At 43.2% G+C, this 121,896-nt stretch overlaps 2 protein-coding genes across 2 annotated transcripts in view; both read left to right on the top strand.

Moving 5' to 3' along the window:
• Positions 1 to 2,482: 2,482 nt before the first annotated feature.
• On the top strand, positions 2,483 to 81,585 carry LOC139552455 (fibroblast growth factor 11-like). The gene is made up of 5 exons (XM_071364215.1): positions 2,483 to 3,932; positions 38,155 to 38,265; positions 53,369 to 53,472; positions 71,925 to 72,123; positions 72,270 to 81,585. The coding sequence occupies exons 1-5, from the start codon at positions 3,740 to 3,742 to the stop codon at positions 72,446 to 72,448; spliced, it is 786 nt and encodes a 261-aa protein (XP_071220316.1). The 5' UTR covers positions 2,483 to 3,739; the 3' UTR covers positions 72,449 to 81,585.
• A 36,010-nt stretch (positions 81,586 to 117,595) lies between these two features.
• The window catches only part of cldn7b (claudin 7b), a 4,458-nt gene continuing 157 nt past the window's right edge, over positions 117,596 to 121,896 (top strand). The window contains exons 1-4 of the mRNA XM_071364214.1: positions 117,596 to 118,148; positions 120,629 to 120,793; positions 120,877 to 120,961; positions 121,137 to 121,896. The exon at positions 121,137 to 121,896 is cut by the window's right edge and continues 157 nt beyond it. Of these exons, the coding sequence (XP_071220315.1) occupies positions 117,926 to 118,148; positions 120,629 to 120,793; positions 120,877 to 120,961; positions 121,137 to 121,296 (633 nt within the window). The 5' untranslated portion in view covers positions 117,596 to 117,925 and the 3' untranslated portion in view covers positions 121,297 to 121,896. The remainder of the gene's footprint in view (positions 118,149 to 120,628; positions 120,794 to 120,876; positions 120,962 to 121,136) is intronic.

Below are 121,896 nucleotides of genomic sequence, written 5' to 3'. Positions count from 1 at the left end.
TGCGTTGGGCCGGCTTCATGACACCCGGCTCGATGCCCAACCTAGCCCTACCAGTGCGGTGAGGTGGAATAGCCCGCACTGGGCTAAGCACGCGTACTGGGGACACCGTGCGCTCCACCGCATAACACGGTGTCTGACCAGTACGACGCCCTGTCACTCCACGGTAAGCACGGGTAGTTGGCGCAGGTCTCCTACCTGACTTCGCCACACTCCCCTTTAGCCACCCCCCCCCCAAGAAATCTTTGGGTGAGCCTCTCGGGCTTCCAGCCGCTCTGCCTTGCTAGCGCCTCATAATGCCGCCTCTCCGCTTTTGCTGCCTCCAGCTCCGCTTTGGAGCGGCGACACTCCTCTGGCTCTGCCCAGGGTCCTTTACCGTCTAGAATTTCCTCCCATGTCCATTCCTCCTGGTACCGCTGCTGCTGTCGCTGCTGCCCGTTGCCATGCTGCTTGGTCCGGGTTTGGTGGGTGGTTCTGTAACGGCAGTCTATTTCGTCCTCCTCAGCGGACGAGGAGAGGCGAGAAGGATCGGAGGACCAATGTACAGCGTGGTAAGTTTCCATGATTTAATAACATGAAAACAATTACAAAATAACAAAACAAACTAACCGTCACAGTCCCGTGTGGCACAAACACTGACACAGAAAACAACCACCCACAAATCCCCAACACAAAACAAGCCACCTATATATGATTCTCAATCAGGGACAACGATTGACAGCTGCCTTTGATTGAGGACCATATTAGGCTTAACACAGAAACAGACAAACTAGACACACAACATAGAATGCCCACCCAGCTCACGTCCTGACCAACACTAAAACAAGCAAAACACATAAGCACTATGGTCAGGACGTGACAATATCGTTGTCCGAGAGCACACAAAAAGCTATACATACCTCGGCCTAAACATCAGCGCCACAGGTAACTTCCACAAAGCTGTGAAACAAGGTAAGAAGGGCCTTCTGTGCCATCAAAAGGAACATCAAATTCGACATACCAATTAGGATCTGGCTAACAATACTTTAATCAATTATAGAACCCATTGTTCTACAACCACCTAAAAGGATTCCCAAACCTGCCATAACAAAGCCATCACCTACAGAGAAATGAACCTGGAGAAAAGCTCCCTAAGCAAGATAGTCCTGGGGCTCTGTTCACAAACACAAACAAACACCACAGAGCCCCAGGACAGCAACACATGAGAAAACAAAAAATTAATTACTTGTCACATTGGAAAGAATTTACAAAAAAACAGAGCAAACTATAATGCTATTTGACCCTAAACAGAGAGTACATGTAGCAGAATACCTGACCACTGTGACTGACCCAAAATGAAGGAAATCTTTGACTATGTACAGACTCGGTGAGCATAGCCTTACTAATGAGAAAGGCCGCCAAAGGCAGACCTGGCTCTCAAGAGAATACAGGTTATGTGCACACTGCCCATAAAATGAGGTGGAAACTGAGCTGCCTAACCTCCTGCGAAATGTATGACCATATTAGAGACACATATTTCCCTCAGATTACACAGACCCACAAAAAATTTGAAAACAAATACAATTTTGATAAACTCCCATATCTATTGGGTGAAATACACCAGTGTGCAATCACAGCAAGAAGATGTGACCTGTTGCCACAAGAAATGGGCAACCAGTGAAGATCAAACACCATTTAAAATACAACCCATTTTTGTTAATTAATTTTTTATTTTGTACTTTAACTATTTGCACATAATATGACATTATTTTGGAACTTTTGTGAGTGTAATGCTTACTGTTCATTTTTATTGTTTATTTCACTTGCTTTGGCAATGTTAACATATATTTCCCATGCCAATATAGCTCTTAAATTGAAAATATTGAACTGAATTGAGGGCGAAAGAGAGAAAAAGTGAAGAGTGTGAGACAGAGGGAGAGGGAGAGAAAGAGAGAGTTGTCAGGGAATGGAGAAGGAAAGAGGGTGGGGGAGAGATGCGGGAGAGACAGTCTCCAGAGAGAGAGAGAGAGAGAGTCAGCGTGACATAGTGTAAGGAAGATGGTGAATGACAGTTAGCGCATACACACCAAACAGAAGCACATACCGTATGCAGAGATGTTCCCCTACTTATACGACACACTCTCCCCACATAGAGATAAGTGAACGCTCTACAGTCCCAAAGGTCTGTTTGTGTGTACGCGTGAACGCACGTGTGTGTGACTCACAGCGCATGGCGAGGATGCTCCACACGAGGTGACAGCACATGCACCTTAAGCACTCTTTTTCCTCCATACAGACAAATACACACAAACTCTCTCTTCCTCTCTCTCTCTCTCTCTCTCTCTCTCTCTATCTCTCTCTCTCTCTCTCTCTCTCTCTCTCTCTCTCTCTCTCTCTCTCTCTCTCTCTCTCCCCCCTCTCCGCCTCTGAAGGACAGTCAGATGGATGGGGCATGAGCGCGACAAAGACATTGTAGCTCGTCTTAGAACGTTAACTGAGGAGAGAGGTGGCTGCATGGTTTCTCTCCTCAGCTTCTCTCTGTTTCTCTGTTTCTCTCTCCTCAGCCTCTCTCTGCTTCTCACTTTCTCTCCTCAGCCTCTCTCCGCTTCTCTCTTTCTCTCTTCTTCATCTTCCCTTTCCCAGTCGATCTCATTCTCTCCCATCACAGCCTCTCTCTCCCTCCCCTCCCTCCCTTCCCTCCCACTCTCTCTCTCTTTTTCTCTCTCTCTCTCTTTTTCTCTCTCTCTCTCTCTCTCTCTCTCTCTCTCTCTCTCTCTCTCTCTCTCTCTCTCTCTCTCTCTCTCTCTCTCGCTCTCTCTCATGAATGTCACCTCTGCTGATGGTTGCTGCTGGAATTCACAGACCACTCTCACACTCACCCGTGGGGGGCGGCCGGGGGTTAGTTGAGGGCTGTGTGGAGAGAGAGAATGCCAGAAGAGGAGGAAGATAAATCTCTCTCTGTCCATCCCTCTGTTCCGTTCCTGGATTCATTCTTGGGAGTCCGTCACCGTCCCGCCTGCTGTGCTGCCTCTGGATCTAAGTCTACTGGATTACCGCTCCGTTTCTCCGCTCATTATTCCTGACGCTTGCATTTCCACGGCAGGCAAAGTTGGGCATCCAGAGACTATATGTTGACTGCCTGTTCATTTCCTCTTGAATTTATATGCTGTTTGAGCTTCAAAATGATTTCACTCTTCACTGGAAGAAGTGTGATTTTAATATGACAGAGAAAAGAGCTCCGTCTCTTTTTTGAGGATTGTTTACTTATAGGAAAGGCTAGTGATTTTGCTATATTTTGAACTTCGTTGTCGCTGGTGATTTGGTTGTGAGGGACAAGATGAGTGGGGAGGGAGGTTAGAAATGTAGGAAATGTCGATGTCTTTACATGTTTTATTTTTATCAAGCAGAGACATTCTAACCTCACTCACCCGTCTTTCTTTTTTACTGAAGATGTGACCTTAGTGGTCTCTGTTGTTCAGTGTTTTTTAGTGTTGGTGCATTTATTTCTCATCACACTGGAGGGTCCGCTTTGGATGTGTGACTGCACTTGAACTCTCACCGTCCCCTGCTCTTCCCTTTTCCAGGGGGCTCTTAACCTAAACCCTCTCTCTTTAACCCTGCGTAAAACCCCTCTCCCCTCTCTGGGGCTCTCTCTGGACTTTCCAACCATTTTCTGTTGCTTGAAGACACAGACAGCCCCGCCAGAAGAGGGGCTGTTGGGTAGGAAGACACCCCCCTCCCAAAGGTGAGAGGGGGGGGGAAGATGGCAGCTCTCGCCAGCTCTCTCATCAGACAGAAACGGGCGGTCAAGGATGACGGACAAAACCGACCGGTAGCCAACAAGAGGAAGCCTTGTCCCAAGAGCAACAAGTCTCTGTGCCAGAAACAGATCCTAGTTCTTATCTCTAAAGTGCGGCTATGTGGGGGTCGAAAAAGTCGAAAAGAAAAGAGACCGGGTGAGTCATCTCTCTCCTCCTTTTTTAAATGTATTTTTTATTCATAATAAATATAATGTAACATTTGTGGATGTTCCTGTTGGAATTAATTGGCAGAATGTTAATGAATGATTGATTTGAGAATGAGAAGATATGCGAGAATATAGAATTTGTTTGTTTGGATCAGTTCATGTCAGAATAAAAAGGAGTGCCATATTCTGAGCCCCTTGTTGTATTATGTATTCCCTAGTCCTAGAGAGGGAGGATGCATAGAGAGACAACAGAGCTTAATGAGGAGTAGTTAGAAGGACTCTCCCCTCACACTGCAATCAGCCTTCCTCTAAGCCTTAGAGTTCCCATCCTGGGTAGTATACAGCTGCTGGGTTCCCATAGACACAGCATTAGAGTTCCCATCCTGGGTAGTATACAGCTGCTGGGTTCCCATAGACACAGCATTAGAGTTCCCATCCTGGGTAGTATACAGCTGCTGGGTTCCCATAGACACAGCATTAGAGTTCCCATCCTGGGTAGTATACAGCTGCTGGGTTCCCATAGACACAGCATTAGAGTTCCCATCCTGGGTAGTACACAGCTGCTGGGTTTCCATAGACACAGCATTAGAGTTCCCATCCTGGGTAGTATACAGCTGCTGGGTTCCCATAGACACAGCATTAGAGTTCCCATCCTGGGTAGTATACAGCTGCTTGGTTCCCATAGACACAGCATTAGAGTTCCCATCCTGGGTAGTACACAGCTGCTGGGTTCCCATAGACACAGCATTAGAGTTCCCATCCTGGGTAGTATACAGCTGCTGGGTTCCCATAGACACAGCATTAGAGTTCCCATCCTGGGTAGTACACAGCTGCTGGGTTCCCATAGACACAGCATTAGAGTTCCCATCCTGGGTAGTATACAGCTGCTGGGTTCCCATAGACACAGCATTAGAGTTCCCATCCTGGGTAGTACACAGCTGCTGGGTTCCCATAGACACAGCATTAGAGTTCCCATCCTGGGTAGTATACAGCTGCTGGGTTCCCATAGACACAGCATTAGAGTTCCCATCCTGGGTAGTATACAGCTGCTGGGTTCCCATAGACACAGCATTAGAGTTCCCATCCTGGGTAGTACACAGCTGCTGGGTTCCCATAGACACAGCATTAGAGTTCCCATCCTGGGTAGTATACAACTGCTGGGTTCCCATAGACACAGCATTAGAGTTCCCATCCTGGGTAGTATACAGCTGCTGGATTCCCATAGACACAGCATTAGAGTTCCCATCCTGGGTAGTACACAGCTGCTGGGTTCCCATAGACACAGCATTAGAGTTCCCATCCTGGGTCGTGCACAGCTGCTACTACCATGACCACATGTTGTAGTAGACGACATAGAGAAAGCACACATCCCACATGCATACACTATTCTGAGTTCTTTGCACCTTTTAGACCTGTCTTTGGGGAGGTAATTAGAGCCACTTATTACTGTGTGTGTGTGTGTGTGTGTGTGTGTGCGTGTGTTTTGTGTATATTCCAGGTGTGTTGGTAATGTGCACTGTAACTAAACCTACTGTTAATATTCAATTAGGTTGAAGATCCTTCAACCCTTTCCTCCCACACTCCAGAGATGATTAATGCATTTCAGATTGAGACCAATCTAACCTGTGTTCTAATCTACGTAACCTTGCCACTGGCAAAAAATCCAATGTTAACAACATTGTTCTTTTCAATATCCATTTGGTGGCCTTTAAAATGTCTGGTTTCTGTGAATTCTTCTGTGCTTCTGGATAGTGAAGAGTTGAATGTAAAGGATAATAGCAGCCGCCATATTGAAAATATAACCTGTAGTGTAATTCCTATTTTAGTCTCTCTATATAATCCCTGTTTGGAGAATCATACATTTTCTACCAAGACTATAATGTCTCCTACGTGATAATGCTGTCTACCAGATGTTGCTGTATGGTGTCTCAGAGTCAACAGGTGGTGCTTTGGGGCACAGTTAGGAAATGTCAGACAGGGATTACAATAGAAAGCTCTATGTAATCCTTGTTACTTCCTGTGGCCATTGGTGTTGCGTTATCAGAGACATTGATTTTGCTATGGCATCTCATCTGTTGTGTCAGCTATAAGTTATTATACGTGACATGCATTTTATGTGTGTCTTGGTGATTGTTTGTAGATCAGAATTGACATACAAGTGTGTTGAAGACTGCTTGTATGTGTGTGTGTGTGTGTGTGTGTGTGTGTGTGTGTGTGTGTGTGTGTGTGTGTGTGTGTGTGTGTGTGTGTGTGTGTGTGTGTGTGTGTGTGTGTGTGTGTGTGTATGTGTGCACACGTCTGTGTATATACTGAGTATGAAAAACATTCACCGTCCTAATGGTGAGTTGCACCCCCCCCCCCTTTTGCCCACAGAACAGCCTCAGTTTGTCGGGGCATGGACTCTACAAGGTCTCAAAAGCGTTCCACAGGGATGCTGGGCCATGTTGACTCCAATGCTTCCCACAGTAGTGTCAAGTTGGCTGGATGTCCTTTCTTTATACACATGAGAAACTATTGTGGATCGAGAAAACACAGCAGCGTTGCAGTTCTTGACACAAACCGATGTGACTTGAACCTACAGTACTACCATACCCCGTTCAAAGGCACTTCAATATTTTGTCTTGCTCATACACCCTCTGAATGGCACACATACACAATCCATGTCTCAATTGTCTCAAGGCTCAAAAATAATTATTTAACCTGTCTCCTCCCCTTCATCTACACTGATTGAAGTGGATTTAACAAGTGATGTCAATAAGGGATCATAACTTTCACCTGGTCTGTGTATGTCATGGAAAGAGTGTTCTCTTTAAGTGTTCTTAATGTTTTGTTCACTCAGTGTACTGTATATGTACATGTGTGTGTATGCGTGTGTGTGAGTGAGTGAGTGCTTTCCTACCATATGTATTTGTATGAGTTTATGTGTGTGTTTATGTCTCTGTGTGCCAGTGTGTGAAAGCCCCTGAGTAATGGATGACAACAACCTCTCCATGAGCCTGAAATAGCACAGTGCTGTATGCCTATTCCTTCAGTAGCTACAGAGTGCACTGCCATGCCTCAAAGCTTTGTTATGTTAATGTCCATTGATGTTGCAACTGTGAGTGACAAAACAACAGTGAAAAACAACAGGAAAGCTCTGATGATCAGAGCTCACATATTTCTGAGTATTTGCGTAACACAGCTTCAGGCCACTAAATGTCTCATAGTTGGGTTCAGTTTAAGGTACACACTTTGTTTAGTGTTTGTGTCTTTCATTTTGGGGGTGTGAGGAGAGTGTTGTATAAGTGATCGTTCGTCACTTCCACCATTTTAAATGCATGTTCGTTTATTCTGCTATCAAGCCATCAGTATCTTCATGGTAATACTTTTATAATCACATAAGCAGCTATATTTACTAGGGTCATGAAAACAAATATTTTCAGTATCCAAATGTCCTATAATGGTGGTAGGTGTCTAGTCCTAGGGATGTCATGTTACCATCAACCATGTGTGATAGTTGCAGAATGCAGCATCAGCCTCTGTTCCCACCTTGCCTCCACCTCTTCCTGTCCTGGTCGCTTTTAAGATGGCCGCTGCCGGCCCACTAGATGAAAGCGATGAAAGCTCGCTCCCACTGCCAGTGATCTGCAGCGATTGTCCCTTCTCCAATCGATCCAGCTCACTAATTTATACTGATTAATCAATAATCACCCTCTTAGTTTGTCCAAGGAGGAATTCGACCTGGGAAGGGTGGGATATCGACCAGTGACCCCCTTCTCCCCTCACACACACCCTCTAACATTCTCTCTCTCACTCACACCTACACACACACACACATGCACGTGCACTCTCTCTCTCTCACACACACACACACACACACAAAAATGCACGCATTCACACACGCATGAATATGCACGTCAACACACACCTACAACCCGGCCAAATGACACCTGGGCAAGATAAGAATGAGACAGTATAATGAACCGAAGCTAAAGAGAAATGTTTGATCTGCAGTTAACATTTAATGACAGTCACACAGACAGGAAGTGTAGTATAGTCCCAGACGTCTTCTAGTGCAGAGGTGGTAGGGTATGAGCAGGCATCAGTAGGGCCAATCGGCTGCCCTCGGGAAAAGTTCTTTGGGTCACAAATCTGGGCCCCTATCGGTGAGCAGGAGACCAGGTCATGAGGTGAGATCCAGATGATTATAGCATTAAGCTGACCACAAGAGATCAGGGCCCTAAAGTTGCTTACTAGACAACATCTGATCACACTGTGCAGTGTTAAGTAGCCCTGCGACAGGGGTCAGAGAGAGAGAGAGAGAGGAGGGAGGAATAAAGAGAGAGAGAGAAAGAGAGAGAGAGATAGAGAGAAAGAGATAGAGGGAGAATGAGGGAGGAAGACACAGAGAGAGAGAGAGATAAACAGAGGAAATAAAAATGTCAGTACAGATACAGAGCAAAGAAGAGACTGAGTTAGACTAGGGGGAGGATGGAGGATATGGGGATGGTGATCTGAGTTAGACCAGGGGAGGATGGAGGATATGGGGATGGTGATCTGAGTTAGACCAGGGGAGGATGGAGGATATGGGGATGGTGATCTGAGTTAGACCAGGGGAGGATGGAGGATATGGGGATGGTGATCTGAGTTAGACCAGGGGAGGATGGAGGATATGGGGATGGTGATCTGAGTTAGACCAGGGGAGGATATGGGGATGGTGATCTGAGTCAGCCCAGGGGAGGATGGAGAATATGGGGATGGTGATCTGAGTTAGCCCAGGGGAGGATGGAGGATATGGGGATGGTGATCTGAGTTAGACCAGGGGAGGATGGAGGATATGGGGATGGTGATCTGAGTTAGACCAGGGGAGGATGGAGGATATGGGGATGGTGATCTGAGTTAGACCAGGGGACGATGGAGGATATGGGGATGGTGATCTGAGTTAGACCAGGGGACGATGGAGGATATGGGGATGGTGATAGATAAAGAGGGAATCGACAATGGAGAGAAGAAGAGAGAGAGAGCTTGGTTTGATAAAGGAGAAGGAGGGGGAGGAGAGAGATGTGAGTGATCCTGTCATAGAGAGAAGGCATGTAGAGACGTTACTGAGAGAGCGAGACCATGACGTTGAAGGACCACTGTCAATAGAACAATTATGTATTTCTACAAGCTAAGTCCTTCTTTCCCATTTTGACCGACGAAAGCATGAGAACAAGCACTATCACATAGTATCTGACAGCGCTATAGTCTACTGTACTTTCAACAGGCTGTCGTGATAGCCATCATATCTGCACAATGATTAAAACGATTATGTGCTTATATCACCAGTAGACCATATGCAATCCTGTCTTTAAGCTTGGTGTTTTATTTGAGATTAAAAATGTGTTTAGCCATGAGAAACAATGTTTAAAAATAGCATTTTGTATCTATTTTCAGAGTATGGAATAAAACCCATCAAATGTAATTTATTGGTCACATACACATGTTTAGCAGATGTTATTGCAGGTGTAGCGAAATGCTTGTGCTTCTAGCTCCGACAGTGCAGTAATATCTACCAAGTAATATTGCAGCAGTAAGTGGCTATGTTCAGTCACAATACCATGTTTTTTTGTGTTTTTTTTGTGTTTGATGTTACTGATAATTGTAGTTTTTTCAACTGTATGTTGTGCACATTTTCACAACATACAGTTGAAGTCGGAAGTTTACATACACTTAGGTTGGAGTCATTAAAACCCGTTTTTCAACCACTCCACAAATTTCTTGTTAACAAACTATAGTTTTGGCAAGTTGGTTAGGACATCTACTTTGTGCATGACACAAGTAATTTTTCCAACAATTGTTTACAGAAAGATTATTTCACTTATAATTCACTGCATCACAATTCCAGTTGGTCAGAAGTTTACATACACTATGTTGACTGTGCCTTTAAACAGCTTGGAAAATTACAGAAAATGATGTCATGGTTTTAGAAGCTTCTGATAGGCTAATTGACATAATTTGAGTCAATTCGAGGTGTACCTGTGGAAGTATTTCAAGGCCTACCTTCAAACTCAGTGCCTCTTTGCTTGACATCATGGGAAAATCAAAAGCCAAGACCTTAGAAAAAACATTGTAGACCTCCACAAGGTTGGTTCATCCTTGGGACCAATTTCCAAATGCCTGAAGGTACCACATTCATCTGTACAAACAATAGTACGCAAGTATAAACACCATGGGTGTCACGACTTCCACCGAAGTCGTTTCCTCTCCTTGTTCAGGCGGTGTTCGGCGGTCAGCATCACCGGTCTTCTAGCCATCGTCGATCCACTTTTCATTTTCCATTTGTTTTGTCTTGTTTTCTTACACACCTGGTTTCCATTTCCATCATTAATTGTTATGTATTCAACCCTCTGTTCACCCCATGTCCTTGTGTGGAATTGTTTGTTTGTAAGTGCTTGTACGCTATGTTACTGGTGCGCGTTGGGTTTTGTACCCATGTAGGTTATTTTTGTATTGCCGTTGGTTTTGTAATTAAACTGCTCTGACTATTACCTATCTCTGCTCTCCTGCATCTGACTTCACTGCCACCAGTTCTCTCTCCTAGAGATGAACATACTTTGGTGCGAAAAGTGCAAATAAATCCCAGAACAACAGCAAAGGACCTTGTGAAGATGCTGGAGGAAACAGGCACAAAAATATCTATATCCACAGTAAAACGAGTCCTATATCGACATAACCTGAAGGGCTACTCAGCAAGAAAGAAGCCACTGCTCCAAATCTGCCATAAAAAAGCTAGACTATGGTTTGCAACTGCACATGGGGACAAATATCGTACTTTTTGGAGAAATGTCCTCTGGTCTGATGAAACAAAAATAGAACAGTTTGGCCATAATGACCATCGTTATGATTGGAGGAAAAAGGGGGAGGGCTTTCAAGCCGAAGAACACCATCCCAACCGTGAAGCACAGGGGTGGCAGCATGATGTTTTGGGGGTGCTTTGCTGCAGGAGGGACTGGTGCACTTCACAAAATAGATGGCATCATGAGGATGGAAAATTATGTGGATATATTGAGGCAACATCTCAAGACATCAGTCAGGAAGTTAAAGCTTGGTCGCAAATGGGTCTTCCAAATGGACATTGACCCCAAGCATACTTCCAAAGTTGTCGCAAAATGGCTTAATTAAGGACAACAAAGTCAAGGTATTGAAATGGCCATCACAAAGCCCTGACCTCAATCCTATAGAAGATTTGTGGGCATAACTGAAAAACGTGTGCGAGCAAGGAGGCCTACAAACCTGACTCAGTTACACCAGCTCTGTCAGGAGGAATGGGCCAAACTTCACCCAACTTATTGTGGGAATCTTGTGAAAGGCAATGCTACCAAATACTAAGTGAGTGTATGTAAACTTCTAACCCACTGGGAATGTCATGAAAGAAATAAAAGCTGAAATAAATAATTCTCTCTACTTTTATTCTGACCTTTCACATTCTTAAAATAAAGTTGTGATCCTAACTGACCTAAGACAGGGAATATTTACTGGGATTAAATGTCAGGAATTGTGAAAAACTGAGTTTAAATGTATTTGGCTAAGGTAAACTTCAGACTTCAACTGTATACCCAAAATACACGTAAATCTAAGTAAGAAATGGATTAAGAATATATCCATATACGTCAGAGCGGCATTGGACTAAGATACAGAGGCATAGTATAAAATACAGTATATACACATATGAAATGGGTGATGCAATATTTACACACAATTAAAGTGACTAGGATACCGTAAAATAGTATAGAGTACAGTTTACACATATGAGATGAGTAATGCAAGATACAGATATATTATTCAAGTGGCCAGCGTTTAATTTCCTTAAGGTGGCCAGTGATTCCTAATCAATGTCTATAGGCAGCAGCCTCTGATGTGCTGGAGATGGCTGTTTAACAGTCAGTGGTGTAGTATAGAATACAATACAGTATATACATATACTTAAAACAGAATTTAAAAGTGACTAAGATACCGTAGAATAGTGTGGAGTGCAGTTTATACCTATGAGATGAGTAATGCTAGATACGGAGACATTATTAAAGTGGCTATTAATCCATTTCTGAAAGTGGCCAGTGATTCCTAATCTACAGTGGCAAGAAAAAGTATACGAACCCCTTGGAATTACCTGGATTTCTGCTTAAATTGGTCATACAAATTGATCTGATCTTTATCTAAGTCACAACAATAGACAAACATAGTCTGCTTAAACTAATAACACACAAACAATTATACGTTTTCATGTCTTTATTGAACACACCATGTAAACATTCACAGTGTAGGGTGTAAAAAGTATGTGAACCCTTGGATTTACTAATTGTTTGACCCTCCTTTGAAAGCAATAACCTCAAGCAAACGTTTTCTGTAGTTGCGGATCAGACCTGCGTCAGGAGGAATGTTGGATCATTCCTCTTTACAAAAGTGTTTCAGTTCAGCACTATTCTTGTGATGTCTGGTGTGAACTTCTCTCTTGAGATCATGCCACTGCAACTCAATCGGGTTGAGGTCAGGACTCTGACTGGGGCCACTCCAGAAGGCATATTTTCTTCTGTTGAAGCCATTCTGTTGTTGATTTACTTCTGTGTTTTGGGTCATTGTCCTGTTGCATCACCCAACTTCTGTTGAGCTTCAATTGGTGGGTAGATAGCCTTACATTCTCCTGCAAAATGTCTTGATAAAATGTCCAGGCCCTGAGGCAGCAAACCAGACCCAAACCATGATGCTCCCTCCACCATACTTTATAGTTGGAATGAGGTTTTGATGTTGGTGTGATGTGCCTTTTTTTCTCCACAGTAGTGTTGTGTGTTCCTTCCAAACAACTCAACTTTAGTTTAATCTGTCCATAGAACATTTTGCCAGTAGCGCTGTGGAACATCCAGGTGCACTTTTGCAAACTTCAGACGTGCAGCAATAATTTTTTGGGACAGCAGTGGCTTCTTCCGTGGTGTGCTCCCATGAAAACCATTCTTGATTAGTGTTTTACGTATCGTGGACTCGTCAACAGAGATGTTAGCATGTTCCAGAGATTTCTGTAAGTCTTTAGCTGCACTGTGCTCTTGCAGTCATCTTTGCAGGACAGCCACTCTTAGGGAGAAGCAACTGTGCTGAACTTTCTCCATTTATATACAATTTGTGTTACCGTGGACTGATGAACATCAAGGCTTTTAGAGATACTTTTGTAACCTTTTCCAGCTTTATGCAAGTCAACAATTCTTAATCTGAGGTCTTCTGAGATCTTTGTTTGAGGCATGGTTCCCATCAGGCAATGCTTCTTGTGAATAGCAAACAAAAATTGTGTGAGCGTTTTGTATAGGGTGTTAACTCTAACCAACATCTCTAATCTCATCTCATTGATTGCACTCCAGTAGCTGACTCCTGACTCCAATTAGCTTTTGGAGAAGTCATTAGCGTAGGGGTTCCCATATTTTTTCCAACCTACACTGTGAATGTTTAAATTATGTATTCAATATAGACAAGAGAGGATGCTCTCAATTGTGCATCTGTAAAAGTTTGTGAGGGTTTTAGGTGTTAAGCCAAATGTCTTTAGCCTCCTGAGGTTGAAAAGGCACTGTTGCGCCTTCTTCACCACACTGTCTGTGTGGGTGGACCATTTCATTTTGTCAGTGATGTGTACACCGAGGAACGATGTGGATAGGGGGGAGCTCCCTCTGCTGTTTCCTGAAGTCCACAATCATCTCCTTAGAGATGGCACCACACTCCTAGAGCCCTCATCTCATCCCTGTAGGCTGTCTCGTCGTTGTTGGTAATCAAGCCTACTACTGTTGTGTCATCTGCAAACTTGATGATTGAGTTGGAGGCGTGCTTGGCCAAGCAATCATGGGTGAACAGGGAGTAGAGGAGGGGGCTGAGCACGCACCCTTGTGGGGCCCCAGTGTTGAAGATCATCGAAGAGGAGGTGTTGTTTCCTACCTTCACCCCCTGGGGGCGACCCGACCCGAGCTTGGAGGGTACTATGGTGTTGAATGCTGAGCTATAGTCAATGAACAGCATTCTTACATAGGTATGCCTCTTGTCTAGACGGGACAGGGCAGTGTGCAGTGTGGTGGTGATTGCATCGTCTGTGGCTCTATTGGGGCGGTACGCAAATTGAAGTGGGTCTAGGGTGGCAGGTAAGGTGGAGGTGATATGAGCCTTGATTAGTCTCTCAAAGTACTTCATGATGACAGAGGTGAGTGCTACGGGGCGATATTCATTTAGTTCAATTACCTTTGCTTTTTTAGGTACATGGACAATGGTGGCCATATTGATTCATGTGTAGACAAGAGAGAATATATCTGAATATATCTGTATACACACCAGCCAGCTGGTCTGCGTATGCTCTAAGGACACAGCTAAGGATACCATCTGTGCTAGCAGCCTTGCGAGGGTTAACACACTTAAATGTCTTACTCACGTCGGCCACAGAGAAGGGGAGCCCACAATCCTTGATAGCGGGCCGCGTCGGTGGCACTGTATTATCCTCAAACCGAGCGAAGAAGGTGTTCAGCCTGTTCGGAAGCAAGATGTCGATGTCTGCGACGTGGCTGGTTTTCCTTTTATAGTCCGTGATTGCCTGTAGACCCTGCCACATACATCTGGCGTCTGAGCCGTTGAACTGGGACTCAACTTTGTCCCTATACCGATCTTTAGCCTGCTTGATTGCTTTGCGGAGGGAATAACTACACTGTTTGTATTCTTCCATATTCCCAGTCTTCTTGCCCTGGTTAAATGAGGTGGTTCGCGCTTTCAGTTTTGCGCGAATGCTCCCATCTAGCCAAGGTTTTTGGTTGCTGTAGGTTTTAATAGTCACAGTGGGTACCACGTCTCCTATGCACTTCCTGATAAAGTCTTTCACCGTATTGGTATATGTGTCGATATTATTTTCTGAAGCTACTCTGAACATATCCCAGTGCGCATGATCAAAACAATCTTGAAACGTGGATTCCGATTGGTCAAACCAGCGTTGAATAGTCCTTACAACGGGTGGTTCCTGTTTGAGTTTCTGCCTATTGGAGGGGAGGAGCAAGATGGAATCGTAGTCCGATTTGCCGAAAGTTAGGGCAGGGGAGGGCCTTATATGCATTCTGGAAGGTAGTATAACAATGGTTGAGAGTTTTTGCAGCGTCGACACCCAGCAAGTGTCTGTCTGTCAGTGGGCAAAACAATGAGCATGGATCACCTTTGCTTTGTGCTACCAATTTCTGGGTATTTTCAACGTTGTACATGAACAACCAAAGGACTAAATTACCTCTTGGCAAATAACATCCAAGGACCAGGACGCTGGTATCCATGCGTAACCATTTTGGATTAGTTTTGGAACAGACGGAGAATCAATTGCTCTATTCCGGTGTTTGAAAATGAGAATGCTCAATATGCAAGCATCAGATTACAGCCTTACGCAACAACAAAGATTTGGGTCCGTTCCATAATCTTTTAGGACTGTTGTTTTTGTTCAAAAGGAAAAAAGACAATTAGAAGTGAAGGGATTGATGTTTTTGGTTTAGAGGTTTCATTCATTTTCTAAAATAAGTCTCCAGACTGGAGCTTCTAACACAGCTGCAGTGAACAGTAGATGGAAGCTTCCAGAATCATGTGATATCTAAAAAAAATGCAGAGTGCATAAATCTGATTATTATCATTCTCTTTGAATCGGATCAGGGGAAACGTGGCCTTTGGCCAAACACACAGCGATATTGGAGTACAGTAGCCTTCAGCTGTAGTGGCAGTAATGAAGATAGGGGGCTGTTTTAGTAACGCTGTTATGGTTTACTCAAGTTACATAGTAAAATGGTAATTACATTATAATAATAGCTGTTTTGATCTGGGATTCATAAAAAAACAGCACCATTACCATTTGGCATCAGGTTGTGTTGAACTGATTGAAGTAAGTACCAGATAGTACTGTTACTTCATAATTTCCTACTAAATACTAAATCCCTTTGCAAACAGGAATGTAAAATACAGTCTAGTCATGTATTAGTATTGTGCGGCAGTATTGTGCTGCAGTATTGTGAGGCAGTATTGTGCAGTAGTATTGTGAGGCAGTATTGTGCAGTAGTATTGTGAGGCAGTATTGTGCAGTAGTATTGTGAGGCAGTATTGTGCAGTAGTATTGTGAGGCAGTATTGTGCAGTAGTATTGTGAGGCAGTATTGTGCAGTAGTATTGTGAGGCAGTATTGTGCAGTAGTATTGTGCAGTGCTAAGAGTTCATTCACACTGTGGCTATGCTGGGTGTCCCTGAGTGTGTACTGAGGGTGAGGGTGTTTGTGTTGCCACTTATTAACTGTCACCCATCTCAGCTGAGGCAATATGTATGCACAGGAAGCACCTTTTTGCCTTCTCTCTCCCTAAAGATATCGCAAATGACAAAGAACGCTATCATAGCCTCCCACATATAACAGCTGAAATTGAATTTGTGGATACTTTGATTAAACCTGACAAGGACAGATTGAGTTTAACCTCTAACAAGAGAAAGACAGAGAGAGAGGCGGGTGGGGGTGGATGACAGACAGAGAGATAAAGATGGAGGGTATGTGAAAGAGAGAGAGGGTGTAGAGGGAGAGAGAGAGAGAGAGAGAGGGGTGTAGAGGGAGGGAGAGAGAGAGAGAGAGAGAGAGAGAGAGAGAGAGAGAGGGGTGTAGAGGGAGAGAGAGAGAGAGAGAGAGAGAGAGAGGGGTGTAGAGGGAGAGAGAGAGAGAGAGAGAGAGAGGGGTGTAGAGGGAGAGAGAGAGAGAGAGCAGGAAACAGAAGGGGTGTAAAGACATATGGGACAGTTACACAACCCTCCTATGACTGCATCCATGTATCATTCCTGTCCATCTGGATTACGGTAATCTAGGTGTATAAGCAATGTGTAAATGTGCTTGTATTTGTCTGTGTGTGCAATTGTGTGTGTGTGTGCGGGAGTACATACGTATGCCCACGCACTTGCGCGCATCTGTTCGCGTGAACTGTACTTCTGTGTGGTTAGTATTTATTGACTTTGTGTCAGCTGTACTCTATCTCAGGCAATGTTGTGTCCCCCAGGGATCCATGGCAACACCAACACAAAACTCGTTTTATATATCACAACACTAGCGCTACCACAATGTTGTCACACTACTTCAGTTCCTCTACGCTTCAACAATCTACCCCTAGAAAACTATATACCAACTCTCGTACCAACCTGCATTCTTCATAATGTTAATTTAATGTACACTCCACCATATACACTGGCCTATTAGCATGATATTGTGCTTCGAACATTAAGGCCCAAACTCCTGACTGAACACAGTCCTCCAGGCCACCAAGGTTAACGCAACTCCCCAGTTTTCCGGGTTGACAGATTGTTCCCCTTACACACCACGCTAAGCACTGCTGTAGAGGGACGAAAACCTTTGTGTGTGTGTGTGTGTGTGTGTGTGTGTGTGTGTGTGTGTGTGTGTGTGTGTGTGTGTGTGTGTGTGTGTGTGTGTGTGTGTGTGTGTGTGTGTGGTGTGCGTGCGTGCGTGCGTGCGTGCGTGCGTGCGTGCGTGCGTGCGTGCGTGCGTGCGTGCGTGCGTGCGTGCGTGCGTGCGTGCGTGCGTGCGTGCGTGCGTGCGTGCGTGCGTGCGTGCGTGCGTGCGTGCGTGCGTGCGTGCGTGCGTGCGTGCGTGCGTGCGTGCGTGCGTGCGTGCGTGCGTGCGTGCGTGCGTGCGTGCGTGCGTGCGTGCGTGCGTGCGTGCGTGCGTGCGTGCGTGCGTGCGTGCGTGCGTGCGTGCGTGCGTGCGTGCGTGCGTGCGTGCGTGCGTCCACAAGTGTGTCTGTGTGTGTGTTGGGCGGTTCAAGGGAAAGTACACAGTAGATGAGGTTTGAGGGTCATTGGAAGCTGTTTGATAGGACTCAAGGGAGAGTGAAGAGTGTGTATGATGTTGGACAGTTCTCCTGCTGCTTAGCATGGGTTCTCTTCACCTGCCTCTGGTCCTTATTTCTCCAAGTAAGCAGGGTGGAGGCATTAGTCTGCAGCTAGTTGTTATGGAGAAAGGAGGTATGGATGTAGTAAGAGCGGTCCGTGGGGTGCAGTAAGCTGCTCCCTTTCTTTCTGAGCTGACAGCACCTCAGACTGTCTTCAGATGACAACTTTATTGCTAATTACTAATGACACGGACCTGTCAGAATGCCAATGAGGCAGATATTAAATATGTGCATATTTAATGTGTGTCAACTAGGGAATAGGTAGGAGATCTATTTGAGCTGCTGTGTGTTTGACATGTCCTTGTCAACGTCATTAATAAGCAGTAACTCTCGCCTGCCTGGCTGGCTTGGCTGGCTGGATGGTTGGATGGCTAGCTGCCTTGCTGTCTGGCTGGCTGGATGGATGGCTGCCTGGCTGGATGGCTGCCTGGCCGGCTAGCTGCCTGCCTGGATGGCTGGCTGGATGCCTGGCTGGATGGCTGGATGCCTGGCTGGGTGGCTGCCTGGCTGGCTGGATGGCTGCCTTGATGGCTGGCTGGATGGCTGGTTGCTGTGTGTGTCATATGTAACAGTTTTACCGTGGTATAAGTGAAAGTGAGAGAGGAGTGTTTGATTGGCAGATGAAAAGGTCATTAACAATGCCTTTCTCACACTAATACCGTATGATTTACCCAATCTACCTCTCTCTTCCTCCTAATGTTTCATCCTTTCTGTTATCCCATTCTCATATCACACACACATCCTTCCTCTTCTCCTCTTCTTATCTTCTCCCTGTCCTCTATCTTTTACTTTCTTCATCATCCTCTTCCCTGCTTCCTTATTGTTATCTGTTTTTCTCTTTCTCACACACTTTCTCTCTCTCTCGCTCTAGCTCTCCCCACGTAGCATTGATAATTACTAGCGATACTCCAGAGCGCATGGCCCAGTTTGGAGGGAAAAAAAGACAGAACCTTTTTCTCTTTTCATTTGAAGTACGATTGAATACTCCAGCACACACACACACACACTCACAAATTCACTCCCAATATGGTTGAAAGATGAAGACCGAGAGTGAGGGCTTGAAAGAGAGAGGGAGAATGATGAGAGGGAAGAGGTAGGGAGTCCATCAAATGAAAGGAGAGGGAAGCCCCTGCAGTTTGGCCTCGGTCACAGAGCAGAATGCCCTTGGCTACTCAGTCAAGCAGTGCTTGTGATTACCCTCCACATTTATCAAGATGAGGTAAGCCACAGAGAACCCCAGAAACTTACAGCTCTCAGGGAGCAAGACAGTAAAACAGCATGGCAAACACACTCACTAACATACACACACACGCATGAAGACACACAAAAAGACACTTGCACACACACACTCGAACACACACACACGAACACATACAGTACACACACAAAAACACACGCACACACCCCAATCTATACACTACAGTAGTTAAGAAGCACATAGAACAAACATGTTCGTTCTACAGGGGTTCATTAATCCACATTACGTGGAAATTGCTTTGCTACCTCACTGCACCCTATCCAACTTGACTTCAGCACAATGTGTTTTTCTGAGTAATAACATTCCTGTACTGCCAGTGATTAAAGTGTCCTTGATGTCCTCTATTTGTGCTGGTGTGTGGCGGCGGTGTGAGTGTGTCATTGTGTTTATAGAGGATGATCTTGTGGTTGGGTTGTGGTGTCTCAGGCTTGGGTCATGAGCCAGAAAGATGCTATATCTATAAGAAAGCTTCTCTACACTATGCAGAGCTTCAAGTTCCTCGGTGTCCACATCACTAAGGATCTATAATGGTCCAAACACACCCACACAGACGTGAAGAGGGCATGACAACACCTTATCCCCCTCAGGGGCTGAACAGATTTGACATGTGCCCGTCAGATCCTCAAAAAGTTCTACAGCTGCACCACTGAGAGCATCTTGACTGGCTGCATCCCCGCTAAGTGTGCCAACTGCTTGGCATCTGAACGTAAGACATTTTAGAGGGTAATACGTACGACCCAGTACGTCACTGGGGCCGAGTCTCCCTGCCATCCAGGACCTCTATACCAGGCGTTGTCAGAGGAAGGCCCTAAAAATGATCAAAGACTCCAGCCACCCAAGTCATAGACTGTTCTCTCTGCTACAGCACGGCAAGAACCCTGAACAGCTTCTACCCCCAAGCCATAAGACTGCTAAATAGTTCGTTCGGATAGCTATTGGTTAACTATTTAACAATCTGCATTGACCCTTTTTTTTTCAATTTAAAGTTTTATTAAGTTTTCAAACAACCAACCAAACACATTCCACATTCACAGATGTGACAGACTTAAAAAAAAAATAATAATAATAATAATAATAAAAAATAAAAAAATGTTATATACTGTATATACATACCTACATATACATACATACACACATACACACAAATAATAATTATAACAAAATTTAAAATGTAGAACTTGCAGCAGCACTATCAAGGTTCTTATTTGCTATTTCCAGCCTTAGCTGAGATGACGAGCCAATGATTAGTTTTTAGATTTTACAGCACCTTACACAACACGCATCTGCTCACCTCCCCGATCCCCCCATTCACTCTGTCCAATTTGAGATATAGTGGAGTAGTGGAGACCAGAGTCTATCAAACTTGGGCTGTCTCTTGTGGAGGTCATAAGTGAGCTTTTCAAGAGGGAGAAAGTCAACAATCTGGTCAATCCACATTTTAAATGTAGGAGAGGTACTAGAGGCCCACAATAGAAGGATACATTTCTTAGCAAAGTATGTGATGGTCATGAGCAAATTTTCTCTGTCAGGATCAAGAACAAAGTCCTGCTGGGCATTAAGAAGATAGAGACATGGGGTCATATCAAACTGTACATCTAGTATTTTCTGTGCAGCAGTATGTATAGATTGCCAAAATCTGGCAATCTCTCTACAGCTCCAAAATACATGCATATAGGTTCCACTTTCAGAGGTACATCTTTTACAGTTAGGAGAAATGTCTGTTTTCATTTTATGGAGTCTCAAGGGAGTGTAATAAAATTTGTACAAAAATTTGTAATTCGATTCTTTCATTTTTACATTAGTAGAGGAGCAGTATACCCTGTCGCAAACCTCCGCCCATAACTCATCACTGATAGTCAGACCAAGGTCCTTTTCCCAGATTATTTTCAAAGGAGTAAAGGAGGAGCCTCCTTTCTCAGAAAGGAGTCTATAGATATAGGATATTTTGCCTTTAATGGATTGTGCTGTGACAAGAAGGGTTTCAACTTCGTTCAACTGAGTTCTAAACCTCCTCTTGGAAGTAAATGAGGAGATGACATGTCTAATTTGAAGATATTTAAAAAAATGGGATCTTGGCACATTGAATTCACTACAGAGCTCTTGAAAGGATTTCAGTGTAGTGGTCTTCTGATGAAATAGGTCTGAAAAGGTCCTGATTCCTAGAGTATGCCAAAGATTAAAGTTGGCATCCCTCAGGGCTTTTGGCAAGTCTGGGTTGCCTACTATAGGCGAGTGAGAGCATATTTGGGAGGAGATGCCCAGGTATTTCTTACAGTCCCTCCACGCTAGTAGGGTGCTGTAAATCACAAATGTTTTGGCTATGTTGCCCACTTCACTAAAGTTATTAATGAATATAGTTGAGCTTAGTGGCAATGAACCACAGGATTGGGCTTCTATCTGGATCCACGTTGACTCTTGTCTGTTTGTGATCCATGTTAGCATGTTGCGGATTTGGGCAGACCAGTAGTACAATTGAAGGGAGGGAAGGGCAAGACCGCCCTTAGATTCAGGTTTCGATAGAGTGGAGAGCTTGATCCTAGGTTTTTTATTGCCCCATATAAATTTGGTGATGCTTTGGTTAATTGTTTTGAAAAAGGAAGCTGGGAGATAGCATGGGAGCATCTGAAATAAATAGTTCAGTCTAGGGAGGATGTTCATACGGATTACATTAATTCTTCCTACTAAGCTAATTGGGAGGGAGATCCAGGTTTGGAGGTTGTTTTTGATTCGATCCAGGAGTGGAAGATAATTCTCCTTGAAAAGCCTATTCAGATCTGGTGTTATGAATATCCCAAGGTATTGAAACCCCTGTGTCTTCCATTGGAATGGGCATAGTGTCTTCATAGAACTGGTGAGTGTAATATTGAGAGGGCAGACAGTGGATTTGTTAAAATTTATCTTATAACCTGAAAACGTGCCATACTGAGCAATTGTGTCTAAAATGGGAGGAAGGGATTTCTCAGGGTTGGATATGTAGAGCAAGACATCATCCGCGTAAAGCGAAATCTTGTGCTGCAGGCCGCCTGCAGGAACACCTGTAATACTTGAATTGCTCCTTATCAACTCTGCCAGAGGCTCCGCCCCCAACAAGTAGAGCAGGGGGGATAGCGAGCACCCTTGTCTTGTGCCCCGTCCCAAAGGGAATCTGTCAGAGTTCAGTCCGTTAGTAGTCACCATGGCATTTGGATGAGAGTATAGTGATTTGATCCATTTAATAAAGTTTGGGCCCATATTGAACTTTTCTAAGACTGAGAACAAAAAGCTCCACTCCATCCTGTCGAACGCCTTCTCAGCATCCAGTGAAGCCAGCAGGACAGGGGTCTTCTGTGCGTTTACTTGATCAATAATATCAAAAAGACGGCGAATGTTATCAGAAGAGTATCTGTCTCTAATAAATCCAGTTTGGTCCGCTTTTATTATTTTGGGAAGAAGAGTGTTTAGTCTTTTGGCCAGCAATTTGGTAATTATTTTGTAGTCGAAATCCAACAAGCTTATGGGCCGGAAGGAGGAGCAGGATAGGGGGTCCTTGTCTTTTTTGAGCAACACTGTAATGCGAGCTGTGCGCATTGAGTCTGGGAGAACTCCGTTTTTGCAAAAATCCTCCAGCATTGGCATGAAAATAGGGCTAAGCTGGGGCCAAAAAGCTTTGTAGAACTCTCTGGGGAATCCATCTGGGCCTGGGGACTTGTTAGGTGGCATGGAGGTAATTGCCTCCAGGATCTCCTCAGGAGTGAAGGGGGAGTTGAGATCTTCTTGGTCAGTCTCTGATAGTTTAGGTAGCGAGATTCCCTCTAGGAAGGAGTGGAGTTCTGCTTCCGTGTGTTTTCTCTCAGAGGTATATAGTTTGCAGTAAAAATCATGAAAAGTTAAATTGATCTTTTTTGGGTCATATGTGACCTCGTCCTCTGCTGTTCGGATAGCCATAATTGTACGCTCTGACTGCTCTTTTTTTAATTGATAAGCAAGCAATCTACTAGGCCTATTGCTATACTCATGGTATTTCTGTTTAGTAAAGAAAACTTTTTTTTTAATCTCCCGAGTATAGTCCAAATTCAGTTTGGCTTTGGCTGCTTTAAGTTGACTCCAGGAGGTGCTGTCTGTGGATTGTTTATGTACTTTTTCACAGCGTTCCAGCTCCCTCTCCAGATCTAGCCTGTGTGCTTCCATTGCTTTTTTCTTAGAGGAAGCATATGCAATTAGATGACCTCTTAGTGTGGCTTTAGCAGCGTCCCACATTGTGGCCGGAGAAACAGGAGAATCTTTGTTGTCTTGTGTGTAGTTGTCTATCCATGTAGTTACCAATGTATGGAATGCTTCGTTTGATAGCATGGAGGTGTTGAATTTCCAGCTCTTTGACCTCGGGATGTTTTTGCAGAGGTCAAAGCGGAGGTGGACAAAGGCGTGATCCGAAAGCGCTATGGGTCCGATTCTACACGTGGCTGAATTTATGAAACTCTTTGGGATAAAAATGTAATCTATACGGGAGTAGGTGTTATGGACATTAGAGTAGTATGTATAGTCCATAGATGAGCTATTAGTCTCTCTCCAGATATCTATCAGTCCCATCTCTTTAGTAAGAGAGTTCAACATCTTTGCAGATCTAGGATTTGTGGTGGGGACTTGAGATGATTTGTCTAGGGTTGGGTTCAGGGTACAATTAAAATCTCCGGCCAACACTCCAAAGGAAACACAATGCTCATTGAACAGGGTTATCATTTTCGACATAAAAGCAGGAGTATCTGTGTTAGGGGCGTATATGTTTAAGAGAGTAATTGGTTGCCCATACAGTGACCCAGTTATCAAAATAAATCTCCCCTCCGGATCAGATATGTTTTTGTCAATTATGAATGGAACATTCTTATGGATAAGTATGGCTGTGCCTCTACTGTTGGATTTGAAAGATGAGAAATACACCTGTCCCACCCAAGCTCTGCGGAGTTTGGCATGTTCAGCATCACAGAGGTGTGTCTCTTGCAATAGCGCGATGTCTGCTTTTTCCTTTTTTAGAGCACATAGTATCTTTTTCCGTTTTATTGCATGACCTAGACCATGGCAGTTCCATGTCAATAGATTTAAGGTACTAGTCATCGTCATCGAACAGTAATCGAACTTTCGTATGGTGATTGGGCGCGGTGGTTGTCTGGCTGCTGGTGGGGTGCTCGGTGAGCTCTCTCGAGTTCTATGGGTCTGTCGGTGGACAGGTGGAGCCACTCGGGAAGTTTGTCTTGCAGGTAGCGGATCAGTGGCATGTTTCCCTCTTCTTTTTCGCCCAGATTTAATAGAACACAATTATTCCTTCGCCCCCTGTTTTCCAGGTCCTCTGTTTTCTCTTCCAGCTGCTCTATTTTTTTTTTAGCATATGCTATTGTTTCCATGGCGTCTGTCAATAAGTTTTCCGTGGATAGGATTCGCCCCTCTGCCTCGTCCAGGCGCCCCGCGTTTATGGTTATCTTGTTGTTTATGTCAGGCAAAGCATTTTCCAGGATTGTCACCTTGCCCCCTATCGCACTGAGCTGAGCGTTAATGGCATCTAGTTTAGTGTTGAGTTCTGTACGTTGGGATCTCAGCTCAGAAAAGATGTCTTCGACAGAGTGCGAGGTTGGCCTTCGTTGGGCCTCGGGGGGGAACGGGTCCTCTTGCTCCTGGCTAATGGCGCTAGCTTTTTCTGAAGCTAGCTGCTTCTTGGAGGCTTTTTCCGTCGCTAGTGCTCGAGTCCGGGTAAAAATGTCACCTGTAGTGTCGCCTTTTGTAGCCGCCATGACTTTTTGACTAAAGCTAAATGAGTTTAAACTTGAAGTGGAGGTAAGATTAGGAATTGGAAACTACTTGTGCGGAGCTCCTAGTTCATGCGGCCATCTCGTTCAGGGGTCACGTGATCCCTCCGCATTGACCCTTTTTACACTCCGTTCTTTGACTCATCACATACGCTGCTACTGTTTATTATCTGTCCCTTTCTTTTTAGTTATATGTACATATCTATCTCAATTACCTCGTACCCCTGTACATCATACCGGTACTTCTTGTAAATTGTCTATCTTATTACTTGTATTTTATTTCTCTATTTTCTTTCGCTCTGCATTGTTGGGCAAGTCCACACCTCTTGTTTACGAAGCATGTGACGAGTAACATTTGATTTGACTTGAACATACAGCTGCAGAACCATAGCGATCCCACTGATATTCTATCCTATGTGTGGAACACACTGGGAGTTCTGCGATGTACATGATAGTCAGCCTGGGGTCTGTTTAGCTCGGACGTCACACTGGCATCCATGTTTGATGACGACACATGCTCTGTATGACTGCCCTCACCCTGGACTGGTGTGGAATGGTGATGAAATAGTGATGGCTCAGCCTATTGGTGCCAACGAGGGGAGCAATGTGAGGAACATGCATCCAAAGTGTTGGTTTCCTCTTTAATTGGCTCACACTGGGGAAACAGCGAGAAGGAAGCAAAATGAAACAGCAAGAACATCATATTATATTAATTAAAGTGTATTGATGCGTGAGATTAAATTAGACAGAGCTAGTGATGAAAATAAGAGTATTGTGGGTAGAGAGTGTGTCTATATATGTTTCTGTACATAGGTGAGTGTTACCCTGTGTCTGATGAATGAAATTAGCATAGATCTGTTACCGTGGTGATTCTGGCTGTGTCCAAATATCCATACTTGCATTTTAAACAGTAGGCAACTTGGGTATGCAAACATAGAACCTTTTAAAGTATGTGAAATTTCAAAATTGAGTACACTTTAAATGCCAGGATGTCATACTCGTTTCGTTTTTTAGTACAAATTCGCTGCATGCTATTGAGGAAGAGAATCATCATTTCAGATCCACGTGTGTATGACAGCAGCTGACAATCAACTGATAATGAGATGCGATGTAGGAAAGAAAGAATGGCGGAAACACAACGGCGCATTGGATGACGCATTCTCAGTATACTGTAAGGGAGGCTTGTATGTTAATATTTGATGCTTATTGCGTACATATTTACAAAACAGTATGTTCTAAATAGCATGTAGTATGATTAGTACATAGTAGGACGTTTTAGATTTCGGACACAGCCAGTGTGACTTGTCTGTTGTGGCACCGAGGCTCTCACCCTACCCGTATGCTACCACAGCATTAGCTAGGATGACACTGTGTGTGTGTGTGTGTGTGTGTGTGTGTGTGTGTGTGTGTGTGTGTGTGTGTGTGTGTGTGTGTGTGTGTGTGTGTGTGTGTGTGTGTGTGTGTGTGTGTGTGTGTGTGTGTGTGTGTGTGTGTGTGTGTGTGTGTGTGTGTGTGTGTGTGTGTGAGAGAGAGAGAGAGATAGATGTCTGTAGTGGTAATGTAGTGCATAGCTGCAGTATCCTGTGACAGGGAGTCAGTGTTATGATTCTGCACTATGTAGTCTGCTGTCTGTTTGACTCTCACGTCAATGTCATTGCGCAATATGTCCAATCAAATGTGCGTGTGCACTCATATGTCTTTGCTGATGCTGGATGAAGTTTTGAGGGGAGCTCGTAAAACGGCTAATGAGCTTTGAGGCAACCATATTCAGGTACGGCTAGTCTTTTAAGGGCCCTAAGCGAGATTTGGTTGGGATGCGGGCAAAACATTTTTTGTGGGCCCCCCTTTTGATGGTGGAGAGAATAATGCAAGTTTTATTAGAGTATTAGAGTTTATTAGAGTTTCTGTATTCTACACATTTTGCCATGGGGAATAGAGAAAATGTTGCTGTGTTTAAGCACGTTTCTACAGTTCTACACATTTTGCCATGGGGCAGAGAGAAAATGTTGGAGTGACTAACAACATCAGTGGCGGCCCCCTGGAGGTCAGGGTCCCTGCGTATTTGGCCATTTTCAGCACAAGTTTAGATAACTGGCTTGACTAACTTACTAATCAACACATTGTTAGCTGTACTTCTGATGCACAACCAAACTTCAAACTTACAACTTGTGTATTCTAGTATTCTAACTCTCAACAGTAAGTTGGGATCCTGACTGAGTTCCAAAAATATATATGTTTTGGTTGGGTGGGGCCCTAAGCGACCGGAGGCCCTAAGCGACCGCTTATGTCGCTTATGCCTGGAGCCGGCCCTGCCCATATTGGTGAACCTATCTGTAATTGGGAAAATAACATTTGTGCCTACACTGAGATAAACTAAGAACTATCCTAGCCATCCCTTCTGGTCCTGCTGCCACCCAGACATCCCCTCTGGTCCTGCTGCCTCCCAGCCATCCCCTCTCCCCTCTGGTCCTGCTGCCACCCAGACATCCCCTCTGGTCCTGCTAACTCCCAGCCATCCCCTCTCCTCTCTGGTCCTGCTGCCTCCCAGCCATCCCCTCTCCCCTCTGTTCCTGCTGCCTCCCAGCCATCCCCTCTCCCTCTGGTCCTGCTGCCTCCCAGCCATCCCCTCTCCCCTCTGGTCCTGCTGCCTCCCAGCCATCCCCTCTCCCCTCTGGTCCTGCTGCCTCCCAGCCATCCCCTCTCCCCTCTGGTCCTGCTGCCTCCCAGCCATCCCCTCTCCCCTCTGGTCCTGCTGCCTCCCAGCCATCCCCTCTCCCCTCTGGTCCTGCTGCCTCCCAGCCATCCCCTCTCCCCTCTGGTCCTGCTGCCTCCCAGCCATCCTCTCTCTCTCAGTAAAGAGCTCCCCTGGGACAGCTCTTTCTCTTTCTCTAGCCTTAACGCTCCCTCTCTCTTCAGCTCTTTCTCTTTCTCTAGCCTTAACGCTCCCTCTCTCTTCAGCTCTTTCTCTTTCTCTAGCCTTAACGCTCCCTCTCTCTTCAGCTCTTTCTCTTTTTCTCTAGCCCTAACTCTCCCTCTCTCTTCAGCTCTTTCTTTTCTTTCTTTCTTTCTTTCTTTCTTTCTTTCTTTCTTTCTTTCTTTCTTTCGCTAGCTATGGTATAAAGAGGCCGCGAGAGCTGCCATGCTATTTCCATTGATGGATGTAGAACATTAACAGAACAACAGTGGAGACTTAATGGCGCCTGGGAGATTCTCAGTGAGAGATACCCAGTGGTACTTCTGATGCTTGCTAGAGTTGGTAAAGGCCACAGTGGCAAGTCTGGTAAACAGTGAGTTTACAAAACATCAGGAACACCTTCCTAATATTGAGTTGCACCCACTTTTGCCCTCAGAACAGCCTAAATTCATCTGGGTATGGACTCTACAAGGTCTCGAAAGCATTCCACAGTGATACTAGGTCATGTTGACTTCAATGCTTCCCACAGTTGTGTCAAGTTGGATGGATGTCCTTTGGGTGGTGGACCAGTCTTGATACACACAGGAAAATGTTGAGTGTGAGTCAACATGGCCCAGCATCCCTGTGGAACGCTTTCAACACCTTGTAGAGTCCATGCCCTGACAAATTGAAGCTGTTCTGAGGGCAAACTCAATACTAGGAAGGTGTTCCTAATGTTTAGTACACTCAGTGTATCTCTGGTATGATGAGGAGTTGTTCTGGCTCTTGTCTTCAATTTGTTAACAGCAGCCTTTGTGTACATTACAGTATGTTTGGACAGTGGACCCTGTTCAGTGTGGGAGTGAAACAATAGATCTATTGGCCAAGACAGACATCAAGCAGTGGTGTTGATTAGTCCCATCTTGCATGAGCTGTCTATTGAACGTCTGTCTAATGAACATCTGTTTCTTCAGCACACATACAGCCAAGTGTCCTAATAAGATGACAGTCATCTCTCTCGCTCTACAATCCCTTGTTGTTTCTCTGATTTCCTTGTTGTCACCCCCCCCCCCCCCCATTCTCACACATCCGCAGGGACGTGTAATAAACGGCCTCACTTCTCTGATTGGGTGATGTATGGTGTTATTGGATAGGATGAAAGCCCACATAACTCAAAGGATATGGGATAGAGAGAGGGGGATAGAGAGAGAGCGAGAGAGAGAGTGATAAAGAAAAAAGGGAGAGATTAGAGGGAGAAAGAGAGCCTTGTAGCTACACAATTGTAACCATGGGAGTCTCTGTCACATTGTTACTGATGTCCCGACCCTGGCTCTGTTCCTATGGGAAATAATAGCCCTTCAAATCACATACCCACATAGTGAGTACACACACACACACACACACACACACACACACACACACACACACACACACACACACACACACACACACACACACACACACACACACACACACACACACACACACACACACACACACTGTCCTGAGTGTGAGGAAAAAGGCGAGCGGAATTCGCAGTGCCCTGCCTGCCTGGCTCTCAGGGGAGGCTGGCGGAGGAGGAGGTTAGAAACATGGGAACTCCCATCTGACCCTCAGTCCTCCAAAGGTTTCCTCACAAACCCCTCACTCATCCATGTTTCATCCCCCTTATTAAAGCTGCATTGTGGAGGAGAGGCAGCCTGCTAGCTGGACCAGGCTGTTCCCTCTAACTGAGAGTGACTGAGCATTAAGGCACGGCACCACGGCACCTGCAGACTCCTGCTGGGGGATTGTCAACTTGGAGCCCCACAGAGCAGGGGGAGGGGAAGTGAGGAGGGGAACTTAGATTTGGAAAGGAAGAGGTTGACGGAGTGAACCGGACCAGACTCAGCTGGCTGGATGCCTCTGAGCTGCAAGGATTATTTTTCTGTCGGTTTCTTAAATGAACACAAAGTAGACTGCAGGGATCCTGCTCATGAAACATTCAGTTCTTCTATTCCTCCTCCTCCTCCTCCTCCTCCTCCTCCTCCTCCTCCTCCTCTTCTCTTGCCCATCACAAATAAATGTGTGATGCTGATGTATATTTTATGGAGCAGAAGACAGGCTCGTTCTCTCACTTGACTTAATCCTCCAATGACCCAAAACCTTGCTGAAAACAGCACTGGCAAAGACAATGGGCAGAGAGAGATAAGGTGCTGGCGGGGGCTCTGTTCATGCCATCAGTTTGTCTATTTTTGTCTTTAGCTTTTATTAAACTGTTATTCATCATTATTAGATGATGTTGCAAATATTTCAAATCAAAGTGTATTGGTTGCGTATACAGTTTACAAGATACTTTAGTGGGTGCAGCAAAATACTTCTGTTACTATCTCTAAACATTGCAGTAAAATACTTATGTTACTATCTCTAAACATTACAGTAAAATGCTCCTGTTACTAGCTCTTAACATTGCAGTAAAATGTAAAACAAGTACATAAATAATCGACCCCCGACAAAATAAAAAATAAATCATGAAATGTCGTAACGAATCTAATTAACATCCCAAATAGCACTGTAACAGTAATTCAAATGCAAAATCTATATGTATATACACCTGATACATATATATGTATAGTATGTGAATGGTGTGTATAGACAGCATGAATAGAAAAATTGTGGATGGTAGTAGTTATATGGGATTAGTCATGAATAGATAACAGTATGTACATATAAAGTGGATTAAACAGTATGTAAACATTATTAAAGTGACCAGTTTTCATTGACTCTATGTACATAGGGCAGCAGTCTCTGAGGTGCAGGGTAGGGTACCTAGTGGTAGCTGGCTAGTAACAGTGTCTAAGGTTCAGGGCAGGGTACTGGGCGGAGGCCGGCAAGTGATGGATGTTTAACAGTGTGATGGCCTGGGGACAGAAGCTGTTCATCAGTCTCTCGGTCCCAGCGTTGATGCACCTGTACTGTCTCCGCTTTCTAGATGGAAGCAGGGTGAACAGTTCGTGGCTCGGGTGGCTGAGGTCCTTGATGATCTTCTTGGCCTTCCTGTGACACCGGGTGCTGTAGATGTCCTGGAGGGCAGGCAGTGTGCCCCCGATGATTCGTTGGGCTGACGGCACCACACTCTGGAGAACCCTGCGGTTGTGGGCGGTGCAGTTGCCGTACCAGGCAGTGATACAGCCCGACAGAATGCTACATTCTTAGAAAAAAAGGTTATTTGGGGTTCTATATAGAACCTTTTGGTTCTTTGGATGAGATTAAAGAACCCTTTACTAAAAAAGGTTCTGACTGTACATGCTCTTTCCATGACATAGACTGACCAGGTGAATCCAGGTGAAAGCTATGATCCTATGATTTGTATTTGATTAAGGATCCCCCATTAGTTCCTGCCAAGGCGGCAGCTACTCTTCCTGGGGTCCAGCAACATTAAGGCAGTTATATACAACTTAAAATATTACATTACGTTACATTTCATAACACTTTTCACAACATATTAAGTGTGTGCCCTCAGGCCACTACTCTACTATCACATATCTACAGTACAAAATCCATGTGTACGTGTGTGTACGTGTGTCTTATCATGTGTATGTGCCTGTGTGTGTGTGTCTCTTCACAGTCCCGCTGTTCCATAAGGTGTATTTCTATCGTAAAAAAAAAAATCTGATTCTACTTCTTGCATCAGTTACTTGATGTGGAATAGAGTTCCATGTAGCCATGGCTTTATGTAGTACTGTGCGCCTCCCATAGTCTGTTCTGGACTTGGGGGTTGTGAAGAGGCCTCTGGTGGCATGTCTTGTGGGGTATGGATGGGTGTCCCAGCTGTTTGCCAGTATTTTAAACAGACACCCCCTTCATTGTTTGTTACTTTTATTTCTTATTTTTGGGGGGTATTTTTCTTAACTGCATTTTTGGTTAAGGGATTTTAATGAAGTATTTTACTCTAAGGTCTACACCTGTTGTATTCGGCGCATGTGACAAATACTATTTTATTTTATTTTATTTTATTTGATTCAGCATGTTAACACTTCTTACAAAAACACGTAGTGATTAATTATATCTCTCCTCCACTTTGAGCCATGAGAGATTTGCATGCATATTATTAATGTTACCTCTTCGTGTACATTTAAGTACCAGCCGTGCTGCCCTGTTCTGAGCCAATTGTAATTTTCTGAGGTCCCTCTTTGTGGCACCTGACCACACGACTGAACAGTAGTCCAGGTGTGACAAAACTGGGCCTGTAGGACCTGCCTTGTTGATAGTGTTGTTATAAAGGCAGAGCATCGCTTTATTATGGACAAACTTCTCCCCATCTTAGCTACTACTGTATTAGCATGTTTTGACCATGACAGTTTACAATCCAGGGTTACACTAAGCAGTTTAGTGACCTCAACTTGCTCAACTTCCACATGATGTATTACAAGATTTAGTAATTTAGGGTTTAGTGAATGATTTGTCCCAAATACAATGCTTTTAATTTTAGAAATATTTAGAACTAACTTATTTCTTGCCACCATTCTGAAACTAGTGTTGCAGTGATTTAACTCGCTGTAGTAGCTGACGTGTATAGTGTTGAGTCATCCACATACATAGACACACTGGCTTTACTCAAAGCCAGTAGCATGTCATTAGTAAAGATTGAAAAAAGTAAAGGGCCTAGACAACTGCCCTGAGTAATTACTGATTCTACCTGAATTATGTTGGAGAGGCTCTGGTGTTCTGTTAGACAGGTAACTCTTTATTCACAATATAGCAAAACAACCATTAGTAAACGTTTGGAAAAATGGTGTTTGACCAGATACAATGCCATTTTACTGTGAACATATTAGCAACAGACTTTCCGGATGCTTATATGGGAGGACATTCAACTAGCACGGCACTTGCACAAATGACTGATGATTGGCTGAGAGAAATTGATGATAAATGCTAGCTAGAAGCATGAGGAAATAATATGTTTAATTAAAGTGTACATTCTTAGATAAAAAAGGGGGTTCTATATAGAGCTTTTTGGTCAATTCAAAATGTAACTGCCATTCCGATTCAAAAAAACAACTGCCAATCTATATTCCAGCATGACAACACAAGAGGACAGTGGCTGAACTAACTTGCAACTAGCCTATAAGCATGTTATTTTTCAACGTATTAAGGTAAGCAAAGAGTATCATTTCATTCAAATACATGAAGCCAAAGTTGTATGATAAACTATAGGCTATTAGAGTATAACGTTATTAGAATGTGAGCACTTTTGTAAGGTAACTTAGCTAGCTAAACATAAAAAGCTAGGCTACTTTAATTAGCCCCTTTACAAGCTAGCCAGCTACAGTAACCCTTTCAAATAAACATTATTTTCTATTATGGGATATGTCAAATAGAGCTACAGACCCAGCCTGACGTTGGCAAATAGCAAATAGTTTATTTTATTTCAGTATTTCAGTGTGGAGTCAATTGAGGGGACTAGCCTATATTTCATGAAGCCATTAGAAGACTGTTGCTGACTGAGAGGAGGTAAGTTATGTATAAATGATTTATGATTTATAATCATTACATTACTTTTAACACACTATTTATGTTTTTCTCAAGTCTGGCAGTATCCCAGAACTATCAGAGGCAGAGGATCTCTCTTTCGGCTGCTGCTGACATCAACTGCATGTAAATTGTTATTCTACATCATAATAATTATATGTTTGCATGGCATTTTTTGGGCAGATTACCTTGTGTTTATTTCTGAAGATGAACTTGTTTTTGCTGCTTTGGACCTGTGGCAGGAGCTGGGACCTGTGGCAGGAGCTGGGACCTGTGGCAGGAGATGGGACCTGTGGCAGGAGCTGGGACCTGTGGCAGGAGATGGGACCTGTGGCAGGAGCTGGGACCTGTGGCAGGAGCTGGGACCTGTGGCAGGAGCTGGGACCTGTGGCAGGAGCTGGGACCTGTGGCAGGAGATGGGACCTGTGGCAGGAGATGGGATTTGTGGCCAAAAGGTGGCCGATTCAAACTCAGGGGTGTGCCCTGTGATATAAATGGGCGGAATTGATCTGACAACTTGAAGGCTGCTGGGTTCACATCCTCAAAATATTCCCTTACCGTTGGGACCTTGATCAAGGCCCTTAACCCCACAACATGCTCTTAAACCAGGGCCGTGGCATGCATCTTGAACCTGTACTTGTCTCAACTGTATGTGTGAGGTCTGCTGTTCGGGAGGGGGGTTGAGAACGGAGAAGAAGACACATTTCTGTTGTTCACTGTAACCAATGGACAAAGTATTGCGATTCTAAAGAAGTCAGCCAGAGTTGACGTGGGCCATCATTCAAACAAAGAGTTGCCTCCCTAACCACCAGCGCATATTTCCAAACTATGTTCGCGTATAATGACAATAAATTCTCAAAACTATGCTGGTATTCTTTTGTCCATTATTTAATTGTTATTAAATTATATTCTTAGATCAAAATATGACTATTTAAAAGTAGTAGACATAATTCTTAAATATCACCATGCAGGGTTCTATATGCAACCATTTTGGTTCAGTGAAGAAGAACCTCCAGGGTTCTGATCAAAGAACCCTATAAAAGGGTTATATATAGAACTTTTAGGGGTTCCATATATGAAGCAAGCGATAGAACCATTTTTGCTTCTATAAGGACATTATTTTTCTAAGAGTGTATCGATGGTGCATCTGTAGAAGTTTGTGAGGGTTTTAGGGGCCAAGCCAAATGTCTTCAGCCTCCTGAGGTTGAGGAGGCCCTGTTCCACCGTTTCACCATGCTGTAGGTGTGAAGGGACCTCATTGATGTGCATGCCATAGATCTTGAAGATTTTTACCCTCTCGACTGCCTCCCCATTTATGTGGTTGGGGGAGTGCTCTCTCTTCTGTCTCCTGTAGTCCACAATCAGCTCCTTAATTTTGTTGAGGAAGAGGTTATTTTCTTGGCACCACTCCGCCAGGGCTTTCACCTCCCTGTAGGCGGCCTCGTCGTTGTTGGTAATCAGGCCTACTACTGTTGTGTCGTCAGCAAACTTGGTGATTGATTTGGAGATGTGCGTGGCTACTCAGTCATGGGTGAACAGGGAGGGGGCTGAGAACTCACCCCTGTGGGGTCCCCGTGTTGAGGATCAGTGTGGCGGAGGTGTTGTTGCCTACCTTCACCAACTTGGATTGGTCCATCAGGAAGTCTAGGACCCAATTGCACAGACACAGGGCCCTGAGCTTAGTGATGAGCTTGGAGGACACACTGGTGTTGAAGTCTGAGCTGTAGTCAATGAACAGCATTCTTACATAGATATTCCTCTTGTCCAGGTGGGATAGGGCAGTGTGCAGTGCAATGGCGATTACGTCGTCCGTGGATCTGTTGGGGCGGTATGTGAATTGTAGTGGGTCTAGGGTGTTGGGTAAGCTGGAGGTGGTATGATCCTTAACTAGCCTTTCAAAGCACTTCATGATGACAGAAGTGAGTGCTACACAGCGATAGTCATTTAGTTGAGTTACCTTCACTTTGTTGGATACAGGAACAATGGTGGACATCTTGAAGCAAGCGGAGACAACAGACTGGGATAGGGAAAGATTGAATATGTCTGTAAACACTCCATTCAGGTGGTCTGCACATGCTCTGAGGATTGTCAGTAAGGAAGGCAGAAAAATATTTTTGATAGTCTGAGTTTACAACACACACAACCAAATATGGCCTTTAAAAGGGTATATAAATGATTAAGTTGTCAATGCAATAAAGCACACACACAGATTATAAAGGGAAAGACAGACACGTCTGGGCCAGCAGCCTTGTGAGGGTTAACACGCATAACACGCTTGTCTTACTCACGTCGGCCGCGGAGATCAGGAGCACACAGTCCTCGTGAGCGGCGGGGGCCCACGTTGGTGTTGTTTTCCTTGAAGAGGGCGAAGAAGGTGTTTACCTTGTCCGGAAGAGAGGTGTGTCCGTGGTTTGCCTGTCTTTCCCTTTATAATCTGTGTGTGTGCTTTATTGCATTGACAACATAATCATTTATATACCCTTTTAAAAGCCATATTTGGTTGTGTGTGTTGTAAACTCAAACTATGAAAATCATTTTTCTGCCTTCCTTACTGACACGCTGCTATTAACCCTTTCTATGCAATTTCAAGTTCCTCTCGCCCCTAAATATCTATTACACTACTATTCTATCGGCCCCTGTCCATGGGCCCTATCTGTCTCTGTCCACGGGCCCTACCTGTCTCTGTCCATGGGCCCTGTATGTCTCTGTCCACGGGCCCTATCTCTCTGTCCACGGGCCCTATCTGTCTCTGTCCACGGGCCCTATCTGTCTCTGTCCACGGGCCCTATCTCTCTGTCCACGGGCCCTATCTGTCTCTGTCCACGGGCCCTGTATGTCTCTGTCCACGTGCCCTATCTGTCTCTGTCCACGGGCCCTATCTGTCTCTGTCCACGGGCCCTATCTGTCTCTGTCCACGGGCCCTATCTCTCTGTCCACGGGCCCTATCTGTCTCTGTCCACGGGCCCTATCTGTCTCTGTCCACGGGCCCTATCTGTCCCTGTCCATGGGCCCTGTATGTCTCTGTCCACGGTCCCTATCTCTCTGTCCACGGGCCCTATCTGTCTCTGTCCACAGGCTCTATCTGTCTCTGTCCACGGGCCCTATCTGTCCCTGTCCATGGGCCCTGTATCTCTCTGTCCACGGGCCCTATCTGTCCCTGTCCACGGGCCCTGTCTGTACCTGTCCACAGGCCTTATCTGTCTCTGTCCACGGGCCCTGTCTGTCTCTGTCCACGGGCCCTATCTGTCTCTGTCTATGGGCCCTGTATGTCCCTGTCCACGGGCCCTATCTGTCTCTGTCCACGTGTCCTGTCTGTCTCTATCTACAGGCCCTGTATGTCTCTGTCTACGGGCCCTGTTTGTCTCTGTCCATGGGTCATATCTGTCTCTGTCCACGGGCCCTATCTGTCTCTGTCCACGGACCCTATCTGTCCCTGTCCACAGGCCCTATCTGTCCCTGTCCACAGGCCCTATCTGTCCATGTCCACGGGCCCTATCTATCCCTGTCCACATGCCCCATCTGTCCCTGTCCATAGGCCCTATCTGTCCCTGTCCACAGGCTCTATCTGTCTCTGTCCGCAGGCCCTATCTGTCCCTCTCCACAGGCCTTATCTGTCCCTGCCCACGGGCCCTATCTGTCCCTGTCTATGGGCCCTATCTGTCCCTGTCCACAGGCCTTATCTGTCCCTGTCGATGGACCCTGTCTGTCCCTGTCGATGGGCCCTGTCTGTCTCTGTCCACGGGCCCTATCTGTCCCTGTCTACATTCATTATCTGTCTCTATCGACAGGCCTTGTATGTCTCTGTCTACGGGCCCTGTATGTCTCTGTCCATGGGTCCTATCTGTCCCTGTCCATGGGCCCTGTCTGTCTCTTTCCATGGGCCCTGTATGTCTCTGTCCATGGCCCCTGTATGTCTCTGTCCACGGGCCTTATCTGTCTCTGTCCACGGGCCCTATCTGTCCCTGTCCACGGGCCCTATCTGTCTCTGTCCACGGGCCCTATCTGTCTCTGTCCATGGGCTTTATCTGTCTCTGTCCACGGGCCCTATCTGTCTCTGTCCACGGGCCCTATCTGTCCCTGTCCACGGGCTTTATCTGTCCCTGTCCACGGGCCCTATCTGTCTCTGTCCATGGGCTTTATCTGTCTCTGTCCACGGGCCCTATCTGTCTCTGTCCACGGGCCCTATCTGTCTCTGTCTATGGGCCCTGTATGTCCCTGTCCACGGGCCCTATCTATCCCTGTCTACGTTCATTATCTGTCACTATCGACAGGCCTTGTATGTCTCTGTCTACGGGCCCTGTATGTCTCTGTCCATGGGTCCTATCTTTCCCTGTCCATGGGCCCTGTCTGTCTCTGTCCACGGGCCCTGTCTGTCTCTGTCCACGGGCCCTGTCTGTCTCTGTCCACGGGCCCCGTCTGTCTCTGTCCATGGGCCCTGTCTGTCTCTGTCCACAGGCCCTGTCTGTCTCTGTCCACGGGCCCTGTCTGTCTCTGTCCACGGGCCCTATCTATCTCTGTCTATGGGCCCTGTATGTCCCTGTCCACGGGCCCTATCTGTCTCTGTCCACGTGTCCTGTCTGTCTCTATCTACAGGCCCTGTATGTCTCTGTCTACGGGCCCTGTTTGTCTCTGTCCATGGGTCCTATCTGTCCCTGTCCACGGGCCCTGTCTGTCTCTGTCCACGGACCCTGTCTGTCCCTGTCCACGGGCCCTGTCTGTCTCTGTCCACGGGCCCTATCTGTCTCTGTCCACGGGCCCTATCTGTCTCTGTCTATGGGCCCTGTATGTCTCTGTCCACAGGCCTCGTCTAATAAAGCTGTGTGTTAACTGTTTTCATTGCAGAGCCCCAGTTGAAAGGCATCGTGACCAGGCTGTACAGTCAGCACGGATACTACCTGCAGATGCATCCGGATGGCACCATGGACGGCACAAGGGACGAAAGCAGCTGCTTCTGTAAGTGTGTGTAGTGTGTGTGTGTGTGTGTGTGTGTGTGTGTGTGTGTGTGTGTGTGTGTGTGTGTGTGTGTGTGTGTGTGTGTGTGTGTGTGTGTGTGTGTGTGTGTGTGTGTGTGTGTGTAGCGTGCGTGCGTGCGTGCGTGCGTGCGTGCGTGCGTGCGTGCGTGCGTGCGTGCGTGTGTGTGTGTAGCATGGTTGGTGGGTAGTGTGTGTGTGTGTTTGTGTGGCATTGTTAGTGTGTAGTGTGTGTGTGTGTAGCATGGTTGATGTGTAGTGTGTGTGTGTAGCATGGTTGGCGTGTAGTGTGTGTGTGTAGCATGGCTAGTGTGTAGTGTGTGTGTGTGTGCGTGTGTGTGTGTGGTGTGTAGCATGGTTGGTGTGTGTGCATGTAGTATGGTTGGTGTGTGTGTGTGTGTGTGTGTGTGTGTGTGTGTGTGTGTGTGTGTGTGTGTGTGTGTGTGTGTGTGTGTGTGTGTGTGTGTGTGTGTGTGTGTGTGTGTGTAGGATGTGTGTGTGTGTGTGTGTGTGTGTGTGTGTGTGTGTGTGTGTGTGTGTGTGTGTGTGTGTGTGTGTGTGTGTGTGTGTGTGTGTGTGTGTGTGTGTGTGTGTGTGTGTGTGTGTGTGTGTGTGTGTGTGTGTGTGTGTGTGTGTGTGTGGCATGGTTGGTGTGTGTGCGTGTAGCATGGTTGGTGTGTGGTGTGTGTGTGTGTGTAGGATGGTTGGTGTGTGGTACGTAGTGAATGAAATAATGAATGAGTGAATGAATAATGAATTACATTTTATTTTCATGTCAAATTGCCAATTGGCAACCGATCCCTTAAGGATCTTCTTCAGGATTGGTGGGTCCCCTGCGGGACGGTTGAGCTAACTTGGCTAATGCGATTAGCATGAGGTTGTAAGTAAAATTTCCCAGGACATAGACATAGCTTAAATTCTTGTTAATCTAACTGCCCTGTCCAGTTTACAGTAGCTACTACAGTGAAACAATAGCATGCTATTGTTTGATGAGAGTGCACAGTTTTGAACATGAAAAGTTATTAATAAACAAATTAGGCACATTTGGGAAGTCTTGATACAACATTTTGAACATAAATGCAATGGTTCATTGGATCAGTCTAAAACGTTGCAAATACACTGATGCCATCTAGTGGCCAAAATCTAAGTTGCACCTGGGCTGGATTAATACATTATGGCCTTTCTCTTGCATTTCAAACAGAATGGTACAACAACAAAAAAACGGTTGTTTTTTTCTTTGTATTATCTTTTACCAGATCTAATGTGTTACATTCTCCTACATTCCTTTCACATTTCCACAAACTTCAAAGGGTTTCCTTTCAAATGGTACCAATAATATGCATATCCTTGCTTCAGGGCCTGAGCTACATGCAGTTAGATTTGGGTTTGTAATTTTAGGCGAAAATTGAAAAAAGGGGCCCATCGTTTTAAACCCGCTCTGGTACAAAGAGAAGATTAAAGCGTGAGACATATAGGCCTACACTCAATTTATATACATACGTGCACTTTGTTATATGTCTGGATTTAATTAAATGTAATTATAGGTGACCCTTTTTCTTTTATTTCAGGCTTTATAAAAAATTCAGCAAACAGAAATACACAATGGACAAAAAAAACATTTTAATTTCTCCTCATGGCTCAGCCACATAATACCAGGAAATATCTGGTTGGCTTTCCGGAAAAAGGATAAGCGTATATCGTGGTAGAAAGGGCAATAGAGGATGAAATTAATTTAATTCTCTATCTCCTCGAAGTCACATTAGTTAGTTACATAGTATTTCCTCCTCCATTTAACCATTATACTGACCTGTTTCAATAAGCAGGGGCAATATCCCTGATCTTACTTACCTGTACACATAGCGATCTCTTGCTTTTAGGTAGGTTATACATAATATATCCCTCAAACACGAATTCACCCTTAATCAAACAAAAGGTTCTCAATTTGGGTTTATGATTAATATCCTCCACCCATTTCTTTTAATATGGCATCATCAGTTGTTTTTTAATAGCATCTATGTCTCCCTTAATTTGGTGTTCATACAAATGTTCACAGTCAGACTGTTGGAAAAGGTCAGACATTTCAGTTCTCAGGCTCCCCCGATGGAGAGATCCCATTGAAAAACCTTGCTGGCTGTTCTGACAGTTGGCATATCAATCAGTCTATTCCAAAGTCTCACCATACATGCCTTCCATCTCATCTCACAGGGTTCCCAGCCAATGTCTTCAGTTATTGCCAATATAGGTGCAAACTTGTGGATGCCTAAAAAAATAACGCACTGCTCTGTTATGCTCTGTTATGTTTTTGAGATACCTCGTAGCACCCCACACTCCTGCTGACAGGACACTCGCATGTCTGATACAGTCTGGAATACGTAGTAAAACCAATATATTTGAGTGTTTTTGTTTTTCCTAGAACTTCCCCAAGAGTTCTACTTCCTGAGTCGGCTAGGGAAGATGTTCTGTATAGAAAGGTCAAATGTTCATCAAAATAAAGACCCAAATATTTATAATTGCTAGTAAACTCAATAATTTCTTTACCAAAACAAAACTGAAAAACATGAGAATGGCTGACCAAGAAAACTTCCAAAACGACTAATTCGAAGTAAAAAGGAGTTGGTGAACTCGACAAAAAAAGGCAGAGTGATTTATTTTTGCTCACTTTAATCAATTGTACAGGATGCGAACAGATGACTGACATTTTTACGTTTTGTCTTCCTCAGAATTAGCCTTGTTGGTAAGCTATTCTCATTGTTGCTAAGCACCCTTCATTTATTTTGTTTGCTGATTCACGAAGGCCCACTTGAAAACTGAAAAACACTTCTCCTAGTACCAGGTTTACTAAAATGCATTATCTGTGTTTTTTTCTATTCACACCAATTGACTGCAAATAATAACATTTTCTGCAGGTCTTGTTCAGTTTCTGCCGTCAAAATAATATCAGCATATAAGAGTATACTTAACATATCATCATCATATCTTATTCCAATATTTAACTGTTTAATTTATTTCGCCAAATCATTAATAAACATAACAAACGGAGTGGGTGATAAGGTGCCTCCTTGTTTTACACCCGGGGGCGTGGGAAACCAATCTGTATTTGGTTTCCATATTTTTAGCACGCACACAGGCATTTGATGCTTTGTAGAGAGACTAGATTGCGTGAAAAAATTTCCCATCAACCCCTGTCTTTAGCAATCTATAGGCTAAAATATACTTATTTTCTGGAAATCAATGCAACATGCAGAAGTAGGCTTATTTTCCTGTAATCTATTTCTGACTATTGTGCAGGCCGAGAAGATACGGTCGATACAGACTCTGGATTTATGACAACCATTTTGTTCTTCCACCAGAATGTTTAGATCCTCCAAAAATGTATTAACCTGCTGAATATAATTTATAGACTGTATTTAGTAAACTTATGCTTTTATAGTTCAGTTGCACTCTCTTTTGAAGATTTGGGAATGGGATTCACTATAGACTAACTGTATACCAAGTGGATGGCAGTATACTGTATTCAAAACAAATTTGGAGCAAACAATTTAGAACTTCAATTAATTGAGGAGCTTTTAAAACATCATTAAGTAGTTCAACAATGCCAAAAGCTTTCCATTTTTTGCAGCATCAATCGCATTCTTAACTTCTACCAAGGACAACTCCTTCACTTAGGTACGGGTTGCATATATTTTGTTTTCAAGTTTAGTTTTCAGGGAACATGTGTCTTTATAAAAGTATTCCTTAATATAATCTGTCATATTTTCATTACCTGACAACAAACTTGCAAACCCCTTCTCCCACTCATGAAGTATCTGTGTGATATCAGAGTTCAACCCCTGATGCTCTTCCCTGACTTCCATTGGAATTATCGTATGACGTTTTGGCCCCAACTTATTTATTTGGTTCCAGAACTTTAGAGGATTTCTTGTCTGTATCTCCTCTCTGATATCTCAGTTTGAATAGACCGTCTATTATCTTAAATAACTTTCTAAAATGTTATCTTGTATTCCTGTCTTTACAATGTAGAAATAAGTGCTCAGCCATGCGCATTACAGACCATAGGTCCCTTAACTCATCATGTCCATGTCTAACAGAACACAGAGGGTGTTCTTTAATGGAAGATTCAGGAATTCCCCAAGGCTGCTGTCTAGGCCCATTACTTTGTTCAATCTTTACTAATGAATTGCCACTGGTTTTGAGGAAAGCCAGAGTGTCTATGTATGCGGAGGACTCAACACTATACATGTTAGCTACTACTGCGACTGAAATGACTGCAACACTTAACAAAGCGTTGCAGTTAGTTTCAGAGTGGGTGGCAAGGAATAAGTTAGTCCTAAATACTTCTAAAACTAAAAGCATTGTATTTGGGACAAATCATTCACTAAACCCTAAACCTCAACTAAATCTTGTAATAAATAATGTGGAAATTGAGCAAGTTGAGGTGAATAAACTGCTTGGAGTTACCCTGGATTGTAAACTTGCATGGTGAAAACATACTGATACAACAGTAGCTAAGATGGGGAGAAGTATTTTAATTACATTTTCTATTTCACCTTTATTTAACCAGGTAGGCCAGTTGAGAACAAGTTCTCATTTACAACTGCAACCTGGCCAAGATAAAGCAAAGCAGTGCGACAAAAACAACAACACATAGTTACACATAAACAAACGTACAGTCAATAACCCAATAGAAAAATCTATGTACAGTGTGTGGAAATGTAGAAGAGTAGGGATAATAAATAGGCCATAGAGGCAAAATAATTACAATTTAGCATTAACACTGGAGTGATAGATGAGCAGATGATGATGGGCAAGTAGAGATACTGGGGTGCAAAAGAGCAAGATGTCCATGATAAGGCCATGCTCTATCTTCTTGACAGCATTGTCAACAAGGCAGGTCCTACAGGCCCTAGTTTTGTTGTACCTGGACTACTGTTCAGTCATGTGGTCAGGTGCCACAAAAAAGGACTTCCAAAAATTGCAATTGGTTCAGAACAGGGCAACACGGCTGGCCCTTGGATGCACACAGAGATACCACAGAGGTGTTGACATGTTGAATGCACCGAGCTGTCTGTTTGAACAACTGGCGCACAACTCGGACAACCATGCATACCCCACAAGACATGCCACAAGAGGTCTCTTCACAGTCCCCAAGTCCAGAACAGACTATGGAAGGCGCACAGTAGTAAATAGAGCCATGACTACATGGAACTCTATTCCACATCAAGTGACTCATGCAAGCAGTAAAATTAGATTTAAAAAACAGATAAAAAAACACCTTATGGAACAGCGGCGACTGTGAAGCAACACAAACACAGGCACAGACACATGCATACACACACACGACACGATAGAATACGCACTATACACACACGGAAACATAGATTTTGTACTGTATATATGTGGTAGTGGTGGGGTAGGGGCCTGAGGGCACACAGTCTGTGAATGTATTGTAATGCTTTTAAAATTGTATAAACTGCCTTAATATTGCTGGAACCCAGGAAGAGTAGCTGCCTTGGCAGGAACTAATGGGGATCCATAATAAACCCCAGGAAGAGTAGCTGCCCTGGCAGCAGCTAATGGGGATCCATAATAAACCCCAGGAAGAGTAGCTGCCTTGGCAGGAACTAATGGGGATCCATAATAAATACAAATACAAAAATTCCAATAAGGCTTGTTCGGCTTGTAAACTTAGTCACATCCTTTTCCCCCCATTTCAGAATATATGATATCACAAAATGTTTCATACCAGAAGTATAATAAATTTTTGTAGAGTTTGCAGAGTTTCTATGAGTTCTGACAGAGCTCTGCGTGATATTTCATAAAATAGAAAATAATTTGGCACATTTATTTTCTTACATTTAGGCTTATATGGGGGTATGTTTAATTTGCCCTGAGTGATGCACAGTAATATCTGTTTGAGAAAGTTCATGGCCAACAGAAAAAGGTCATAAATAAAAGAGAATGATCAGGTCATATTTTTAAATTCAATTGAGTCTGTGTGTGTGTGTGTGTGTGTGTGTGTGTGTGTGTGTGTGTGTGTGTGTGTGTGTGTGTGTGTGTGTGTGTGTGTGTGTGTGTGTGTGTGTGTGTGTGTGTGTGTGTGTGTGTGTGTGTGTGTGTGTGTGTGTGTGTGAGAGTATAAGTAAGTAAGTAATATGTGGGTATGTGTGTGGGTGTACTCACTATGTGGGTGTGTGTGTGTGTGTGTGTGTGTGTGTGTGTGTGTGTGTGTGTGTGTGTGTGTGTGTGTGTGTGTGTGTGTGTGTGTGTGTGTGTGTGTGTGTGTGTGTGTGTGTGTGTGTGTGTGTGTGTGTGTGTGTGAGAGTGTAAGTAAGTAAGTAATATGTGGTGTAAAGTCTCTGTGTTGTTTGGCACATTCTGACCAGCACCAAGGAATTGTATATTTCATCTGTGTCTGGTCACTGGCACCAGTTGATTGCTCATTCAACAACTGCTGAACAGGGCTATTGGTGTCTGTGGATGATGTACTGGGGCCTATCTCTTACAGCGATACTAGATACTGGTATACCGCTGGGCCTACAGACATATCTACACCTTACCCACAAAGACAACACACAACTCAATGTATCACCCATCACTCCATTCACCACTGACATCAATTCATGCAGTAGATATACTATTCTATCCATGTATTCTTCAGATATACTATATATTCTATTCACATGCTGTCCATAATGTCTATACATCCCATCATGTATGTATGCACGTCTTTACATACACTTAGGTTGGAGTCATTAAAACTCGTTTTTCAACCACTCCACAAATTTCTTGTTAACAAACTATAGTTTTGGCAAGTCGGTTAGGACATCTACTTTGTGCATGACACAAGTAATTTTTCCAACAATTGTTTACAGGCAGATTATTTCACATATAATTCACTGTATCACAATTCAAGTTAGTCAGAAGATTACATACACTAAGTTGACTGTGCCATTAACCTTTCTAGGACTGCCACATTCCACTGAAAAGGCAGAGCGCGAAATTCAAAAAATATTTTTGAGAAATATTTAACTTTCACACATTAACAAGTCCAATACAGCAAATGAAAGACACACATCTTGTGAATCCAGCCAACATGTCCGATTTTTTAAATGTTTTACAGGGAACAAAACATAATATATATTTATGTTAGCTCACCAACAAATAGAAAAAAAGCACAGACATTTTTCACAGCACAGGTAGCATGCACAAAATCAACCAAACTAACCTAGAACAAACCAAAGAAACCAAGAAACAACTTAATCAGATGACAGTCTTATAACATGTTATACAATAAATCTATGTTTTGTTCGAAAAATTTGCATATTTCAGGTATAAATCATAGTTTACATTGCGGCTACAATCAGAAATTGCACCGAAAGCAGCCAGAATTATTACAGACACCAACGTGACATACCGAAATACTCATCATAAAACATTTCTGAAAAATACATGGTGTATAGCAAATTAAAGACAAAGATCTTGTGAATACAGCCAATATTTCAGATTTTCTAAGTGTTTTACAGCGAAAACACAATATAGCATTATATTAGCTTACTACAATAGCCTACCACACTACCGCATTCATTCATCAAGGCACGTTAGCGATAGCAATAGGCACGTTAGCGTTAGCGACTAAACCAGCAAAAGATATTAAATTTCACTAACCTTCATAAACCTTCCTCAGATGACAGTCCTGTAACATCAGGTTATACATACACTTATGTTTTGTTCGAAAATGTGCATATTTAGAGCTGAAATCCGTGGTTATACAACGTAGCATAACGTGCTAACGTAGCATCTTTTTCCCAGAATGTGCAGATATTTCTATTAGACTCTCACCTATTCTGACCAAATAGCTATTCATAAACATTACAAAAAAATACATGTTGTATAGGAAACGATAGATCCATTAGTTCTTAATGCAATCGCAGTGTTAGAATTCTAAAAATATCTTCATTACGACATAAGACTTAGTTATGGTAAGGAAATAACCAAAACCTGAGCGCAAAGCTACTAGTACACAATTCGACAGATATATGAAATAGCATCACAAAATGGTTCCTACTTTTGCTGATCTTCTATCAGAATGTTGTACAATGGGTCCTTTGTCCAGAACCGTCGTTGTTTTGGATTCAGAACGTTCTTTTTCCCTCTTGAATTAGCAAGCACACTGGCCATGCAGCGCTAAGCTCTCCAACGTCAACAAAGTCGAACAACGCAACACGCCGAACGTCCCGAATAAAGTTCAATAATCCAATGAAACTATATTGAAAAAACATACTTTAGGATGATATTGTAACATGTATCAAATAAATTCAAAGCCGGAGCTCATATTCGCCCATAACGACAGGTTTCCAGTAGGCAATAACAGGTCCCCCCACGCGCCTTGCAGACAACAGAAAATGGGGGACACGTTGTTCCAAGAGGGCTCATTCAACGTCAGACAGAGATAATCAACTCCTTTTTCCTCTCACTTCCTCTTGACATCCAGGGGAAGGTGTATGACGTGCACGTATAGTCATACGTATCATGCCCATTTATAGGCAGCGACTTGAACACAGCATCGATTTCAGACTTTCCACTTCCTGGTCACAAAGTGTGCTGCCAAATGAGTTGTGTTTGACCCACAGACAAAATTCAAACGGTTTTAGAAACTAGAGAGTGTTTTCTATCCAATAGTAATAATAATATGCATATTGTACGAGCAAGAATTGAGTACGAGGCCGTTTAAATTGGGAACGATTTTCCCCAAAAGTGAAAACAGCACCCCCTATCCTCAACAGATAGGAAAATTCCAGAAAATTATGTCATAGCTTTAGAAGCCAAATGGAGGTGTACCTGTGGATGTATTTCAAGGTATAACTTCAAACTCAGTGCCTCTTTGCTTGACATCATAGGAAATTCAAAAGAAATCAGCCAAGACCTCCACATGTCTGGTTCATCCTTGGAAGCAATTTCCAAACGCCTGAAGGTACCACGTTCACCTGTACAAACAATAGTATGCAAGTATAAACACCATGGGACCACGCAGCCGTCATACCGCTCAGGAAGGAGACGTGTTCTGTCTCCTAGAATTGAACGTACTTTGGTGCGAAAAGTGCAAATCAATCCCAGAACAACAGCAAAGGACCTTGTGAAGATGCTGGAGGAAACAGGTACAAAAGTATCTATATCCACAGTAAAACAAATCTTATATCGACATAACCTGAAAGGCCGCTCAGCAAGGAAGAAGCCACTGCTCCAAAATCGCCATAAAAAAGCCAGACTACGGTTTGCAACTGCACATGGGGACAAAGATCGTACTTTTTCGAGAAATGCCCTCTGATGAAACAAAAATAGAACAGTTTGGCCGTAATGACCATCATTATGTTTGGAGGAAAAAGGGGGAGGCTTGCAAGCCGAAGAACACCATCCCAACCGTGAAGCACGGGGGTGGCAGCAGCATGTTGTGGGGGTGCTTTGCTGCAGGAGGGACTGGTGCACTTCACAAAATATATGGCATCATGAGGATGGAAAATTATGTGGATATATTGAAGCAACATCTCAAGACATCAGTCAGGAAGTTACAGCTTGGTCGCAAATGGGTCATCCAAATGGACAATGACCCCAAGCATGCTTCGAAAGTTGTCGCAAAATGGCTTAAGGACAACAAAGTCAAGGTATTGGAGTGGCCATCACAAAGCCCTGATCTCAATCCTATAGAAGATTTGTGGGCAGAACTAAAAAAGTGTGTGCGAGCAAGGAGGCCTACAAACCTGACTCAGTTAAACCAGCTCTGTCAGGAGGAATGGGCCAAAATTCACCCAACTTATTGTGGGAAGCTTGTGGAAGGCTACCCGAAATGTTTGACCCAAGTTAAACCATTTAAAGGCAATGCTACCAAATACTAATTGAGTGTATGTAAACTTCTGACCCACTGGGAATGTGATGAAAGATATAAAAGCTGAAATAAATAATTCTCTCTACTATTATTCTGACATTCACATTCTTAAAATAAAGTGGTGAATCTAACTGACCTAAGACAGGGAATTTTTACCAGGATTAAATGTCAGGAATTGTGAAAAACTGAGTTTAAATGTATTTGGCTAAAGTGTATTTAAACTTCCGACTTCAACTGTGTATATACTGTATATATATATATATATATATATATACTTATACATAACAAGTTTGGACACACCTAATCATTCAAGGGTTTTTCTATATTTTTACTATTTTATACATTGTAGAATAATAGTGAATACATCAAAACTATGAAATAGCACATATGGAATCGTGTAGTAACCAAAAAAGAGCTAAACAAATCCAAATATTTTGTAGATTTTAGATTCTTCAAAGTAGCCACGCTTTGTCTTGATGACAGCTTTGCACACTCTTGGCATTCTCTCAACCAGCTTCACCTGGAATGCTATTCAAACAGTCTTGAAAGAGTTCCCACATATGTTGAGCACTTGGCTGCTTTTCCTTCACTCTGCAGTTCAAGTCATCCCAAACCATCTCAATTGGGTTGAGGTCGGGTGATTGTGGAGGCCAGATCATCTGATGCAGCACTCCATCACTCTCCTTTTTGATCAAATAGCCCTTACATAGCCTGGAGGTGTGTTGGGTCATTATCCTGTTGAAGAACAAATGATAGTCCCACTAAGTCTAATGTCCATTGCTCATGTTTCTTGGCACAAGCAAGTCTCTTCTTATTATTGGTTATCTTTAGTAGTGGTTTCTTTGCAGCAATTCGACCATGAAGGCCTGATTCACGCAGTCTCCTCTTAACAGTTGATGTTGAGATGTGTCTGTTACTTGAACTCTGTGAAGCATTTATTTGGGCTGCAATTTCTGAGGCTGGTAACTCTAATGAACTTATCCTCTGCAGCAGAGGTAACTGTGGGTCTTCCTTTCCCGCGGCGGTCCTCATGAGAGCCAGTATCATAGCGCTTGATGGTTTTTGCGACTGCACTTGAAGAAACTTTAAAAGTTCTTGACATTTTCTGGATTAACTGACCATATCTGAAAGTATTGATGGACTGTCATTTCTCTTTACTTATTTTAGCTGTTCTTGCCATAATACGGACTTGGTCTTTTACCAAATAGGGCTATCTTCTGTATACCACCCATCCCTTTTCACAACACAACTGATTGGCTCAAACGTGCTAAGAAGGAAAGAAATTCCACAAATTAACTTTTAACAAGGCACACCTGCTAATTGAAAAGCATTCCAGGTGACTACCTCATGAATCTGGTTGAGAGAATATCAAGAGTGTGCAAATCTGTCAAGGCAAAGGGTGGCTACTTTGAAGAATCTAAAATCTAAAATATATTTAGATTTGTTTAACACTTTTTTGGTTACTACATGATTCCATATGTGTTATTTCATAGTTTTGATTTCTTCACTATTATTCTGTAGAAAATAGTAAAAATAAAAAATTAAGAAAAACCCTTGAATGAGTAGGTGTTCTAAAACTTTTGACCAGAATATTTATATATATATTATACTCCGGACTCTGACATTGCTCGTCCTAATATCATCCTAATATTTCTATATTTTTTAATTCCATTATTTTACTTTTAGAGTCGTGTTTATTGTTGTGTATTGTTAGATATTACTGCATATTACTACATCCGCAATAACATCTGTTAAATATGTGTATGCAACCAATACAATTGTATTTTATTTTATTTGACGGTACATGGGGTATGGTAAAAGAACAATAAAAAGACACTTCCCACTGAGCACAGACGTCATTTGATGTAATTTTGATGGAGTTGTCAACTAACATCAATTCAACGTGAAATCAACAAAGAACATTCACCATGTCATTGGATTTAGGTTCAAAGCTGGGTGAAAAAAACACAAAATTCTCTTCCGTTGATGACTTTGCAAAATTCAACGTTATCACATAGATTGTTTTTGAAATGACGTGGAAACATCAATCAGTTTTTGCACAGTGGGTTAGCACACAATTTGAAACACTGAGTCATTCAGTGTTACTCTCTCAATTTGAAACACTGAAACATTCAATACTACACTTTCAATTTGAAACACTGAAACATTCAGTATTACTCTCTGAATTTGAAACACTGAAACATTCAATACTACACTTTCAATTTGAAACACTGAAACATTCAGTATTACTCTCTGAATTTGAAACACTGAAACATTCAATACTACACTTTCAATTTGAAACACTGAAACATTCAATACTACACTTTCAATTTGAAACACTGAGACATTCAGTATTACTCTCTCAAATTGAAACACTGAGACATTCAGTATTACTCTGTCAATTTGAAACACTGAAACATTCAGTATTACTCTCTCAATTTGAAACACTGAAACAGTTAGTGACAAGCTTAACATGACAAGGTGCAAAAAAATCACTCAACCATGAAATCCTACATACGGTGAGGTCATGTGCAGAGAAGACAGAGGGAAGTAGAGAAAGAAAGAGAGTGAAATGGAGCAATAGAGTAATAAAGAAATAGAGAAGGAGAGATGGAGGGGAGAGAATGGATCAGAAAGAGGGGGAAGGGAAGGGCAGAGAGGGATGTGTGTGTGTGTTCGAGATGACTGGGCCTGTCCTCAGCTCTCCTCCAGCCCAGCTGTCTGTGTGAGGAGCCGAGTGGAGTGGAGCGTGTGGAGGAGATAGACTAGTCTTTGATTGGGCTGGAGGCTGTTATAGGGTTTTGGCCCGTGGCGACTACGACACTACAGAGTGATGAGTATGAAAGAGAGTGGACAGTAGCATGGTGAGGTAGAGATCCCAACAACAGAGACGTATAGATATGGCTACTTTGTTGATATACTATGACACCATTCTACAGAATATAGTGGTTATGCAATAGGTAAATAAATAACCACTTGAGACATCCTCAAGGACCGCTCACTTTGCAAGTTTTCATTACTTGATTGTATTGTTTATTGACTTCTAATATGGAATATAATTATTTAATGACTTTCAATATTAAGTATTTATTTCACAAAATTCTTATTCAAGTATATTTAGAGATTGGGAAGCCAGATGCCCCCTCACACACAGCAAGATCTACAAATAAACAGACAACCATCACATGTTGACAAAGACATTGTGCTCCTTATTGCAATGGGTATAGGTTTCAGAATAGGTGTGAATTTGATAATGATATTTAGGGGGCACATTTCAAAGTATATGGAAGCAATAATTGTTCCTTTTTCTCTCTCATCTCTACCTTCTCTTTTCCACCCTATCTGTCTTCTAATCTCTCCTCTCTGTTCTCCTATTCTGATGGTTGCATTGGTCTCTTTGTAGAAGAACTCAGTAACACTCCTGAAACCCAGCACACCTCAGAGAGAGTGAGAAGAGACAGGCTAGATAGAAGATAGGCTTGTCCTTTCTCTTCCTTCCTCCCTTCCTTCCTCCCGTCTCTGCTCCTTCCTGCCGTCTATTTCTGCCATCTGTTTGTCATTCAAGCCTCTCTGTTGTTCACGCTCTCTTTCATCTTGGAGAGATTCTCTCTTGTTTTCTCTCGCCATCTCTCCCACATGCTTTCATTCTCTTCCTTTGTGTTTCCCTTGTCTTTCCTCATAGCTGTCTTTAGTGAGGTGTTGCACCCTGAGTAAAGTTGGAGTATGGTAAAGCTGAGGTGACATGATGACAGCACCTCACTCCTATAACACTCAACATCAGCCACGTAGCTCATGTCACTCTGGTTAAGGTTCAGCGAGGTTGCGACCTTTGTGCCTGGGAGGGTTATTTATTTTTTTATTTAACCTTTATTTAACCAGGTAGGCAAGTTGAGAACATGTTCTCTTTACAACTGCGACCTGGCCAAGATAAAGCAAAGTAGTGCGACACAAACAATAACACAGAGTTACACATGGAATAAAAACATGTACAGTCAATAACACAATAAAAAAAATACAGTGTGTGCAAACGGCATGAGGAGGTAAGCCATAGTAGTGAAGTAATTACAATTTAGCAAATTAACACTGGAGTGATAGATGTGCAGATGATGATGTGGAACTAGAAATACTGGTGTGCAAAAAAGTAAATGAAAAAAAATATGGGGATGAGGTAGGTAGTTGGTTGGATCGGCTATTTACAGATGGGCTGTGTACAGCTGCAGCGATCGGTTAGCTGCTCAGATAGCTGATGTTTAAAGTTAGTGAGAGATATGTAAGTCTCCTACTTCAGGGATTTTTGCAATTCATTCCAGTCATTGGCAGCAGAGAACTGGAAGGAAAGGTGGCCAAATAGGAATTGGCTTTGGGGATGACCAGTGAGATATACCTGCTGGAGCGCGTGCTACGGGTGGGTGCTGTTATCGTGACCAGTGAGCTGAGATAAGGCGGAGCTTTACCTAGCAAAGACTTATAGATGACCTGGAGCCAGTGGGTCTGGCGACGAATATGTAGCGAGGGCCAGCCGACGAGAGCATACAGGTCGCAGTGGTGGGTGGTATATGGGGCTTTGGTGACAAAACGGATGGCACTGTGGTAGACTGCATCCAGTTTGCTGAGTAGAGTGTTGGAGGCTATTTTGTAAATGACATCGCCAAAGTCGAGGATCGGTAGGATAGTCAGTTTTACGAGGGTATATTTGGCGGCGTGAGTAAAGGAGGTTTTGTAGGAAGCCGATTCTAGATTTAATTTTGGATTGGAGATGTTTAATATGAGTCTGGAAGGAGATTTTACAGTCTAGCGAGACACCTAGGTATTTGTAGTGTCCACATATTCTAAGTCAGAACCGTCCAGAGTAGTGATGCTAGTCGGGCGGGTGGTTGCGTGCTGCGATCGGTTGAAGAGAATACATTTAGTTTTACTAGCGTTTAAGTGCAGTTGGAGGCCATTGTTGTATGGCATTGAAGCTCGTTTGGAGGTTTGCTAACACAGTGTCCAAAGAAGGGCCAGATGTATACAGAATGGTGTCATCTGTGTAGAGGTGGATCAGGGAATCACCCGCAGCAAGAGCGGGTTATCCAGAGGTGACACATATTACTTCCTATAGAAGACAGCATGGGAAGCTCTGTTTGATTCTCTCTGGATCGGTCTAATGTCAGTCTCATGTTCTAACGTTTATATCTCCTCCCTCCCTCTTTCTGTCCCTCTGCAGCACAGTTCAACTTGATTCCTGTGGGTCTGAGGATCGTGGCGATCCAGGGGGCGAAGACAGGGCTCTACCTGGGCATGAACAGCGACGGGTACCTTTACACCTCTGTGAGTCCACATGCTCAACAATACATAAACCAAAAGCAATACTGGACAATCCGTCTCCTATAGTTATGTTCAGGAAATGACTGTGTGGTAATAGAGACACTCCGGTAATAGAGACACTCCGTGAAGCTTTGGGTTGACTCTCTAAATGACAGTTATAATGACAATGTAACGGCTGGAACAGCCATATCAGGAGTCGACCGCTGTTGCTAAATCTCCTCAATTATTGTCTGTGTTGTTGCTGTCCGTGGTGCAGAACTCGGTTCCAGGAGAATGATGTTGCTGTCCATGGGGCTGAAATTGACTTCAATCTGGAGTTGCATATCCTGTGCCATGGGCTTGGATTCCATGGTCCAGTTAAGACACTTAGATATACTGTTGTTTTTTGTGCTTCATGTCCCTGTAGCCTGCAGGCGTACATTTGTGTTGAATCTGCGATGTGCAATTTTATGGAGTTGAGGACAGTGTGTATAACAGTGGAGGCTGCTGAGGGGAGGACGGTTCATAATAATGGTTGGAATGGAGCAAATGGAATGGCATCAACCACATGGAAACCTTGTGTTTGATGTACTTGATACCATTCCACTTATTCCGCTCCAAACATTACCAGGAGCCCGTCCTCCCCAACATCCGGTGGTGTATACACAGGAGATGTAATGTTCAGTGTTGTCTCTCTACCAAGTTGAGTACCTGGGTAATAGGTTATACTGTAAGCTCTGTGTGTTTTTAAGGATGGAAGGATCCTGTGCCTTGAGTCTCTAGACAACATAAAACATCTGAATAATAACAAGAAAGTAGTCAATAACAGTACCTACACTGTGCTTGGTGCTACTTTAAGGGGCGGCAGGTATCTTTCCCTTTAATGGACATAGAGTAATAGTATTAGCACACAGAGTAGGTGGAACATTCACTCTCTCGCTGCGTGCTTGTTTGTGTGAGCATTTGTGTATTTTATTTTTACCCTGCCATACGTCATACATAAAATCTGTCAGCATACAGTGCATATAGGGCAGAAACATGAAAGTGTGGAGGGTCACGGAAAACAATCATTTGTTAGTTGTTGAAGCATTGGATGTGTAAGGGTGTAACAGCTACACCACAGTGTGTGAGACAGGAAGTGAGAGGAAGTGAGAGAGAGAGAGAGAGAGAGAGAGAGAGAGAGAGAGAGAGAGAGAGAGAGAGAGAGAGAGAGAGAGAGAGAGAGAGAGAGAGAGAGAGAGAGAGAGAGAGAGAGAGAGAGAGAGAGAGAGAGAGAGAGAATATCCCTGAGCTGGCGATTAGCATGCGGCAATGAGAAGGCTTTTGTCTCGTCTCTGTGTGAACAGAGAAGATTTCGAACGAGATCCTGTTGCTGTACATCCCTGCAAACATCCAGTCAGTGTCTTCCCTTAAAATCCACACACACACACACACACACACACACACACACACACACACACACACACACACACACACACACACACACACACACACACACAGATGTCTATTTAACCTTGAGTTGACTGGGTCTCTTTTATATGAATAGTGTTTTCATGCAACGTTTTCATGAGTGTGTGATGTTATGCTGATGATGTGTAACCTTATATGTGTGGGGTGTGTTACAGTCACACACTGGTAAGATGGTGTGTGTGAGTGAGGATGAATATGTCATGTATTCTGTTGAGTGATTCTGTGTGTGTGTGTGTGTGCACAGGTGCCTGCACATGCATGCAAGCATGTCTGTCTGTCCGTATGTCTCCGTCCGTATGTCTCTGTCCGTATGTCTCCGTCCGTATTTCTCCGTCCGTATGTCTCTGTCTGTCCGTCCGTCAGTCCGTGTGTGTGTTGTAACAGCTGGAAATAGAGGGGGGATGGCACCTCAGGAGAGTGCATGACAGTGCAGACAAATGTTCTGACCGGTGACAAACAAGCTCATCACTGTCACAGAGGCTGAGGTGAGTGACAGCAAGAGACACAGAGGATACTATTGGGGAAAACCTCTGCAGTGCTCTTCCTCTCTCTCGATCTCTTTCTCTCACCTTCTCTCTCCTGCTGTCCCTCTCTCTATGGTTGTCCCTCCCGTTTTCCCTGTCCCTCTCCCTTTACCTCTCTCTCTCTCACCCTCTCTCTCCCTAATCCTCTCTCTCTCTCTCTCTCTCTCTCTCTCTCCATCCTCTCTCTTTCCCTCTCCTTCTCTTTCTCTCCCTCCACCCTCTCTCTGACTTTGATTTGTTGTCCTCTTCTATTCAAGTCAGCTGTTCATTGCAGTAAAAGCGTAATCAGACAGCCTTGTCAGAATAGTGAAGTGCACATAGAGCCCAGGAGAACAGTAAGGAGCTAATGACAAGGAACTCCATGACATGGCTCTGTTGTCTCAGCTATGAGCCTCAGCCTCAGCTTCCCTATACCTGTAGGAGACTCCAGGAAAATGGCTTATTTCTTTGTAAAAAATAGTACTCAGCTCTGTCCTGACCCATTTTATTGTCTGTGTGCTCTGGAAAACCCTCCTGGGCCATGAGAGGGGGGAGATGTGTGAGTAAATGGGGCGATGGTGTGTGTGTGTGTGTGTGTGTGTGTGTGCGTGCGTGCATGCGTGTGTGTGCGTGCGTGAGCGAGACACAGTCAGACAGACAGACAGACAGACAGACAGACAGACAGACAGACAGACAGACAGACAGACAGACAGACAGACAGACAGACAGACAGACAGACAGACAGACAGACAGACAGACAGACAGACAGACAGACAGACAGACAGACAGACAGACAGACAGACAGACAGACAGACAGACAGACAGACACACACAGACAGACAGAGAGACAGAGAGATGGTGGGTGGGAGGTGACACAATTGAGAGATTCTAGATTTTACAGATGCAGTTTCCATGCATGCCAATCAGGCCTCTGAAATTAACCGCGATGATTGCCTTTTTAATGGGTGTGTTGATGTGTGCATAGTATACAGTAAATTGCTTGTGCACATCTTCAATTATAATGCCTATGATACTATAGTACACTATGGTACAAATACTATAGTATTCACTGTACTGTTTTTGCAGACTAAATACTGTAGTATTTACTGTAGTGTACTGTAGTATACTGAAGTATTTACAGTTAACTATAGTATAAATACTTCAGTAAAAGAAAACTGTAGTATATGCTATAGTAATTAATGTAATGTTTTTTTCGGGCTGTAGTATTTACTGTAATGTTTTTGTTTAATTATCTTTGACATAGAAGAGGAGGCTTTCTCCTGTAGGTAGGTAGGTAGGTAGGAAGGAAGGAAGGAAGGAAGGAAGGAAGGAAGGAAGGAAGGAAGGAAGGAAGGAAGGAAGGAAGGAAGGAAGGAAGGAAGGAAGGAAGGAAGGAAGGAAGGAAGGAAGGAAGGAAGGAAGAAAGAAAGAAAGAAAGAAAGAAAGGAAGAAAGGAAGGAAGGAAGGACTGGGGTCTAAATGGATAGTTCAGACTTGCTCTTTTCTATAACCTGTAGGGAACACAATATATGGTCTATACTTGACATGTAAGTTTCTCACATTTGGGTGGGACCAATTGGGATATTGGGGAGGGGAATGGGCAGGGTATATGCAAATTAAATACTGTAGTAGTTACTAAAGTAAAAAAAAAAGGGTTGTGTTTTTACGGACTATAGTGTTTTTGCGGATATTACCGTAGTCTTTACTACAGTGTTTTTTTGCAGATAATACTGTAGTATTAACTATAGTATTCTACAGTATACTACAACATTCTATAGTAAGTACTACACATGATCGAGGAATACTACAGTGTGTAGTATAGTATTCTACAGTATACTACAGTTTACTTTAGAATTCTATAGTAAGTACTGTAGTATTGTATAGTAAAATTTAGTTTTTTTTCATGTGTGTACAAAACATTAAGAACACCTTCCTAATATTGAGTTGCACCCCCTTTTGCCCTCAGAACAAGCTCAATTCATCAGGGCATGGACTCTATAAGGTGTCGAAAGCGTTCCGCAGGGATGCTGGCCCATGTTGACTCCAATGCTTCCCACAGTTGTCAAGTTGGCTGGATGTTCTTTGGGTGGTGGACCATTCTTGATACACATGGGAAACTATTGACTGTGAAAAACCCTGCAGCGTTGCAGTTCTTGACACAAACCGGTGCTCCTGGCACCTACTACCATACCCCGTTCAAAGGCATTTAAATATTTAGTTTTGACAATTCACACTCTGAATGGCACACATACAACATTCCATGCCTCAATTGTCTCAAGGCTTAAAAATCCTTCTTTAACCTGTCTCCTCCCCTTCATCTACACTGATTGAAGTGGATTTAACACGTGACATCAATAAGGGATCATAGCTTTCACCTGGTCTGTCTATGTCATGGAAAGAGTAAGTGTTCTTAATCACACGTTATCAGAGTGAGCAGCTGAACAGTGTATGCTGGAAAACACCCGGTTTGTCATTTTTGATTAAAACAAAACCGCTATTGATTAAATGAAATAAGAATACCAAACTTGTTTTCGTGTGGATTCCGCAACTCGTTTAGCTTTTAACAGCTAGGAAACACCGCTAACCAAACAACAGTGCTAGGTGGCTGTACTACAGACACCGGTCGTTGTCGTTGGAAAGACGCATTGTTAAAAACTTTTGAAAAACATCTGGTTGCAGTAAAGAGCAAACCTGGATACTAAGGAGATCCTGAGGGAAATCGACGAGTACCAACAGCTTTACGCTATGGAGGAACAACATACTCCATCATGGAAAGTTCCGACTACCTCACAAAACCCGACAATTTAAAAAGAAAACAGATTCATCTACAGACACGGACGATTTACTTACCGTTGAAGTAGAGGCTAGTGCTCTGGCTGGAATTCATGCAACACTGGAAAAGTTGTGTGAGGAGGTAGCAGGGCTGAGGGGGAGTTTGGAGTTTAGCCAGAGTGAAATTCTCACGCTCCAAGGAGAGAACAAGGCACTCACAGCCAAGGTAAAAATCCACGATTCTAAAATGGATTGTCTACTCAGGGAAAACAGGGTGATGAAGGAGTCGCTGCTAGACATACAAAGTCGTAGCATGCGTGAAAATCTAATATTTCTGGGATTCCTGAGGACGCATCCAATAATCCAGAGGGCGCGATCAGAGAATTCATGCAATCCGCCTTGAAACTTCCTCTAGAGAATGTAAACAAGGTGGCTTTCCACCAACTACACAGACTTGGAGCTCGGAGCGACAAGACCAAGTGTCCCCAACCGATCATCGCAAAATTTGAACAATACCAACAAAAGGAGCTGATCAAAAGCAGGCGAAGGGAGCTTAACGGGACCAAATTCGGGCTCAATGACCAATTTCCACGGGAGATAAATGAACGTCGCAAGAGACTGTAAACTGTACAGTGACAATAGAGGGAGAGGGGTAAGCGTGCCTTTCTCATTGTGGACAAACTCTTTATAGATGGACAGCTATTCCGAGACAGCTCCATAACACCATGGCTGTACTAAATTCTACCGGGACTTAAGGTTACGAAAAAAAGATTGGAACTGTAAAAATATCTGAACACTATGAAGTGGATATGAACACACACGTACTCAGTTACATGTTCACTTACACATACGGACTAATACATACACACACACACTTGATCTCGCTCTCTTCTCTGGCTCTCTCTTTCTCTCTTTTCTCTTCTCTTCTCTCCGTCTCTCACCTCTCTCTCTATTGTCGAGAACTGTTCTATAATTTTATATGTTTCTTGTTTGTTTATCTTTTCTATGTCTTTGTCTACATGTTTATATATGTTTATAACAAGTAAGGGGACGATATCAGAATAGGGACATTGGGGAATATTAACATATTGTACGGGACACATTTGTACTGTAGTGAAGCCGTCTCTATAGTAATGCAAGGTCTCTTTCATAATCATGTGAAACGTCAATTGCTATGGAAATGCTGGGATGTGTTTTTTAATTATATTAAAGGTAATTATGAATCAACTATGATGGTTATATGATATGGATTACAATTATCATCATGAATATCAAGGCTATACACACTACATGTTACACACATAGACACTTAACCATGCAAATTGGCAGAGTAATTATTTATTTGGACATCACACATTACAGTCTTACTCTTAAACAGACAATGTACACACTCTCACTAAATCACATCCAATATCATACACATTAACTCACTCAGATTTACTACACACATATCTTGTCTCAATTTTCAAACATCTGTGGCATTGGCTCACAGGCAAACAGGCAAGGGAATAAAACATATATTTCTAGAAACTATTTCTTCAATCCTAAATATCAGACGTTTGAAAGCTCTAGTTTTGACCATCATAATACCTCTGATGGCAGTAACTTTACAAGCACTAATTATGGTCAATTTAGACTGAGAATACTATCTAGTTATGGTAAGGGGTGAAATAAGTATAGCCAGTTAGCATTGTAACAGTTTAGCAGATTATTAAAAAAGAAGATCAGTCTTTACGTGGCTAAAGGAAAAGGAATATAACATACAGTTGAAGTCGGAAGTTTACATACACTTAGGTTGGAGTCATTAAAACTCGTTTTTCAACAACTCCACAAATTTCTTGTTACCAAACTATAGTTTGGCAAGTCGGTTAGGACATCTACTTTGTGCATGACATACTGTAAGTCATTTTCCCACAATTGTTTACAGACAGATTATTTCACTTATAATTCACTGTATCACAATTCCAGGGGGTCAGAAGTTTACACACACTAAGTTGACTGTGCCTTTAAACTGCTTGGAAAATTCCAGAAAATGATGTCATGGCTTTAGAAGCTTCTGATAAGCTAATTGACATCATTTGAGTCAATTGGAGGTGTACCTGTGGATGTATTTCAAACTCAGTGCATCTTTGCTTGACATCATAGGAAAATCAAAAGAAATCAGCCAAGACCTCAGAAAAGAATTGTAGACCTCCACAAGTCTGGTTCATCCTTGGGAGCAATTTCCAAACGCCTGAAGGTACCACGTTCATCTGTACAAACAATAGTACGCAAGTATAAACACCATGGGACCACACAGTCGTCATACCGCTCAGGAAGGAGACGCGTTCTGTCTCCTAGAGATGAACGTACTTTGGTGCGAAAAGTGCAAATCAATCCCAGAACAACAGCAAAGGACCGTGTGAAGATGCTGGAGGAAACAGGTACAAAATAATCTATATCCACAGTAAAACGAGTCCTATATCAACATAATCTGAAAGGCCACTCAGCTAGGAAGAAGCCACTGCTCCAAAACCGTCATAAAAAAAGCTAGACTACGGTTTACAACTGCACATGGTGACAAAGATCGTACTTTTTGGAGAAATGCCCTCTGGTCTGATGAAACAAAAATAGAACTGTTTGGCCATAATGACCATCATTATATTCGGAGGAAAAATGGGGAGGATTGCAAGCCGAAGAACACCATCCCAACCGTGGACGGGGGTGGCAGCATCATGGTGTGGGGGTGCTTTGCTGCAGGAGGGACTGGTGCACTTCACAAAATAGATGGCATCATGAGGTAGGAAAATTATGTGAATATATTGAAGCAACATCTCAAGACATCAGTCAGGAAGTTAAAGCTTGGTTAAAGCTTGGTCGCAAATGGGTATTCCAAATGGACAATGATCCCAAGCATACTTCCAAAGTTGTGGCAAAATGGCTTAAGGACAACAAAGTCAAGGTATTGGAGTGGCCATCACAAAGCCCTGACCTCAATGTATTTGGCTAAGGTGTATGTAAACTTCCGACTTCAACTGTATACTGTTTACAGGAAACTCACACTACATCCTAAGATGAAGTTGCATGGAAAAAGGAATGGGGTGGTGAAATCATTTTCTGTCATCGACAAAGGAACTCAAAAGGTGTGATGATATTAATTAACAGAAATTTCGATCTGAATGTGCAAGTAGTTAGGAATGATTCTCAAGAAATACATGATACTACAGGTAGATAGCAATAAAAACAATACTACAGAGATACAAAATAAGTTAGCGGAAAAACAAAAGAACTTGAGGAACTTATTCAAGAACGATCTAATGTAAAATAAAGCAAACAGGATAGAATATGGAGAAAACTGCACAAAATTCTTCCTGAATCTCCAACACAGGAACGCTAACAAAAAGAATTTGCAGAAACTCATTACTAAAGACGGAGTCATCTATGATTCTCCTAATTATATTTTAAAAGATGTTCTATTTTAAGTAGATGTTCTCTTTTCCGTCTCATCCTCTCCCACTGAATGAAGATTACGGTAAGGAATTCTTTTGAAATAATACAAAAAATAGAAAATTAACAAATGTACAGAAAGATCAGTGCGAAGGCCAAATTACAGAGGAATATCTTTTTGAGGCTATTAAATCCTTTCAGTCTGGGAAAACCCCGGGACTTAATGGCATACCGGTAGAGGTATATCAAGCATTTTTGGATATACTAAAAGCTCCATTGTTAGATTGTTTTAACTACTCCTATAGAAATGGTAGTCTGTCAGGTACTCAGCAGGAAGGTCTGATTTCAATAGTATTAAAACAAGACCCAGATGGCAAATATAAAGATCCAATCTATTTAAAAAACTGGAGGCCCCTTACACTTCAATGTTGTGATGCAACAATAATAGCAAAATGCATAGCACTCAGAATTAAAAGGGTTTTACCAGGTATTGTTCATCCTGATCAGACAGGTTTTTTACATGGACAATACATTGGAGATAATATACGACCACCACTACTAGAAATAATAGAACATCATGAAACATAAGAAGAACATAAGAAGCCAGGAATGGCATTTACGGATTTTGAAAAGGCATTTGATAAAGTAAGACTGGATTTTATTTATAAATGGCAATTTTGGTGATTCTCTTATAAAATGGGTGAAAGTAATATATAGCAACCCCAGGTGTAACATAGTAAATAACAGCTACTTCTCAGAGAGTTTTGAATTTTCAAGAGGAGTTAAACAAAGGTGTCCGCTGTACATATCTATTCGTTATGGTCATTGAAATGCTCGCTATTAAAATCAGATCCAATAACAACATTAGAGGATTTGAAATCCAAGGCTTAAAAACAAAGGTGTCCATGTATGCCGATGACTCAAGTTTTATATTAAGTCCACAAGCTAGATCCCTGCAATGTCTCATTGAAGATCTAGATAACTTTTATGGACTCTCTGGACTTAAACCTAATTATGATTAAGTTTACAATATTACGTATTGGATCTTTAAAAAATACAAATTTTACATTACCCTGCAGTTTACCTATAAAATGGGTTGACTTGGTATTCATTTAACAAAATATATAAAGAAGCTCTCCACAATGAATTTCAGTAGAGAACTTGTAAAAATAGACAAGATCCTGCAACCATGGAGAGGTAAATACCTGTCTATTTATGGAAAAATTGCCCTGATTAACTCCTTAGTCATATCTCAGTTTACTCATTGCCTACTTCTGACGATTCGTTTTTCAAATCATATGAGCAAAAATATTTATCTTTATCTGGGACGCTAAATCAGACAAAATAAAGCGTGCCTATCTATATACTGTAATGAATATGAATTGGGTGGGTTGAGATTATTAAATAATAAAGCACTAACCTCTCTCTAAAAGCTTCACTTATTCAAATGTTTTACTTGAACCCTAAATGGTTCTCAAGTAAATGACTATGAAAAGCTAATCCATAGTTTAAAAATGGCCTTTTTGCCTTTGTGCAGATTGCCATGTCTCATTTTCGATTAATTGAAAATTATACTTTTTTCAAAGTATCTCTCTTTTTCAAACAAGCATTGCAGAGCTGGCTACAATTTCTATTTCATCCCCCTGAAAAGATAGAACAAATATTACAACAAATATTATGGCTGAACTTAAATGTGCTGGTTGATAAAATACCTGTATTTATGGGAAAGATGTTTGAAAAGGGTATTTTATCATTTTTTAAATGATATTGTAAATTGGAATGGTTATGCCTTTTATGGAGTTATCAAAATTGTACAGGAAGGTCTGCTCAATCCAAGAGTACAACCAATTGATTACATCAGGTGGCAGCGGGAGGAGGTAAGGAACAGGTCTGTCTGACCAATATAAAGGATCAAAACTGACAGAGGAATAAAAATAGCATAAATTGGAAAGTATGCCAGTTTCATTTGAGGACCAGAATGTTGACAACTGTGCCATACAGATTGCAAAATAGTTGTGAAGAGATTTTTGATGTACCGATGAGTTGATGTAGAAAATGACGCAAGATTCAAGACTTCGTGCTTTTCAGCTAAAATTATTATGTAGAATTCTTGGCACCAACAAAATGTTGAATATTTGGGGCATAAAATCACCAAAGCTCTGCAGATTTTGTTGTGAGGATACAGAATCAATAGACCATTTATTTTGGTATTGCCCTCAGGTAGCCTGTTTCTGGTCTCAGGTTCAGGAATGACTGAAAATGCATACTGTAGCATTGATCTAAAATTGACCCGAGCAATAGTACTGTTAGGAGATCTGGAGAGACCGGGTCAGTCAATTATCTTCAACTCGCAATCTATGGATTCTATTTGATTAAGTAGATTGAAATTGTACGTTAAACATCACAGCATAGTTGAAAGATATATGTTGTTTAGAAATCCGAAGAGGGTGGCCTACAGAGATAGGTGCGATGGGCTGAGGGAATCTGAGGGTTGGGATGTGAAATTGGAGACAAGTGCGAGTGGAGTTGCTGGGCAGGAGATAGAATGATGGTCAAAGATAAAGTAAAAAAAATAAAGTCAAATAAAACATAATAAAAAGTAAGTTTGTATGACACTGATGGGAAGTGTTTTTACAGCTAATGCCGGTTTGCCTGAGGCTGATGCTAATGTTTGTACACATGCATATACACACACTTTCATTCAAATACACACATACACGGACACAAACATATGTAAATAGTGCCAGACATGCACTCAAACATATACAGTTGGCCTTGCTGTTTTGATTTTAGTTGTCCTTGATGTTCTTTGTTTTTTTTGCACTGTTTTCTGTTTACTTTTGTCTTTCTTTTTTCTCATGAGCTACTTTTCTTGGGTGTTGGTGCATTGGGGGGGTTCTTAGGTGTGGGGAATGGAATTAATTATCTTTTTTATTATTTTATTTTCTTTAAAAAAAAATATTGGTGGGGGGGTGACTGTGGGATGGGTCTCGGATGGTTGAGGGACAGCTATGAGGAACTATGGGGGGAGATCTTGGCGGGTTCGCGTTCCCGTTTTTTGGGGGGGGCCTTGTGGGAGATCTTTGATGTGCCCCTGAGCAGGGTGTTGACCCTGGATGCTTCTGTGTGTCGCTCTGAATGGGAGTCTGTTGGATGACTGGTGTGATGTAGTTGTTGAGCGGCTTCACTGCAAGTATATTGTATGTTTTGGATATTCAATAAATAAATAAAAATTAAACATTTAAAAAAATAGTGTTTTTAATGTTTTGTACACTCAGTGTATATTTAGTGCTTTTGTGTATTTGTGTAGTGGATGTTGTGTGTGTGTGGGTTAATAGTGTTTGTGTATGGTGTGTGTGCTTGTGCTTGTATGAGTAATTGTTATTGTGTTTGTAAATATAAATCACTGTGTTATGTGGTGTTCGGGCATGTGGACGTTTGTTTGTTTGTGTGTGTGTGTGTGTGTGTGTGTGTGTGTGTGTGTGTGTGTGTGTGTGTGTGTGTGTGTGTGTGTGTGTGTGTGTGTGTGTGTGTGTGTGTGTGTGTGTGTGTGTGTGTGTGTGTGTGTGTGTGTGTGTGTGTGTGTGTGTGTGCGTGCGTGATACAGAGACAGAGAGATAGAGAGAGGGAGGGAGAAGGAAAGGCGGAGAGAGAGAGAGACCTTTCCTGATAAATGGCTGTGTAGTCCATTCGTCACCTTTGAGGGCTGCATTGAGATGCAGGACAACACAGCCAGCCAGGTAGCATCATCTCCATCACAATGGGGGAGAAATAACAGGAGAGAGAAGAGAAGAGTAATCGGGCAAAACTGCAGGGATAGAGAAAGAAGGGATGAGGTAGAGAGAAATGGAATGGAATGATACAGAGGGAGACATGTTGCCAGCCAGGCAATTAAGTGCACTTAGCTAGAAGTAATACTGTCTGCAGGCAGGGTTCCTTCTTTCTATTCATTTATCATTAGTCCAGCACCAAGGCTCTCTGCTAAGATACTAAGTACTAAGTAAGAGATGTAGCACCAGTGCAGCACCAGTGACAGCCATTGTTCTAGTCTTTGTGATAGTCTTAAGTAAATTCCACAGCCCTGCTACATTTGTCAGCAATGCTCTTTGTTCACAACACACACACACGCACACACACACATACACACACACACATACACTTAAAAACCCAATACACATGCAGAGAAGTACACCCTTTTTTATGAAACACAGAAACATCACAAGTACAATATCTCTTTATCTTTCTCCCGCTCTCTCTCTCCCATAAACGGGACATTGAGCAGGGGATGACAAATGGAGGAATAAAGGGATGAGAGGTCGGTGCGTGGTCACAGCTGCCACTCCCCTCCCACGTGAATCACATCAACAGATTCTCCACATGTCAACCAACCCAGAGACGGCTGTACAGTAGATTAGCCAGTAGACATCACTACACATCCCCTAGACCCCACCCACTCTGCTCAGTTGTCGCACACACATCATACCAGGCCGTGGCATCATAAACCACTAGAGAAGGGCCATGTGGTTAAGCCCTTAGACCACAATATCTACTAAGCTAACATATAGAATTGTTTTAAGACGGTCATAAAATGTATCATTTAGCCATTTTATTTGGAATTTTAGGTATATAAAGCATTTATATAAAAAAATGTGGCCTTTACTGCTATAGCCCTTAGAAACGCATTGAATAACATATTTGTACATGGCAAAACAGACAGTCCAAAAGGAAGAAGGTTTTGAAGTGTCTGTCCTATATATGAACGATATAAGAAAACTGAAGATGCTTGGTCACGTTATTCGTGGAACTTTTACCTCCTATGCACGTTCTGCCTTTTTTACAGCCCGTTACTGGGTTACCTTCAGATGACTCCCCTGAAACTTGTGTGCGTCGTGGAACAAAACAACTGATAGTCTCATCTTTCGATGGTGGTGACTTACTCGTTTGTAGCTCTAATGGTTTGGGTTTTACAGACATTGTTGTGACGATTTTCTTGTCCAGGTCCTCTTGTGTAGAACGGGGAACTATTCAATATTCAAAATGGCTTAACTGTGTGACGTACGGGTGCATCAAACGACTCTAGGGGTTAAAAGTGCATCCATGCCTTATTGACTTATGTAATGTGCCATGTCACAGAACATCTGCACCTGGTTCTAAAGGCATCAACAACATGTGCAGGTGTCCCTCGCTTCTGCACACTTCGAAACACACACACAAACACACACACACACACACACACACACACACACACACACACACACACACACACACACACACACACACACACACACACACACACACACACACACAGAGCCAGAGGAAAGACCCATTAGGAGAGTCAGTGAAAGTTACGAAAGTTACGCAGCAGCATGGAAACATGGCGCGATTACTGCAGATAGGCAGATTTCACAGCATATCCTAGGCCTTTTCTTAATTGGATTTGCTCAACTCCTGTGTCCTCTCTACTTCGTCCTCTCTCTTTCCTATTTTTGAAAAATGTCAAAGGTAATCGAGGAGAGCCGGCGAGGAGAGAGAATGTGGACGAAAATGTGCTTGTATGAAATCAGGTAATTGAAGTTTACATTGGTGTAGCCCAAAATTAATGTGTAAAGTGATAAAACACATTAATTAGTTGTGTAAAAACATTTTCTAGATGAAACTATAAGTAGCATATTGTTTTTAAACGTTTGCATGCTTTTCTCCTCTGACAAAACAAAAGCTGATTCAGAGGGGTTTAAAAAACTCTTCTGCGAAGGACCTAGGTAGGATACACATGACTATCCTCGATGAAAGATGGCTATCGAGGAGGACACTCTTCCGTTCACCTACTAACGAATTGACACTCTACTCGACCACTTGACCAATTATCGGTTTCCAGGTCACAGAGGATGGAGGAGACAGGGAAAGGGAAAAGGCCCTAGATTACCCAGGGACTGCTGGGGGTGATCAACAGACACAGGCAGGACTGCCTAATGTGTCACTACGACCCCTGGTGGCAATACAGAGGACTAAGCCAAGGAAACAGTGCCTCAGTCTAACTTTTAGCTAGGGAACGGGCATTTGAATAATTTCACTATTCGAACAGTATCATACATTTTTGTTGCATATCTAGATATTCAAATATTATTTTGATATTAGGTACAGTTTTAACGTGAGCACTGCTGTGCAAGAGAGAGAGGCTGGTGCTCTATTGCTGCAGCTGCAGAGGGGCCGGTGTGTGTGCAATGGGAGGAGCAGACAGAGGGAGAGATGCAGTAGCCAAGGCAACTTGGCTACTGCCAAGACTAGCTAACTTTGTATCATCCCATACAGTATAACAGTGCCTGTCTTGACTCTTTGATTGGCAAACATAAACAACAAGCTACACATGTGAAGGCTACCGGGCGGCTACCGGTCTTTTAATGGGGCGCATGTCATAAAAACTACATAGAAAAGTTTGTTGTTTTATTACATTTATAATTTTAAATGTCATGGTATATCTTTGTATGTAATAATGTCACATTGATATTTTAACTTAATTTAGAAACAGCTTTTTCAGTGTTAAAATAGACCTCAAATTAAAAGTGGGATAGAACTCCCACACTATGAACCTGTATGAATGGACCCAACTGCATGGCTGGAGAAGAGGTACCAGCTACACCAATTGATCTGAAAGGTTGTGTAAACATCGTTAGGTGTAGCTAGTAGCTACCTGGTGTGCTAGCCCCTGGTCTGAGTCCTTGGCTTGATTATTGCTCCAGGAGAGCAGAGCAGCGTAGCATACAGTGGTGTTAGGAGTTAAGCTTTCTAGAGCAGGTAGAATAGATGTAATCAGACACAAGGGCTGGCTGAGGGAGAAGGAGGTAGAGGAGGAGAGAGGGGGAGGGGAAGGTAGGGTTACTGCTTTGCATGATAAAGAGGTTCTACCCATCCTCAGGATTCTCTGCACGGACGCTGGATATTACCTCTCTCGCAGGCTTTCATTAGAATTCATTCTGGCTGGAGATGCAGGGAAAGGAACCCGCCTGAGTCAGTCAATAAGTCACCAGTGAAGGATGAGATTTTTATTTCATTTTATACTTTAGTCCAAGCACTCATCTTTAAATGAAAATGTCCCCCTTCTGCACTTAAAAAGGGTGACCCTCCCTGTCAGGTTCCACACACACTCAGGAGTTATTTACTCAACTGGTTCTTAAGGTGGGCTCAAAGGTAGAGGCTAAATCAGTGGAGGTTTGAAGGTCACGTCATGGGGAGTCCTCTACTATCCTGCAAAGATAGATAGTGGGTTACCTTGAGGCTGAGTCATGGATTAAAGGCATGGTAATTACAGAAACTAGGCTGTGTGAGTTAGATATACTGTAGCAGCCATGGTAGCTGAGTTGAGGGTTATCAGGATGATTAGTTCAGGGGTTTAGCAGCCGGTTATGATCAGGGTAATTCCTCTCTGCTGACATCTTGCCAGGAATCCTAGGGAGACGCCTGGCTAAAAAATGCTGTTAGATAGATGTTATAATGAGGAAGTGGGTTATCATAAGGATTATTCCACAGAATTCATCAAGGATTATCAACATGGTAATGTTCAGAAGTCGCCTTGTGGGTTTTTCTGAAGGTATCATTTCTGAGAACGAAGTTTGTTACCATGAGGGTCATTTCAGAATGTAAGGTAATCTAGGTCTTAGTGATGGGTTATAATGCTGGGTGATGATCAGAGGTTTAGTTTTGGGTTATGGTGACACATAGGTTGGTGGTGGGGTCCTGGGTTATTGTGATTGGAGACTCATTGAAAATTCCTTCGTGCACTGTTTTCCCCTGCAGGTCCAGGTGAGCAGGCCTCTCTTGCCCTTCTCTCTCCCTCTCTCCCTACCTCTCCTTCTCTCCTTACCTCTCCCGCTCACTCTCCCTCTCTCCCTACCGCTCCCTCTCTCTCTCCCTCTCTCCCTACCTCTCCATCTCTCTCCCTACCTCCCTACATCCCTCTCTCTCTCCCTCTCTCCCTACCTCTCCCTCTCTCTCCCTACCTCCCTACATCTCACTCTCTCTTCCTCTCTCCCTACCTCTCCCTCTCTCGTTCCCTCTCTCCCTCTCCTCCAGCCTGATTACTAATGAATGAAGCAGATCATCTATTGATCTCCTCTGGTGTGTGTGAGTGCAGCTGAAGATATCAGACTTGTCAGAAGATCTATAAATAACTCTGTGATGTAGAGGTGGAATGTACCTATAGGTAAGCAGGGCTGGGATGGTACTGGGGTACGATAGAGAACAGGGGTGGGGCTGGGGTGGTCTGGAGGTACGATAGAGAACAGGGGTGGGGCTGGGGTGGTCTGGAGGTACGATAGAGAACAGGGGTGGGGCTGGGGTGGTCTGGAGGTACGATAGAGAACAGGGGTGGGGCTGGGGTGGTCTGGAGGTACGATAGAGAACAGGGGTGGGGCTGGGGTGGTCTGGAGGTACGATAAAGAACAGGGGTGGGGCTGGGGTGGTCTGGAGGTACGATAGAGAACAGGGGTGGGGCTGGGGTGGTCTGGAGGTACGATAGAGAACAGGGGTGGGGCTGGGGTGGTCTGGAGGTACGATAGAGAACAGGGGTGGGGCTGGGGTGGTCTGGAGGTACGATAGAGAACAGGGGTGGGGCTGGGGTGGTCTGGAGGTACGATAGAGAACAGGGGTGGGGCTGGGGTGGTCTGGAGGTACGATAAAGAACAGGGGTGGGGCTGGGGTGGTCTGGAGGTACGATAGAGAACAGGGGTGGGGCTGGGGTGGTCTGGAGGTACGATAGAGAACAGGGGTGGGGCTGGGGTGGTCTGGAGGTACGATAGAGAACAGGGGTGGGGCTGGGGTGGTCTGGAGGTACGATAGAGAACAGGGGTGGGGCTGGGGTGGTATCGGGGATACGACAGAAAAGGTGGTACCGGGGGTACGACAGAGAAGAGGGGTGGGGCTGTGGTGGTACCGGGGCTATGACAGAGAATAGGGGGGGGGGGGGGCAAGGGTATGGTACCACGCATAGATGCAGCACGTGATTGGCTTTCCCAGACATGCATGCCACAGCACCTTGAAGGTGAGAGGTGATGATCTGTGAATGTGTGACCATGGAGCACCTTCATCCCTGATGAGTCCTCCATCTCCACCAATCTCCCTAAGTCTCAGAGAAAGTGTCCAGTCAGCTGTTTCTGCCCTGCTGCTCTCACTAAATCAATCGTGCAGATTGGGTTTGCTCTCTGACAGGGGAAGGACCCTGACGGTGACTAAGAGAGATGTATACCTGTCGCTAGTGGTTACAATCACCAGGCAACATTCTGCAGGGTTTAATGGTCCTTATGTTAGTGCTAGAGGTAGGAGGGTTAAGTACTGGTGTGGGTACTGGGGATATGTGCTAACAGCCAATAACTGGGTCCTAACTGTTGGAAACATTTAACTTTGGAGGCTGTGGGTGCTGCTGTGTGTTCACTGTCACCTAGTAGGACAGTGTGAATGCTCTGGATTTAATTTTTGAATTTGAAGGTTGAAAGGGACTTCCATTTGAACCATTTGTTCTGCCTGTGAACTTTCATGTACTTCCAAAATAACTTAATGTGTGTAAATGTGTTAATTTGCATACTATGTGTTTGTATTTGTAGGTGGATTTCCCAGTGGTTTGTCTCTTCCGCTGTACCTTAGAGGGATGTGTTCAGTTTGTACCACTGATGCTATCATGTAATGCCTCACTACGAGTGAAATCACTCCACACTCTTCTCCCCAAAGACCAGGATGTTCTCGCTTTCAAAGAAACATGAATACACATAGAATCCTAGCTTTCCCTTCGATTCCCCTTAGACACAACTTTCATAATTCATCTGTTTTTCACTGAGCTTGTGCGTGCATGCGTACAGTATGTGTGAGCACATACTATGCATACATTTGTATGAATGTCTGTTTGTGTTTCAGTGTTGACTGAATGTGTATAGCGCCACCCGGACTCCCGGGTGGCGCAGTGGTCTAGGGCACTGCATCGCAGTGCTAGCTGCGCCACCAGAGTCTCTGGGTTCGCGCCCAGGCTGGGCTGGGTTCGCGCCCAGGCTCTGTCGCAGCCGGCCGCAACCGGGAGATCCGTGGGGCGACGCACAATTGGCATAGCGTCGTCCGGGTTAGGGAGGGTTTGGCCGGTAGGGAGGGTTTGGCCGGTAGGGATATCCTTGTCTCAGTATGTAAAAAAAAAAAAATGTAATAAAATGTATGCACTCTACTGTAAGTCGCTCTGGATAAGAGCGTCTGCTAAATGACTAAAATGTAATGTAAAATGTAGTTTGTTAATGTGACAGTCTCTTTCTCTCTCTCTATCCTTCTCTTTAGGAACACTTCACTCCAGAGTGTAAGTTCAAAGAGAGTGTGTTTGAGAACTACTACGTGACGTACTCCTCCATGCTCTACAGACAGAGTCAGTCGGGTCGCTCCTGGTATATCGGTATCAACCGCGACGGACAAGTCATGAAGGGCAACCGGGTGAAGAAGACCAAAGGTGCTGCACACTTCCTGCCTAAAGTTATAGAAGGTTGGTCACATGCCCTCCTGTCCATGCTGTGCTGAATTTTTTACTAAACAGGGATATATCAGAAACGTATAAAGTTATTATAGACGTTGCATGATGCTTATGTTCACCATTGGACGCTTCAACTGTTTCCCTTATCTGCCCCACAGTTGCCATCTATAAGGAGCCATCGCTACACGTGCTAGTCAACGAACAGAAAGAGAAAGAGAAAGAGAAGGAAGGGCCTGCCCGGAAGACAGTGAAGACGTCAGAAGAACGTCATGAAAGAACTTTCTCCATCAAGAACTGCAGGAAAGAAAAAAAAGCCCCCAAGGCTGATGCCTCGTAGCACAGGGGACCGATGGTGGGGGAGAAGCAGCAGTGTCACTGAGAACTTAATAGGGACTTAATCGCCCATCATGCACTTGGGCTGGCTGGAGGAATGGCCCCCTTTTGCCAGAAGTGCACTGGGCTGCACTATGATGAAGTGTCAGGGGTCAACAGCCCATCAGGTCTGGGTCTCGGAGGAATTCCTCTCACCTGCCACCAGCGAGGAAGATAGACTAGGGCCCAAGTCAGCACCACCACCCTTCCTCCCTGTCAATCACCTTTACCCCTTCTCCTCTAGCACACTAACTACCAAAGGCACAGCCTGTATAATCTCTCTGCCTTCCCATCACCTGTCCTAGTTTCCAGAAATCACCTCCACTCGCGCACACACTTTTTCTAATTGTTGTATTTTGATGTGCGAGTGTGTGATTGTGTCTGTGTGTATGTGTGAGAGAGAGGTGTGTAGCAATAATCACTTCATGTCATCATAATTACTATTCTCGAGTCCACTCTTCTAATTAATGGCAATCACCGTGGTGAAAGTGTGACTATGCCTGGCCTCCACCATCTGCCCACCTGCAAATCACACACCTCACAGCTGGAGGCTGGACATCAAAATGATGTTTTATTGGACAACATCAGGGGGGATCTATTTCTATTTGATAGCAGGGCTGTCTGTTGAACTGCAGTCAGCAAATCAATTTTAAAAAAGCCAAATCATCTGTTGAAAGAGACAAGTCAAGCAAGCCCTTTTGGGATCAGAGTTATATCTACAGGCTACAAGATGACCTTTTCTATCTCCCTCTTTCAAAGTTCCTTTCTCTAACGATCAATCACAATGAGGAAGGTAATGATGGAGGAAACTGAAGAAGTTTATGATAATAAATCATGAGGATGATGATGATAATAATAATGAAAATTACAATGGTTACGGTGATTATGGTGATAATGATGATTCAACTACTGTATAACTTTGCAATAATCTCACAGACTGAAATTTCAGGGTATTCCATTATCTGAAGTGAATAGCCATTTGCCCTTCTGGAGCAATGAAAGCACCATGTCCAAAATACTATGAGAGCCCCGACTCGTACATGACTGCCATGTCTGGCCCACATAACAGTAGCCTGACAGAGATGATTTCAGTTTGTGCTCAGCACGCTGACTCTGAGCATGTGAGAGAGTGATGGAGCTAAATACCCTCTGGGCCCAAAATGAGGCTATGTTATTATGATGTAACTCTTTGAAGGTTCTTTCCAGGGGGTTTTATGGAATACAGCCATCATTGCTTGAATTATTCACCTACATTTATGTAAAATGTTCTAACTAGTCCCTGCAATATTTGTACAGTTTTGAGTCTCTTTAAGAGCTGAGCTGTGTTAAAAGAAAAAGTCAGCTTTTTTGCAAGCGTGTGAGATAGTTACTGAGTGAGTGGTTATGAATGCGCCTGCTTAAAAATCTCCCAATTTGCCAGCCTCCCTAACTCAGCTTGTGGTGCTCTTTTTTGTTGACCATAATGCACCATAATACAGTATTTCAGAGAAATGTTAAGGATTGGACTTAAAGGAATGTTACTGTGTTAAACTGATTAGATTCTCTGTCACCTGAAAGGTAATGCCAGTGATTGTTGAGTGTATCCTTTGCTTGGCAACTGTTGTCGACATAAAGCCGAGTTTAAAGCTGACATCAAAGCCTGAGGAGGCTCTGAGCTGGAGCACCTACTTACTATTCTACAGACGTCTCACTCCTTATCCACTCACCAGCCTTATCAAATCACCACAGAGGAATCCACTCGCAAATATGGATTTATTTGTGTGCGTGGCTGTTTGTGATTGTGTTCTTCCCCCAGTGTAGTGATGTTTGTGGGAATATGTGAGTTTATTTTGGGAGTGCATTGTGTGTGTATGCCTGTGTGTGCATGTGTGGGTTTGTGTGCGTGCGTGTTTTTGTGTGTGTGTGTGTGTGTTGAGTGGGAGGTGACTTCTGCAATGTTCTTCATCCTGGACATAGGGCACTGGGAGGGCTCTCTTTGTGATGTCCTTCTCTGGGGAGGTGACATTTGTGGGGCAAATGGCCACCTTTCAAACACAGCACTGTCACGGTATTGTTATTGGCCTGAGAGTGGTGCAGGTATCAATAGGCAATAACATCTAAAACAAATCGTGGACAACAGCACAGCACAACATACACAGGAACAGCCCAGTGTACTGAAGGTTGCTTTTCTAGGCATGGGGATATGTACAGTACAATGGCGAAAGGCATTTCTGACCTTGTACATAGCAGCGTAGCATGTTCCTGCCATGGCGACTATGCTGTTAGAGTGAGATAGCATGCCATTATATATTACAGAGCAGCACTGCACTGACCTCCTTTAATATCAAGCCAATGTGGAGACTTATACCACAGTCTCTTGGAGAATTCCGATTCGAAAAAGCCAGTCGCAGTGGACTGCCTGTAAATATGTTGACCAACATTACAGAAGATGAAGAACGTACACAGAGAGGGAGAATAGATACAAATGTTCCAGAATGTAAAGACTGTGAGATGGATGTTTTCTGCATGTTATTAAGGATGAGAGTATGTCTGAGATGGTCTAGAGCAGTGGATCCCAAACCTTTTATAGTCCCGTACCCCTTCAAACATTCAACCTCCAGCTGCGTACCCCCTCCAGCTCCAGATTCAGCGCACTCTCAAATGTTGTTTTTTGCCATCATTCATAAGCCTGAAACACACAAACTATACGATACATTTATTAAACATAAGAATGAGTGTGAGTTTTTGTCACAAACCGGATCGTAGGAAGTGACAAAGAGCACTTATAGGACCAGGGCACAAATAATAATATAATAATAATCAATAATTTTGCTCTTTATTTAACCATCTTACATAAAACCTTAATTGTTCATCTAAAATTGTGAATAACTCACCACAGGTTAATTAGAAAGGATGCACATAACTCTGCAATGTTGGGTTGTATTGGAGAGAGTCTCAGTCTTAAATCATTTTCCACACTGTGCCTGTATTTAGTTTAGTTTTCATGCTAGTGAGGGCTGAGAATCCACTCTCACATAGGTACCTGGTTGCAAAGGGTATCAGTGTCTTAACAGCGCGATTTGCCAAGGCAGGCTACTCTGAGCGCAGCCAAATCCAGAAATCTGGCAGTGGCTTCTGATTAAATTCTTGTTGCTTGTTGAAATTTCGATGAGGCTCTCTTGTTCAGATATCGATAAGTGGACTGGAGGCAGGGCATGAAGGGGAATACTGAATCCAGTTGTTTGTGTCATCCGTTTCAGGAAAGTACCTGCGTAATTGCTCACCCAATTCACTCAGGTGCTTTGCTATATCACATTTGTCCATAAGCTTGAGTTCATTTACACACAAAAAATCATACAATGATGGAAAGACCTGTGTGTTGTCCTTGTTAATGCAGACAGAGAAGAGCTCCAACTTCTTAATCATAGTCTCAATTTTGTCCCGCACAATGAATATAGTTGTGGAGAGTCCCTGTAATCCTAGATTCAGATCATTCAGGCGAGAAAAAACATCACCCAGACAGGCTGGTCGTGTGAGAAACTTGTCATCATGCACGAGGTCAGACAAGTGAAAATTATGGTCAGTATAAAAAACTTTAAGCTTGTCACTCAATTTTAAAAAACGTGTCAATACTTTGCCCCTTAATAACCAGTGTACTTCTGTATGCTGTAAAAGCGTTACATGGTCGCTTCCCATATCATTGCATAGTGCAAAAAATACACAAGAGTTCAGGGGCCTTAACAAAGTTTTAACAAAGTTAACCATTTTCACTGTAGTGTCCAAAACGTCTTTCAAGCTGTCAGGCATTCCCGTGGCAGCAGGAGCCTCTCGCTAGATGCTGCAGTGTACTCAAGTGGCGTCGGGAGCAACTGCTTACACGCCCGTTACCACTCCACTATGTCTCCCTGTCATGGCTTTTGCACCATCAGTACAGATACCAACAAATCTTGATCACCAAAGTCCATTTGATGTCACAAAGCTGTCCAGTACTTAAAAAATATCCTCTCCTGTTGTCCTGGTTTCCAGTGGTTTGCAGAAGAGGATGTCTCCTTAATTGACCCCCATAAATGTAACGGATATATACAAGGAGCTGTGCCAGGCCCGCCACGTCTGTTGACTCATCCAGCTGTAACGCATATAATTCACTGGCTTGTATGTGAAGCAGTAATTGTTTCAAAACATCTCCTGCCATGTCACTGATGCGTTGTGAAACAGTGTTGTTTGATGAAGGCATTGTCTGTATAGTTTTTTGGGCCTTTTCCCCCAGCATTGTCCGAGCCATATCTGTGGCTGCAGGAAGAATTAAGTCCTCCACAATAGTATGGGGTTTGCCTGTCCTAGCCACTCGGTAGCTCACTGTTTTAATTCTCGCTCAAAAAACTTGTGGCTTATTTTTCAAATTGGCATGTTTGCGCAAGAGTGAAGGTTTCATCGAGTTGTGAGATAGTACTTTTGCATATTTAACACTGTGGCTGAGGAAAGGCACTACTCCCAATATAAGTGAACCCCAAATCAATGTAGTTCTCATCATATTTGTGCCTCTTCGATGGTCAAACGTCACTGTCTGTTGTTCGACGCTTTCCCGGGTAAGGGGGCAGTAGCTCTTTGGCTACATCAGATTCACAACTGTCAGTGTCCATGCTAGCTGGGCTAACAACAAATGTAGAATTACTGATGCTAACATTGGATGTGCTCGTGGAAGCAGAACAACTTGTGTCGTCGACAGGTGCAGGTGTAGGTACTGCTGGTGAAGCTGGTATGTGTCTCTATGGACGCGGGCCTTACTTTTTTTAACGGAAAGAGCAGCAGCTACATTTGGCTACATACGACCGTTAGTGGAATTCCCACGAGAGAGTAACGGTTAATGTGATTGGATGTTAATTATTTGGCTAGGCTACCTGTATTTGCAGTGAAAAAAATCCCACCCAAATGTATAGCCCCGTTGGAAAATAGATATGGACAGTTTGAAAATGTGAAGCTTGCTTTTCATTTTTTTATTAAAATATGTATATATATATAAAAAATAAAAAAATGTGAATCACATTTTTATTTGGCGTACCCCCGATGGCATTGCCCCAGTTTGGGAATACCTGTCTAGAGAACGTTCTAAGAGGATCAGAGTATGTAGGCAGTCGTTGAGATATAGTCATGTTCTAAAATATCAAGCTTGTTTTGGTCGTCATGTACATTATCTGAGAAGGTTTTGTGGTTAGGCTTAATATTAGGAACTGAGGGTTCTTTGCTGATTTATAATGTATGAGGAAGAAACTGTATTAGTTCGGAGATAGAATGTGAGACAGAGAAAGTTCAATAGTTCTGAGATAGAATGTGAAACAGAGAAAGTTCAATAGTTCTGAGATAGAATGTGAAACAAACAAAGTTCAATAGTTCTGAGATAGAATATGAAACAGAGAAAGTTCAATAGTTCTGAGATAGAATGTGAGACAAAGGAAGTTCAATAGTTCTGAGATAGAATGTGAAAAAAACAAAGTTCAATAGTTCTGAGATAGAATGTGAAACAGAGAAAGTTCAATAGTTCTGAGATAGAATGTGAAATGGAGAAAGTTCAATAGTTCTGAGATAGAATGTGAAACAGAGAAAGTTCAATAGTTCTGAGATAGAATGTGAGACAAAGGATGTTCAATAGTTCTGAGATAGAATGTGAGACAAACAAAGATCAATAGTTCTGAGATAGAATGTGAGACAAAGGAAGTTCAATAGTTCTGAGATAGAATGTGAGACAAACAAAGATCAATAGTTCTGAGATAGAATGTGAGACAAAGGAAGTTCAATAGTTCTGAGATAGAATGTGAGACGGAGAAAGTTAAATAGTTCTGAAATATAATGTGAGGCAGGGCTCTTAGATTCTGATATTGAGAGTATGCCAGAGAGATCTTCACCTGGTTGAGGCAAAAATAAAAACACCGGTAGCGTTCGCCAGCTTAGAGTATTTAGCACCTCTGAACAGACTGCCAGCTGCAATTCGCAAACAGAGTGCAAACATGTAGAATCGCTGATTGCCGACTACCATCGAGTGGTCCCTAAAACCAACCCGGCGAATGAACGGCAGATCAATATTTGGTGAGGTGTATGCCTAAGACAGAGCAGGTCCCATGAAGGGAGGGGTAGTGACATTGAGAATGTGGTTCACACATGCCCTCTCATATGTGCTTGGAAGTCACGCTTCATTTCCTGCTCAATCTCCCCAACTAGTGTTCTATGTGTCTACTGCCCAGTACCCTTCCCTCTAGCACACTATGTGTGTGTGTGTGTGTTTGTACATGTAGGTGTGTGTAAGAGTGACTGAGTGAGTGTAATGACCTACCTGTATGTGTGTATGAGTGTGTGAGAGAGAAAAAGGAGAGCAAGAGAGAGGAAAAGATAGAAAAAGAGGGCATGAGAGTGACGATCAATAGACTCAATAAAAGCCAAGCTGGAGAGCAATAGTCTAGCGTTGAGAGCAATAATTTCCCTTAGGTGCAGAGGGGGGAGCAAACCATGTTTGTTGATAATGAACTCAGAGCAGTGTTGTCCGATTCCAACCTGTAAACCGGACAAAGTGGGCTCTTTCACAACAACTGTGGTGGGAGATATTCCTCCATCTTATGGCACACTTTAGAGACCAACAGCCCAATAGAACTGGACCATTACCACTGGCCAGTGTGATCTGGCCATGCATTGAGCTGCCTGGTTTTTCTGTACTTTACCGTCCTTTTCTGAGACAGTGGGGTCTACAGTTGCAAAGTTCCGGGCACTTTGGTCCAAGTTTCTGGTTGGGAAAACCAGGGAATTTATTCGAAGTTCACTGCTATAGAACTCCACTAGAGTGCACTCTAGATGTTTGAAGGACCTTGGTCTTAGGTTTTAATCAAAACTGGGGTCAAACGGGGAACACCACTCTCATAATAAAAAGAAAAAAGAGTGGCTAACCATTATAATAATAATAATGAACGCTTATAGGGTTCTTCTGAAGGACTTGACGGTACTGCCAAGACCAAAGTCTGGCTTAACCATTGTGATTTAACAGGGATGTTTAAGGTATAGAGGCTGTCAGTCTACTGTACACACATTGGATTTAGAACAAACTTACCCTTTGAATGGTGCTCTCCTGGCTCATTGTTTCATATAAATATTACTATATAGCTATGTCTGTACGTAAAAAATATCTGTTAAATGTGAGGTCTTGTGTTGATATATTTTCAGAAAATATCTTGAAGAATGAATGTGATAAATGTTTCTTGTTGTGTTTTCTTTTGTTCTGCTTTGTCATGTATTTCTGATTGAGACTTAAGGGAGGGAGGTTTTTGCTTTCCTCATACCAATCCTCCCTTCAGTGTGGTTTTGTAGGTGAACAAAAGCTTTGTGGTGGGCTGAAGTGGTAAGGACACTGGTTCATCATTCCCACAGAATGCTAAATGATGCACTCACTGAATCCTACAGTGTGATTGAGTTACACAGGGTGCAAGAGATTTAACACTAAACTGTAAATGTAGTCAGAGCAAAACAGCATGTGGAAACTTTGTTTGTTTCACATTCTATCTCAGAACTATTGAACTTTCTCTGTTTCACATTCTATCTCAGAACTATTGAACTTTCTCTGTCTCACATTCTATCTCCGAACTAATACAGTTTCTTCCTCATACATTATAAATCAGCAAAGAACCCTCAGTCCCTCCCGGATTCTGCAATCGCAAATGTTTTAGCAAAATCAAGAATTCCCAGCATATTATTTGACCAATCACAGCACCATTTCCTCATAAGAGTCAAATCATTGCATTATCGCATAAAACAGACCCATACGCAGTACAAAAAGATGGCTTGCAATCCCAACCAATCACTGCACATTTACCACATATAGTTCAATTAAGCTACACAGTTAAATATAGGAAAAATAAGCTACACGCCAACAAACTTTTTTCCTCGTTAGCGCATTTTCACAACAAATTGGACAAAATCACTGCATATTGCCATGCAAAATATCAGAATTGCCGCAGCAAAATAAAACATTTCCCCCCGCAAAAATATCACAAAACATCCCTGCGAAATCCTGGAGGGACTTGTCTGTCAGTCAGTTATGACCATTCCCAGCAATGACCAGACTGTCCCAGCACCCACTGGGCTCAGGGTTAGGGTGACACAAGTCTTCCAAAAACTAACCACGCCATCTCCTTTCTCCTCTCGGCTCTTGGTTGATCTCAATCCTTTCCTCTTGTCTTCCAAAAGTTACAGACGTCTTCCAACAAGAGCCATACGTAATAAGACGGGCCTTGGCACAGATGGAGCCAATGAAAGAAGGGCTGACTCCTTTGACCCCTCCCACTGTTCCCAGGGGACAATGAACACAGGTGTGACTTTACATGGCGATAGAGCAGAGATGGATCTACTAACTCTGCAGCCACGACAAAAAGACTAGAGTGTAATAACAATGCAGCGAGGACTAACAATCTGCCATGGGGACAACCAACTTGCAAGGACGACAAACAGTCTTCAGCAAGGATTAACAGCCAGCAAGGAGGACTAACAGTCTTCAGCAAGGATTAACAGCCAGCAAGGAGGACTAACAGGCTGCTAAACAGTCCAGAAGTCTGCAATAAGGACAACAAGTCCAGGTTGACATGATAATCTTTTCATAACTTGCATGCGCCACCATTTACCAACTCCCACGATAAGGGATGACACATCCTCTTCAGTAACTAGAGACACACAGGCCCCTCTCCTCACCCTCTCTCTGAGTTTACCATCAGACCTGTGTATATTTCTATAGTAACTCACATCTGACTCGAGGGGAGATGTTTACTGTCAGACCTGTGTACATTTCTATAGTATGTCACACCTGACTGGAGGACAGATACTTATCATCAGACCTGTGTTCATTTCTATAGTAACTCACACCTGACTCAATGGGAGATGTTTACCATCAGACCTGTTTCTATAGTAACTCACACCTGACTCAATGGGAGATGTTTACCATCAGACCTGTTTCTATAGTAACTCACACCTGACTCAATGGGAGATGTTTACCATCAGACCTGTTTCTAAAGTAACTCACACCTGACTCAAGACGAGATGTCTTACTATAGAATATTATTCAATAAAACAAACAGATATATTTGTATGATTGTACGTATTGTCCCTTGGTGATTATTGTTGTGTGACGTGCAACATTACTTACAGCTTAAAGCTAAGTGATTACAGGTACTAGTTGTGTGACTGCTGACCAGTGAGACTTCAAGACCTCAAGGTGAAGAAAACACAAATATGTCTCTCTCTCTCTGTGTGTGTGTGTGTGTGTGTGTGTGTGTGTGTGTGTGTGTGTGTGTGTGTGTGTGTGTGTGTGTGTGTGTGTGTGTGTGTGTGTGTGTGTGTGTGTGTGTGTGTGTGTGTGTGTGTGTGTGTGTGTGTGTGTGTGTGTGTGTGTGTGTGTGTGTGTGTGTGTGTGTGTGTGTGTGTGTGTGTGAGTGTGTGTGTGTGTGTTCCAGATGGTAATGACAGCTGCAGGTGCTCCCAGGTGATTGGAGAGAGACAGGTGACAGAAGCTCCTCCTGGCTGAGCACTGAGCAGGGCAGCCCTGGAACCTACGCGGCCCATCATCTCAGCCACATAACCCTGCTGTGTCTCGTTCTCGCTTTCACACACACACACACACACACACACACACACACACACACACACACACACACACACACACACACACACACACACACACACACACACACACACACACACACACACACACACACACACACACACACACACACACACACACACACACACACACACACACACACAGAGAGAGAGAGAGAGAGACATATTTGTGTTTTCTTCACCTTGAGGTCTTGAAGTCTTACTGGTGCATGCATGTATTTGTTATGTATTATCGTTATTTAACCTTTATTTAAGCAGGGAATTGCTGACAACAGTCTCTTTATCAGATGAGCTCTGCATGAGCACATCAATAAACAACAATTATACTATACATACAGTGCTTTCAGAAAGTATTCGGACACCTTTACTTTTTCATATTTGCTACTTTACAGCTTTATTCTAAAATGGATTCAATTGTTTTTCCCCCTCATCAATCTACACACAATAGCCCATATTTACAAAGCAAAAACAGGTTTTTAGAAATGTTTGCATATTTATATATATTGAAAAAAATGAAATATCACATTTACATAAGTATTCAGACCGTTTACTCAGTACTTTGTTGAAGCACCTTTGGCAGCGATTACAGCATCGAGTCTTCTTGGGTATGACGATACAAGCTTGGCACACCTGTATTTGAGGAGTTTCTCCCATTCTTCTCTAAGAATCCTCTCAAGCTCTGTCAGGTTGGATGAGGAGCGTTGCTGCACATGGTCTCTCCAGAAATGTTCAATCGGGTTCAAGTCCGGGCTCTGGCTGGGCCACTCAAGGACAATCAGAGACCTGTCCGGAAGTCACTCCTGCGTAGTCTTGGCTGTGTGCTTAGGGTCGTTGTCCTGTTGGAAGGTGAACCTTCGCCCCAGTCTGAGACCATCCCCACAGCATGATGCTGCCACCACCATGCTTCACCGTAGGGATGGTGCCAGGTTTCCTCCAGATGTGATGCATGGAATTCAGGCCAAAGAATTCAATCTTGGTTTCATCAGACCAGACAATTTTGTTTCTCATGGTCTGAGAGTCTTAGGTGCTTTTTTGGCAAACTCCAAGCAGGCTGTTATGTGCCTTTTACTGAGTAGTAGCTTCTGTCTAGCCACTCTACCATAAAGACCTGATTGGTGGAGAGCTGCAGAGATGGTTGTCCTTCTGGAAGGTTCCCCCATCTCCACAGAGGAACTCTGGAGCTCTGTCAGAGTGACCACTGGGTCCTTGGTCACCTCCCTAACCAAGGCCCTTCTCCCCCGATTGCTCAGTTTGGCCAGGCGGCCAGCTCTAGGAAGAGTCCTGGTGGTTCCAAACTTCTTCCATTTAAGAATGACGGAGGCCACTTGTCACGCCTGCTCCCGCTCCCGCTCGCCCGCCAGGCTGCCCTTCAATACGCACACCTGTCACCACCATTTTGCGCAGCTGCGCAATATTGGACTCACCTGGACACCATTACTTTGGTGATTGCCCTTTTTTATCTGTCTGTTCCTCAGTTGGTTCCCTGTGTCAGCATTATTGTCATTATGTTGTTTTGTTCCCCCTGTCCAGACGTTGTTCTTGTTTTGGTTTGATGTCTGTTTTCCAGTAAATGTTCACTCCCTATACTTGCTTCTCGTCTCCAGCATCGACCCTTACACCACTGTGTTCTTAGGGACCTTCAACGCTGCAGAAATGTTTTGGTACCCTTCCCCAGATCTGTGCCTCGACACAATCCTGTCTCGGAGCTCTACGGACACATTGATCATGGTTTGGTTTTTGCTCTGACATGCACTGTCAACTTGTGTGTGCCTTTCCAAATCATGTCCAATCAATTGGCCACAGGTGGACTCCAATCAAGCTGTAGAAACATCTCAAGGATGATCAGTGCAAACAGGATGCATCTGAGCTCAATTTCGAGTCTCATACCAAAGGGTCTGAATCATTATGTAAATAAGGTATTTCTGTTTTTATTTTTAATAAACCTGTTTTTGCTTCGTCATTATGGGGTATTGTGTGTAGACTGCAGATTTTTTTTTAATCCATTTTAGAATAAGGCTGTAACGTAACAAAATGTGGAAAAGTCAAGGGGTCTGAATACTTTCAGAAGGCACTGTATCTACGTTATATACACATCAATTACACAATACATGAAAAGCAAACACAAAACACTAAACACAAAACACAATCATATGAAACAAACACATTTTTCAGAAAAAAGTATGCCAAACATCCACCTGTATTGCCCTAGAGCAGTGGTTCCCAAACGTTTTATAGTCCCGTACCCCTTCAAACATTCAACCTCCAGCTGAGGACCCCCTCCAGCACCAGGGTCAGCGCACTCTCAAATGTTGTTTTTTGCCATCATTGTAAGCCTGCCACACACACACTATACAATATATTTATTAAACATAAGAATGAGTGAGTTTTTGTCACAACCCGGCTCATGGGAATTAACAAAGAGCTCTTGTAGAACCAGGGCACAAATAATAATATAATAATAATCAATAATTTTGCTCTTTATTTAACCATTTTACATATAAAACCTTAATTGTTCATCCAAAAATGTGAATAACTCAGCACAGGTTAATGAGAAAGGATTCACATAACTCTGCAATGTTGGGTTGTATTGGAGAGAGTCTCAGTCTTAAATCATTTCCCACACACAGTCTGTGTGTAATGAGGTGCGTACTGCTGGCAGAGAAGTCAGGCGCAGGAGAGCGAAAACTGATTTACAACGGTGTTGTTTAATCAACATAAAAACCACCTTCAACAGAACAATACATGAAATGGGTCAAACAAAACCCGGTAATAACCAGCATACCGTGCATAAGCACTACAAGAAACAATTACGGACAAGGACATGGGGGGAACAGAGGGTTAAATACACAACATGTAATTGATGGAATTGGAACCAGGTGTGATGGAAGACAAGACAAAACCAATGGAAAATTAAAAGTGGATCGGCGATGGCTAGAAGGTCGGTGACGTCGACCGCCGAACGCCGCCCGAACAAGGAGAGGGACCAACTTCGGCGGAAGTCGTGACACTGCCTGTATTTAGTTTTCATGCTAGTGAGGGCTGAGAATCCACTCTCACATAGGTACCTGGTTGCAAAGGGTATCAGTGTCTTAACTTCTCTGGGATATGTGGGATGCTTGCGTCCCACTTGGCCAAAAGCCAGGGAAAATGCAGAGCGCCAAATTCAAATAAAATGATATGAAAATCAAACTTTCATTAAATCACACATGTAAGATACCAAATTAAAGCTACACTCGTTGTGAATCCAGCCAACATGTCAGATTTCAAAAACGCTTTTCGGCGAAAGCATAAGATGCTATTATCTGATGATAGCACAACAGTAAACAAAGAGAGTGTAGCATATTTCAACCCTGCAGGCGCAAAACAAAACGCAGAAATAAAATATAAATCATGCCTTACCTTTGACGAGCTTCTTTTGTTGGCACTCCAATATGTCCCATAAACATCACAAATTGTCCTTTTGTTCGATTAATTCCGTCCATATATATCCAAAATGTCAATTTATTTAGCGCGTTTGATCCACAAAAAAACAGCTTCCAATTTGCGCAACGTCACTATAAAATATCTCAAAAATTACCTGTAAACTTTGCCAAAACATTTCAAACTACTTTTGTAATACAACTTTAGGTATTTTTAAACATTAATAATCGATCAAATTGAAGACGGGTCTATCTGTTTTCAATACAGGAGGACAACAAACTAACGCTACTTTTCTAGTCTTGCGCAACTCTCAAACAGTACACATAACGTTACTCTGATTCAAGATGGCCGTACTTCTTCATTGCACAAAGGAATAACCTCAACCAATTTCCAAAGACTGGTGACATCCAGTGGAAGCGGTAGGAACTGCAAACAAGTCTCTTAGAAATCTAGTACCCCAATGAAATCTCATTGAACAGAGTGACCTCAAAAAATTAAATATCTGAATGGTTAGTCCTCTGGGTTTTGCCTGCTACATAAGTTCTGTTATACTCACAGACATGATTCTAACAGTTTTAGAAACTTCAGAGTGTTTTCTATCCAAATCTACTAATAATATGCATATCTTATATTCTGGGGATGAGTAGAAGGAAGTTGAAATTGGGCACGCTATTTATCGAAAAGTGAAAATGCTGTCCCCTATCCCGATGAAGTTAACAGCGCGATTTGCCAAGGCAGGCTACTCTGAGCGCAGCCAAATCCAGAAGTCTGGCAGTGGCTTCTGATTAAATTCTTGTTGCTTGTTGCAATTTTGATGAAGCTCTCTTGTTCAGATATCGATAAGTGGACTGGAGGCAGGGCATGAAAGGGAATAACGAATCCAGATGTTTGTGTCATCCGTTTCAGGAAAGTACCTGCGTAATTGCTCACCCAACTCACTCAGGTGCTTTGCTATATCACATTTGACATTGTTAGTAAGCTTGAGTTCATTTGCACACAAAAAATCATACAATGATGGAAAGACCTGTGTGTTGTCCTTGTTATTGCAGACAGAGAAGAGCTCCAACTTCTTAATCATAACCTCAATTTTGTCCCGCACATTGAATATAGTTGCGGAGAGTCCCTGTAATCCAAGATTCAGATCATTCAGGCGAGAAAAAACATCACCCAGATAGGCCAGTCGTGTGAGAAACTTGTCATCATGCAAGAGGTCAGACAAGTGAAAATTATGGTCAGTATAGATAAATTTAAGCTCATCTCTCAATTTAAAAAAACATGTCAATATTTTGCCCCTTGATAACCAGCAACTGCTTGCACGCCCGTTACCACTCTACTATGTCTCCCTGTCATGGCTTTTGGTAAGGACATCTACTTTGTGCATGACAAAAGTAATTTTTCCAACAATTATTTACAGACAGATTATTTCACTTATAATTCCCTGTTTCGCAATTCCAGTGGACCAGAATTTTACATAGACTATGTTGACTGTGCCTTTAAACAGCTTGGAAAATTCAAAAAAATTATGTTATGGCTTTAGAAGCTTCTGATAGGCTAACTGACATCATTTGAGTCAATTGAAGGTGTACCTGTGAATGTACTTCAAGGCCTACCTTCAAACTCAGTGCCTCTTTGCTTGACATCATGGGAAAATCAAAAGAAATCAGCCAAGACCTCAGAAAAAAAATTGTAGACCTCCACAAATCTGGTTCATCCTTGGGAGCAATTTCCAAACGCCTGAAGGTACCATGTTCATCTATACAAACAATAGTACGCAAGTATAAACACCATGGGACCACGCAGCCGTCATACCGCTCAGGAAGGAGACACATTCCGTCTCCTAAAGATGAACGTACTTTGGTGCTAAAAGTGCAAATCAATTCCAGAACAACAACAAAGGCACACTGATCTCCGTCTGATCAACTTTATAAATCAGCTTGCATTTCAAAAGCCAGCAGATGATTAAGAAACACATCAGAGAGATGAATAGCAGCAATTATTTCTCTTTGGCTACTCCAGGGTTGGTGAGACGTCCCAGTCTCTCAGCTATAACTATGGTAACCGGATGACGGATTAGAAGCAGTGGGAGAAACATGAATTATGTTTCTAGACGTCTGGCACCCCAGGTTGGGGATCTAGACAGAATATTCCGATGGACAATCTCAAGTCATGCCCTGATGAAGGCACAGTGATGCCGAAATGTTGGTGTTTTTTTTACCCAATAAATTACTGGGAGGTTATACATATGGAGTATGTGACTCTCTTTGTTTTAATAGTCAATGATCAATGATTTTCAAAAATACTGAAAATGGCCTCTGACCTTTTGACCTCTATCAAGGTCAGCTGTCCTCTGGTGACAGCTACCCAGGTGACTGTTGGGTAGATCATAGGCATACATGTTTCAACGGGATTAATCAAGCTGTGCTACGGGAGATTACAGTGAACATGGATTCAAGCATTTCAGTATAAATATGAGGCTATGGTCATTGGTCATATTTGAGGTAACCCATCACCAGAAATATTCATCTGCAGATAACATGCAAGCTTCAAAGCAAAGCCATGACAAACATGCTATTCAGGCTTTAAGTCATACTTTTCATCTTCATAAATGCACACTCTGAGACATAAATACGTAGTGTTTTTTCTTACCGCTGGCTTTGTATTCACTGTAGAGAAGCGATCTGTTAAAAGTAATGATTCATTCATAAATTATTCATAATTCCTCCCTGGAGGAGGGGAGAGTGGGGGAGGGGGACGTTGGTGTCAGGAGACACACCTTGCATGCTGCTGAGTTCTCATTACGTTAACCATCTGGACCCAGAGCTGGGGTTTCCCTTACAAGCCATTCATTGCACACACACACACACACACACACACACACACACACACACACACACACACACACACACACACACACACACACACACACACACACACACACACACACACACACACACACACACACACACACACACACACACACACACACACACACACACTCCTGCACACACACACATACACATTCTTACACTCAAATCGTTTACACACATCTCCACCTCTCCCCTCACAGATGTCCTTATCTCTTGACCTTAACGTACACTCACTGAGGCTGAAGACCCAGACCTTCTGTCTCAGATGGGTTTTATCTCTCCATGTAACACACACATACACGGACACACACAAACACACACACACACACACACACACACACACACACACACACGCACACACACACACACACATGGTTAGCATGCAGCACTCATCCCATGACGTCCATACTGCAGTTGCTCATCCTTTTAATGAGATTGATTGCTTCCTATATTGCTGTCTTCTGCTGCCCTCTTCTGGATTTATAAACACACCATCCGTTTCCTCAGAAACCAGCACTTTGGGTCAATCACAGCCGTCAATGTTTAAAGATGTTGAACTTAATTGGACAAACTTATGCATTAAGAGGCATGAAAGGCCATGCCCCACGAGTCCATGGGGATGAGATAGAAAGATACGTTGTATCTCAGGTCAGCAACAAAGAGAAAGAGACAATAAATCTGAGACCCCTATATCACATCTGTTGTTTCGATTCAAAATCTGAGTTGTTGACCAATAGCATTACTGTTGAGGTATATCAGACCTACAGGATGTTATCACAACAGAACCTCACAGATGTGTGACAGAATGGGGGACGTGGAGAGAAGCACAGAGAAAGCTCAATTCCTGAGAAGACAATAAAACCTCTTGCATACAGTTGATAAGAGTCACACACACACACACACTTTTTCCCTGACAAATTTGTCACTGTTCATTTCCCCTTTATCACTCTCTAATACACTCTACCTCTCCTCTCATCTCCTCTCCTCTGCGCAACTCTCTTCCTCTCCTCTCCTCTGCTCTCCTCTCATCTCCTCTCCTCTGCTCTCCTCTCTTCCACTCCACTCCTCTCATCTCCTCTGCTCTGCTCTCCTCTCCAGTCTCATTCTCCCCATTTCAGCTCATGTTCTCATTAGGATGTAAATGTGCTTTATTGTTGAGCCCAGCGTGACTGACAGAGGGGAAAGAGTGAGGGAGAAGAGAGAAAGGGGAGGGGGGGGAGGGGGGTTACAGCTCATGGACACCGGAATGATGTTCGGCATTCAGAGACATGATAACAGCAGCAGTTTTACAAAAGACGGAGCATATCCCCCTCCCTCCCTCCCTCCCTTGAAGCTGGGTTGTCCCTCCTACCATTTCATTCACTCTTCCAACTGTCCATCAACTCCTGGCTGAACCCTATGTCACAGCCACTGCCTACAATCATTACATCATAGCACAGCATGGGAGAGTGTTTTCATCACCGTAGCACATTCGGATTTATAGCCATTATAGCCATCTAAAATAATGAATAGATTTGAAACATAAAAAACGTTCTGTTTGTCAAAGACACACAATATTAATGAGATGAAAGGCAAGTTCATAACTAGTTCAGGAAGCCAATCTAGAGCTCTGTGAGACGTTCACAGCAATGGAGGCAGGCATTTGGATCAAGAGAGACCTTTCAAAAATATGCACAGATTCTCTTACACTAAACATACAAGTATGTACAGTCGTGGCCAAAAGTTTTGAGAATGACACAAATATTAATTTGAACAAAGTCTGCTGCCTCAGTGTCTTTAGATATTTTTGTCAGATGTTACTATGGAATACTGAAGTATAATTACAAGCATTTCATAAGTGTCAAAGGCTTTTATTGACAATTACATAAAGTTGATGCAAAGAGTCAATATTTGCAGTGTTGAACCTTCTTTTTCAAGACCTCTGCAATCCGCCCTGGAATGCTGTCAATTAACTTCTGGGCCACATACTGACTGATAGCAGCCCATTCTTGCATAATCAATGCTTGGAGTTTGTGGGTTTTTGTTTGTCCACCCGCCTCTTGAGGATTGACCACAAGTTCTCAATGGCATTAAGGTCTGGGGAGTTTCCTGGCCATGGACCCAAAATATCGATGTTTTGTTCCCCGAGCCACTTAGTTATCACTTTTGCCTTACGGCAAGGTGCTCCATCATGCTCTCTATGGGGCTCTCTATGGTCAGGGCGTGACAAAGGAAGGTGAAATCTTATATTTAGTCATTTTATAATAATACTATATTTACAAAGCACATACATTATTTCAAGCCTTATTCATCCAGTTTTGTTGAATAGGAAATGCATCATATCAAATATTTCATATTTTCACCATATTTGTACTCAAGTGGCTATACATTAGCTATTCTACCAGAAAGGTTAGATTTGAACCTTTCCTTCAGTATGCAGCATTACTAGTTATTGTTTATGGCCCTCTCATGATAAATAATAACTTTTGGGGATTATGTAGATTATATTTTCAAATACATTTAACTGGTTACAACAGTTCTAAAAAACACTTAAATCTAATGAAACTTTAAGACCTCAAAAAACAATCAATTAAGTAAATATTATTCTTCCACTCTGACAATCACATTTTATTATAATTACATGCTTTCTGTCTTTCAAAAAACTTTCAGCATTGATTTTGGGAAGTCCTTACATTGACTTTGGTCAACGACAGGGCCGGACTGGGAAAATAATTTGGCCCTTGCATTTTATCCACCCCAGCCCAGTTGGTGGCACCAGCTGATGATATCGTAAGTAATCATCTTCTAAAGTTATTCATAGCACTTTATTAAAAAATGTAATAAATAGACTACTGAGGTATTTAAGAAACATGTTGTTTCATCTAACACGTCCCAAGTAAGAATGTATGACAATATATTTTGATGTGCAACTTAATCCAGTGATTGACATGAATTTTGGGTTGACAAAAAAAAGACTATAGTTATATATTTTACTGTCGAAATAGGACTCTAAAATGTCCTTTATTTTATATAGATGAATTACATACAGTACCAGTCAAAACTTTGGACACATCTACTCATTAAAGGGTTTTTCTTCATTTTTACTATTTTCTAAATTTTTGAATAATAGTGAAGACATCAACACTGTGAAATAACCCATATGGAATCATGTAGTAACCAAAAAAGTGTTAAACAAATCAAAATATATTTTATATTTGAGATTCTTCAAAGTAGCCACCCTTTGCTTTAATTATAGCTTTGCACACTCTTGGCATTCTCTCAACCAGCTTCACCTGGAAGGCATTTCCAACAGTCTTGAAGGAGTTCCCACATATGCTGAGCACTTGTTGGATGCTTTGTTGGCTGCAGTCCAACTCATCCAAAACCATCTCAATTGGGTTGAGGTCGGGTGTTTGGGGAGGCCAGGTCATCTTATGCAAAACTCCAAAACTCTCCTTCTTGGTCAAATAGCCCTTACACAGCCTGGAGGTGTGTTGGGTCGTTTTCCCACTAAGTGCAAACCAGATGGGATGGCGTATCGCTGCAGAATGCTGTGGTAGCCATGCTGGTTAAGTACGCCCTGAATTGTAAATAAATCACTGACAGTGTCACCAGCAAAGCACCCCCACACCATTACACCTCCTCCATGCTTCATGGTGGGAAGAACACACACGAAGATCCGTTCACGTACTCTGTGTCTTACAAAGACACGGCGGTTGGAACCAAAATTTTCACATTTGCACTCATCAGACCAAAGGACAGATTTCCACCGGTCTAATGTTCATTGCTCGTGTTTCTTGGCCCAAGCAAGTCTCGTCTTCTTATTGGTGTCTTTTAGTAGGGGTTTCTTTGCAGCAATTCGACCATGAAGGTCTGATTCACACAGTCTCCTCAACAGTTGATGTTGAGATGTGTCTGTTACTTGAACTGTGTGAAGCATTTATTTGGGGTGCATTTTCTGAGACTGGTAACTCTAATGAACTTAACTCTGGGTCTTCCTTTCCTGTGGAAAATGAGTCAGTTTCATCATAGCGCTTGATAGTTTTTGCAACTGCACTTGAAGAAACTTTAGGAGTTCTTAAAATTTTCCAGATTGACTGACCATCATGTCTTAAAGTAATGATGGACTGTCATTTATCTTTGCTTATTTGAGCTGTTCTTGCCATAATATGGACTTGGTATTTTACTAATTGGCTCAAATGCATTAAGAAGGAAAGAAATTCCACAAATTAACATGGCACACCTGTTAATTGAAATGCATTCCAGGTGACTACCTCATGAAGCTGGTTGAGAGAATTCCACGAGTATGCAAAGCTGTCATAAAGGCAAAGGGTGGCTACTATAAAGAATCTCAAATATAAAAGATATATTTGATTTGTTTAATGATTCCATGTGTTATTTCATAGTTGTGATGTCTTCACTATTATTCTACAATGTAGAAAAGAGAAAAAATAGAGAAACTCTGGAAGGAGTAGGTGTATCCAAACTTTTGACTGGTACTGTACATCTTTATGTGCACTAATATCATAGGCTAATTCATTTGGGGTTAAACACCTGAGGAAGTAGAAACTCAAAACGTATTAACTAGATCATTAACTATTGCCACGATTGTTCCTATTTCCAAGAAAGCTAAGGAAACTGAGCTAAACGACTACCGCCCCGTAGCACTCACTTCCGTCATCATGAAGTGCTTTGAGAGACTAGTCAAGGACCATATCACCTCCACCCTATCTGACACCCTAGACCCACTCCAATTTGCTTACCGCCCCAATAGGTCCACAGACGACGCAATCGCAACAACACTGCACACTGCCCTAACCCATCTGGACAAGAGGAATACCTATGTGAGAATGCTGTTCATCGACTACAGCTCAGCATTTAACACCATAGTACCCCCCCAAACTCGTCATCAAGCTCGAGACCCTGGGTCTCGACCCCGCTCTGTGCAACTGGGTACTGGACTTCCTGACGGGTCGCCCCCAGGTGGTGAGGGTAGGTAACAACATCTCCACCCTGCTGATCCTCAACACTGGGGCCCCACAAGGGTGCGTTCTGAGCCCTCTCCTGTACTCCCTGTTCACCCACGACTGCGTGGCCATGCACGCCTCCAACTCAATCATCAAGTTTGCGGACGACACTACAGTGGTAGGCTTGATTACCAACAACAACGAGACGGCCTACAGGGAGGAGGTGAGGGCCCTCGGAGTGTGGTGTCAGGAAAATAACCTCACACTCAACGTCAACAAAACAAAGGAGATGATCGTGGACTTCAGGAAACAGCAGAGTGAACACCCCCCTATCCACATCGACGGGACAGTAGTGGAGAGGGTAGAACATTTTAAGTTCCTCGGCGTACACATCACGGACAAACTGAATTGGTCCACCCACACAGACAGCGTGGTGAAGAAGGCGCAGCAGCGCCTCTTCAACCTCAGGAGGCTGAAGAAATTCGGCTTTTCACCAAAAGCACTTACAAACTTTTACAGATGCACAATCGAGAGCATCCTGTCGGGCTGTATCACCGCCTGGTACGGCAACTGCTCCGCCCACAACCGTAAGGCTCTCCAGAGGGTAGTGAGGTCTGCACAATGCATCACCGGGGGCAAGCTACTTGCCCTCCAGGACACCTACACCACCCAATATCACAGGAAGGCCATAAAGATCATCAAGGACAACAACCACCCGAGCCACTGCCTGTTCACCCCGTTATCATCCAGAAGGCGAGGTCAGTCAAAGCAGGGACTGAGAGACTGAAAAACAGCTTCTATCTCAAGGCCATCAGACTGTTAACCTCTCTGGGGCAGGTAGGACGCAAACGTCCCACCGGCCAATAGCCAGGGAAAATACAGCGCGGCATATTCAAATAACATGATATAAAAATCAAACTTTCATTAAATCACACATGTAAGATACCAAATTAAAGCTACACTCGTTGTGAATCCAGCCAACATGTCAGATTTCAAAAGGGCTTTTCGGCGAAAGCATAAGATGCTATTATCTGATGACAGCACAATGTCAACAAAGAGAGAGTAGCATATTTCAACACTGCAAGCACGACACAAAACGCAGAAATAAAATATAAATCATGCCTTACCTTTGACGAAATTCTTTTGTTGGCACTCCAATATGTCCCATAAACATCACAAATGGGCCTTTTGTTCGATTAATTCCGTCGATATATATCCAAAATGTCAATTTATTTGGACCGTTTCATCTAGAAAAACACAGCTTCCAACTATCGCCACTTCTCTACAAAATATATCAAAAGTTACATGTAAACTTTACCAAAACATTTCAAACTAATTTTGTAATACAACGTTAGGTATTTTTAAACGTTAATAATCGATCAATTTGAAGACGGGATGATCTGTGTCCAATACAAAAGAAAACAAACTGACGCAACTTTTTTCGTAACGTGGCTCTCTCAAAGGAATAACCTCAACCAATTTCCAAGGACTGGTGACATCCAGTGGAAGCGGTAGGAATTGCAAGCAAGTCAATTAGAAATCTGGTGTCTCTAAAAAACTAATTGAAAAGACAGTGACATCAAAAAAATACAAATTCTGAATGGTTTGTCCTCAGGGTTTTGCCTGCTACATAAGTTCTGTTATTCTCACATATATGATTCAAACAGTTTTAGAAACTTCAGAGTGTTTTCTATCCAAATCTACTAATAATATGCATATCTTATATTCTGGGGATGAGTAGCAGGCAGTTGAATTTTTGCATGCTATTTTTCCGAAAGTGAAAATGCTGGCCCCTGCCCACAAGAAGTTAAACAGCCACCACTAACATTGAGTGGCTGCTGCCATACATGTAAAAAATGTATCACTAGCCACTTTAAACAATGCCACTTAATATAATGTTTATATAACCTAAATTACTCATCTCATATGAATATACTGTACTCGATACCATCTACTGCATCTTGCCTATGCCGTTCTGTACCATCACTCATTCATATATCTTTATGTACATATTCTTCATCCCTTTACACTTGTGTGTATAAGGTAGCTGTTGTGAAATTGTTAGGTTAGATTACTCGTTGGTTATTACTGCATTGTCGGAACTAGAAGCATAAGCATTTCACTACACTCGCATTAACATCTGCTAACCATGTGTATGTGACAAATAAAATGTGATTTGATTTAAGTCTAAGTATAATAAGCTACCCACTACTAGTAGCCATGAGTTCATCCAACAGTAAATCTAATCAACAACAAAAAAAACATTTCAGTTTTACTACTACCCATGAGACCTACAGGCCTATGCCCTTGCAATGGGAAACTGACAACAACCTAATCAGTTGTACAACTGAATGCCTTCAACTGAAATGTGTCTTCATCATTTAACCAAACCCCTCTGAATCAGAGAGGTGCAGGTGGCTGCCTTAATCGACATCCACGTTTTCAGCGCCCGAGGAACAGTGGGTTAATTGCCTTGCTCATGGGCAGAATGATAGAGTTTTACCTTGTCAGCTCAGAGATTCAATCCAGCAACCTTTTGGTTACTAGCCCAATGCTCTAACCACTAAGCTACCTGTCGCCCAATGGCTGGTGCAAGAGTGGATTGCTCATCACAGCGAAACAGGCACAAGGGTCAGGACAGACACTTTCATTACAGGAATCATGAGGATAATGAACTTTACTGTTTGACCAAATCATGGTTTTAGTAAGGTGACAATGTAGAATGTGGTCTTTCTACGTTTATAGGCACGCTTTTCGTTTTTCACAATCCATGATCTTGGCTGTTGCCCACTGATCAAGAAGGGTCTATTGCACTGATCAGCCAAAGGCTCAATATAGATTAGTATAACAGAGAAATTGAGCAAAAATCTTTGAAAAAAATTGGCCATGTCATGTTTTTTAAATAGAAAATGTGTTTTGCTGTGTGTCAATTTTGACCATCTGTATCACACACACCCCTCTTCAAAATAATGTACCTCTAAAGTGACTCAGAGTAAATGTGTGTGTGTTTGTGTGTAAGTGCGAGTGCAAAATATCTCTCACATGACTGAATAAACCTGTTTGACTGGTAACACCACTCCCTCCGTAAGAGACTAGGCTAGCAAAAGGGGAAATGGCAGGTGCTTAAAACCACAGTTGAGTATGTAAACATGTCACAGAATGAATCATTTCCCCTATTCATCTTTTTTATTTAACTAGGCAAGCCAGTTAAAAACAAATTATTATTTACAATGACGGCCTACCAAAAGGCAAAAGGCCTCCTGCGGGGACAGGGGCTGGGATTAAAAATACAAAATAAATACAATATATATACAGTGGGGAGAACAAGTATTTGATACACTGCCGATTTTGCAGGTTTTCCTACTTACAAAGCATGTAGAGGTCTGTAATTTTTATCATAGGTACACTTCAACTGTGAGAGACGGAATCTAAAACAAAAATCCAGAAAATCACATTGTATGATTTTTAAATAATTAATTTGCATTTTATTGCATGACATAAGTATTTGATCACCTACCAACCAGTAAGAATTCCGGCTCTCACAGACCTGTTAGTTTTTCTTTAAGAAGCCCTCCTGTTCTCCACTCATTACCTGTATTAACTGCACCTGTTTGAACTCGTTACCTGTATAAAAGACACCTGTCCACACACAATCAAACAGATTCCAACCTCTCCACAATGGCCAAGACCAGAGAGCTGTGTAAGGACATCAGGGATAAAATTGTAGACCTGCACAAGGCTGGGATGGGCTACAGGACAATAGGCAAGCAGCTTGGTGAGAAGGAAACAACTGTTGGCGCAATTATTAGAAAATGGAAGAAGTTCAAGATGACGGTCAATCACCCTCGGTCTGGGGCTCCATGCAAGATTTCACCTCGTGGGGCATCAATGATCATGAGGAAGGTGAGGGATCAGCCCAGAACTACACGGCAGGACCTGGTCAATGACCTGAAGAGAGCTGGGACCACAGTCTCAAAGAAAACCATTAGTAACACACTACGCCGTCATGGATTAAAATCCTGCAGCGCACGCAAGGTCCCCCTGCTTAAGCCAGTGCATGTCCAGGCCTGTCTGAAGTTTGCCAATGACCATCTGGATGATCCAGAGGAGGAATGGGAGAAGGTCATGTGGTCTGATGAGACAAAAATAGAGCTTTTTGGTCTAACTCCACTCGCCGTGTTTGGAGGAAGAAGAAGTATGAGTACAACCCCAAGAACACCATCCCAACCGTGAAGCATGGAGGTGGAAACATCATTCTTTGGGGATGCTTTTCTGCAAAGGGGACAGGACGACTGCACCGTATTGAGGGGAGGATGGATGGGGCCATGTATCGCGAGATCTTGGCCAACAACCTCCTTCCCTCAGTAAGAGCATTGAAGATGGGTCGTGGCTGGGTCTTCCAGCATGACAACGACACGAAGCACACACTCATGGCAACTAAGGAGTGGCTCCGTAAGAAGCATCTCAAGGTCCTGGAGTGGCCTAGCCAGTCTCCAGACCTGAACCCAATAGAAAATCTTTGGAGGGAGCTGAAAGTCCGTATTGCCCAGCGACAGCCCCGAAACCTGAAGGATCTGGAGAAGATCTGTAGGGAGGAGTGGGCCAAAATCCCTGCTGCAGTGTGTGCAAACCTAGTCAAGAACTACAGGAAACGTATGATCTCTGTAATTGCAAACAAAGGTTTCTGTACCAAATATTAAGTTCTGCTTTTCTGATGTATCAAATACTTATGTCATGCAATAAAATGCAAATTAATTACTTAAAAATCATACAATGTGATTTTCTGGATTTTTGTTTTAGATTCCGTCTCTCATAGTTGAAGTGTACCTATGATAAAAATGACAGACCTCTACATGCTTTGTAAGTAGGAAAACCTGCAAAATCGGCAGTGTATCAAATACTTGTTCTCCCCACTGTATATGGCAAAACACACATGACAAGAGAGACAACAGAACACTACATAAATAGTGACCTAAGACAGCAACACATGACAACACAGCATGGTAGCAACACAACATGGTAGCAGCACAAAACATGGTACAAACATTATTTGGCACAGACAACAGCACAAAGGGCAAGAAGGTAGAGACAACAATACATCACACAAAGCAGCCACAACTGTCAGTAAGGGTGTCCATGGTTGAGTCTTTCAACGAAGAGATTGAGATAAAACTGTCCAGTTTGAGTGTTTGATTGCAGCTTGTTCCAGTCGCTACCTGCAGCGAACTGAAAAGAGGAGTGTCCCAGGGATGTGTGTGCTTTGGGGACCTTTAACAGAATGTGACTGGCAGAACGGGTGCTGTATGTGGAGGATGAGGGCTGCAGTAGATATCTCAGATAGGCGGGAGTGAGGCCTAAGAGGGTTTTATAAATAAGCATCAACCAGTGGGTCTTGCAACGGGTATACAGAGATGACCAGTTTACAGAGGAGTATAGAGTGCAGTGATGTGTCCTATAAGGAGCATTGGTGGCAAATCTGATGACCGAATGGTAAAGAACATCTAGCCACTCGAGAGCACCCTTACCTGCCGATCTATAAATCACGTCTCCGTAATTTAGCATGGGTAAGATGGTCATCTGTATTCAGGGTTAGTTTGGCAGCTGGGGTGAAAGAGGAGCGATTACGATAGAGGAAACCAACTCTAGATTTAACTCTATCCTGCAGCTTTGATATGTGCTGAGAGAAGGACAGTGTACAGTCTAGCCATTCTCCCAAGTACTTGTATGAGGTGACTACCTCAAGCTCAAAACCCTCAGAGGTAGTAATCACACCTGTGGGGAGAGGGGCATTCTTCTTACCAAACCACACTACCTTTGTTTTGGAGGTGTTCAGAACAAGGTTAAGGGTAGAGAAATCTTGTTTGATACTAAGAAAGCTTTGTTGTAGAGCGTTTAAGACAAAATCCAGGGAGGGTCCAGCTGAGTATAAGACTGTATCATCTGCATATAAATGGATGAGAGAGCTTCCTACTGCCTGAGCTATGTTGTTGATGTAAATTGAGAAGAGCGTGAGGCCTAGTATCGAGCCTTGGGGTACTCCCTTGGTGACAGGCAGTGGCTGAGACAGCAGATTTTCTGACTTTATACACTGCACTCTTTGAGAGAGGTAGTTAGCAAACCAGGCCAAAGACCCCTCAGAGACACCAATACTCCTTAGCCGGCCCACAAGAATGGAATGGTCTACCGTATCAAAAGCTTTGACCAAGTCAATAAAAATAGCAGCACATATTGCTTAGAATCCTGGGCAATGGTGACATCATTGAGGACCTTTAAGGTTGCAGTGACATACATAACCTGAGCGGACACCAAATTGCATACCCGGGAGAATACTATAGACATTAAGAAAGCCAGTCAGTTGATTATTGACAAGTTTTTCCAACACTTTTGATAAACAGGGCAAAATAGAAATAGGCCTATAACAGTTAGGATCAGCTTGATCTCCCCTTTAAATAAAGGACAGACCGTGGCTGCCTTCCAAGCAATGGGAACCTCCCCAGAAAGAAGAGACAGGTTAAAAAGGTTGGCGATAGGCTTGGCAATGATAGGGGCAGCAACCTCAAAGAAGAAAGGGTCTAACCATCTGACCCAGATGTTTTTTGGGGGTCAGGTTTAAGGAGCTCCTTTAGCACCTCGGACTCAGTTACTGCCTGCAGGGAGAAACTTTGTTGCGGGCAGGGGAAAAAGAGGGAGAAGCATCGGGGACAGTCACATTACAAGGGGTGGGAGATGAGGAAATGTTGGATGGGCAAGGAGGAGTGGCTGAGTCAAATAGGAATCCTTACTTAATAAAGTGGTGATTAAAGAGCTCAGCAATGTGCTTATTGTCAGTAACAACCACATCAACATTAAGGGACATGGGCAGCTGTGAGGAGGAGGGTGTATTCTCCAGGTCTTTAACTGTTTTCCAGAACTTCTTGGGGTTAGACCCACAGAGAGAGAACTGCTCCTTAAAGTAACTAACTTTGGCCTTCCGGATAGCCTGAGTGCACTTATTTCTCATTTGCCTGAACGAGAGCCAGTCAGTCTGAGTATGCCTGTGCCGAGCCTTTCACCAAATGCAATTCTTGAGGTGGAGTAACTCTGCAAGATCACGGTCGAACCAGGGGCTGAACCTGTTATTAATTCTCATTTTCTTTATGGGGGCATGTTTGTTAACGTCCACTTTATGGGGGCATGTTTGCAAACGTCCACCGTCTACCGAATAGCAGCACTTTGGTCCGCAGGTAGTATAACTTTTCATTACATTTCATTACATTTCATTATAGTACAACGGTTTAATTTGTCTAATCTTAGCAATTTCTTCTTAGCTAGCTACATAGCCGTCTTTGTATCAAAGATAATTGCGTAATTATCGTATTTCGTCGTCCTAACGCAGTCTACACTGCTATCTGCCATCTGCCCAGCAGCTAGCCAGCTAGCAAACGTCCACCGTCTACCGAATAGCAGCACTGTAGCAACTATTACACCCAACTGAACGACTTGATTAGTGTAGTGTTAGCTAGCTACATAGTTGTCTTTGCTGTCTTCGTATCCAAGATAATTGTGTAGTTTAGAGTGTGTAGTTTTAGAGTGATTATCTTAATTTACCGAGGCTAGCTAGCCAGCTATCTGTCGTCCTTAACGTAGGAGACACTGCTAGCTAGCCAACAGCTAGCCAACGTCTACCGAATAGAACTTCTGCACTCAACAACCCGGTCGCATTCCGCTTCGCTCCACAGGTAGTATCACATTTTCATTTCATTTCATTACAGTACAACGGTTTGATTTGTTTGATCGTAGCTAGCTACATAGCTAGCTACATAGCCGTCTTTGTATCAAAGATAATTGTGTAGTCTAGAGCGATTTTCTAGGTTAGCTAGCCAGCTATTGTCGTTCTTTTAACGCAACGTAACGTAATCAACACTGCTAGCTAGCCAGCTAGCCCCCGAATAGCAGCACTGTAGATACTATTACACTCAACGGAACGACTTGATTAGTGTAGTGTCAACAACGCAGCCACTGCCAGCTAGCCTACAAAGTCAACAACTGCCAGCTAGCCTACAAAGTCAACAACGCAGCCACTGCCAGCTAGCCTACTTCAGCAGTACTGTATCATCTTAATCATTTTAGTCAATAAGATTCTTGCTACGTAAGCTTAACTTTCTGAACATTCGAGACGCGTAGTCCACTTGCCACTCCAATCTCCTTTGCATTAGCGTAGTCTCTTCTGTAGCCTGTCAACTATGTGTCTGTCTATCCCTGTTCTCTCCTCTCTGCACAGACCATACAAACGCTCCACACCGCGTGGCATCGGCCACCCTAATCTGGTGGTCCCAGCGCGCACGACCCACGTGGAGTTCCAGGTCTCCGGTAGCCTCTGGAACTGCCGATCTGCGGCCAACAAGGCAGAGTTCATCTCAGCCTATGCCTCCCTCCAGTCCCTCGACTTCCTGGCACTGACGGAAACATGGATCACCACAGATAACACTGCTACTCCTACTGCTCTCTCTTCGTCCGCCCACGTGTTCTCGCACACCCCGAGAGCTTCTGGTCAGCGGGGTGGTGGCACCGGGATCCTCATCTCTCCCAAGTGGTCATTCTCTCTTTCTCCCCTTACCCATCTGTCTATCGCCTCCTTTGAATTCCATGCTGTCACAGTTACCAGCCCTTTCAAGCTTAACATCCTTATCATTTATCGCCCTCCAGGTTCCCTCGGAGAGTTCATCAATGAGCTCGATGCCTTGATTAGCTCCTTTCCTGAGGACGGCTCACCTCTCACAGTTCTGGGCGGCTTTAACCTCCCCACGTCTACCTTTGACTCATTCCTCTCTGCCTCCTTCTTTCCACTCCTCTCCTCTTTTGACCTCACCCTCTCACCTTCCCCCCCTACTCACAAGGCAGGCAATACGCTCGACCTCATCTTTACTAGATGCTGTTCTTCCACTAACCTCATTGCAACTCCCCTCCAAGTCTCCGACCACTACCTTGTATCCTTTTCCCTCTCGCTCTCATCCAACACTTCCCACACTGCCCCTACTCGGATGGTATCGCGCCGTCCCAACCTTCGCTCTCTCTCCCCCGCTACCCTCTCCTCTTCCATCCTATCATCTCTTCCCTCTGCTCAAACCTTCTCCAACCTATCTCCTGATTCTGCCTCCTCAACCCTCCTCTCCTCCCTTTCTGCATCCTTTGACTCTCTATGTCCCCTATCCTCCAGGCCGGCTCGGTCCTCCCCTCCCGCTCCGTGGCTCGACGACTCATTGCGAGCTCACAGAACAGGGCTCCGGGCAGCCGAGCGGAAATGGAGGAAAACTCGCCTCCCTGCGGACCTGGCATCCTTTCACTCCCTCCTCTCTACATTTTCCTCTTCTGTCTCTGCTGCTAAAGCCACTTTCTACCACTCTAAATTCCAAGCATCTGCCTCTAACCCCAGGAAGCTCTTTGCCACCTTCTCCTCCCTCCTGAATCCTCCTCCCCCTCCCCCACCCCCCCCCTCTCTGCAGATGACTTCGTCAACCATTTTGAAAAGAAGGTCGACGACATCCGATCCTCGTTTGCTAAGTCAAACGACACCGCTGGTTCTGCTCACACTGCCCCACCCTGTGCTCTGACCTCTTTCTCCCCTCTCTCTCCAGATGAAATCTCGCGTCTTGTGACGGCCGGCCACCCAACAACCTGCCCGCTTGACCCTATCCCCTCCTCTCTTCTCCAGACCATTTCCGGAGACCTTCTCCCTTACCTCACCTCGCTCATCAACTCATCCCTGACCGCTGGCTACGTCCCTTCCGTCTTCAAGAGAGCGAGAGTTGCACCCCTTCTGAAAAAACCTACACTCGATCCCTCCGATGTCAACAACTACAGACCAGTATCCCTTCTTTCTTTTCTCTCCAAAACTCTTGAACGTGCCGTCCTTGGCCAGCTCTCCCGCTATCTCTCTCAGAATGACCTTCTTGATCCAAATCAGTCAGGTTTCAAGACTAGTCATTCAACTGAGACTGCTCTTCTCTGTATCACGGAGGCGCTCCGCACTGCTAAAGCTAACTCTCTCTCCTCTGCTCTCATCCTTCTAGACCTATCGGCTGCCTTCGATACTGTGAACCATCAGATCCTCCTCTCCACCCTCTCCGAGTTGGGCATCTCCGGCGCGGCCCACGCTTGGATTGCGTCCTACCTGACAGGTCGCTCCTACCAGGTGGCGTGGCGAGAATCTGTCTCCTCACCACGTGCTCTCACCACTGGTGTCCCCCAGGGCTCTGTTCTAGGCCCTCTCCTATTCTCGCTATACACCAAGTCACTTGGCTCTGTCATAACCTCACATGGTCTCTCCTATCATTGCTATGCAGACGACACACAACTAATCTTCTCCTTTCCCCCTTCTGATGACCAGGTGGCGAATCGCATCTCTGCATGTCTGGCAGACATATCAGTGTGGATGACGGATCACCACCTCAAGCTGAACCTCGGCAAGACGGAGCTGCTCTTCCTCCCGGGGAAGGACTGCCCGTTCCATGATCTCGCCATCACGGTTGACAACTCCATTGTGTCCTCCTCCCAGAGCGCTAAGAACCTTGGCGTGATCCTGGACAACACCCTGTCGTTCTCAACCAACATCAAGGCGGTGGCCCGTTCCTGTAGGTTCATGCTCTACAACATCCGCAGAGTACGACCCTGCCTCACACAGGAAGCGGCGCAGGTCCTAATCCAGGCACTTGTCATCTCCCGTCTGGATTACTGCAACTCGCTGTTGGCTGGGCTCCCTGCCTGTGCCATTAAACCCCTACAACTCATCCAGAACGCCGCAGCCCGTCTGGTGTTCAACCTTCCCAAGTTCTCTCACGTCACCCCGCTCCTCCGCTCTCTCCACTGGCTTCCAGTTGAAGCTCGCATCCGCTACAAGACCATGGTGCTTGCCTACGGAGCTGTGAGGGGAACGGCACCTCAGTACCTCCAGGCTCTGATCAGGCCCTACACCCAAACAAGGGCACTGCGTTCATCCACCTCTGGCCTGCTCGCCTCCCTACCACTGAGGAAGTACAGTTCCCGCTTAGCCCAGTCAAAACTGTTCGCTGCTCTGGCCCCCCAATGGTGGAACAAACTCCCTCACGACGCCAGGACAGCGGAGTCAATCACCACCTTCCGGAGACACCTGAAACCCCACCTCTTTAAGGAATACCTAGGATAGGATAAAGTAATCCTTCTCACTCCCCCCCCCTTAAAAGATTTAGATGCACTATTGTAAAGTGGCCGTTCCACTGGATGTCATAAGGTGAATGCACCAATTTGTAAGTCGCTCTGGATAAGAGCGTCTGCTAAATGACTTAAATGTAAATGTAAATGTTAACAATACCATTGAAAATATTAAAAAAAGAAGGTCCAAGCGTCTTCGACAGAGGGGATCAAGCTGATTCTATACCATTTTACAGTGGCCAGTTCAAGAAGGAAGGCTTGCTTATTAAAGTTTTTTAACAAGCGTCTATGACAAATCAGGACAAGTCGTTTCACTGAGCAGCCATTACGAACACAGGCTGTAAAACAGTGATCACTAAGGTCATTACAGAAAACACCAGACTGATACTTATCAGGATTATTTGTGAGGATAACATCGGGGAAAGTAGCCTTTTCTGTGTCTGGGTGTGCACATTGCAGTTGTTTCTTGTAAATCTATTTGCATTTTCTTAATTTTTTATGCCACATAAAGTTATGCACATATAACATACTCCTCAGTGATATGATAAAACCAAGAGAGAGAGAGGGGGAGAGAGAGACAGTAAAATACGGTCAAAACTTTGACTCCACCTGACTGAAACCTGAGTGTCATTCCAATAATCACAGATTAGCTCCCGCCCTCCCATGCTCCCCTATACACAGCTAACTGTCATCCTAAAGCCTCTCTGCCTGCATGCATAACCCACCTAAAACACAACACCTTACTCCCAGCTGCCTGGAAGAGACCATGTCTGCCATACTACAGTAGACCTATCGTTCACTCAGATCTATCACTTCTGATATGTACCCCTATCCACCATCCAGTCAAGGCATAAGCATTTGCCTTATCAAGTATTCTAAAATGTGATGCTTTAGGCATAAATATGATCTCATTATGCTTTCTGTATCAAGGGTACAGCCAATCCATAAATATACTGTGTCTTCAGAAAGTATTCAGACCCCTTGACTTATTCCACATTTTGTTACGTTACAGCCTTATTCTAAAATGGATTGAATAAATGTTTTTCCTCAGTAATCTAAACATAATACCCCGTAATGTCAAGCAAAGAGAGGTATTTAGAATGTTTTGCAAATGTATTTGCTATGAGACTCGAAATTGAGCTCAAGTGCATCCTGTTCCCTTTGATCATCCTTGAGATATTTCTGCAACTTGATTTGAGTCCATCTGTGGTAGATTTAATTGATTGGACATGATTTGGAAAGGCACACACCTGTCTATATACGGTCCCACAGTTGACTGTGCATGTCAGAGCAAAAACCAAAGCCATGAGGTCGAAGGAATTGTCCGTAGAGCTGCGAGACAGGATTGTGTCGAGACAGATCTGGGGAAGGGTACCAAAAATGTCTGCTACATTGAAGGTCCCCAAGAACACAGTGGCCTCCTTAAATTGAAGAAGTTTGGAACCACCAAGACTCTTCCTAGAGCTGGCCACTCGGTCAAACTGAGCAATCGGGGGAGAAGGGTCTTGATCAGGGAGGTGACCAAGAACCCGATGGTCACTCTGACAGTTCCTCTGTGGAGATGGGAGAAACTTCCAGAAGGACAAACATCTCTGCATAGGCAAAGGAAGGGAAGACCAAATGCCTTCATCACCACTTTGAAAAGAAAGAGGAACAGGAAGTAGAAAAGAGTCTAACTTCCCACTGCTATTCCACACTGTTCTCCCTCTGCACCAAACACAATGCTGAGCACAGAGCGGTGATTGCAAGCTAGGGAATCTCCAAAAATGAATGATTCCTGACTTGGGTGGCACATTTTTTAGGGCTATTGAGTTGTATCCCCCTGTGTGTTTGCTAAATTCTTGTGCTTTGGATGGCAGTCGCTGCCATGGTCTCTGCCTTTACAAAAAGCTCTTTGTTGCCTCAGACTTCACCAAGCTCATGTTATGAGTATATAAGATGTGAAGACACAAAACACCTTGCCACACTGAGACAAGGAGAACCAGAACACCCTTTATAGTGAAGACCACTATTGTTATGACAAAACAGCTCAGCCAGTGACATCAGAAAGTAATTGACAATAGTAAATTGTAGGCATTGCCTAATCTTAAATGTAAATAACCAGCCTGGTCTCATAGACAAGATGTAACATACTAAATGTAAATCCAGGAAACTTAAATTAGTATGATATGTTAAGTTTGGTATGGTTACATAAGACAGAAGGTTACTTAAGGCAAAAACAAAAGTGGTTGGTCGGGGTGGATAATGTGAGTGTCTAGCAACCCAAGGATACGTGTTCAAATCTAATCATGGACAACTTTAGCATTTTAGTTAATTAGAAACTTTTCAACTACTTACAAATGTGTAAGCTACTTTGCAACTACTTAGCATGTTAGCTAACCTTTCCCCTAACTCTAACCTTTTCACAGCCTTTAACCTAACTTAACCTTTATCCCTAGCCTAGATAACATTAGCCAGCTAGCTAACGTTAGCCACAACAAATTGGAATTCGTAATATATCATACGTTTTGCGAATTCATAAGATGTGGTACATTTTGCAAATTCGTAACATTTAGAAAATTCGTAACATATCATGCAAATTGTTATTCGTAACTTATAATACGAAATGGATGACGGACAGCCAAAAATTAATACATACCATACAAAACGTGACATATCATACTAAATTGAGTGTCTAGCATTTACATACAAAATAATGCGAAATGCTCTGAGACCAGGTTAAAATAACACACATTGCATTTGAATGTTACGTTTGCTAGGTATTATTACTACACTGTTGGAGCTAGAAACACAAGCATTTCACTGCACCTGCGATAACAAATGCAAATCTGTGTACACGACCAATAAAGATTGATGTGATTTGACTGGATTTACCATGTATTAAAAAAGTAGATTGTGGCATGCTAATGAGAGAGACATGCAGTAATGACAACAACCCCAATTACACACCATGGTCAAACTAAACTAAACCAAACATAATAAGGGATAGGCTACTATTTAACTCTTGTTCACCGTTTCCATAGAGACCATATCAAAAATCTTGAGAACATGATTTGCCAATACAGTGGCATGCGAAAGTATTCACCCCACTTGGCATTTCTCCTATTTTGCTGCCTTACAACCTGGAATTAAAATAGATTTTTGGGGGGGTTGTATCATTTGATTTACACAACATGCCTACCAATTTGAAGATGCAAAATATATTTTGGGGGTGAAACAAGAAATAAGACAAAACAGAAAACTTGAGCGTGCATAACTATTCACCCCCACAAAGTCAATACTTTGTAGAGCCACCTTTTGCAGCACCTTCAGCTGCAAGTCTCTTGGGGTATGTCTCTATAAGCTTGGCACATCTAGCCACTGGGATTTTTGCCCATTCTTCAAGGCAAAACTGCTTCAGCTCCTTCAAGTTGTATGGGTTCCGCTGGTGTACAGTCATACCACATATTCTCAATTGGATTGAGGTCTGGGCTTTGACTAGGTCATTCCAAGACATTTAAATGTTTTCGCTTAAACCACTCAAGTGTTGCTTTAGCAGTATGCCTAGGGTCATTGTCCTCCTGGAAGGTGAACCTCCGTCCCAGTCTCAAATCTCTGGAAGACTGAAACAGGTTTCCCTCAAGAATTTCCCTTTATAACATCCATCATTCCTTCAATTCTGACCAGTTTGCCAGTCCCTGCCGATGAAAAACATCCCCACAGCATGATGCTGCCACCACCATGCTTCACTGTGGGGATGGTGTTCTTGGGGTGATGAGAGGTGTTGGATTTGCGCCAGACATGGCATTTTCCTTGACTGCCAAAAGCTCAATTTTAGTCTCACCTGACCAGAGTACCTTCTTCCATGTGTTTGGGGAGTCTCCCTACATGCCTTTTGGCAAACACCAAATGTGTTTGCTTATTTTTTTCTTTAAGCAATGGCTTTTTTCTGGACACTCTTCCGTAAAGCCCAGCTCTCTGGAGTGTACGGCTTTAAGTGGTCCTATGGACAGATACTCCAATCTCCGCTGAGCTCCATCAGGGTTATCTTTGGTCTCTTTGTTGCCTCTCTGATTAATGCCCCCCTTGCCTGGTCCATGAGTTTTGGTGGGCAGCCCTCTTGGCAGGTTTGTTGTGGTGCCATATTCTTTCAATTTTTTAATGGTGCTCCATGGGATGTTCAAAGTTTCTGATATTTTTTATAACCCAACCCTGACCTGTTTGTAGAGATCCTTGGTCTTCATGGTGCTTGCTTGGCGGTGCCACTTGCTTAGTGGTGTTGCAGACTCGGGGCCTTTCAGAACAGGTGTATATATACTGAGATCATGTGACAGATCATGTGACACTTAGATTGCACACATGTGGACTTTATTTAACTAATTATGTGACTTCTGAATGTAATTGGTTACATCAGATGTTATTTAGGGGCTTCATAGCAAAGGGGATGAATACATATGCCCACACCACTTTTCCGTTTTTATTATATATATTTTTTTTAAACAAGTTTTTTTTTTTCATTTCACTTCACCAATTTGGACTATTTTGTGTATGTCCATTACATGAAATCCAAATAAAAATCTATCTAAATTATAGGCTGTAATGCAACAAAGTAGGAAAAACGCCTTGGGGGATGAATACTTTTGCAAGGCACTGTAAATCTCCATGCATGTCGCTGACTTGGATGGCTGGAGTCTTTGACAACTTTTTGGGCCTTCCTATGTCCCGAATGGCAGAAAGCTACCCTAGCGCCTTACAGTTGGATGCCGAGCAGTTGCCATACCAGGCGGTGATGCAACCAGTCAGGGTGCTCTCGATGGTGCAGCTGTAGAACTTTTTGAGGATCTGGTCACCAATGCCAAAACTTTTCAGTCTCCTGAGGGAAAATAGGAATAGGCATAGTCGTGCCCTCTTCACAACTGCCTTGGTGTGTATGGACCATGATAGTTTTTTGGTGATGTGGACACCAACGAACTTGAAGCTCTCACCCTGCTCCACTACTGCGCCGTCTTTGTGAATGGGGGCATGTTCAGCCCTCCTTTTCCTGTAGTCCACGATCAGCTCCTTTGTCTTGCTCACGTTGAGGGAGAGGTTGTTGTTGTCTTGGCACCACACTGTCAGGTCTCTGATCTCCTCCCTATAGGCTGTCTCATCATTGGCGGTGATCAGGCTTACCACCATTGTGTAGTCAGCAAACTTAATGATGGTGTTGGAGTTGTGCTTGGCCACGCAGTCGTTGGTGAATAGGGAGTACAGGAGGGGACTAAGCACGCACCCCAGCGGGGGGCCGCCTTGTTGAGGATCAGTGTGGCAGATGTGTTGTTGCCTACCCTTACCACCTGGGGGCGGCCCGTCAGGAAGTCCAGGATCCAGTTGCAGAGGGAGGTGTTTAGTCTCAGGATCCTTAGCTTAGTGATGCGCTTTGTGAGCGCTACGGTGTTGAACTCTGAGCTGTAGTCAATGAACAACATTCTCACATAGGTGTTCATTTTGTCCAGGTGGGAAAGGGCAGTGTAGAGTGCAATTGAGATTGCGTCATCGCAAATATGTTGGGGAGGTATACAAATTGGAGTGGGTCTAGGGTTTCCGGGATGATGGTGTTGATGTGGGCCGTGACCAGCACATGTGAGTGCTAGGAGGGCGGTAGTAATTTAGGCAGGTTACCTTGGCGTTCTTGGGCACAGGGACTATGGGGGTCTGCTTGAAACATGTACTGTAGGTATCACAGACTCGGTCAGTGAAAGGTTGAAAAGCAAGCCTTGTCACATCCGACAAGCATCAGAGCTGGTGTAGTAGGTTTCAATCTTAGTCCTGTGTCATGACTGTGAGGATCCAAAGGATCAGGTTACAGTAGATCAGCTCTACAGATCTCTCTCTCTCCCGCAGATGGGGAGAGGAATGGATGTGGGGGTTTTATGACACCTCACTCGATCGTAAACCATAGGCAGCAGACGATACCTTTTGGGGCCTAGTTTGGGTGATCGGAATGTCTGTGTGCTTTATGAAGAGTTTACCGCCAAAAACTACAACATCAAACAATGGATACCGGGACAATATATTTTATCCTCCGAATGTTGGTAATTATGAGAGATGGAATATGGAAAATGAATGTCTATTTTGTAAAGTTGCATGAAGACGTTATAACGAAAACATTGTAACTTGAAGATTTTTCACACAGTGTATATCATGTTTACATACTTTGTGTTGTGTGGAAAATATCCAGGATAAAGAGAATGTTTTGTGACAATAAGATTGTGATTTTAGTTTTCTAATGACATCACAGCAAATTGTGATACCTTGCCTCGTAACTAGCTATGCCCCAGGGAACCCAGAGAGCGTGTCAGCAAGACGTAAATGTCCCCTTTCTAACCGAGGGTATAAAGAATTTGACTTAAGGATTAACATATCAGACTAAAAGGGCCACAAGCTTCAGCTGAGGTCTACGATTAGTCACGACCCTGAAATGCAACACGAGGTTCAAGAAGATAAAGGAACCTCTTAACAATCAATGCTACTGTTGAGTAGCTGTTCTAAGTACTGTATCTAAGAAAGGTGCATTTAAGCAGGACCATCCGGTTATTCTCTTCAAATCATTGTTTGTCTTCACGGCTTTCATCACCACTCTGGGATCATCTATGTGGCTGATTAGCCGTCCTCGGGAGACCACTCTTCCAGAACGAGTGCAAGTAAACAGACAACTAAGAAGGATAGTGTGACATCTTGTGGACAATCAGAGACTTACACCTGAGAATGAAGGAGAAGGCCATCCAAAGAACAAGGCCTCCGTCGAACCCTTCTCATCAAGCGGTACCCGGCCCACAAAGGCCTGGGCCCAACAGAGATACCCGACGGAGACCTTCAACACGTAAATACATACGTTACTTCTTACCCATAAGAGCGGCAGTTCGGGGCAGGGTATTAGGGCTAAACTAAGCGTAGTTTACAAATGTATCCAAGTGTTGCTTCTCTTTCTCTCTCATTATCTCTCTCTTTAAATCTCCATCTCCATCACGAGTAACACGTGTCATATTGTGTTGGTCCGCTAGGGAGCTGTTGTCGTCATATTAAGTTTCTAATCAATAACCTATACCGTGTGTCTTATGTTATCATTTAGCTTGTTAGTAAATAAATAATCAAATCAATTTGTGTGGTACGGAATGATCAGTGAGACCCGGGTTTGTGCAGATTTATGGAGTCTACGACGTTCAGAATGAGACTGATATGAGGAAATTATTAATTGATGACTGTTATGATATCTATATATTCTTGAGTTAATTCTGGAAACGGTAACTCATTAAACAAACTTTTCCCATGGTGCCCCAAATTCCTAATGAGTTAATTGTTACATGATTCATTTAATTAAATATAATTATTCGATATATATCAGTCATCACATTAATGATAGTCACGTCACCTGTATTGATGCTTTGCCTGAAGGCACAACGGGATTTCTTATAATGTCCGGCTCCTTGAAAGCTGCAGCCCTAGCCTTTAGCTCAGTGCGGATGTTGCCTGTAATCCATAACTTCTACAGATGCACCATTGAGATCATTCTTTCGGGCTGCATTACCACCTGTACGGCAACTGCACCGCCCTTAACCGCATGGCTCTCCAGAAGGTGGTGCAGTCATCCCAACACATCACTGGGGGCATGCTGCCTGCCCTCCATGAAATGTACAGTACTCTGTGTTAAAGAAAGGCCAAGAAGATCATTAAAGGCAAACTCCATCCAAAAACTATCTTTTGGTAAGTTTCATTAGTCCATTGTTGATGTAGTCCCTAAATGTCAGCAATCAAGTTTTCAAGATACATAACTTTCAAGATGCAGAAATACAGCCGGTATGAGCTATGGGGAAGCAGTGCCACAACGCGTTATATTTGATTATGAATGCTGCTCCTTCATGGAACTACCTGTCAGCAAAGTATTTCGTTCGCACGCGCCTCACGCACCAATGCACCAGCCACCCCGAATGCACCAGCTGATGAAACTGGATTTGCACAACTCAAGACATTCTGCACAAACTGTCAGATTCTCTCTCAGGGAAGCTCATCTACGTGCAGTTTGGCGTCATAAACGACTTCAGTGGGCAAATACTCACCTTCGATGACCAATGGTACGCTGGAAAAGTGTGTTCTTCAAGGATGAATCCCGGTTTAAACTGTACTGGGCAGATGGCAGAAAGTGTGTATGGCGTTGTGTGGGCGAGCGGTTTGCTGATGTCAATGTTGTGAACAGAGTGCCCCATGGTGGCGTTGGGGTTATGGTATGGGCAGGCATAAGCTATGGACAATGAACACAATTGCATTTTATTGATGCAGATTTGAATGCAGAGATACCGGGATGAGATCCTGAGGCCCATTGTCGTGCCATTCATCCACCGCCATCACCTCATGTTTCAGCATGATAATGCACGGCCCCGTGTTTTAAGGATCTGTACACATTTCCTTGAAGCTGAAAATGTCCCAGTCCTTCCATGGCCTGCATACTCACCACACATCACCCATTGAACATGTTTGGGATGCTCTGGATCGACGTGTAGGACAGCATGTTCCAGTTCCCATCAATATCCAGCAACTTCGCACAGCCATTGAAAAGGAATGGGACAACATTACACAGGCCACAATCAACAGCCTGATCAACTCTATGTGAAGGAGATGTCGAGCTGCATGAGGTAGTCACACCAGATACTGACTGGTTTTCTGAGCCACACCTTTTTTTAAGGTATCTGTGACCAACAGATGCATATCTGTATTCCCAGTCATGTGAAATCCATAGATTAGGGGCTAACAATTTTTTTTTTCAATTGACTGATTTCCTTATATGAACTGTAACTCAGTAAAATCTTAGAAATTGTTGAATGTTGCATTTATATTTTTGTTCAGTGTACATAGGCAGGTTGGCACATTCTCAAAGTCATAAAATCTGATTTGAAACCTTAACCTTAACAACACTGCTAACCCTTATGCCTAGCCCTAACCTTAAATGAATACCAAAAAGCTTATTTTTGATTTCATACATTTTTACTAGACAATTTTGACTTCGCAGCTGGCCCATCTAGCGGAAAACGCTCAGTGCTGCCTCCAGGTCAAGATTCATGATAATAAATGTCAACATGCCATATACACTGAGTGTATAAAACATTAGGAACACCTGCTCTTTCCATGACATAGACTGACCAGGTGAATCCAGGTGAAAGCTTTGATCCCTTACTGATGTCACTTGTTAAATCCGCTTAAATCAGTGTAGGTGAAGGGGAGGAGACAGCTTAATGAATCATTTTTAAGCCTTGAGACAATTGAGATGTGGATTGTGTATTTGTGAATGGGCAAGACAAAATATTTAAGTGCCTTTGAATGGAGTATGGTAGTGGGTGCCAGGCACACCGGTTTGAGTATGTCAAGAACTGCAACGCTTCTGGGGTTTTCACGCTCAACAGTTTCTCGTTTGCATCAAGAATGGTCACCCACCCAATGGACATCCAACCAACTTGACACAACTGTGGGAAGCATTGGAGTCAACATGGGCCAGCATCCCTGTGGAACACTTTCGAAACCATTCAAAGTCCATGCCCGAAGAATTGTGGTTGTTATGAGGGCAAAAGAGGGTGTAACTCAATATTGGGAAGGTGTTCACTCAGTGGATATTCTATGTGTGAGCGTCACATGGCTCTATGATGTTTTCAATTGAAGCACCAGCCCATGATTTGGTGATTTGGTCACACCAAAATGTTGTTGCAGGGTCACAGAAAACTGAAAAAAATGGTAATTCAAAGTGCTTCATTAAGAAGTGTAGATGGTATGATTCAATAAATACATTGTTTAATCTAACATGTCCATGCAGGAATGCATGATTCCAGATATTTAGATGTGATTGTCATGATTTTTGAGTTCGACAATTAGGCAATAGTCCCGTAATCTATTATTTTACTGTCACAATAGGGATCTAGAATTCAATAGAGATTAATTTGTCTGCCTCTTTTGGGGCACGAACATCACATATCATAAATTAATTTGGGGCTCATTCACCACCTGAGGAAGTGGTTAGCTTGATCGCTAACTCTAATATTGCCTAATATTAAAGTTAGGCGTACTGAAAGTACGTATTATTGACGTCAGTACATTTTATACATTGGCCTATGCACTCACCTTGAAATTGAATGGCAGACATGAGTGCCTTTGTTCAATATTAAGAGTTGACAAATAAAATCCAGACCTACAGAAAGCTGGGACTCTCTTCTTTTCTACAGTAACAACAGTGGTTTCTTTCAAGACAGCGTTTTTCCCACAGTTACGTTTGTTTTTTTATTGAGCAATCAGAAAGCATTTTTCTCTCCCGCTATGAGAGAAAGTGCACTGCATCAAAGCAGCAAGAAGGTACTCTGTGGAGCCCAGACGACTGTCTGATTGACCAGAAGGCTAGGTGAAAATGATTTGGAAGTGTTGCCTATTCATTCAACCAGTTTGAAATCAAAAGAAGCCATCCACCCTTGATGGGCGATCAACAGAAAAATAACATATTTGAGAGCATGTGAGAAGTCTTGAGGGTTTGGTAAATGACAACAATGCAGACAAAGTTTTATAAGTTTTTCATCTTGATATTCGATGAAGTAATCTCAAATTAAATCAGCTGTTTTTAAGAATGTAACTGCAATCGATTGCCATTTTTTTCCTAAGTAATCCGGGCTGATTACAGTTACTTCATATTTATAATCAGATGAAGAAATCCCTGTTAAATGTAATCCATTACTAGATGCCTTGCTCAAAAGCACATCGGCTGCTTTTTCACCTTGTCAGCTGAGGTATTCGAAACCAGCAACCAAGGCCAACGCTCTACTTGATAGGCTACCTGCCGCCTTCTCAGTAACGGTTACAGTTTTTCTTGCTATGGCTGCAATATGTGGTTGTTTATCTAGTTTACAGCAGCCACCCTAAGTTGCTATGGATAAGAGCCTCTGGTAAAAGCCCAAAATGCAAATGTAAATAGAAAGCATGCCCCTGTATTACTCTAATGAGCTCTGCCCCCCAAACAAGACCACATTCGGTCGGTCCGGACAGGACTAAATCTAAACCAATCATAGACATCGATGTTTTACAAGTTTGGACAGCACAGTACAGTACAGCACAGTACAGTAGAAAACAGTAGAGTTAGTTCATACAGTACAGTACAGTACAGTACCCTACAATACAGTACAGTAGAGTTTAGTTCAGTAGAGTGGAGTAGAATACAGAACAGTACAGTAACGTACAGTAAAGGGTACTATACAGTAACAGTTACAGAAAATGATTTATTGCTATGACTGTGTCTACCTTAGTTGAATACACTGACTGTAAGTTGCTCTGGATAAGAGTGTGTTATAAAAGCCCAAAATATAAATGTAAAAAGGAACGCTTACAAAGCATGCTAGGTATTATTTGAATGAGCTCTGTCCCCCAAACAAAACTGGACCGGACCAAATCTGAACCAATCATAGGCATCTATGATTTACAAGTTTGGACAGCACAGTACAGTACAGCACGGTACAGTACAGTAGAGCACAGTAGAGTTAGTTCAGTACAGTAGATTAGAGTAGAGTTTAGTTCAGTAGGGTGGACTAGAGTTCAGTACACTAGATAACAGTACAGTAATGTACATTAAAGTACAGTAAAGCACAGTAGGGTACAGTACAATATAGTACATTACACTGTACTTTACTCTGCTGTGTTCTACTATGCTGTCCAAACTTGAGAAACATAGACATCTATGATTGGGCCAAATCGAGGCCTTTCCAGACCGGACCAAGTCTAAACCAATCAAAGATGTCTATGTTGGGCCAAATCGAGACCGGTCAGACCAGACATCTGTGGACGTTGAAATCAAAGACGGTCCAGACCGGACCAAATCTGAACCGATCATAGACGTTTATGTTTGGGCGAAATCAAGGCCAGCCCGGACGGATCAAATTTGAACCACTCATAGACGTCCATGGACGGACCAAATTTCAACATCATTTCAACATCCATGGATATCGATGTGGGACGGTGCTCACTGGATTGCATTTACCATTAACTTTCCACTACTGTACCCCTGACTGTATCCTTGCACATTGATATGATGGTAGTGATCTTGTGTATAGCCTACCTTCTCATGTTTTTTATTCTTAGATTTGTTGGACATTTGTTAAAAAAAAAAGAAGATATTTGACCTAGTTATTGAACATTGCATTGTTGAAAAAGAGCTCGTAAGTAATCATTTCGCTGGATGATTTTACACCTGTTGTATCCTGTACACGTGAGAAATAAACTTTGATTCGATTTTTCACAGTAAGCCTGGGATGATTTGATAATTCACGGTAAACCTGGGATAGTCTGAGGACATCTGAGGGTTGGAACTAAGATTGGAGGGATTGGTTGATTGGCAAATACACTTGGAGTCCAGCGCAATTAGGAAATACACTTGTTTGTATATTTTCTCCCTAAATCAATAGCCGATCTCTTTCTAATCCATTTTTTGAATATATTTTTTTTTATTCTGCCCCTACCCTCCTTTCCCCTGGTCAGAGGACTTGGTGGAAAACATAAAAATGAAATATATATACTGAACAAAAATATAAACGTAACATACAACAATTTAAAATATTTTACTGAGTTACAGTTCATATAAGGAAATCAGTCAATTTAAATAAATGTGTTAGGCCTTGATCTATGTATTTCACATGACCGGGCAGGTGAAGAAGGCAGATGTGGAATGCGGGGTAGTGGCATAATAAAACATTATAAAAAATATAAATAAAAAAGTTGATTATACATGATGCAAGTAATGTTATTTGATAGACTTAATTATATCTGCCAATGTCATAGCTGATCTATCCCCTAGAAAAATAAAGAAAAATAAACTGAACACCTGGGATAGGCCCCTATGCCCGAGCACAAGAGATCAGCCATTGATTTAGGGAAAACTTCACCAAATGATTTGTAAACGATTAGTCACAGCATCACATTCGGGAAATTATTGAAGTTGAACGGTTTGGTTCCATTATACTGCGGCAGAAACGGTGACATCATGATACCTCAGGTCTATCGAAGGTGAATGACTCGAAACTGTGCGCGTTCCCGCCCCTTGTGAGGAAGAGACCTTAAAAACGCTCGTCCCCGACCGACACTCATTATAATAATCAAGGTGCGGCTTGGCAACAGGTGCTGAGAAATTCTAACGTTTGCCTTTTAGAGGTGAAGCTGCATTTATAGTTTGCAGAAAGCTGCCGCTACTTTCTAAAACAATTTTACAAAAGAGAGCTCTTTTTGAAGACATTCATCGTGTGAGCGCGTGAAGGGCTACTTTTCTTAAACAGGTGGACAGTAATTTCCTCTTCGTGCCAATCAAACTATTTGTTGCCTTTATTCTACTACAAAAACATTTCAAGGTCAGTGACATTCCTAAAACTCAGTTTGATTCAAGGAGGTAAAATGGCCAACTCAGGACTCCAGATTTTGGGGTTTGCCCTGTCGCTACTGGGTCTGATCGGGTTAATTGTCGGCACAATCCTTCCCCAGTGGAAAATGTCCGCCTATGTCGGGGACAACATCATCACAGCGGTGTCTATGTACCAGGGATTATGGATGTCTTGTGCATTTCAGAGCACCGGCCAGATCCAATGCAAAGTCTACGACTCAATTCTGCAACTTGACAGTAAGTAGGCTAATGAATTTGTTTATATATAAAATGAGTTTCATTTTCCAGTATGAAACTATTAGTGGTATGACTACAATGTCAAAAGTTATGTTGAGAACATGCTGTTTGAATTTGCTAGGCGAGGGAATTAACGCGCGCCCCTGCTATAGATGACGCATGCGTCGAATCTTATTGGAAACCTGATAATGTTCTATGGAACTGCCACACCTTGTGTGCGATTTGCGACTCATACTTAGTGTCCAGTATGTTTTTGGTTGCTTTGTTATCCTTTTGATATTCATTAACTTAGCCCCAATGGATTCTATCCAACATGTTTCTTTGCCCATTATATGGGGCTACTCCTATTGCATATCTCACCATCGGTTCAAGATATCAGGGGATATAACCAAACACAGGCTACTGGAGGAATGCTTTGTATTCACGTTGGTTCGTGGACATGGCTGTGTTGCGCAGTTACCAATAGGGTAATGGTTATCCAGACAGCCATTGTCCTGTACCGTGACCGTGCCATGCCCTCATCCGCCCATTGGGAAAAACCCTTATTAACTAGCTGCAGGCAGTATCGAGGGGGGACGAGTTGCTGGTGAGGGGGTAAATAAAGCCTTTATCTCTGCTCTGTGTAGTCAACACGCCAATGAATGGACAGTCAGCAAAAGGCACAGATACATTCCTAATCTAGCCTATTACTGAATAGAACTGGCAGCGATGTTCTCCTGTTTAGCTTCCTACCCCACTAAAAACAAAGATTGGTCTGAAAATGACCTGTTGTATTAACTATGGAGAGAATTATAAGATTACTCGGGTTCCCGGACCATTTGAAGGCGATTAGACCATATAGGCTGCTCACCTTCAGCCTTTCTTCTGCCCTGTTTTAATGGTATCTCAGATAAATGTCTGAAGGTGTTATTAGAGTACAATATTAGCCTAAACCAACAAATCACAAAATCATGACATTGCATAAATGTAGGTATGGCCCAAACGTTAGCCTCTGACTACACTCCCTGCCAACTGCCCCCTGATTAAATTGCTTGGTCCTGTATCTCAAGTAGTTTAAGTAGCGATTTCTGTCCACTACATCCTACTCTATCAAATGTATTTTATAAAGCCCTCTTTATATCAGCCGTTGTCACAAAGTGCTTCTATAGAAAGCCAGCCTAAAACCCCAAAGAGCAAGCAATGCAGTTGTAGAAGCATGGTGTCTAAAACTCTGGTCTTAATCAGCAGACACATTGCGGTGTCTAGATAGAGTTAAGTGTGGCTTGCTGGGTGAGTGCCATCCATTCCATTCATATTTTCACACTTCTGCAAAAGTGCACCTGTAAAGACTATGCTCTCAGGCATTGAGCTGCTTGAGCTCCCTGACTGTATAGTAGTTTTAGTGGCTGTAAAACCACTGTTTGACTTGTGTATCAACTCATTTGATAAGGAGTCTATAAAACAATATAGCTTTATCTCTTACACCCTTTTGCTTGTATGCTTTATCATATCTGCAAACATGAACACAAGCCATGTCTGATAAACGCATTGTAATCAAACCAGTGGTCAATGTAACAAGTAAATAAATAGCTTGATGTCAATTTCATTGCACTGATAGCAGGAAGGTGGAGAATTACCAGATATGAGGAACTGTAGAAATTCATTAGGTTGTGCCAACTGCTTATTTAAAGTTCCTCATGCGTTCCTGGTAAGTGAGGATTGCGGTGTACTGTTTTTCTCATGCCAATTGTGACCTGTGGAACTGGAGCTTTTCAGAAATGCATAGTTTCAGACGTCGGTATGTTGTCTAAATGTTTCCTGACTCGTTTGTGGGGGTTATGAGGCCATATTAAATAACTTTGCTGTCAAGACAGCCATTTTGATTTGGGAACTTGTGAATGTCACTTGTAACCTAAAGCGAGATCTACCTGCTGTGGGAGGGTCTAGCTAGCCAATAGAGAGGAAGTCCCTCATAGTGAAACCCAACTCCCCGTCTGTCTCATGACTGGTCTGACTGGTTCCTGACTTACCAACTGAGCCAGAGGGGGAGGGGTGGCGCACACTTCACCCTCATGGGGGTTTCCGGTTGAAGCCGGTTTCTGTTGCACCTGACTAGAGGTGCATTGGGAGAGGGAGTGGTTGAGGCGAAGACGGAGAATATCAGTGTTTAGTTTGCATGTATTGTTTGTGGCTACATTGCTCTCAGGATTCAATAACCTGGCTATGAGTGCTAAACACACAACTGCGTTAAAAACATTTTATTCCAATAACTGAAACTTGTGGCTAAATTCAAATTATTTGGTTGGATAAATCAAACATTTGTCAATTAACATGGTCATTTATTCACTCAACCATCCACATCGACTTCCCCTATCAAACTAACTTATCTAATTTGGGGAGAAAAACAGAAAAGGAGGGCCATGTAATGCCCCATAAATTATTTGTTTGCCACCCTAAAGGGATATCCTGGTGTATTAACCCTGTCCTCCCCAACTTTCCAGCTGCACTCCAGGCAACCCGTGCCCTGATGATCGTGGGCATCATTGTGACTGTGGCTGGACTGGGTGTGGCCACCATGGGAATGAAGTGCACCAACTGTGGGGGAGATGACAAAAACAAGAAGTCTCGCATCGCCATGACCGGCGGCATCGTCCTGCTGATTGGATGTGCGTTACCTTGAAATTGGCAGATGTCATTGGCTCTTGATGCTCTGATGGTTTAACCGCTAACATTTCGTTCCTCTCCATAGCTCTGTGTGCAACTATCGCCTGCTCGTGGTATGCTAACAACATCATCAAGGAGTTCTACAACCCATTCGCCCCCGTCAACTCCAAGTAAGTACTACTGAATCTCTCTTTGGCTACCTTCCCTTTAGTGCCCCTCTTATCACCTGGAATATTTAATTCACTGTCTTGATGGCGTTGTTGAATGCTGGAAGTTGCTTTCCATTTTTCTGTTATGCATGTCATTGTACAGATACTGTTGCCAACACAAACCCTCATCTTCTAGGTATGAGTTTGGATCAGCCATCTTCATTGCCTGGGCTGGAGCATTCCTGGACATAATTGGCGGTGCCATGCTCGCAGCAACCTGCCCCAAGGGAAAACCTAAGGTCAAATACCCCATCGCCTCCACTCGTCCCCCCAGCAGCAGCAAGGAGTACGTTTGAGTTTCATGGAGGCTGAAGGAAAACGTAGGAATCTACAGCGCATCAGTCCAACTCAACATGACATTTTGGTCTGTCAGTCCACTTAGATATAGCTTCTTTTTTTTTTTTTTTTTAACTACGTGTTATTTTTTCCAGGGTATACCCTCAGTTACAATAAATCAGTAAGGATGTAATTAAGAGATGGTTCTAGAGGACTGCTCATGATGTTTACTTGTAAGGAAGAGCAGATGTTGAGTGTTGGCCTCGGACCTTTGTACATCCCTCCACTTTTCCCACGTCTATTACTGTAGCCTACATGGACAGGCCAGATGACTATGTAATGATGATGGGGCCATCATGCTTTGGTCTTGCATTACAACAGCCAACCATCCCACAACCTGTTTTAGGAGCCAATCAGGAAATGGAAGCCTATATCTAGATTTATAATGATTATGCTAGATACAGAATTTTGAATTATACAACACACATGAATCTGTCAAGCCTTTTGTAATTTCTGAAGGCTCGAGACTGTTCCCCCACAACTAAGATTGCCAGACTATTTGCTGTGATTCACTTAATGCCATTATCAGTGGTAAAGTTGTACTCTTATTTTTGGTAACT

The sequence above is a fragment of the Salvelinus alpinus genome, chromosome 24 (assembly GCF_045679555.1).
Source record: "Salvelinus alpinus chromosome 24, SLU_Salpinus.1, whole genome shotgun sequence".
NCBI classification, from domain to species: domain Eukaryota; kingdom Metazoa; phylum Chordata; class Actinopteri; order Salmoniformes; family Salmonidae; genus Salvelinus; species Salvelinus alpinus.
Note: the sequence above shows the minus strand (reverse complement) of the source record. Positions and strands in the feature narration are given on the sequence as shown.

What these genes read in the sequence shown, in the direction of transcription:
- LOC139552455 (XM_071364215.1), top strand. Translation starts at nt 3,740, where the DNA reads ATGGCAGCTCTCGCCAGCTCTCTCATCAGACAGAAACGGGCGGTCAAG. An exon ending in GGACGAAAGCAGCTGCTTCT is followed by an intron (nt 38,266 to 53,368) that starts GTAAGTGTGTGT and finishes GTCCCTCTGCAG; the next exon opens with CACAGTTCAACTTGATTCCT. An exon ending in CCTGCCTAAAGTTATAGAAG is followed by an intron (nt 72,124 to 72,269) that starts GTTGGTCACATG and finishes TCTGCCCCACAG; the next exon opens with TTGCCATCTATAAGGAGCCA.